Source organism: Neolamprologus multifasciatus, chromosome 1 (assembly GCF_963576455.1).
Source record: "Neolamprologus multifasciatus chromosome 1, fNeoMul1.2, whole genome shotgun sequence".
Lineage (NCBI taxonomy): Eukaryota > Metazoa > Chordata > Actinopteri > Cichliformes > Cichlidae > Neolamprologus > Neolamprologus multifasciatus.
The window spans coordinates 28997938-29119833 of NC_140439.1; the positions used below are offsets into that span (position 1 = coordinate 28997938).

Below are 121896 nucleotides of genomic sequence, written 5' to 3' on the forward strand. Positions count from 1 at the left end.
TACTGACCTCTGTCATCATTTTAAGTGGGGGAACTTGCACAATCGGTGGCTGACTAAATACTTTTTTGCCCCACTGTATTTTGAGAGCTGTTTAGAGAAAAACCTGATTACAGAAACCCAAATTGTGCTTTCACAGTAAGGACACTGTTTTTATTTTGCTATATCATTTCACAGTAGAGGTAACACATGGAACACACGAGAGGCCAAGAGGATTAATCAGCTGTCAAACGAAAATTTCCCTCCTAATTCTTGAGGACTTAAAGCCCTTAGATTCTAAACACACTAGTAAAAGTCATCCCACTCCCAGCTTAGTTTACTTTACGAGGTTCTCTCGGTTTAACACATTTACAACGGCTCTCACTTTAGTTCTGGGCCTTTGGGGGTATTTGATACAGTCATCCACAACTCACTTTTGTAAGAATAAAAAAAAACATAATATTACTCTTTAGTGCTAAATTTTTGCATGTATAAAATGGATTTTGACAGACTTTTTGCACTGAAATGGGACTTGAGAAATGACGCAGGTTTCACAAAAAACCTGATCAAGGAAAAAGGCCAGATGTTTACTTCAAACAAACTTCAGCAGAGCGTGGTGAAAATCCCTCTAAAATAACACTGCTCATTATCCTGTCTGATTGGACGCTATTGTGACACAGAAGTCCATAAGTGGCACATTTTATTTGTATCATCAATAGTAATCAGTGTTGGGAAGGTTACTTTTAAAATGTATTTCATTACAGAATACAGAATACATGCCCCAAAATGTATTCTGTAACGTATTCCGTTACATTACTCAATGAGAGTAACGTATTCTGAATACTTTGGATTACTTAATATATTATGATGCTTTTTACAACTACATGAATGTACTATTGCTGTGATTTATTACTGTTACTGAAGGTCCGCGGCTCCAAACCGTAGTAAAGGGACCTCTGGCTAATACGGTGGGTTCTGTGTCGGGCTGGTAGCCGAAAACTAGCTTTACTTTGTTGTCTGGGTCAACTTTGCTTGCGAGAGACAGAGAGAGGCGTTGAAAGGCTGCTGCAACGGAACTTTGGAGGAAAACACGAACACGGTGTACAGTCGAGTCTTAATAGCTTACTTACAACTGGGCTCGTCAGGCTCTCTTCTTGGCTGCAGTGGTTATTATTATATTTACATGCTTCCAGCTCCCGTTTTTGCTCGATGACAGCTCGTAATTTTCCTTTTTCTCCCTCCCTCGCTCACAGACACATAACGGGTATGGCAGTCCATTCTCCCTGCAGCACGGACTACACTGCCTATGATGCTACATTCTTTAGAGCTATACCTGTAGCATTCTGCCTATTAGCTTAGCACAACAACAACAACAGGCGCTCTCTCATCCAGGAAACACGCAGAGAGAGAGCGTCACCCTGTAACCATGGCAACCGTAACGCTGCCGCCTGGAACAACAGAACGTAGCTGTCAAACAAAACCCAAACAGTCCTGACCCGCCACAATATGAAACAGGGAAGTACCGCCATGTAATCCATTTATTTCAACAAAGTAACTGTACTCTAAATACCACCTTTTTAAACGGTAACTGTAACGGAATACAGTTACTCATATTTTGTATTTTAAATACGTAACGGCGGTACATGTATTCCGTTACTCCCCAACACTGATAGTAATTACGTTCCCACCAGCATGGTAAGAAGAGATGAACAGTTTGCAAGTATTGTCCCCATACCCACTCACAGATAAGTTTACTAAGTGAACCTATGTCCTCTCTTGGCATTCTGAACTCCATGTCCAACTCATCAACGGAATGCTGCTCACTTTGATGTGTTTTCAGTCAAACACTTGTAATTATCTTGTTTGTGAAGTATTACAGTTTGTTATCTTGAAAGAGCCCCTTGATCATCCTAAGCCATTATACAGCAGGTCTGCATGCCAGTATTAACATGTAATAATGACACATATTGTTAGATTTCCTGCATTTCAGCTGCACGTGTTTTGAAGAAAAACTTACAGCATTTTACAAAGGTCTGCAGCCTGCATGTTTCCTCAACCTTGGGTGTCAAATAATATCTTAAGCCCCTCACTGAGTGGTAACAGATGGAACCAAATCAAAACAGTGGAAAATAAAGGCAATGCATTTGAGTCGCATGGGCTGACAGAACTGGATGTGAGCCATACAAGCTACAATACAGTGGAAGCTGTGTGAGACATATGTGCTGCTATTTCAGTGTTCCAGAAGGGTGCATTTGTCATGACCCACATGGCCCAATATCCCACACGCAGATTGGAATTTTAGAAACCTTGTGGCATTTGACAGGAGACTTAAGAGCAACCAAAGTACCATCGATTCTCTGTAATCAAAGCTTAAAAAAAATCACATGAAATGAAAAAATAATAAGGCCTGTCTGAGGCATTTCTATACTCCTGTTATTAAATTTGATTACCTCGTCATGCAAATATTAGGTGGTAAACAAAGCTATGTCTGCAATCAAACCTTAGTTGACTGTAATCAAACAAAAGCTAGAGCCAGTAATTGGTGTTTACCAAGAAAGAACCAACATATCAGTTATGCTTTTTTTTTTTTTTTAATCTTTCACTAATTCCAACCGGTAAACAGCTATAATCAATGGAATGCAATGTTTTATATAAGTACCAGTTTGTTCATGCCAAGCACCCAAAGACCAGAATAGACAGAAAACTCTGTCAGTAAACACATGCATGGACTCAAAATCCTTCCAGAGTTTATTATAGAGTTAAAAACAAAAATGTCCTTCACTTTTTGCTTTTGTTCACTTAAAGATGCACTCTAATATTTTAAGTTAATAGAAAAATATTAGGTCATAGACCACTAATAGACTAAAATAGACCACTTCTGGGTAGGAAAACCTAAGTAAATAGAGAAGTGTCATTAACCTGCTTTGTTTGATAATGATTTATAGATAAAGATTTACAGAAAAACACTCAGTTCCTTTGACCTTAGACCCTTTACTGATGAGTTTTTGGTCTCAATTGCTTGTTTCAAAATGTGATCATTCTAAAATGATGTTTACATGGCTCCTATTATAGTAGAAAAGAATAAAGCAGGGAATGCGTTTGAGGGGGTGGGGTGCTGTCTATCTTGTCGTTGATCATACGAGCATGCATTGTGCCTCTTAATAAGATCAGCCACTCACTTATCCCATCCAGTTATCCAAACAGCAATAAGGAGAGAGCTAAAATGCTCAGCTCAAGGAACACAACAGAACTTCACTAACCAAGCACAAGGCAATATATTAGTAAATAAATTTGGGGCATCACCAATTTATTGTGAATGGTGATGACTTTGTGGAGCCAGAAATTACAATATTTGCAGTTAAAGTACCAAGTCGCCAGCTAACTCTGGAAAGCACATAGCTGCTAATTAGTACTAAGTAACAGTGGAGTTTAACAGAATTAAATTAATTATTGTGTAAAAGAAAAAGAGAAAGTTTTAGCAACACCCCTTTTAAACCTTAATGTAATTAAAGACTTGATTTATATATTGAAAAAACAAAAACAAAAAAACATTTGGAGTCAATAAGTGTTTTTTACACCACAGGCTACACATTTATGGGGACTGAGTCCATTCAAGGAAACTTGGTTTTGGCACTTCTATGTTGGCACGCTTAAATTTCTCAATAATTAAAAACAACATTTTTCTGTAAGTATTTGTATTTTCAGGCAAATCTGGAAAGAATGGACTGCCTTTACTGAAATATTACTAAATATACTACAGAACCTTTTTACAATAAACATATATTTCTTTTTTAACACGCCAGAAGGGCTTGCTCATAGGGGGTCATATGATTGTTGGGTTTATCTCTGTAACTATTATTGTATGATCTACTGTGCAATATAAAGCGCCTTGAGGCGACTGTTGTTGTGATTTGGCGCTTTATAAATAAAACTGAATTGAATTGAATATTTCTCAAATATTTCTATTATGGAAATTCTGCTCATCATACAATTTTAAAGTGCCCATTTTTGTATGAAGATAATGTCATAGATACGAATGTGTAGACATCCCTCAGGTGGATTTAAAGTAAAGCACTCTTGTCAGTACAGGAGGAGAGGCCACAGCTTGACCCCTACTACTGTAGACCCACTCCTTCTCCTAAAGGCTTTTAGTTTGGTTAAGTGGGCTGGGCTGTGGGGCAGATGGTTGTAGGTAAGTGGGGGATGCACAGAAAACAACTGCGAATTCACTGACCTCTGTCTCTCTCTTTCTAACGGCTGATTTGAGAGAGATCTGAGATTTCCCTCAGAGCCATGCCTTGGTCTCAGAGTGACATATTTATTGGCTGCTATCTCAGAAAGGAGGCCAGAGGAGGTAAGACTTTGGAGACACACACACACACTGAGAGCAATTTTAGAAAAGCTATAGTAAATCTGGCAACATATACTTTATATATCTGCACAAAAGCTTCATCTACTTGCAGCCACACCAAAGACAGTTATGATAGCAATTCATATTTCTGCAATTTCTACAAGAGTAAAATAAATGCAATCAGTTAAACACCACCCAACTCCAGAAGCTAAGCAGTTGATATTAAATAACAGCAGGTTGTAGGTCCAGGAACTAACAGAGGAGAACTAGCAGTTGTGTTATTTGGAAGAGGAGAAAACTTGGCTTAATGTAAAAAATGAGGATTAGGCCGAGTTTTGCTTTTTTTGGCCATATCATTACATTTTTAGGCACAGCTATTACAGTCCTCCTGGACAAGGTAATAAGGACATTAGACCTCTGTTGACACTGGGCTCCCACAACAAAGTCAGGATAAACACAGAATCTCATTAATAAAACAAAAGGTGGTTCTCATGCTTAAAATCTCATTAACCATAATCATGTCTCCTGTTCTTCACACATAGGGTACATTAAAAAAAAGACACTATATATTCAACAGTTCTCTTGAGTCATAAAATTTATTCTGTTTTTAAAAAAATAAAGCCTTACAACCAAGAGTGACTAAGCAGTTTTTAGATAGTAGTCACTTTAGTCTCTTCACGGTATTTGTTGTTCATGGTATGTTCTATGAACTAAATGTGTGGATAAACAACATTGAGCAGGGAAGTGTGCACACTTGTCTTAGCTTAAGGGAGTTATAACAGCACTAGAGTGATGTTTATTGCATGAAACAATTATTACTCCCAACAATACAGAAGACCTTATTCCCTGAGGCTACCTGCACAAGACGGAGCACGGTGAACAGCATCACCATAAAATCCAACAGTCATCTAAGTGTTTAATATAATATCGCTCTAATGATTACTTATGTTAGCCAGCTCATGCTGGCACGTACAGCCCATGCCTATGGACTTTTATCACAGTCCTCTGAAAAGAAGCTTGGCAAGTTTGTTTGTTTTTTGTTTTTTTGTTTTTGTTTTTTTTGGGGGGGGGGGGGGGGGGGTGTTAACACTTCATCAAGCCACTACCCTTCACCACAAAGAAAGGTGTAGTACCATGTTTCATATTAAATGGAAAGCCTCAAGGAGCAGTAGCCGCTTGAAGACGTATACCAGAGAGTCAGCAGAGTCCATCAAACCATCCAAGGTGTACTCTCAGTGGCAGGTGAACAATATAAGAACAACCCCACCAAGGCTGGAGATGGAGCAATACTGGAAAAGTGTATGGGAAAAGGATGCAACCCATAGCAACAATGCTCAGTGGCTAGTGGAGCCAAGATCAGTCACAGTCCAGTAACCATCACAGTGGCAGACATCCAAGGAAGGGTCTCAAACATGAAGGGCTGGACAGCACCAGACCCCGACATGATTCACACAGAAACTAAATGCTTCTTGAGCTAAAAAAGAAGCTACTGGTAGACAGAGTGGTAGACTGAACAGACTAACCAATCTGTGCACTGCCTGGATTGATTACGAGAAAGCCTATGGCTTAATGCCCCCTGGAATCCCTAGAACAGTACAAGATAGACAGGACCCTAACAGCCTTCATCATGAATTGGATGGAGATGTGGCAAACACTTGAGGCCAGCTTCAATCTAGTTACACAAGTCGCCATCAAGTCATCAAGTGCAGGATCTACCAAGGAGATGCCCTGTTCACACTACTGTTTCTGCATAGGCCTGTACCTACTCAGTCAGATCATCAACAAGACGGGCAACAGATACCAACTACAAAATGGAGCAATCGTTAGCCACCTCCCCTACATGGATGACATTGAGCTGTATGCTAAGAGTAAACGAGACATAAGTTCACTGATCGATACTACTAGGATCTACACCAATGACATCAGAATGTCATTCAGAATTGCAGAAGTGTAGTCGGATGATAAGAAAGAGAAGGAAATTAGTCAGAACTGAGGGGAATGCGCTACCATTGCAGATATCGAGGAAAGCTAAAAGCACAAGAGGAGCAAGGGGAGGAACCATCATGGAAAGACACGCTCCTGTACAGCATATACCACAAGCAGATAGAAGTAGTTGATACTGAGAGTTCAGCTTTGTCCAACCACTGAAAGACACTACAAAGGCACTAATCATGGCAACACAGGAACAAGCTTTAAGCACAAGATTCATAAAGGCTGGGGTCAACACCAGGCAATCCAGCACATAACAGCAGGGTGCTGTTACAAGATGCCAGCAGGCAGGGCATATATGGAATGCCATAACTAAGTGGATGGCAAATATACAGGAACATCTGTGCCGAATATGGCATGACAGTCCGAAAGTCAAAATGGGATATGCCCCCTAGGGTGGTTGAGAATAACCAAGGTAAGATCCTGTGGGACTTCCAGATACAGACAGAGAAGCTGGTGATAGCCAACCATCCGAACATAGTATTGGTGGAGAAGATGGCCGTAGTGATACATGTATCTCTACCAAATGATAGCAACTTCAGGAGGAAGGAACACGAGAATACTAAGGGCTGAGAGAGGCACTCTGAGGTCCTCTTGGTAATCGGAGCGCTCGAGGGGGGTGACCCTCAAACTGGGCGAGTGGCTCTAGCAGATCCCAGGAATCTGCAGTCCTATGAACAGCAAAAATACTACACAGGATACACATACATACACACAAACTGATCCCAGTAAAGTAGGTTAAAAGCTGAAGCTTATTCAGAGAGCTAAACTGCTTGGCTGATCAACACAGATGTTAGTAGGAGTGTTTTTCCTTAATTTTTTTCCTTTATCAGCAACTGTCTTTCATGCAGAACTGATGTGTGGAGATTGCTGAGTTGTCTTGTGCATTTGTAGTCAGTCATATATCAAATGGTTGTCATGGAAATACTTTTCCATGACCATGACTTGTACCAATTAACTGTAAATTGACCTTCAAAACTGAGACTGAAAGGAAAAATGGTTAATGAACAACATGCCAAAAACATTGTTAGATATTTTACAATATTTCCTTTAAAAAAAAATCAAGGCCCCAGAAAGGGAAAAGACCCTCACATTCAGGTTTGTCATCTTTAAAATGGATGTGAAATATGAAAGAGATGAAGGACGACAAGGTTAACTGAGGCTTCTCGCACTGCTGTGAAGTTGTAGCACATTTTTTGGACAAAGAGCCATAATGTGTAGTCTTGCAAAATCAAAGACAAAGCTCAAAACTTGCCTGAAGGAATTTTGTTATGAGATCCCTAAGAAATGTATTTGATACTTTAAGATGCTCTTTTATGATGTCCTCATTAGAAGATAAGACACGAATAAGGCACACTTGCTTACAGTGGTCATTTAAAGTAAAATACATACATTAGAAATGCAAAACTAATTCCACACGTGAATCATTACTCTGCTCGTTAAAATTTAACTACTGAAAGAGCACAGGGACTTCAGGAGAATAATACATAAATACTGCAAAAACGCAACCCTTCAACATAAGAAAATGGCCATTAATGTGCTCACTGTACAGTAAAATCATAACTGCATCACTTCACTATTTAACACATTCAGGCTCCAACACATAAAATCCTGGACAGGAATGTGCACATGCATTTTTCCTTTAGATTTAAAAAGCCATGAGTACAAATAAGCACCCTTTATAAAACCCAATCATTGTGAAATGTTACACATGTGCAACAGCTTGATTTTCAATCCCATCTTTACCCATGGATGCCGATTTTCCTCACTTTATTCTTCATTTGCATTTAAAAATTGCTCTTTATGCCACAAACCATTTCAAGCAGCAATTAATACAGCAGCAAAGAATCAGCATATTTTCAGTGAATATTAAACCGTGACACTGTTTGAAGAGGTGGTGAAAAATAAATGATGGTTTCAGGTCTACATTTTTGATTACAAACATTTTTTTAAAAAAGCAGCGAATGAGAGCCAGTAAAATACATCCACACATGGAACATATGATTAGCCACTGCTGGAGCCACTTAGAGCACCCCCAATTACAAAATAAGTAATATTAACAGGGGAAAAAAGAGGCCTGATAAAATTTAGACTAAATAATTTAGATTTTGATTGAACATATTCCTGTTTGCGCAGAGAGAAAAATATTTTAATGTATGTTGTTAAATGTGAACTCTGAAATTGGCTTTCAGTGAACAGGGCTTGGAATTCATTTCATTTTTCAAAGTCGAAATGGGTACACTTTAAGAGCTGGGTTTTTTCTAGCCTGTGATGCAATGGTGGGCAGCTAAGTCAAAGGAGCTTGCAAAGAAAAGCGTCTGGACTTCTTTAAGTTACTTGAAGACGTTTCACCTCTCATCCGAGAATATTCTTCAGTTCTAAGGTCAAATGGTGGAAAGTCCCAGATATAAACCTAGTGGGAGTATCCCCCCACAGAGGGACAAAAGGACCCCCTGATGATCCTCTAATCACCTGAGCCAAGGTGTGAAACTGGGTGTGGGTCCCAATCAGCCAGAGTTTCGGGTGAGTTCATTGTGAAACCTGGCCCCACCTTATCATGCAAATTCCTGAGTTCAGATGGCCCAGGATGTGAGTGGGCGTTAAGGCGTCTCGGAAGGGAACTCAAAACTGGATTATAGATGGCAGAGAGTTGGTGTCGTAAACCACCGCCTCTGTTCAAAGATGGTCGCTCACAGTGGACATAGATGGCTTCCACTGTGAGTGACCATCTTTACGACGATGACCTGGATGACTGAGAACCTTCACAGACACGGTGGGCAGCTAAGTTTCAGTTGCACATTAGCAACCCTGTAGGTCGCTGGTTTGAGTCCCTGTTCATATAGCAGCATCCCCGCAAATTGCCTGTGTGGTGCGTAAAGGCCTTTAGATGATTAATTTTGTAAATGACCTAGAGGAAGAAGGGGGGAGGGGAAAAAAAAACGCAAAACAAACAAAAAAAAAGAAAAACATAATGAGCAAAAACCTCACCAAACCAATATTAAAAACCAGGTATTCCACACCGGTGCTACCACTGGGCTTAATTAGATTGGTATAACTGTGTGTGGAAATTTATGGGAATTTAATTTGTGGGAATCAGTTGGGTTTTACACAATCCTACACTGAATTTTGCGCACTTATTAAATACCATGTTGTTTAATTTCTTCCACTTCATCATATCAGACTTGACTAGACAAAAACGGGTGTATGCATGGTGTGATGCATCCATGTGTGTGATAGAGAGACAGCAACATTCTCACCAGACATCTCCATAAGTAACAGTTTTTGTAAATGGTAAATGGACTGGTTCTCATATGGTGCTTTTCTACTCTGAGCACTCAAAGTGCTTTACAGAATTTGCCTCACTCACCCATTCACACGAGATAATTTTTTTTGTATACACATTGTTTATACGTTCAGCCTTTGGTTTTGAGGATTGAGGTGTTAACTGATAATGCATCTGAAAGAATGGCTTTTGTATTTCATGTACAAGAATAATGACTTTAATACAAGAACGGATAATTTAGTATAAAGCACTTGCCATTAATCAGTGGATATCCTCATTCCACTGTTTGAAAACTCTCCTCAGCAGAGTGCAACAACCGTTGTTCATCACCAAGAAAAATTGCAGATTACAACTTTTTTCTTTTTAAACTGATGAGGCAACATGTTGGTAAGTCTGACAAAGTGACCATAGACCCTCTATAAAGAAACACGTGGTGAGAGCTGAGAATTGTTAAATAGACTTCACATATATTGAAAAAAATGTCGCTTACGGAGAAATGTGCTAGATTATAAATTATATTGTGCTCTACACAGAGTGTGGGTTAGGAGTGATTATTCTACATTTTCCCGGCAATTCCATCTATGCAATGCATAAAAAACGTAGACGTATTAGTAGACAATTTGCATTCTGGAATGAGGAGCTATAGGGCAGCAATCTCTGCCTGCTCTCTTAATTTGTCTCACTGTCAATTCTCCTCTCAATCACAGAGATGCTACAAACATTACAGGCAGGCCATGGACCCTGCTGGGAGTGCAAACAGTGATGGGTATCAGTATTGACATTGGTCTAAAAGGATCAGTTAGTCTTCTCTTTACCCTGCAGGCCTCATGATTCCCTATTCATACAAAAACAGCCTGCAAATGCACTCCTCCCCCAATGCTTTCTCTCCAGGGCGCTCTGAGAAAACACAAGGAGCACTACTGCCTAATGCCCCATAAAATTCTGACATCACCTTTCCACAGGAGAGGAGGACACACTCGATTTGATAGGCTAATTGTGTGTGGCATAATTAATCAATGTCTCCTGAACGAAAAATTCCCACAAGTAGACTCCCAATGTCACATGAATGCCGACAAAAGCATAGAGGGTAATTAAATTTACATTTATTTTTTCTCCTTTATCATGTGATTTAGTTGTTAATGGAAAATATTTGTCATTTCCCCTCACAGGAATCTAGATGTGGCTGACAGCTGTGCAAGATGGGTTAACATTACGCCAGCAGGGCGATACTTGATTGCAGAGATAGCCTTTACATTAGGGTAGGTTTTTTTTTTTAATACATATAAAGTAATTTTTGCTCTGTTTCTCACACAGGAAATTGCCATACTTAAAAAAGTACGCCGCTGATGTTGCTGCTGAATAACTGGTGATGTCAACATAAGAACTGCTGCAACATAACAAAAAAGGATTTAAATAATGCAAAACTGTTTTAAGAAATTGAGGTCTTTATAAATGTGTTGAGGGGCAGCACAGATGTGCAGTGGTTAGCACTGCTGCCTCACAGCAAGAACGCCCTGAGTTTGCCTCCACCATCTGGCCGGGGCCTTTCTGCGTGCAGTTTGCATGTTCTCCCTGTTTGCGTGAGTTCTCTCTGGGTACTTCTGCCCCCAGTCCAGAGACATGGGGTTAGGTTAACTGGTAACCCTAAAATGCGAGTGAATGTAAAGACGCTACTGTGGTCTCTGGTGGGTCTTCAGAAGTCTGTAAATGTGAATCTGCCCATTCACATTTTAGCCCATTCTTCAAAAGGAGAAGTATGACAGCCACTACATTTTGTAGCTTTACCATCAGGAATTGTGACTGATCAAAACAATAACCTGAAAATTACATTACGTAAAAAGCAATAAATAAGTATTTAAATAAGTCAAAATGACATATAGGTGAATGGTAAAAGCTTGGCTTAAATATCAACACATTAACAAAGTTAACAAATTGAATCCTGCAGTGGCTCTGCAAACAGATCAATTGTAAATGTCTCTTCACTTCGTTGTCTCTTCCCGGTTATGAAACAAACAAGTAATCAGTGTCTACAATTCATACTGTGTACAATTACCAGCCGCCTGTAGCAAATATCTCGAGAAAGCTGCAAAACAACATTTGAATAAATCTCACAAACAGAAGACAGGTCGGTGGTTGTTGTGGGTGCGCAGAGATTGTATTGTGGATGTTGAACTTCACTGTGTTAAATTACAAATCTTGGTTGAGCTAAAGGGTTACCCATTGTCTTCAGAATTTCAATGACTGCCTGCAATTCAGCTAAATGAAGAGCAACGCAGGGGATGAAAAAATACTAATTTTAAACTTGCTCTTCAAACGCGCCACATTAAATAAGCTGCAGAGACAAATTAAGAAGAAGTTGCATAAATCCCACACACAGTATCTAAAGGCATAATAACTTTTAAGTTTATGTTTAGAGATACTGCTTCTCTGAATGAATCACTGTATGGGAAACAGTGAAATAAGCTTAATTTCCTGGAGCAATCGCAGGGAAGGAGTCACAGCAAGGAGTGCAAGCCACAGATTAACAGGTCCCTGGTGGCAAAAGTGTAAATATTGTTCTGACCCTAAAAAGCTTATGTGTGGAAAAATATGCTCGGGTGAAGGTAAAGAAAAGTTTAAATACTTTTGTCACTTTGACAAGACAAAAATAACTTACAACCACCAGCCTCCAGTCCAGCAAATTAGTAGTGGGGAAAATAACAATTTAATAGTACACATGCCTGTTTAATGCATTTTTATTTTGGGAAAGGCATGTTTAATTAAAAGCCATTGCTATTAGAGCATAATGAAAAATTGGTTAATTTAGGATTGAGACCTTTTTTTTCCCCGACTATTTACAGAACGTGTTTGTTTGAAGGAACAGCTTTTCAATTTGCTTGGCAAAGGCAAACAGCACACCACATTAATGCAAATGAAGTTTAAATGGATAAGGAAGACTTATCTTTACCTACAGTGAAGAGACTTATCTTTATCATACATTTAATTCTATTCCTACTTGAAAATTGTGTGCACAAATATTTGTGATTGGTGCAGCATATGTACAGAAATCATATTTGAGTGATTGTTTTAGGAGTTTACTTTGTCTTTTTTGGTCGAGACTTGCACCACAGAAAAGCAGAACAAGTGTGGATATTGCATACATCTAACAAGTTAGACATCCACTAGAAAATCATACACCAGGACACAACACATTGGCTTAGTTTGGCAGGATATTTACACAATATCATAAAGTATAATCTTCATGGTCTCCACTGGGAAAATACGGTGTTCCAGCAGTAACTTGTACAAATAATGTGTGACCAAAGAGTTACAAGAATTAGCCAATAAAAATGAAACGTATACTTGGATTTAAATTTGGTCCATCTACCTTTGAAGTTCATCTTCATGAGCATGTTCAGAGAGGGTTTCCAGCACGGTGGCTATATTTAGATCACTCAGAGTAGGTCTTGTTCTGTCCCCTTGCACTTGTGCCTCTGTTGTGTGCACTAGATTTCCTCCAGTGTGTCAAAACAGTGAACCATCAGCTTGACTTTTATTCTGGAGAAGTGAAAGAACTTGCTAACAGCCAAGTGGGCTGGTGGTGAGCAAAGATTGTGTTGTATGACCAAAAAAACCATTGTTCTTCCAATTCACAGTGTGCTGGCACACAATAGCACGTGTCACAGATAAGGTCTTTCCTCAGATACGTTAGGATGTTACGTGTTTAAGTTGACAGTTTTACCTCGGAGGATGAAATAAAGTTGCACATCCTTGTGAATGTTTTTGAGAACTGAAGCTGAAAACTGCTGGACCACAGCCAGAGACCTCACTTTTACCACCAGTGGTGATTTACCAAATGAAAATGGAGTGAGTTTCCAAGACAGTTGATGACTACTATCTGTGTTTAGTTTGATGAAAATATAGACATGATCACAATACCTTATAATTTATTATTCTAAAAACTGAACTTGCACTGGAAGCCACCCAAATAAGCACAAGAAGAGTACCCTAAAAGGAATATTGGCTATAGTTTTTGATTTTTAAGAGCCAAATTCTTAGCACACCTTGTCAGACGACACCAAAGAAAAAAACACAAATCTAACCATCTCAATCACAGAGATTTAAAAGCAGTAATTACTAATGTGAAGCAAAAAGCTACGGTGGTTTGATCAAGCATTCCCTTCTACTCCATTCAATTAAAGCAAATGGGTATTTTTACTACAAAGGATTTATTGTCATAAGAGTGTAAGAAAAGATCAAACTAGGCCATACAAAAACTGAATTGTTTTTTTAACACTCACTGCTACATATAGTAGTTCCCCTTTACATTTGTTATTGTGCTAAGTATGTGCTAGCAGCTGGCAGTTTATTATCTATGCAGTCTCATAGTATTTCTTTTACAGAGATTACTGACCAGCAAGGGAGAAATGAATAGATGCTGTTTGACGTTCTCTCAAAGCATATGAAATTCAGCACTGCATGTTGCTGGCTGTCTGACTTTGGGAGGTCGGATCTCTTTGATGGTTACAAAGATCAAAGGCAGAAGATTTGCTACTACTATCTGCAGTAATTTACACACAAAAACACACACACACACACACACACACCTGTTTTCTTAAACCAACTATTCAAAACAATTCATTATCATCAAAAGAATATCAGTATGGTTAACATGGCTCTTAGAGTTTCATTATTATATATGAATTAAAAAAAAATATTACTAAAATCCATTCATTCATAGGGAACTGACTGTTTTTCATCTCTTTCTCTCAAAGAACACATAATAGCAGAGGTAGATACAGAACAGCTAGATCATGCACTGCTATAAAACATTTATGAGCCATTAGATTGCCGTGCCAGAGGATGCTGCTGCCGATTATGAGGTCTGAGAGACACAGGCAGGTGGAATGGGTGCACAAAGGTGAATTTAGACAGCCACCAAAGCCCGTCTGGTCCTTTTCCATCATTAGGCTTTTATAAATTTTGCTTTTTTCAAGAGCATATATTTACAAAACTATGCAGAATATAGGTTTTTTTTAAGCGACAACATTAAATTTCTTAGTGCTTTAAGAGATGAAAATTTTCTTCTCATCTGTAAGACTGCACTATAAGTAGATATCACACAGCCCTCTTCACTGCATCATGTCAGCTGAGAGACCAGTGTAGATATGGAAGCTGAAGCCCTTTTTCTAAGGGATTTCTCTGTAAGAAGGTGATTTTGTTCTCATGGTGTCCGTTATATTACTTTCAGCATTTCTGCAGCTAAGACGAGATCTCATTTCAGCATCGTGCCTGAAAGAAGAGCCTTAGAGGAGATGACAGGCCTCTGTCAGAGCCTCCGTGCCAGGAAAATTAGGGTTACACAATTACATACAGTTCCACAAGCATCACCAAAAAGCCCTCTTCGTAATTGGATCCATTTTAGGGGGTTTAAAGCCCGCTTCTTTGAGATATACAGTCAGAGCAACCCTAAGAAGAGAATTCATCATCCTTTCTCAGTCTGCATCTCTTTTGCATTTAGACTGGCCTGGAAGAAAAACAAAACAGCCTTGCAGTTAGTCCTGTCACATTGAGTTGTAGAGCACAGATGCAACATGTCATTCTAAATCTCAATAATTCTTTCAGCTTCTATTTATACTTTGGTTTTTTGGTTTGTTTTTTTACAGGAAACGAAAGGTAACTCATATTATTAGCCTCGTCTGGAGAATTTTGACTGATGGCACAATATGATGCAAAACACTGCATATGTTGTGAGTTTTATTTTTGAGCCTTAATTGCTTCTCAAAAAAAGAATGGATAGATGGAGGTTGGATTACAACAGCAAGTTGTTCTTGTGCCAGGCCTGATCGGCAGCAATTTCAAGACAGGAGTAGTATAGCATAAAAACTATATTTTCAGTCTCATAAATCTCATGTTTGTGATATTCTAATAATACTATCACTGAAAACAAGAGGAAAGGATGCAGTCAGATACATCATCGTCGTATTGAATCATACTGGACTGAGCCAAGCTGAGCACTGCACTGCCATTAGGCTTCTTGTATTCTTGAGTAAATGACAGATGAGCCAGAAATAGTAACTACACTATGAAAATCAGTGTACAGTAAATTTCATTTTACTACAGTTTATTTATATAAAAACAAGGAGGTGACATGTACTCATCAGCTTTCAAAAGGGCAATTTAGTGGTTGAAAGAGCAGAAAAATTTGTATGTTTATATATACTGTACGAAAACTTAACCAGTACCCACTGCAGCTTACATACTAATTAGATCCTTCAGTCTATCAATTGAAGGAAATACATTCAAGGCAATGTAAGCTATCACTTATCACATAACGGCAACTGTGTTGTCACCTCATATTCCCATGGGTGTTTATTACAGCCCCTGAGGATCAAACTGTCTGGGGCAGACTATAAAGGTGATTGCAGTGTTTATGAGAACTGATTTTCAATCAGGCAAATGCAGTAGAGTGACTTTCCTCTTGAGCACAATTCAGCCCTTAACATGCTGAGTGATAATTGCAGCTCATCTGTAAAGGCTGTTTTAATGCTCTCTCTCAAGGTGTATCCTCACCATTTTGGATCGGTTTCGTAACTCTGCGCGGCTTGAGGAAGTCGTGAAACAGAATAAGATAAAAGTTACTGGAGCACAATGTCATTCCCCTCAGGCAAGGGTAACTTAAACTTTATCAAAAGCTCAACTGTAAACTGTAGTTTTGTTCTTGGCAAGGTTAAATGATTTGTACACTTGTAAGGAGAAGAATGAATGCCTGTTACTGTTGAGTTTTACAAAATATGGAAAAGGGAGAAGATAAAAAAAAAGAATCATCATGCATAAGCACGCACACAAGACCACTTACTTAGGTATACTCCTGTATATGAACACATGCAATCAAAAGGACACTTTGTCCTTACCATACAACCCTCCATCCCCCAAAAACATGAACACACACAACTGTCACTTGCACACAAAACAACCCTACTTCCTCTCTTCATTTTCATCAAAATATTGCAGATGAGGTCTTGAGCTCAATTAATCATGCTTCAGCCCTCCTGCACTCCGTCCCCCCCATTAATCACAAAGCCCACCATACTGCAGGGTCAGTCCTCTCTTTCTGGGAGGGGTTGTGTTGTCACCTGTTCTGTATACATAACTACACCCCCACTGCACTAATACACACACCTGCAAGCAAGTATGCACACAATCAATGCCATTTTTGTGATTTATTTCATTCAGGCAAAAAAGGTTTGGCTCATGTACAGAGATTATTTATCTCATAAGAAAATTAAGTTGATGTCTGATTTCTAAAAACAAGACACGTACTGTTTCTATAGTATCAAAGATGATGTAGCTACCACAGAAACTGAACAGTAACAACATGTCAAATGCTGGAGGCTAGTGCAGATACATGAACCAGTCTACTCAGGATAAAAAAAAAAACAGTTGTACACAGATTTTTTTTTCAATAAAGATGATATGGAATGTTCTGGCTGAAAAGTACACTGCTGTTACGATGGAAACAGAAATACAAGCAATGTTTTGAGGTTTTAGTGAAGCTGGATTTGTTTATATGAGCTGCAATTCCTTGGCTAGCTACAGAGGTTACGCTACAAAAAAGCATCACTGGCATTATCCTTAGGTGTTAGGGTATGGGTTTGCTTTCAATATATGTGCTCGTAGGCATCAGTGAGCAACCTTGTCCCTATACATACTAAAAAGATAGTATAGTATAGCTGTCAAACAAGTAATCTTTCCATTGTATTTCAAGTAAAATTGAAACTCAAACTGCTAGGATTCACCATGGCACATTCCTCTTATTTAGATTCAGCAGTGAATAACTGATCAATATTTATTTATCTCTCCTTACTTTTCTCTTCTCTGCTCTTCATGTCTGCTATTTTGTTAATGGAAGTAGAGAGTACAACAGCTTGAGAGGCAGGGGCAGCCTACTTAATTATAATAAATTTGTGACTCTTATCTGTCCTTAGTCAACCTTGGCAATTTTTACTGCATTCCTTTTACTGCTCACTCCTCAGTGGGCACAGAAAACACCCATCTTTCGTCAAATATCTGCTTAAAAACACAAGACAAACCCTTATCTACAAGCAGCTGTGAGCGTGTTAAGAGAGCAAATGATTTAGTTCCTCAGTACACTGCAACTTGGCCTGTGATGCATTGAATTTCTCAGCACTGAGGAGACAGTGCACTCTCCTGCTTTGAATCGAAATACTAGATAAATCTTGATAAGAGACATATGTGCAACTTTAAAATGAATACAGATTTCAACATACCAAAACTACCAAAGCATTATTTTTTTCTTTATAGGCTTGTAGGCTAATAAACAATACCTTAATCTATCATCAAATCTGACAACCAAGCAACTAAGCATGCAATGTTACAAGAACAGAGTTGGTGTCTTCAACATATTGCCAGTAAACAGTCTCAATGCAGCAAGAAAGCAAATCACAGTGGGGCTGGAGCAATGGACCAACAGCACAGTGCAAGAACATCAAAAGCCATTGAGAATTCACAAGTTGCCTGTTTTCCTATCTGACAATCTGCTGTTGGGGCACTCTCACTCAAAATAAATCAGTTTTTCCAGACATAAAAAATTGAACAATTGGAACAATATGACAGTGGTTATGTACTGTATGATTCAAGACTGCGTGTGAGTTCATATGCAGTACTCTTGGGTGTTACTTACACAGTAAATTCCTAAAAATATTGATTTAGAGTAATAATTAAACAAGAACTTCACTATATACTATATCTAGAGCTGCTCTTGGGCTTGAATAAAATTTATAATCACAATTATTTTGATCATAACTGAAATCATGAATATTTAACACAATTGCTCCTAGAAATGCATTATTGAACTTAAAATAAATACATAAATAAATAAAATTCACCCATTCGTACAAATATCCATTCATCCATTTTCTGCCTCTTATTTGAGCCTTAATAGAAAATGAAACATTAATTAATTGGCAGATTCTTTATTGCACTTTTGGTAAATAAACAGACGTAAACAACATCAATCTAATATTTTCTGTGTCCACCCTTTGACTTTAAAAATAGTACCATTTTATATCAGTTGGTATACTTGACCAGACAGTACCCTTTTAGACGAGGAGCTTTTAATACTTTTTATATCTCTTCCAAAGACGCCCTTTTTGATTCCTCACTGTAGGCCAAGAGCGCAATTATCAGTTTTAGGTTTTATTTCTCACTAAGTCAGAGAGGAAACATTGGGTGAACCAAGTATATGTTGATTGATACCATACATAATGCTGCATAATGATTCCCTTTTGAAAAAAAAAACCTCTGTAAACATAAGTAAAACCTTAGCCAAGCAACAGCTCCTGACATCGGTCTTAAAATGGAACAGAATAAAGACTATTGGACTGACTGTGAAAGCCAGCTTTATCAAGCCTACATACTCCTGTACCAACTCCTGGCTGCATGTTAAATCATTTTGACACTCCATTGGTAGTGCAAATGTGAACCAAAAAAGCCCCTGAAGCATTATTTCTCTGAGCAGCCCACAGCTGGGTAGTTACCCTCAGCATGTTCTCAGAACTGTTTGGTTCTAGAAAAAACCAAATACAAACAGACCACTGTAAATGCTTGCTACAAGCCAAACTGTGGAATAATTTTGGCAGGATAATTAACTTTTTTGGGAAAACTAAACTTGTTCAAGTGGATGTCTGTCAACCTATACACTACCTGCAACAAAGGAACCAAAAAGTAACAAAATAGAAACACCTCTGCAAGCAACTCAGCATAACAAACAGTCAAGCGTGCTGAGTGATGGACTGAATACCTATTTTGGTTTTGACCTTTTCACTGGATTTTCTTTTTTAATTTATTTATTTTTTGCTAAATACCAAAAATAAAATATCATCCTAAATGAATCCTTTAAAAAGTGCGTAATCTCTTGTATACCCTGAATTTTAGAAATTATACGGATCAATTCTTTGTTCTAAGTATATTGTAACGAGATTAACTTTCTTGATCATTCATCCTTTAAAATGTGGTTAAAACCCACCTATACAAAAGTCCAATAAAATTAAATGTAAAAAAAATCATGCTTCAGCAAAATTCACTGCTGCTAATGTTGCATGTAGCGAGAAAAAAGTGAAAGAAAGAAAATAGCATGAGTGCTGTCTCAGCTCCACGCAAGTGCTCCAGTGAGACAGCATTCAGGGCCCTGGCACCAGGAATAGAAAATGGAATATAGCTACTATTAATGCTGTTAGTTACAGTTGTGTTTGACTAATCGAACCATCTTTTTATTAGACATGACTATAAAAAAAAAAAGGCACACAATAGTCCATATACATTTTCATTTCACTATACATGTCATATTGGATTAAAGCAAACCCTGATGTCAAAGAAAATTTTATGCTTTCAGCTCAGAACAATTGCTGATAGCTCTAAGGATCTCAATCATCAGTGAATGCTATGATTTTTTTCTTCTTTTTTTTTTTTTGGAGGAGGGGGAAAAACACACACACACACACACACACAAAGACTTACTTTACTCAACGAATAAAAGATGGTGCTATAATTTTCTGGTTATCTAGTTGCAATTCTATTTGGGCCTGACTTTGTGTGACATCCAACACTTACTGTTTAATGCTAATAGATCAAACATTTTAACACTACGAAGTTTCAAATAAACTTGTTTCTTGTGCACAGGTTGAATATATCGATTTGTAGATATCTGTTTATAGAGTTTAGCTACAAATCAAAAGGTCCTGGGCAAACCTAGGAGAGGCAGGAACGATATACATTTATCTGTTGGATTGGAAATACCTACGTGTCCCCATATGATTTGGGGGAGGTGACTGGAGACAGGGAGGTCTGGGCTTCTGTTTAGACTGCTGCCCCCATGACTATCACCCAGGCTTAGATAAGAAGCAGCAGAAAATAAATAAAGCAATGGATGAATCGATCCATTTCTATGCATTGGAAGCCATGTTCTTTTGCCTCCAAAGTAATATAAAAAAGGATTTGCATAGAGCCCTGTAAGCAGACCTCTATGCAACCCGTTTGATGTGCTTTAGTCGACTTAAACAGAACAATGGATAATGTATTATGCAAGTCATATGCACTTTATGTCTTTGATCACACACACCATCTATAACTGATCAAAGCTTGGTTAGGTATGTGCATTTCGACTGGTACTGACAGTATGTAGACTAAACTATTGGTTTTTTTGTTCGTTTCTTTCGGAGTGTAGGGTATTAGGCTGTGGTGATAACTGACATGGATATAAAGTGCAATTAGATCAAGTTATTACACTTTTATGTATGGTGAGAATCAATTAAAGTGAGATAATGGATCTGATTTTGTGGCTCTCACTGCAGTTTGAACCAGTACAAGAAACAAACTTGTTTCTTTTAACACTGGCTACATTTACTGGACTCTGGTTGACAAAAAAAAAAGAAAAAAAAAGAAAAGAAATTACAGCGTATGATTTTATTCAGAGTTGTGATATTGAATAAACTACATCCTTCACTGGTTTAAAGTGTGATATCCAAAAACTGTTCTCTGTATGCTAACATTCATTCTTTTTCTAATAAACTTTCAGGACTCCACAGGGAAGGCAATTAACAGAAAAGCAGTGGTATGCACATTTTCAGTGCCCCAAATTCATCATTTGCACATCAAACAGCCTCCGCCTTTATCCCAGTCAATTTGCATATAATACCACAAAGGTGCATCAATGTCAAATAGAAGTCTTCATTCCAATGCAGCAACTATGTCTCCTCTGCTGGGATGCTGAGAGAGGTAGCTGCACCTGAGAAACACAAAGAAGCAGGTAAAATGAGGGGCAGGTAACGAACAGATACTGAAATCACAAGGGAAGTTGTTTTGCAGTTAGAGATTAAAAGGCATGGTGAATTATCTTACAGATGAAGGTTTCTTTTGTAGTGCTTTTGCCAATATCCAGATTAAACAGATATATATATTAAAGCTAAAGAATAAATTAATTAATTAAATTAAAAAACAGTAAAGAATTTTAAAATGTAAAAGTATTTTTTCAAATTCAATCACAATAAAAAGGGAATGCATAGCAAATAGTAATAGTTACATTTAAAAAATATAAGGCATTCTTTTTTTTTTTACCTGTTGTGAGCTGGCAACTTGTCCCAGGTGTACCCTGCCTCTTACCCTGTGACAGGTGTGATAGACTCCAGCCCTAATGAAATGTTGCTAGTACAGTAAATGCAAACTATGCTGAAAAGCAGGGAAATGAAAACTTTGAAACATTTTAAACTGACAATACATCAACTCTCAAGTAAACGGAGAAAAAAAATATAATAGTAAAAAACAAACAAATTAAAAAACAAAACAAAACACACAATTACAATGTTATATTTGAACAAAATTAAACAATTATCTTGTTTCCATTATCAGTGTTCAAATTTGCCTTTGCAATGCAGAAATTATGCAGGAACACACCATGACCAAAGGACCACCAGTAATGCTATTGGCCCAAACTATACTAGTAGTAATAGTGGTGACATAAAGCTAAAATTCTTAGTCAAGATTTGATTGACAAGATTTGGGCCCCACTCAGTGGATTTTTAGTGCATACAGGCCCTTACATTAATGCTGACAAGCTGGTTATAAAACACCTATTGTCACACATTCCAAAGAGATGTATCACTCACATCTGAGAGAAAAGGTTTGATCATTTCAAGCACTGACTAAAGTCCTACTTTAAATATCACAGTAGTTTGGATCCATGCATTATTCATATATTTTCTCTCCTCACAACGGCATATTAAATATTTGTTAACTGGTAAAAGCATCATGGAACACACTGCACCTCAGAACTATCAATTTTCCAGACACGTAGGATTCTAAGGTACAAGTGTTACATCACTGATCCTATTAAGGCCAAGATGGAGGGCTTGAATATTGGAGAGAAGCAGTTAAAGGTAAAAGACAGGAGAAATCACAACGGAGGCTCTAAGTCCACAAATAAATATAGCAAACATACACTCACTGTGAAATAGCTATTGCAACATATGAAATCCCAGCGATGCTATACACTGACACAATGACACTGATGAGTGATTTTTATACTCTGAGCTATTCCTATGTCATAGAAACCTTTTGTAGATAGACCAATAGTGAAAAAAATATTACAAATATAATTAATACTGAAGTAGGAAAGAGTGTTACAGCTGAACATTTTTCTTTCATCAGCTTTTAAAAACAGTTTCTGTAATAACTTTCAATGTTCTTGGGATGAAAAAGTAGGATGTTCTGTACATTAGTTATTGTTTTAGTTTACTTATTAAATAGTCCCAATAAATCATCTGTAATCACTAAACAGCCAATGTAAGTAACCTTAATTTCATTCTGTGCATGCAGACAAGCCAATTACATTACACTATATATACACGATCGGGTTCTTTTCTGCAATGACTTATTAGGGCCTATGTTGCTTAAATAATATTATTGTATTACAGATTCAAACATGTACGTGTTTGCATCTTTGTCCTTAGATAAATTAGACCAGAGAACTTCAAGCAAAACACTTTTCAAGTGTTTCACTGATGTTTAGGTGGCCCGACCTAATTACCCATCTCCTCGAACTTGTAAGCCAGGTTTTATGCTTTTCACAATTCAACCCAGACACAGAGGTTTTCCTTCATACATGAATTTTTAGCAGACCTTAAAGAGGGTTAGGTTGGACTCAAATGCAGACAACATCGCTGTAATTGTCTAATACACATTTTTTTTTATCAATTTTTATTTCAACACAGTTGAAATTCAAAATTAATGTAATGCAGAACAAATAAAGAGGAACTACGTAACATGTGGCTTTAAATAATCATTCAGGGTTTATTAATTCATTATAGTTCACAAAAGGTACGTCTTGTCAATTCAATTCAATTTTATTTATATAGCGCCAAATCACAACAACAGTCGCCTCAAGGCGCTTTATATTGCACAGCAGATTTATATCTACTTTATTATCCAGGGCATTGGCTTTTTCCTTGTCTCTTTCGCTGACTTTTTGACCCATGTTTGCCAAAAATAAAAATAAAAAATCCTAGGCTTGAATTGTTCTGAATAAACACTTCTGGTTCAGTGTGCCAGTGTGCAACAACACAAATCTTCAACACAGACTGTCAGAAGCAACTGTAGCTCCACAGAGACAGACACCATTGTGAAAGTTGTCTCACCTGTCTCATGCCTTACCTACTACCACATACCAGCCAGTATCTTATATGCAACTGTTCACTTATCAGCTATGCAATTCCTGTCCTTACCAAGTGAAGATTGTCTGCTGTCCCTGAATAAAAATTCTAGACTATATATCAAGTTAAATCTGTAATTATTTACGTATTTTTTTCCTATTTATTTCTTCATTCGTTTTATTTTTTAAAAGACAAAGCTAGAGGCAACATCATTTGTCTTGTGTGGCACTGAAAAAATGTCCATATTTTAACAAAGAACTTGCAAAGTAAAACAACTTTCATCAAGGTCAATGCAAGAAAATTGGTGATTAGGAGGTAATTTACTAAACGTAATTGTTCTAAAGGGAATGTAAAATACTACCAATAGATGTTTAACAACGAGTTTTGATTACTTAATATATATCAAAAGTTTATCTGCTTTGTAGAATAAATTCTTTACTGTGTGTTTCTTTACTAGGCGGACTTAAGTAGTTTCTTAATGGGTAATGTTTTATAGCCAACATTGATAAGGATATCCCAAGAGTAGAAAAAGCTGCTCTTCCTCTCTGCAGTTTCACCTCCAGATACAATCAAGGCCACTGTAATTCAACTTCTCTTTGAACTCTTGTGATTACATTTCAAACCTTGAAAAGGGCGCTTGTTTTTTGTAGATGAGCCATTGCATTGTGATTTAATTTAACATCCCAGTTCCTTTCCTCTTGGCATAATTAATATATCCAGTGTGTCTCTAATTAAGCAATGTGGATTAAAAAAAAACAGAAGAACATTGTTGCTTGTTTTTTTTTTTAATCAAATTTGATGGAGTATCAATTTCCCATCTCCCTATTAATTGAAAATGTGTTTTAGAGATAAAATGCAATACATTATATGCCCCCAAGACATGATTATCTTTGCTACTGCGCATATCAGAAGTACAGATCAAGACAGAGAATCTGGTAAAAAAAAAAAAAAGAAAAAAAAAAAGATGATGATCTTCCTGCATGCCGTCAGGACAGAAAAGGGACACACAGAATTTCAACAACCTATTAATTCAATATCTGGTCTATCATCCTGCTATGAAAGTCCACAGCAGAGAAAAAAAAAAGGCAACTAAACAAATAGGCAGAGTTTAGAGGGCTGTGGTTGCCCAGAGGCTCATTAAAGCAGCCGGCCTCTCTTCTTGAAAGCATTTCTATTGGCAGAGTCACCGATAGAAACTCCAAACTGACAGAATATTTCATTACAAGTCTTGAATATTTCATTTGAATGCACATCTTCGTATGCAATTCCTGTTTGCATTAGAAATTAGTTGCAACAATTAAAGACACCCATCTGCAGGAAAAGTATGTTGAATCAGTGCTGACTCCATGCAAACCTTGTCCCTGTTCTGAAATATCCTTTCCAAAAGATTAATGAGATAAAAGGTGCTGTAGAGTAAGTCCCACGCCTACTTTTAGTACTGAGGCCTATCAGCAGGTTTGTCAACATACCTAACAACACCCATTACAGCTCTAGCCACTCCACACCCCATCTGAAGTCTTGTGGCCCATAGAAACCAAAATCCAGCTCTCCTGACCCATCTGCCACTGCGTCACCATGGCAACTGTTCTTTTTTTCCCCCCACAGCTACATTTCCTGAAGGCTGGTTTTAAGCAAGCCATCCAACTGATGTTAAAACACTTGTAGGTGAAGTTATGGCACAGTGCCATGTCCCCCACCCCCTACAAAAAGTACAAAGCCAGATGAAAATAATTCAGGACAGCTGTGTAATAATCCTTCTAGGATTCATATAATTAGTAAACAAAAAAAGCACTGGAGCTATTGTTCTGAGATGTGCCAATTATTGTAGCATTGGTCTTTTTGTTTTATGCATCTAGAGCTTATTTGAGACACATCAACTACCTTAGCACTTAACGTCACCATACTAGATATTCCTTATAAAGGGAAAAACAAAGACTTGTAGAGTTTATTTTCTATCAAGATATATCTATCGTTGCAGCTCTACAGCTCTGCTCCTATTTTCCATCGAGGGTCCAAGGAATTACAGAATCGACTCAGATAATACCATAAAATCAATTATTGACTTGTGGTCTGGTAACAAGTACATGAGAGCCACCTTGTACTTGAACATGGTTTGATTCAGGTCAGTCTATGTCTAGCACAGAAGTCAACCAACAAAACACGACTGTTTTTTCTCTCAGTTACAGGGTGTCTACAGCATTGCCCAAATGAGCGTTCAAGTTTTCTGGGAAAACTATGGAGTCCCAAGGCAAAACCCCTTCCCAGAGTCCACCCATCGAATCCAGGAACACTGAGTATTTTAAACTGCCATTTAGCACACATGCACAGACAGCAATCTGAACCCTACCGTCCACAACTTGAAGTTTCACAGTGACGACCCTCTCACTTTTTTGAAAAAACTGCCATACTGCTCTCACCATGCTCCACTCCAGAACCCTTGCAACATTTGGAGGTGAGCCTTACTGTATCTAGTCAATAACAGTCCATCTCCTACACTAGCTCTAGTTTCCTCCCCACCAGCAAGGTGACATTCGATGTCCCAAAACCCAGTCTACGATGCTGAGGTTCCACTTGTCCAAGCCCCTGCCTACCGCCCAGCTAGTACTACACCTGACCCACTTGTCCCCACTGGTGGTGGGCCCACAAACTGAGGATCCATGTTATTTTTTGGGGCTGGGCCCAACTAAGCCCCATGGACACAGGCTTGGCCACCAGAAGCTCATTTGTAAGTTTCTCACTTCTAGGGGAAATTAACAAGCTCCAAAATCTCCAATTCACTGGGGTTTTATGAGTCTCTTTGTCACTCTAGCTATTCCAAAAACATTTTACTATGATGTTTGCAGTAGTTTAACTGCAAGCTGACACTACTGAAAAGCTCTGATCCTCCTTCCCCCTTTTTTTGCTTCTTTGACTTTGAAAGATTTGGTGAGATTTATCTCTGTATACCCAATGAGGTTGTAAAAACATCTAAAAATGTATTTAAGATCACTTTTTTTTTTAATTCAGATCCTTCACTAATTATTTTATCATATCATATTATCATATCTCTCTTGCTCAGTTAATTAAATTTATTCTATTATTTTAGTTGCCCATTGCTATAACTCTTGTATTCACTGTTCAGGCTGCAAATGACAATTAAACTGACATGATAACAAGGGTATACTTTGAACTTAACAACTGCTGACACTTCAATCCTTATCAGCATTATATCAAAGCAAGTTACAACGACAAATGTCAACTAAAAGTGCCTAATTAATATTTGAACTTCACACCAGTCACACTAGTCATTATCCCCTCATTACATGTGCTACCTGTCTAACTTTATCTAAAATAGCCTTGGATTCACGCTATTGCATTCTAACCATTACTTTACACATTTTTACCTGCCTGTTTACGACCCTCCTTTTTGTCTTATCTCCCCTTCCACAAAAATCAGCTGTGATTTTTTTTTTATATCAAAAATGGTTACTATAAACTAAAAAGCTGATCTTCAAGTAATTTTAGCCAAGGGCTTATGAAGGAAACCGTTACTTGTCACACCACTAGTAAATTGGCACAGAAGCATAAATAAAGAGCCATCCATTATCAAATTGTGATCTAAACTTTACTTTTATTGTTGATGCTTGGAAGTACATGTGTCATATTTCTACTGTAGCTCTATCCCTTTAAACCAGTGAGACAAGGGCACTCAGTTGGGTATAACAATGTCTGTTAGAAATGGCTTAGGGCTATTGTGAAAGCGTAAGTGCTATTTGCAACAGTTGTGTCTTTGGAAGCCCCTCTGTGGATATTGCAATAAATATTGCATGCTTCAGATGTGTTTTTTTGAACTTCATATGACAGCCGTCCGCAGCGTGTGAAACTGCAGTCTGGATGATGCTTTTGGGTCAAAGACAGATCATGACGTCTCTCAGCAGAGAGGAATCTGTTATCAAAGAGCTGCCTTGGAGAGGCGACACAGAGGAAGAGGGCCTTATCATGTTGAAGCTTGAAATATTTATTTGATACAATAGACACTTACAGTTGCTGTAGTTCAGTGTGATATGACTGAAAACCACAGCAAGACAATGTTTCACATGAGGCTACAAGTAATAGATGATCCTTTTTAAACTCTCTATTTTTATGTAGTAAAAAAAAAAAATAAATTATAATAATTTTTAATTTTGCTGAGCACTGCTGCCTCACAGCAACAAGGTCCTGAGTTCAATTCCATTATCAGGCCAGGGTTTTTCGTTTTGGAGTTTACATGTTCTTGCGAATGGTTGTCTGTCTCTATGTGTTACTGCGACAGACTGGCAACCTGTCCAGGGTGTACCCCACCTCTCGCACTAAGGCTACGTTCACACTGCAGGCGAAAGTGCATCAATCCGACTTTTTTGACCCTATGCGACCCAAATCCGATCATGCTATGACAGTGTGAACGGCACAAATCCGATATTTTCAAATCCGATCTGGGTCACTTTCGTATGTAGTACTGAATCCGATACATATCCGATGTTTTAGAAAGCGACTGCTGTTTGAATGGTCATGTTGCATTAAATCCGTCTTTTACGTCACTGACACAAGACAGACGCCAATTATCAGCGCCGGAGAAGCCCCCGAGAAGACATCGCGAACGCTTCCTGGCCATCCCGTGTAGATGTCAGTGAAACTGTTGGGAAGACAACGTTGGAGAAACGTGAACATTTTATTTATACTGTATAATCTGCAGATTCTGACAGAAATCTGCAACTATCCTTTGAAGCACCGCTCCTCTAAAACAGCAATAAGGATAATTATTAGGTTATTTACATTATTATGTAAATAAAAAAATAACTTAAAACAAAAACTGGGAAACATAAAGTCAGAAGTCTTTATATTAAGGGCCGTCAGTCAAACAATATTGTTTGCTCTGGGTCTAAACAGAGCGCGTTGTGTGTGACGTCTTCTTTTGCGCATGCGGGCCGCTTTGAGGGTTCACACTAGAGCACGTTTGCTGTCGCATTTTATTTGTAGTGTGAACAAGCAGACAAAAAAAATCGGAATTGAGCATTAAGACCTGCAGTGTGAACGTAGCCTAAGACAGTTGGGATAGCCCCCCCGCAGAATTGATGGATGGATGGATGGATGGATAACATTTTGCCCATGTTTCTCAGTAATCTTCTTTCCTGAAGGTAATTTTAACTTGAAGGCACCGTTTTAAATTAATTCTTTTCATCTTTCTAAAAATATTCTCCCATTTACAGGGTGTATCTTGTCTGTAATCTGGCAAGCACAGAGCAAGTGTCATGACCGGCCAACTGCCAGAGCTTTACTGAAAATCATTAGGAATAAGGGCATTAAATTATAACTCTTCTATGGAATATCAGAAGTTGTTAGGAAAAATATCTTGGTGATCGTTAACACTGCCAGAACAAAATGAGAAGACCTCCACAGCTTGTCTCATGTCACACTTTATATAACCACAGTACTGCTTTCCTAACTGTTTTTTCAAGACAAATGCTGGAAATCATTTGCCATTTCTCAGAAACTTATGAGATCACATTGCTGCACATTTACAGTTAGCCTCCAGATATAGCTTCCTTTTTTCATTTATATTCACTTTGTGGTCTCTCTTTAAAAAAACAAAACAAAAAACATTTGTCTTTTGTTATTGCACTCTTTGTATCAATGTTCATTGGTGCCCTTTATGAAACCCAGCCTTTATCCACTCATTATTCTTACAGAAATGTTGTTACTGTTATGTTAAGAACAGCAGTTCACATGTATTATAAACAGTCATTATGAGAATTAATAACTTTGAATATTAAAACTTTAAAATTATCAATTCATCAGTTAACATCAAATCCTTGCTGACATATTTTCTGACAGTTGTACTCTGCAAAACAATGGCTTGGAGCTAAATTAGTGGAGCGTTGGCACGCTTGAGTTAGTGTTTTTCTCTGGCTCAGAAAGGGTGCAGAGAATAAAGGCAGTCTTTAAATGAGTCTTTGTTACGTTATTTGACAGTAAAGCATTTGATACTTATTTCTAGTCACGATAAACAAAAATGTCTATTATTTGGGTGCAGGAAACTAACAAAAATAGTTACACATAGAGCTGGGCGATATATCGAGTTTTTAAAAAAATATCGATATATTTTTTATACGAGATATAAGATGTGACAATATCCTTTATATCGATATAGTCTATGTTACGTTATAACTATACTTGTGGAGCCGCAAGTTTGCCTCTCTTTCGTCCACTTTTGTCTTTACGCAACATTACTCGGCCTCGCCCCTCCTTCACTGAACACAAATCCCCCTCCTCCCCCATCGCTTCACCTGCAGGAAGCGACAAGATGGACACGGCAAATCTCCGTTAACGAGTTACTGCGCATCGCCCCGTGCGTGGGGCTGGACGCCGTCAACGTGTTAGCTAGCTAACCACGCTAACGAGCTAACCACGCTAACGCCATGCAGCCCAGAGGTGCTGCACAGCCTAAAATCCTTTCATTTTCTCAAAAGTTGACAGCGCGCCTTATGTATGAATTCTGGTTGTGCTTGATGGCCGCGAACCGATTTTATGTGGTACACAGCGCTCAGCAATCTGTCAAAAAATGTTTTAGTACGACTTTGGTAAGCTACGGTGCTGCACCGGTTGATGGATTGTCAGAGCATTACGGCGACCGAGGAGCCTCGCGGAGTGATACGTACTGTGCTTCAACGTAATATTACCCTACTGTATATAAGGACCATAAATGGCACCTGTTAAGAGACATGGTTACGAAGAGGATTTCAAACTCAATGCTGTTAGTCACACAGTAGAAGTTGGGAACAGAGCAGCTGTGAAATCTGTCTTTGTTACTATGCTCTGCGTCTTTTAGTTTACATTTTGACTGCACAATTGTGAGCTTTTTGTTATGCACAAAAACAACATGTTTTCTTTTATTTATGCAACATTATTATTTAATAAATGCTCATAATTTATTTTTGAGTAAATTTTATGTACATCTATGCTCTATGTTAATAAAAGTGCCTGTGTGACATCTGGGACACAGCTTTGACTAAGAACTCTCTTTTGGTTCTTACTTTATGGCTTAAAATGGCTTAAAAAATATTGAGATATATATCTTATATCGCCGTCCAGGTAAAAAATATTGAGATATGAATTTTGGGTCATATCGCCCAGCCCTAGTTACACATACAATTTATTATGATATTGGGGATTTTATCTTGGCTCTGACAAAAACCTCAGTTTTTCCAAGTAAGAGGGATCTTATCGACTGCATCCCTAATCAGTAGTGGCAATACTCTGAAAATAGCCTCTTGTCTGGCGACAGCCTATTCCAGCTGTCATTGGGTGAGAAGCAGGGTACATCCTGGACAGGTCACCAGGGCTATTGCAGGGCTAAAGCATAAAGACTGACAAATGTTAACACTTATGGCATATTTAGAATCACCAATTATCCTAATAACCATGTCCTTGGACTGTGGAAGAACTTCCACAGAGTATTCAACATAGAAAGACGTCAGCCGGCAGGTGGATTTGATGGTGCCAACCACTGCTCTACTGTAATATCTGTTTTTAAAATAACAAAATGATTTCTAAAGAAAGTCATCACATTTGTGAAATCATATAATATCTGAAGGCATCTGAAAGGGACATACACTCATACTGATGATAACCACGATAATTAGAAAAATTCAAAGCTTATTAAAAATAAGACTATGACAATATTGTCAACAGTCTCTATTTAGTAATAAATATACTGCAGCCTCAGCTTATAAAGAAAATTTATGGATGGCTAAGGGAAAGGTGACGACTGCTAAAAACTCACTTTTCTGTTGCACAAGCAGTTTATTTTTCAAATAATCGTGCATATAATTATTGTTTAGAGAGCCAGCAGTCTGGTGTACAAGTCTATTGTGAAGGTCTCAGAGTCCAAACTGCAATTGCTAAGAGAAAATATTTCAGATGTAGAAAGTAGGGTTGTAGTCACAGCCATGCAAACACAAGTCAATCTCCTTGGCTCCTTGGTTGATTGTTCCATTCTGAAAGCAATTGACCAAAGAAGAAAAAGCCAAAACTCACAGACACAGCAGGTCCTGGTATTATTTGATAATAGGCAAGTAATTATAATGAGAACAAACTCAAAAAGTGTGGGATCATTTCAAAAACACAGCTTATCATGTAAAAAGCTTAATCTTTTTCACTTACACAGTACCTAAAAACTTAAGAAAACCTTCATGGGAAAGCTGAATAGTCTGGTCAGAATGATTATCTATCCAATTAAACTGTTTCAGACATTGTGAGGCATCAACCAGCGCTGCTGTGGCAGCAGAGAGGGGCAAGATTGGGTCAGGAAGAGATAGTTGCAGCTAATCAAAAGAAAGATGAAGGAGAGGAGGACAGAAACACTTCAGTATATAAATTGTTCATGAAACTGTTACTAGATCATTTAAATAATGGGTTTAAAAAAAAATCCAACAGTGATGCGATCAGCACATAGAGAAGATATATGGTGAATTCAAAACAAACAACTGCTTTGGGAATATCAGTGCCTTTCAGTATAATCTGCCTTCTTGTTTTTCCTTCAGCCAGTATGTGCAAGTTTCAGTGTCTGCAGTGCAACGACCTGGATTCCAATCCACTGGGAAGAAGGTGGGGAAGCAGGATAACAAACTTCACAAGGGACCTTAGGAAGGTTTGGCTTTAACACATGCACCAATTACAGTGAGCACAGCGTGTATCCCATTCCAAACACTGCTGAGAGTGCCACACACCCCCTGAGAAAACATCTGCTTCTGTACACCGATCCCATTTCTACTCCCACATACACATGTACTCTGGTGCACACGCACACACACAAAACAATAAATAAATTCCAAATAACAATAAATGAACTTTTGTAAAATAAGAAAGAACATTTAATTTCTTTCCGTCAGAATAAAATATAATTGTAATTCATATCTGTTTTGCCATTATCCAAATGCTCACTGACTGTGAAATTAAAATTTGTTTCAAAAGTACTAAAATAATAATTCTTTAATCTTTCTCATCATTTTTCTTTTCATAACTTTTCTGTCCATGATTTAAGATTAGACTCACATGTGACCAACATGCATCACTCTCCTCAGAAATTAAAGTCTGTAGATAGAAGCTGGGAAAAAAAACCTGCCAGCTGCTCTTTTCAGTGAAATCTAGTGACTGTCAGAGGTCTTGTTAACATTAAGTTCAATCAAGATTTTAAGCAGTAAATCAAATACTAAATACATCAATAAAACACAGCATAGATATACTATAGTAACTAGATTAAAGAAGATGCACACATATATATAGCTCTGTGTGTGTGTGTGTGTGTGTGTGTGTGTGTGTGTGTGTGTGTGTGTGTGTGTGTGTGTGTATGAGAGTCAGTTCACCATAAAGGATGATGTGGCCAGACCTCAGGTTTTTATCAAAATACTACTAATACTCAAATCAGATTTTACTGTAAATAAGAAATTATTTATGAAAGAATATCAAAAGGTTACAAGGCCAAGGATCAATGTATGTGGGCATAACAGGCTCAATTTTTGTACAGCTACTGGAGGTACACACACAAGCTCATTCAGCTGTCTTAGTGAGGACCTTCATTGACATAATGCTTTCCCTAGCCCCTTACCCTAACCATCAAAAATGAATGCCTATCCCTAACCCTTACCCTAAACCTAACTATAACCTAATTGTAAGCCTGACTCTAAAACCACATTTTGAGCCTCAAAAATGCCTTCAAACTTGTGAGGACCGGTGAGTGACTGTTGATTCTCACAAGTATAGTAGAATGCAGATTTCGGTCCTCACAAAGATAGCTAGACAGGAACACATGCACACGTAGCATTTAAAGAATATTACCATGCTTTAATGGCCACTAAATAGCACTGACTGACTGTCTTATACTTAAATGCCTCAAAAACATACACTTTCACTATCCTGATACGCATTAAGCAATATGTAATCTATACCAATCAAGAACTGTCTCCTTACACAAGATGAACCACACCTGTGTGTTTTCATAGATATGATTTCACATTGGGCCTCAGGTGTCCCAGGCAGGGATACTGATAATCTGTTCTTCGCCATTTCCCAGGAGATGTATTAGGGGTCATTCATTTCAGTTGGTTAAAGCAGGAATAATATATGTGATCCATCTGCACGGTCTAATTTGAGGTTTGTGCTTCAAGTTTTCCAATCTCAACTCACAAAGAAAGTAGCCTCAATTAAAACTTTCAACTCTGCAACAAGTTCTGGTAGAATAACAAGATGACCTCCTGTACTGTGCTGTACATCAAACTGTTGGGCTATTCTAGGCAGTTTGTACTCCAAAATCACAGTCTCTCAGATAACGTAAAGGATCAATGCACACTGAGCCCCCTTTAAGCTCTCACACCAATTTCCCTGAAACAAAATTCCAGACATATTCTCTGGTTAATGAAAATCACATTTTAAATTTTGCAAATGAGTTTATGCCAGACGTTTTTCAGTTTCTGGAACCATGTACTGTAAATTCTTTGACCAGGCTCTGTTTCAATTTTAAAGAATTTGCAACACTGGCATTATTTCACTCAGTTATAATTACCCAAGTACGATCAAGAGAACAATGTACTCGTAGATAACAATATTGCAGATATGCTACTACTCAACGTTGCCTATAGAGTTTATAAATAAAGGGAAATATTTGCAGTGATGGTCATCTATATTATGGTTTTGCAGTGTTTGTGCTTTAGGACTTCCTATATCCCACCAAACAACAGAGAATATTATATTTCCTATCATTGAAACTTGAAGGGGTGCAGTGGAATTGCAAACGATTGCAATATAATAAATATAACTTGCATACTAAATGAACAGTTGTTTGTCTTAGCTAAAATCTTTTGATTGTCATCACTCACTGCTAACTCTGTTATATAATATGTGTAGGCAAACAAAGGATGATGGAAATGATGATGATGTAATTTCTGACTGCCTCTGTAACAAGTTTAACAGATTTCATTACTCCCTTACACAGCACACTGACAGCCACCCAGAATGGGCAACAATTTCTTGCCAACCAAAACTATGCAAGGTTGTCAAAACCAACCTCTGCATCCATGACTCAACAGTGACTATGTAGGTCAGCACCGTCTGACAAGCTCTAATGCTTGGGGGGTGTTACTGCACATTACAGAAGCAGACACACACACACACACCTCAACTATTAAAGGTGAAACTCAGTCAGTAAATGTACAGAAAGAGGTCATGAACGTCTAAGAATGAATCCAGTAATACAGCAACACCGACGAGGAGGACGCAACAACACCATACAGCTTACTTCATCTCAACTGACAACAATAAGCTTAAGTGAGGAGTAAGAATCCAGAATTCTCCTGAGATAGTAATCAAGCAGAACATTAGAGTTTTATTCAAAGATAAGAACAAAATCCTGATTAAAATAATCAGTGATACTGGATTTTCATGGCCAATAGCCATTTTTAAGGAGTTTAAAAAAAATCTGATATATATTTATTCATTAATTGTTTTTTTTTATCATTTCAGTGTCCAACTTACATACAATTTAGACACCGCATGGCTCTCCACCACCAGCTCCAATGATGCAAACTGGAACATAAAGCAGATAGCGCTAAGGGTCTAACAGCAGAACCAGAGAAACACTACTCTTAAAACATTGACAACATTTTTCATTTAGCCCAACGATCTTTTCTGCCTTTTGTTCTGCCAGATGATATGAAGAAACATATGTAACACATACACTGTATAATATATCAGTGCTGCCATTCTTAAAAAATAAATAAATAAAAACCCTCACAACCCACACATAGACAAATTTATGCATCTGGGTACCTTGGATAGTAACATGTAGTCATTCAGAGGCACAAGAAGCAGCCCAACAGTTTCTCTCCTCAGGATAGTAACTATAGACAGGTGGGCTCATCATTGTAAGATAAATTATTATTTTGTAAGAGAAAGCACAACAGTGCACTGGCCACAAGGAGTCCATAACTACTGCCTTGTGGGGCCCTGCTTATCATCAGCAGCAATTTTTGTGTCGCAAATATTCCCTCAACAGCCTTTGATGTAATTACTTTCCAAACAGCTACCCTCGAGCCCATATCCTGTTCTAAATTCATGGCTTGACTTGTTCAAAACGTCACTGGAACACACACGTTTTTCATTTGTTGCCTTCTAAAAAACACAGTGCAGTTCCACTTCCACCAGGGAGATGACCCGCAAATATTTAATAGTACTATGACAGACAGTAAACAGGTGAATTGCAGAGTCTGATGGTGCACCAGAAAACAGCTACATATAATTAAAAAGTGGGAGAAAAGTGTTGTGGCCAAGTTTTAAACTTTGTGAGGGTGAAATGTAAAGGAAGGGAAGGTAGGGATGCAGCTCATCTCACAAAAAGGAACAACTACCTAACTTGGTCTTTTAATGAATGAATGAAGCTCATTTAATAAATGAGCTTCATAAAGAGACTACAAAGCAAACAGAGAGTAGATCTACAGGTACAGAGTGCCATCTGCCCTTTTTCACAGTGCTTCAGAATTGCTCTAGTTGCTTTGCAATGTACTGTTTTCATTGTGTTTTGGAGAATGAAGCGTTTCAAAGAGTGAAATGTTCTTTCTTTTATTCGTGTACTCTCTTCTTAGATTTAAAAAAAGACAAAGTTGTTTTGGAAGCCTTACATCAGATTCTGTGACAGTTGGAACTTCATTGGGAACAAAGTGCCTGGCCATCAACCTTGACTAAATTGCACAATACAATTCCACTTCTAGGCTTCCAAACAGGCAGAATTATCATTTTGAACAGCCACAGATAATTTGGCCTAATGGAACACATTATCACACTACAATGACCAGAGTTTATTTCATCTTATAAAAGATTGCTTCAAGTCACCCAATGTGCCAAGGATCACAAAATAAAGGTTATGAAATGAATGTGACCTTTAACAAGATATTTGTCAATGCTTTCACAGATACATCAACATTTTCATTACGACTTGATGAAATCTGCTTCAAAGGGTGCGTACATATTTTGGGTGGTGCAGAAAGGGGAATGCATTTCTGCTCATGTAACTTGACAAATTGTGCTTCAAGGTTTCTATTTATATCTTTCTCATCTCACAGGAAGGGTAGAATCTTCCCAATTCCCTTGCCGTTTGCCAGAGGCTTAGTGTGACATATTGCTAATCTGGTTATTATGCAATTTATCAGCCGTCTCTCTTTTACAGCCGTGCATGAATATTATGCAGGTTTCTCATGAGCCAAACTGCAATAACACTGCAAGGAGCTAATGAGCAACCACTACTACTGTGGTAATATATCTCAAGTCACTTCAGGGTACTCTTGTTGCAACAACTTGTTAGTCTAAGTCACTCCATTAAACTAACTAAATTATTTTTTTGCTAATGATATAGAAAGCCTCTCAGGCTGGAGCCAATGGATTGTGACCAAAACAAGGAGCGAAGAACTCATCAGTGTCCTCTGTTTGACAGCAGATACTTCAGGAAAGAGAAGTTAGAGACCTTGCTGCAGACCAAAAGACTTGCTTAACTGGCACTCTGAATTGATGCAAGGGAAGGAGGAATCTCAGCAAGGATTCATTATTGCCTCTGGCATCTCTCAACATATGAGGTATAGCCACAGTCACCAGTGGAAGCTGTTTTTGCAAAGTGAGCACGATTTGATACGGATGACAGATTGAGTGTGGCCTGAAGCAAACATCTTCCAGAGCCTTAGATGGTCATCCTTTTCAGAAGCGGCTGCGTTTTTGTGCCACCAGCTAATTAAGAGTGGCCCATCATTAAAGACGCGTAAATCAGACCTTAATGTGACTCAAGAGCCTTGGTGAGACACCGGGCAGAAAAATGTGGTCCTCTGATTTAATGGGCCCTGAACTGAAGGAGATATAAGTCTTGATAATGATAGTCAAGTACAGTGTATTGATCACATCTCCCACTGGAGTCTATGTGGGTTAAAACAGCCAGCTCGGAAATTGAACAGGGATTTCTCGACTGTGTAGAGCAATCTTACAGAGAGGCGGGATGGTCAAAATAACCTGACTAATGCATTTCTCCAAGACAACTGTGGTTCACTTTGTCACTTCTACAATATACTACAATAGACAAAGTGCTATCTTTCCAGCAGGCTAAGTTGCAGATGACAAGAAACATATATACACAAAGGAGGGCATGCTGTAAAAAGATCTATTATTTTTAACTGTTTAATTGTCAAAAGGATTAAGATTCACACAGTGGACACAAGCGCTAAATTACTGTTAGACTCTGCAACTGGCTATGCTCTCCATACAATTCCCTTCCCTGTCACCACGTATTCATGAGTGCGCTAAATGCTGGCTGAGGCTGCTCTGGGAAATTGTTAAGACAGTTGGAGCTTTCTCTAATTACAAGACAACAGTGACAAAAGTTTGACATTCAGTGGTTTGGCATTTTGCATTCCCATCATTATTGTAATGAAACATTAAACATTTATCATATACGAGCTGGGGAGGAATCATTTTTCCCGATGTCATTAAGATTTTGGTTAATTATCATGGCCCATTGGGTCCAGCACCGCCTGCAATGTGCTACTATCCTGTGTCCATTATCCACAATGTAATTATCAACACATGCTGTCTAGCCACCATTACAGCATTTTCTCTTGGAAACATGTTTATAATTATACCTCAAGATGTTGATTTGCCAAATGCTGTTAATGGAAAGCTCCTGTTTGCCTGGAGTTGAAATCAAAAGCCATTTATGGAGGCACTTGAGAGTGCTATCTGCAATTACCTGTTCAGTGTTTTCAAAACCACTTTTCTAACACTTTTTTTTTAAATCTCAGAAGACTTTGAATTAAAAGTACAATGACAATATCCCATCTTGGCGTAATGGTTGGCAATCTTGTATCTGTCACACTAAAAACAGGATCTTTCAAAAATGTGTTTGTCTACCATCCATCACGAGTCTGATTGATGCACACATTACAACAGATATGGTTATCGTGTTACAAAATATACACAACAGTGTCAGAAAATCAATCAATTTCTCAGACAGAATTTTCACAGAAAGATGAAAGAAACAAGTGCCTACCTGACCAGACTAGACCGGACTGAACCAAACCTCAGAATGAGATCCCACATCCTGTGCGCATTTCCTGTTTACAAAAATTCAAAAATAATGTTGAAGAATATGGATTTTACTTAACCAAAAAGTTGCAAGAACACTGTCTTAAATGGTTTCAAATACAAACAAAAAGAAAAAAAATTGACAAGTGTCCCTTTCATGAGTTAGTTTACTTTTTTTGACCTCTGGCGTCATTCTGGACCATCATCTACTGGCAAATGATATACAAAAAAGATCTTAAATACACTAATGCTAGCTAATTTTTAAGTATAATTTTAGTGTTTTCTTTATTAATTTAATAATCTAGTTCTCTTTTTTAGCTAGGATTAATTATATTTTACAGGGTGCTGCTCGTGCGTGCTAGCTAATTTGGTCAGCAAGCTGCATCGATAAATGCACAGGTGCACCGAGATACATAATTAGACAGCTTAAAGCTCACCTCTCGCTTCTTCGTCAGGCTGTAACATACAGAAAGCCATAATATAAATGTCAGACGATTTCATTAAAATCCTCCCAAAAACACCACAAAAGTCAAACTAGCGAGGTGAGCCATAACAGACTTCAACAGCAGGTGTAAGGAAAGTTGCCACGTCACGAAGCCTAGTATCACGATGGATTGCTCATTTGAAAAAATAAATAATAATTAAGACGCCCAAATTTTTTTTTACTAGTCTGTAAAAGCTTTCAAAAACTGAGAATTTTAACACATGAATCTGCTGAGACTGACTCGCTTTTAGAGCCAGCCTCAAGTGGTCATTAGAGGAACTTCATTTCTTTTTCGGGGCTTCATGCCAAGAGGTGAAAACACGAAAAATAAAAAGGACATAAAAAGGCTTTGCAAGGGTATAAGATTTATTGCCAAGAAGCATTGTTAATCTGTCTTTTTGTGCTAACCTGTGCTAACCTTTCACCTTTCAGCCTAGATTGCTAGTCTGAAAGGTGAAGCCAAATCAACCTCATATCTGCATGCTTTTTAGTGGCCACCAGGAGGCAACCCCAGTGTGTGCAAACAGGCTTCCAATCCTATAGAACTCTATGGGAAAACGCATTAATGCTGACCTTATTAAAACACTTTCCTGGCCAGTTGATGGGCTCAGTCACTCCTTTTAAATGTTAAGTAGAATATAAACTCTCTTTTGTAAACTAAAATGAACATATCATTTAAGACACTTGGAATAACCAAGTGTCTTAAATGATATGTTCATTTACTAATGCTTCTTGATTGATTCGTTTAAAAAAAAAAAAAACACCTAGGTAGCAGGAGCAAAAACACTTATCTCAGCATTTCATAAGGAACTTAAAAATCAGCATGTTGCTTCAGTATTTAGTTTCATGCACATATATTTTTTCACCACTTCAGCTACTGGCTGGAATGTTGTTTTTGTTGTTTTAAAAAGAGCTGAAACCCTTGAAAGTTGCTTAAGTTTTTAGTTATCTGTGTGTTCTTTCACATGGTGTTGTAAATTTAAGAGCATTAATGAATATTTAAAGGCAAACAAGGAACACTTGTTGACTTTGAGTGGTACTCACTCAAGAAACCAATCAGTGTTACTGCACATTCGTATTCATCACAAAAATATGGAACTCACAAATTAATAATATAAATAACATGTAAAAATAGGATCCTAACTTTGGCTATAAACATGCAAGTTTAGATAAAAGGGAAAAAAATTATTTGGTCAGATATGACAGCGCGAAAAAATTAATGAGCATTTTTCGACATCACAGAGGTACATGCTGTCATATGGCTGGGAAGCATTTCTTTCACGCTCCCAGTGTGTCCGGTGATGACAAACAGTAGGAAGAAGGACTGAACGCAGCAGTGCTTTTCCATTGCCTTTTCCATGTCTCTTCTCCTGCTGAGATGCAAGTACAAGTGTGCTAGTCTACGTATAACACGGTACCTTTCAGGTGCAGGCATTAATTACTTGTTTTGTTTGTGAGTCCTTCCATTGCGTCTCATTTTTTGTGGCACCTGACAGTGGATCGTCGCCCAATCAGTCGTGAGCAGTCCTTTGGTCTCTTTTTTAAAATCTCATGTTCAATTACCAAAAATTCAAAGTCACATGATGCACACTACTCACAAATGGCAAATCTAGCCATCTGTCTGTGGCTTCTTGCAGTTGGCTAGTGGGAGTAATACATGAACTCTGTGGGCAAGAAATTATATTTCCTGTTTAAAGTACTGAGCATTATATGTGTTGTATTAAGAAATATGAAAATCAAATGTCATTTCCTTTAACAGATGCACTTCTTGACGTCAAATTTGATGCCTTTAACCTATTTATCATTTATGATAACAATAAAATAAAATAAAAATATGCTGCTTTTAGGACTTGAGGAAAACTCGCAAATGAAATCCACATAGTTCTGCTGATGCATGATATATAACTTCAGTTATCATTCTAGATGACAAAAGACTTCTGGCATTAAATCTGGATTTAGTCAGGCTTAATATAGATATAATTGAAGGAAAAAGTGTCCAGCTAATGTGCTAGACTTGCTCAGAGGAAAAATGAGCCCCCCCTCCACCCCCCAGCACACACACAGTTATTAAAAAGTTTTTTTGTTTTGTTTTTTTTTTGTGCAAAAGTTAAATCAGTACCAATCTCAGGCATGTGTATATGCTGTTTCCAGTCAATACATACCCTAAAGCTTCCCATGAGGATTGCAGAAAGTATTTCTTATACTACAGTAATATATGACCGCATAGAGTAAAAACACATTTTGATGTTTCCTTTACATCTGTACTCTTAAATCTGTCTTATTTAGCCACCATATTTCATGCTGGACAATACATGACTGATCAGTGGAAGAAGATGCACTGTATCAACCAAAGCACAGTTCGTCATACTAACTGGTTTGTAAATGTAACAAATGCCGTGAAACTGAGATAAAAAGTTCCATTCTTAAGCACTATTTTTTATTTTATTTTATTTTTTTCCATAAAGCAGCTACTTCACAAACAGTTTCTCCTCTAGTTAATCAAGACAATGACAGGGATGTTTGATTCAAAATAAAATGAGCCCCTGAGACACGTTGAGAGCCATGTTGACTGATCACAAATTAAGTGTATGCTTACTGAAGATTTCCCAGTTGCCTTTGACTTTGGGGAATCTCATAACTTTCACAAAGAGGCTGTCTTGAAGTTTGGGCATCAGTGGGAAATTTATGTATTTTTATGTATTTTGTTGCTTTATGCCAACTCCACACTGAGTACTCAGGCTTTCTCCCAATATCCAGAGGCATACAATAAGTGGGGTTAGGTTAACTGGTGATTCTAAATTGCCCATGAGTGTGAAAGTGAGTGTGAATGGTTGTCCATCTCTCTGTCTTAGCCCTCCATTAGAATGGTACATTGTCCAGAGTGTATCCTGCCTCTCACCCTATGGTAGCTGGGATAGGCTCCAGCCCTCCTGCAACGTGATTAGCAGAAGAGGATGGATGGATGGATGGATCCTCAACATCTAGGGTTCCCCTGAGCAGCTGAGCAGAATCTGAGAACTGAGCTAAATGATGCCTTCAAAGCAGGGTCTGTAAGTCTATAAAAAAAACATTACACATCAAAACTACAGTATATCAGTTTAGACCATGCTTAGAAAATGTCAACCTTGCAAAGAGCTGTCACGGGATTGGTGGATTTTCAACTTTGCAGTATTGATGTAAAAACAACCCTAAATGTGACCTCACACAAAAGTCTTCTTTTCAATTCAAAGAAAAAACATCAGAGTATATGAGAGATTATAACAGAAGAATAAAGTGATGGCCTTAAAACATCTATCAAAACACCTTAAATTTGTTTTGGTTACTTCAAAAGGTGTGTTACTTCCACACCTTTTTATGTATAGAAACACGCTCCATATGATCCTTATGTTTAGCCTGTCAATTGTTGTTGTGTAGCTCAAACTGCCAGCTTTCATTTATAAGCGAATAAAACATGAATAAAAAAACATGTAGTGGCTTCACTGTGATATGCCACACTTTCATATTTAAAGCAGGGTCATGGGGAGTTTTAACAATCCTCCTGAGGAAAACTGGACTAATTTTCATGACCAAACACAGCTGTCAACTTCCAATAAAAAAAGTAGAGGAAAGAGAGTGCCCAATATAAAAGTCAAATGACCTCACTTTTATTTTCCTCCAGCTATTTAAAGCATAGCGGGTCATGAAAATGAATGCCAATGAACAGCAGTGTTCATTCATTATTCTTATCAAGTGTGACAATCCAAAGTTTATCAGATATGGATTCCTGAGAGCAAAGACAACAGAGGAAGGCTTGGATAATTTGGCTGAAATAGCAAGTAGCTCCTACACAACCCCACCACAGCTTCCACTCCCCCACACTGAGCTTAATCTTTTATTGAACAACCTGAATAACACAAATGAGTTCGTGCATCTTTATTTGTAACATTCAAAGGGACCAATCATTATCTTTTAATTACTAGTACCCAGTAGTGGGGCCCATTAAAGCAAAGTAATTAATCTAACACTTTGGCAAGGGAGGGGATCTGCTGTACAAACAGCAAGTTTATTGAAACTGGTTTTAAGCTATAATATTTATACATGAAGAGGCAGTGAACAACAAATTAATGGTCCAAACAAGAATTAAACTGAGGCAGTACAAAGAAGTGAAAATACTCATGTGATGTATAGAACACAATAGTTTATCAGAAGCCTTCTTCAGACAGTTCTTTTTATTTTCTGGTCCCATTGGTCAACAGAGCACTCCTGGCACAACAGATAAAAAGAGCAATAAACAAAGTGCAAGTATGTTATGAACAATAATCCCTTGTGTAATATACATTTGCCTGCTTTTAGTATGAATGTTATATCCCTTGTTAACATATAAGTGTCTGTCCTAGCTATGTTGATGCCTGATTAGCATATCGGATTAAATCACTGTGAAAGCAATGTTAGCTGTGCCGATGGTCCAGTTAGAGCCATTAACTGGGCGAACCTAGCCAGGTCTCAAGGACAACAGGGGACTCCTAAGAGTCCACTTTTATCAAATTTAGAAGCTGCAGCAGGAAACTGCTTCTAGAAAAGAAAAGAAAAATAACACTGATAAGCAGATTTACAGTCAATCACAAGATGCAGTATGACTAAAGATCAATATTTGTTAATCATTCGTTATTAGAGGCTGAAAATCAATAATTGCAGTATATTTGCCACTAAGGAAAAATGTTTTTGGTTGTACCTGATATTGTTGGTCATACAGCATCCATGGTACATCAAGAACTGTGCATTTGAAAGTATCCTATAACAACAGAGTCAGGCTCAGTGTCTTCTCTGTTAAAAATAGTACGGGAGTTGTCGGGTGGCATGCAAAGGAAAAGGGGACTTAACTGTATTGTGGCTGGATCTGGCAAACCTGTATAGATCCATACCCTGCAAACATCTTGAGCTAGCTCCACACTGACACCATATTCCCAGTGAAATCAAAAACCTCATCCTTGATTATTATAACAACTTCAGACTAACAGTCACTGCTGGGTCAGGGACATCGGACTACCATCAGCTTGAAAAAGGCATCAATCCAGACTGCAACTCTCTCTCTCAAGGTAGGCCATGACAGCCTTCATGGCCTACCTTATGGTCATCAGATCAGTCCCAAGCAGCAGATGGATCCTTCAAGGACTAGTGAAGCTCATCACCTGGGCTAGGGTAAGTTTAAGTTAAGTTGAAGAATAACTTGGGGCCTGGTTCACCAAGACGGACAAATCAGACCTTCCCAGGAGATTCAAGACCTGAATTTACCAGCACTTCATACTACCCTAGATCTTGTGGCCTCTGTAAGTGTTTGAGGTGCCCATTACCACAGTCTCTGTGGACAGCAAGATCAGCATCTACATCTTGAAGGTTTTAGTGGCTTTACCACAGAGTTTATGGTGTCACAGATGTAGGAAGCCTTATAGTGCAGGGAACCCAGAAACCTAAAAATGGCAACCACGGGTATCCACATTTAAACAGGCAGGAAGTGGAACACAAGCAAATCTCTGGAGGTGGCAGAGTCATGGCTGAGTCAGAAGGCTTAGGTGGGGTCCATTGTAATGCGCTACTTCACTAAAACCAGAAGTACCTATGTGCAAAAACCAGTGACAACTTTTTCAGGGCAAAGAGTGACTCAGCATAGATAAAGGTCAAACAAACAAGATGATCGGGGTGGGATAACAATGAGCTTGGACAAGATGGAAAGGTGCAGCAGAAAATCTCATGTTCTAACATCCAACTACTGCTGTATAAGTTTCCTGATCCAGCATGTATATGATGCACTATCAAATCCCCCAGACCAATCAGTCTGGGGCAGGAGTGAGACACCTTCCTCCCATCGGCTCTGGAAAGAGCTCCTCAGAACCCCTTCTGAGCAGCTGCCCAGAAGGCCTTAGAGACAGTTGTTATCATTTGTTTCAAGATTAGGTCCTCAGTGCAGTGACCCTAGGGAAGCAGCTGAAGTTAATCCAGTTATGATCATTGTATCTGAATCCACCAAAGAATGGAATTAACAGTACCCCAGAAAATGTATCAGGAACTTGTTGATGCATTGTTAAGGAAAGGGTGGTGAACCCCTGCAAGAATGTGGCAATGGGCTGTCAAGCATTTGCACATTTGCTCTGCAAGGTGATTCTATAGGCATCACTGGTCAAGATAAAATGAGGGTCATTAAATCATGTACTGAAACTGCAGAGAAAGCTACTAGATGGCTATGGATCAAGGGGGCAAATCTGTGAACAACTGTTACTGGGATGTAAGCTGGGGTAGGATGATTCTCGTCTGGGTTACCTGGGAGAGAATGTATGATGCTGAAAAAACATTTGCTGACTCCAGGTTACATCACTGATAATTCGTGCCAGATCATCCACACTTCATGTTTTTTGTTTGGTTTTTTTTAATCATCATCATCTATCTGATATATGTAATGCACGAGTGAAAGATGCAAAAATATCTATTGGAGATATTTGGCATTTTCTAAACTTGCAGCAGGATCTAAAAAAAAAAAAAATCCAATAAGATACTGCTGTTGCAGTATCGTTTTTCCCGTATTGGAAGTAGATATTACAGTATCAATTTTCCATTTTGATACTGCACATTGATTTTCGATATCAGTAATGGAAATCTCAGTGTCTGTTGACCCAAAGGTATGTTTTTCTGATAAATCTGTTGTAATATATACCCACGCTACCCACTGGCAGCACGGTGGCACGGTGGTTAGCACTGTTGCCGCACAGCAAGAAGGTCCTGAGTTCAATTCCAACATCAGGCCGGGGTCTTTCTGTGTGGAGTTTGCATGTTCTCCCCGTGTTTGCGTGGGTTCTCTCCGGGTACTCCGGCTTCCTCCCACCGTCCAAAGACATGCAGCTTGTGGGGATAGGTTAATTGGAAAATCCAAATTGCCATTAGGTGTGAATGTGCGAGTGAATGTGAGCGCGAATGGTTGTCTGTCCCTGTGTGTTAGCCCTGTGACAGACTGGCGACCTGTCCAGGGTGTACCCTGCCTCTCGCCCTATGACAGCTGGGATAGGCTCCAGCACCCCCCGCAACCCTGAAAAGGATAAGCGGAAGCGAATGGATGGATGGATACTGCACATTGATTTTCGATATCAGTAATGGAAATCTCAGTGTCTGTTGACCCAAAGGTATGTTTTTCTGATAAATCTGTTGTAATATATACCCACGCAGTGCATATTTCAAAAAGAGCAAGTGGCATACCATACTAAAAACAAATGCTGCACCGTGCTGGGTGTTTTGTTTGTTGATATGCATTCAATTCACAGTTTAAACTGATTATTGTTATCCTCCATCATTTCTATCTCAGTAAAATCATAAAATTCTTAGAACTAAGATTGCACCTCAAAACAATATAAAAAAAACATCCTTTCACTCTCTGAGGGGGGAAAAACCCCCATGAATGAGCACAACTAATTGCACTTTGCAAAGATTTTATTCCTGCCTCAGGAAAAGAGAAGCCATCATGACTACTACTGGAAGAACACAACATGGTACAACTCCAGAGGAAAATGGTTTGGAAATTTGACAGCACTGTGGTACTTTGTCAGGGTCATTCTCCAAGATGGTCTCAACATCGTCCCTGCACTTCATATGATGATTCATCTGCATCCAGAAGAGAAGCTAAGCGCTCTTTCTAAATTACCTATGAGTTATCTCCCCAATAACTTCTAATCAGACAGCTGCCGTTTCCTCCACTGTAAACAAAAGTAATTACAGTAGATGTGATGGATGGAAAGAATAAGACAGCTTCTGCATGCTCAGGACCAGTATGGGGCTCTACAGAGCAGAACACTTTAATTAGGGACGGCCTAGCCCAGCACAACAGAATGAGTCTGACAAAGCACACGTTCCAGTTACTAAAATAAGCCTCTGCCTATGCAGTGTCTTTTGTTTTCCCAAGTTTGGGCAAGTGATTTACTTCAGCACATTTGAAGAAGTTGTTTTAGAAAGGGAATAGAATCTAGCATGATATCACTTCATTCTTATTAAAGGTAATGAAATTCTAAATAGAATTTAGGAGGGAAATCAAATATGCAATATGGAGTCAGTCAAAGCTGCAGTTTCAATAGGCCGACCACAAGGGTGTCGTTACTTATTTGCTGTTCAGCACACTTGATGGTTGATCATTATTTATTAAATACTTTTACCCAGAGGAGACACAGTAGAGTACAACTGAAATACAACTAAAATCTAAATTGTTTATATTCAATTCTGCACACAGTAGAGAAAAGGAAACACTGACTGAGTGCATTTATTGTACAATACTGACAAAGGTTATTTGGTAAAGCATCTCCATTTATGTTAATTAGTAAGTTATAGAAGTTAGTGGGGACACTCTTTAGAGCCACATTTGCAGACCCTCATGAAAAAAAAAATCGGAATGCCAGTATTCACAAGAGAGATGTTAGACAAATGTGAAGAGGCTTTTGCAATGACACAAATACCATATGTAAAACAGACAGACAGGGGGGAATTAAATTTAAAACATCCTCGTATCCGTACAACATTAAAACGTTTTTGCATCTCTGTGTGTGGAATGAAGCTGTGGAACAGACTAAGTAAAGATATAAAGCAATGTCCGAGCATGGCACAGTTTAAAAAGCGGTTTGAGGAGATGGTTTTTACAGGGTACAGGGAAGAGGTAGAGATTTGATAGGGTGTTCTTGTCTAATATTTTCATGTGTGTGCGGGTGCACAGGTATGTTGGTATGGGTATATATATATTTGTAGGTTGTGTATCCTTTGAGGTGTTAATGGGGTTATTGAAAATGTGTATATGTGCGTATGTGTATATACGTATGTATGGATAGATAGAAACATATATGTATATATATATAAAAAAAGAAAGAAAAAAAAGAATAATAATAAAAAGAAAAATACACATGACATATAATGCAAATGCAAGGAGGTATTTCTGTAGTCTATTGATTACTAGATAGTGGAAAAGGGGTGGGATTAAATAAGCTTATGCTTCTTCCTGCTCCTTTTTGAACATGAAAGTTATTTGTAGTTGTGGTTGCTCGTTTTCTTTTTGTTTTGCTTTGTTTATTTGTCTCTTTTAATTCTATGTTGTTGTACTTTTTTAACATGTTCAAAATAAAGATTCAATCAATAAAAAAATCAATAATGAATGAATGACTCTGATTTGAACCTGACAAAGTTTAGGCAACAGCCGAAGCTACCTCAGCCTATCTTATAGATACCCTTAAAAGTGATGTCATTATTTTAATCAACGATTTATTTATATTTACATGTGCTTTGGTACACTGCTAAACCAAATTATAAACAGGACCTTACAGTAAACTCATAAAACCCTGAAGTAAACCTAATGAAAGATTTTTCTTTTATAGCTCCATTATCTCTCTCTATATATCTCCAAACACTGACCTCCCTTGATTACCACAGTATACCCATATTCTGAAAGCTGTGTCTAGCAGGATAATGCACCATGTCACAAACATCTTGACTTGTAGTTTTTAATATAAGTTCAGTGTACTCAAATGATCCCCAGATCTGAATCCAGTAGAGCATCTTTGGTTCGGGATGTGGTGGAAAGTGAAATTAGCATCGTGACAAAGCTGATAAATCTGCAGTAACTGTGTGATATTATCCGTTCTGTTCATGCTATTGATTATGGACCAACATCTCTGAGGAATGTTTTTAGGACCTTGTTGAATCTATGCCACAAAGAATTGAGGTAGTTTTGAACGAAAAGGGAATCCACCCGAGTACTAGAAAGGTATAGAAAGGTGTCAGAGTCAGTCATGGGTATAGTAAAATGTCTGTTGTTTTGTGATTATGTATAAAATGTATGTTCTAGCTCTCTGTGGTTACTGTATTACCGCCTTTACTAACGGATTGTTAGCATATTTTTAATGTGTAGTGCATTATGTAATGTATAAAGGACTGAAAACCAAAATAAAACAAACAAACAATAACAAAACTCATCTTTTCTTTTTATTGGTTGCTTCAGAGACCCAGGCTGCATTGCTTAAACCACAGTACGTTTTCACTGATCAGCAGCTTGTGAGTGGGGAAAAAAGGCACATTCATGTTGGTGTAGACGGCATGTTTCCCTGACTCACACATTCGTTTGGCAAATGACAGCATTTTGATGAACTGGCATGTCGAGTTCAGTTAGCAGGGGGGATTTAGCCATTTCATTCTGTTTTGGAGGATCCAAAGGTTGGCTCGCTTCCAGATTCAGTGGCCAAGATTTCAAACAAACAAGTACCAAACATGAAATATGGTCAGGTGCAGTTTGCACCTGTTAAATGTGTCTATACGCTGACCTGTCTAAGTATTTACCTCAACAACAAAATAACTTGGATGTGAAAGTGTGTTTCAGGGAAGTAGAGGTTCAGTCAAATACTATTAATTGCATGCAAAAAATGGGGCACACAATGCTTCTTGGAAGAGCAAAAACATCAAAACTCATCATCATGTCAGGTATTAGACTTTTCACTGTTACTGATTACGTGAAAAAAAAAAAAATCACAAAAATGTTCTTTGATGTCACTTTTGCAGCTTTGTATGTTTGCTTGTTCAAAGCAATCTTGTGTTTGATACTGCAAAACTCCTTACAAAAATATCTGTCATGTCATTGATAAAGACAATGAACTTGTCAAGAGCCATGTTATGGAAATAACTGGGCAAAAGATTAACATACACTACATCACAGTGGGGAAAAATACACTACTCAAAATAAATAAATAAAAGAAACGCTTTAAACACTTTGAGATGTCAGTGCGGGTGGGGGACCATACTTGATATATATTGATATGGACTGGGTAATGTTCAATTCAAAATTCAAATTCAAAAAACACTTTTGTTTGTTGTAGGAACCATGGAAATGAAAATGACCAATCTACACAGGGCTGAATTCAAAAGCAACTGTAAAATCCAAGTGAAAAAAAAGACATATCAGGCTAGACAAAATAGTGCTCAGTTTCTATAACACCCACTTGCTTGCTTGCGTGCTTGACAGCACTGGAGCATCCTCCTAATGAGACGATGGATAGTGTCCTGGGGATCTCCTCCCACATCTGGAACAGGGCATGACTGAGCTCCCGCACAGTCTCAGGTGCAACCTGATGGTGTCAGATGAACATAATGTCTTAGAGGTGTTCTACTGGATTCACATCAGGCAAGTCTGGGGACCAGTCAACAAGATCACTTCCTTCATCCTCTTGGACAGGGGTCCCCAACTCCAGGCCTTGAGGGCTGGTGTCCTGCAGTTTTTAGATGTGTCCTTGATCCAACACAGCTGATTCAAATGGCTAAATTACCTCCTTAACATGTCTTGCAGTTCTCCAGAGGCCTGGTAATGAACTAATCATTTGATTCAGGTGTGTGGACCCAGGGTGAGATCTAAAACCTGCAGGACACCGGCCCTCAAGGCCTGGAGTTGGGGACCCCTGCTCTAGGAACTGCCTGCATATTGTGCATCAGGGGGAACCCAGTATGCTCCAGTATAGGGTCTGACAGTGGGTCCAGTGATTTCATCCTGATACCTAATGAAAGTCAGGATTGAATTGGCTAGCTTGTAGATGTCTTTGCATGTGAATCAGCGATGGTGTGGGTATGCCTCCCACGTCATCGCTGATCCACCACTAACCTGGTCATGCATTTTCCACAGCTTCTCCAGACCCTTTCACGTCTGTCACAAAGGCTCAGGGTGAACCTGCTCTCATCTTTGAAAAGCACAGGTCTCCAGTGGTGGACCTGCCAATTCTGGTATTCTATGTCAAAAGCCAGTTGGGCTCCACAGTGCTGGGCAACTGGCCCTAATGAGGCCACCCTAATGAAGTTTCTGATTATTTGGTCAGAAATATTCATACCAGTGACATTCATATTCATACCAGGCCATTTGTAGGATCCTTGCCGTGCTCGTCCTGTTCCTCCTCGCACAAAGAAGCAGATACCAGTCCTACTGATGGTTAGGGACCTTTTATGGCCAGCTATCCAGCTCTCCAATCTTCTGCATGATCTTGAGCCTGTGCAGGGAGACACAGCAAACCTTCTGGCACCAGCACATATTAATGTGCCATCTTGGAGTAGGGAAAAACTGCCAGTGGCCTTCACCTGCAAAACCTTTTCTATTTTGGGGGTTTTCTCATTGTTGCCCCTCTAGTACACACGTTAATTTTACCAAAAGTATTCCCTTATTTATTTATTTTGAGCAGTGTACATATGCAACCAATAACACAATTCTGACAACAGAGGATAACACAAAGGCTTGAGTGTGTGGCTCCGGTGATTTATCCATTTTTACTGATCATCTACTTCTAGTAGTTAAGTGGTGTTTATCCTCAGCTACATACCCCAGAACCTAGGGAGATCCAAAGACCATCCCAGGTTAACATGCTCTTGGTCTGCCCAGGTGGGTTTCCTCCCAGCTGGATATCCTCAGGATGACTCCACAGGGAAGAATTCAGTAGAGGCCACTGACTGGAGGCTTCAACTGGCTCATTTTAAAACAAAAGCCCAGTGGTGCAACTCAAATCCGATATCCTCAGCCTATCCCCCCTTATACCTTTTCTTTCTTTTGGTCTTGAATCTTCAAATTTATTTTCTATCCAAGTTAAATCAAGAGCTTTGCCTTCAGGCTCATTTCAATCTTACCACAGATCCCTGGTACAAAGAACACAATAAGTGCTGTATAAATCCCTGATTTGATTCCTTTCTGTAAATATTAGTCATATTTTGAACAGTAAAGCTAGGAAAACTATGAAAAGCTGTGTAAAAATCCCTTCAAAGATTTTACAGTACATATTCACAGCTGGTATTCTTGAAAAATTCGGAATACGGCTTTACTTCTAACAACCTAAGCTTCTTCTTTTTCCTCCTTCATTGTAGCTTGGCTTGTCTGCCCCCCCCCAGTAGAAAACCTTGATTTTCTGACTCCATTAAATCCTTGCACTGGCATTTTATGCCCAGTAAGGTTGCTTGTCATTCACGGAAGAGTGTTATTCAGCTACTTTCAAGTAATTTATTTTGTTTGTGTGTTTCCTCTTCCACTTTCACATAATGATCCATTCAAGGAATTTTGATCTAACCTCAAAACCTCAACCCAAAACTCTTTTGTCCTTGAGGTCGCAGCTTGCATGGGTATGCATCCTTGAAAATCCACAACACAAACTATGACCCGAAGAGTTTGTTTTTTAACAAATATCTAACCAGATGGTTCAGCTGGGTTTGTGTACACAGCATATTGACTTATATAATAAAAATGTCAGTATTTTACATTCAAATTCTCTCAAATCCATTGATGTTATTAATTAAATAACCTATCTGTTGTACCAGTTTTTAAAGCTGCAGTAACATGTTGAGCCTTTTGACAGAACATTACACTTACACTACACATTATATATTATGCACTATGCTCAGGTTAACTTCAAGTACTTTCAAGGTCTGGTCTGGTTGTGTAATGTATTCGATTTTGATTACTATTTAACATAAACACAAAGCCTCTTTTAATAGAAGTTGACACAATACTAAGCCTGCTTTTGTGGATTTTGATGGAGGCTGATGGTTTGAATGCCATCTCAAAAATTCATCAAACATCACAGCCATTAGCAGCTTTGTTCCTGAAGGGCTGGTCTTAGCTTGCAAGAGTGCATATTGGTAAAACACCACAGCAGTTGCCTGTTTAATGTTTTGCTCCAACCTCTGCATACAAAATGCACTGCTGAACCTCCTCAGGAGAAATAAAACACAGTGTAAAATGCTGGCAGTGTTTTCTTCTTAAGTGGTGAACAAACCAAGCAGATCGTAAAAATGATGCAAGGACGCTCGCAGTGAGCTGAATTCTTAGTAGGCGTTTACACGCTATGCTTAAATTCTGGGTAGCTGACCGATGGCTAGAGCACAAATTATTTACATGCATCTTGATAACTTGTGATGAAGTGGCCTGTCCCATGGTTCCATGAATAAACCAATTAAACAGCAGTCTTCAATCCTGGTTGCGGAGCTGGTTTTCTTTACTACAGCCAACTTAATTGCAGTCACTTGCAGTCCCTGGTGTGAATCAGTCCATGATTAGACTGAAATCAGCCAAACTCTAGATCCAGAGTACTTGGACTGGGAGTCACTGGCCTCAGGTGTTTCATCACAAATGGAATACAAATCACCAGTAACTATGAAAGGGTGAATTTGCCATTTGCCTCTTCCTATTAGACTCATTACCTTTAATAGATGTGACAGAAATTATTCATGTTGTAATGAAAAGATGCTTACACAGAAGAATCTGTTAAACAAAAGGGATAGAAAGTACATTTCCAAAAGAGCATTTACCATGTACTAAAATTTAAAGAGCACAGCTGTCCCCATTTAAATGACTACTTTCCTAGAACATCATGTTCAAATTAAGTTAAATGCTGAGTAGCAGAAGTGCTTACATAAATATATTGTGGGGTTGGACCACAATCTGAGGCATGCTGTGCTCTGGAAAGTAAAAGAGGGAGAGCTTTTTGAAAAATAGATACTATTTTAAATAAGTTACGGTTTCATCTTGTCTGCACTGACAGCAACATTTTTACATTTTCACTGAATTTTCATTGTGAAGTTTTCTTTTCCTTTTTGACTTGACAAACAGCCAACATATAAGTATATACAAGGTGCGAAGTGTGCCTGTGTCACAACTATTTAAACCCTATGTACTAGAACTTCAGCTGTTTCTCCTATGCCATTGACAAAGTAGAAACGTAGAATACCTGCAACTGTTAGGTCATCTAAAAGTATGCTGAATTTGTCCCAATTCAGAATTCGTCTAAATCAGTGTGCCTCATTTCGTGTTTGAGTGACTTTATAAACACTCGTGTCACCTCTGAAGTATTCCAAGCATGGTAACTGTAACATGTAGTCATCACCACAGATGAAAGGGAGCGTTCAACTCTTAAAAAAAGATTATATTTCAAAGGAAAAAACAAGTACAAAGAATTTTAAAATGACTGAGTATGCCAACTGGACTGCACTGCCAAATGAGAAGCTGGCACGAGCAGGGATGCTTTGCTTGAAATCACAGATGCTACTTACTAGACAAAGGTTCCATATTATTATTATTGGTCATATTCATGAGTCTATGCACCAGAAGAGATTTAGGTCGCACAGTTTGGCTTTAGATTGAAAAAGAGTTCAAACAAGTCTAAATTTTGATGTGATGCATCATTGGTTTATCATCTTTTTGTAATAAATATTAGCACTACTGCAACAGTACTAGAAGTAGTAGAAGATGGGGACAAAAATTAGTTTTGTGTAAGTAAAGCTAATATAGAGCATCGGTCATCTAATTTAGCCAGATGAGGCAGTTTTCTAATAAAATAAATACATTAATTAATTAAAATAATTAATATATATATATAATTTTTAATTAGCGTAACATTTGCCTTTCTTGTTTTCCCTAAAATATATATATATATATATTTTTAATCCTATTCAGGACAGTCAAAAAGTAACTATGACCTACTGAGACGACGCTTCATCAGAGTTCAGCTGAGCCTCTGTCACTTCCTCCTATAATGTAAGATTTAGAAATCTTTGCAGACAATTCAATTTTATGTGACCACTGGCTGCAGCACTCGCTGTCACAAGAAAGAAAATATCTTCAAGACTGGAATTTTCTCCCTTAAATCCCACAACATCTTTTCCAGTTTGTGAATGAGAAAATGAGCGCTTCACTGAAGGGCCAACCAAATAAACCCCTCTTTGGGCCTGGAGCCACTAATCTGTAATTTAATTTCAGGCGGGTGTCTGGGCTATGAGGACACACAGCAAGGTCAAGGGCTACTGTACAGAGAGATCTGCGCATTTGGGCACAACCTGGGGTTTGGTCAACAGTCTCAGCCAGCTTAAGCAAAGGACACAGTGTGTGTGCGCATGTTCCTGTGACTGCCGTATGGGTATCAGTATGGTTAGGTGTGCTGGGAAGGTATTTCTGCAACACTTCTACAAGTCAGACTTGATACAAGGTAGCTATTTTATATATGACAGGAACAAACAATCACAGAGAAAATCCATTATTCAAAACAAGTAAAATGTTTGGGATGACTGAGCATCTGCAAACAGAGAGGGATTAGGCCCAAAATAGGACTGCGTCTAACTGGGAACAATTCAACATGTCAGTGTTGATCTGCATGTAAATGAAATATTTGTGTTACTTTGACCATAATTCATGTTTTACTCATTATGTAGAATAGGGTAGTCGGCAGACATATCAACTAATAGAAAAGTGGAAGGACAAATTTGAACTGCGTGGCTAATCCTGTGGGTGAAGAGAAGAAATGTCTGTAATAAACGCGACCTTGCTCTGCCTGAACGAACACACAGTGGCCCTGGGAACTGGACCAATAATTACCAATGACCAGCCAGTTTCACCTTCTCTCTTTAATGTAAATAGGCATTCAGTTATCACACACAGATGGCTTTGACATTCATACATGGACATACCTGTACTGCACAGGAATCTACTTAAGTACTTAAAAAAAACTGCAATAAAACAACCTGCACAAGCCCTGGCCTGGGCGAGATAAAACTTTCAACACCAGCTGTAGAAGCTAGCTGTGATAGTCTGACTTCATTAAAAAAAAAATTCTTACATACAAGGCAGTCAGGTCAGTGAGGAAATCAGGGTGTATCCCATGCACCATTTGCAGTTTGTTGGAGCTTAGCTGGCATTCAATTTCAATTCCCTCAACTTACTGAACATAGGAGAGCGGCACACACTGACAGGTACAAGTTACTCCAGTGACAGACGCTAATTAGCAAGTGCAGGAGTAATGGGAGCGCCAAGTTCTCTCCCTGGCCAAGAGACAGTGATAGCAACTGAGGCAGGGTCATCTCTTTAAGTGTCTCACTTCCTATTAGACAGGAGATCTCTGGCACATGCCCCATCACTACCCATACAGAGTGATCTCAGCGACAGAGAAAGGATCCTGTCACATCCTGTAGTTCTCAAATAGAGCTTCTCTTTTGCATAGAACACAACCCACTCAACTGCATTCACTCACTCGCGTGGCCCTCCGTCGACAGAAAGGGAGGACGGGCAATAGAAAATAATGGCACATGATGTGTTTATGTGTTTTGATGGAAACTCGAGGGAAAGTCTTCGAAAGAAGATGATGGACTCGTCTTCTGCTCAGCGAGGCTTTGACATTCTGTAGGGGATGCTGGAAATAGTCTCCAGGTTGATGGATAGGTGGAGTGGGATCACCCGCCAGACTCATCTCCTCCCCCCCATCTGGCCCTGACTCCTGAAAAAAGGCACAAAAAGAAAATCGGCATCAGCCTGCTCAGTGTGGAAAAGGTGACGATCACAGCAGAACACAGAAACGAAATAACTAATGAGAATAGCGATGAGTCAACTTCACACCAAGTAAATAACAATTTTCAAAGCACTATTGTCATTATTATTATTAGTGGTAGTAATAATTTAAAAATTGCAAAGAAAGAGTCAAAAGAACCCAAGTGGATTTCACATTATTAAATAAACAGTTACACCAGTAAGAATTAGTCTTTTCAACACTGTTACAACCTACAAGCCTCTCTCTATCCTCCTCTCTGTGTCTTCCTGAACTTCCCCTTACTCGTGGCCCCCGTGGACCATCCCACTGCTAGCGCAGCGAAAGAAATTGTTCTCCCTGCATCATTAAACAGTATGAATTAACTTGGGAGGAATTTAATTATGTCACACATGACGCTCTTCTACTTGAAGCTTTTAAAGGCAGTATAGTTGCCTACACACTTAGAGTTTTTAGATCCAATAGTCAATTTAGCCACATCTGCTGGACTCCTAAATAAACATATTGAAGACAGATATTTTCATTTATGTTTCCTGCTAAGATGAATGTACTCTGAGAGGGTCTAATAATCTGACTTGTGTGCTCTCTGTACCACTAAGACTTTGGCTGTCTAAACCCGTCATGAATCTACTTTTGTTTCAGATAGAATATAACTTGAAAAGCTTTGACTCTGTGCACTCAATAAGCAGATGTATTGTGGTGTTTGAAGCCCTCACTATAAATTTCATCACAGGAAATACAAAAATAGCCCTGTTAGCAAGCTGCTCCTACCTCCTAATTAATGCTTATTATGATCCTTTTATTATATTTTACACATGACAGCTGGTGTGATGTGGATAAATCCTAAATGAAAGCCCTAAGGGTATTGCTAACAGCTCCAAAATGTCAGAGCAACAACTGATACAGTTATAGAGACTGTCATTATGAATGATAGGAATCTTTGCAAATTGTAAAGCTTGCCACAAGAAGATCCATTTTATTTGCTCCCTGTCAGAGTGTAATCTGACTTCCTAACATATCCATCAACCAAATGAACAACAGATTTTTCAACTGATTCAAATCTGCCCTTAGAGTCAGACATACACATTCTCTTAAGATGTGTTTTTCAAAGTCATCAAAGCTTTTGAGCCCAGAGCTCAGAGGTGGTATAAAAACACCCTTTGTTCAGTGAATATACAGCTACACCACAGTAATGTAGAATCTTACAAAAATAACAAGCTGTCCACCCGTAATCAAAAAGTAAGATCCACTTTAAATGTTTAATTAACAGCTTCTGTCTGAGAATCCAGAGGGGCCCTGGCAAGGCAACACCACTCCTGCAACCCAAACCCTGTGACACAAGGCAAGGGACAGATTCATTTACAACAGGAACCACAGATTTACTGGGGCTACAGGAGGATATTCACTTGAATGATACAGCTGCAGAGGGGGTTCAATCTAATGATCGATTAAATCCACACTGTGCCCATTTCTTTCCTCATTTACAGTAAAATAAGCTCCATTTCATTTTTGTCATTGGTAACTTCTCCCTAAAAGAATAACATGAAACTTCAAGTTAATAACAAGCAACACAAGAACAATCGGAATATCTATCAAAGACAAAGATCAGGCATAGCGCTGTGGAAGAAAACCACTGAGAATAACCTTGGAGACAAATTTGGAATAATGAGGAAGCAGCTAAACATTGGTGATACTTAAAAGATGTTACCGGATGATAAACACATCATGACGCTTTCTTTGCACAAGAATGAATAATTATGATAGGTTAGACATCTCTGCCTTTAAAAGTACATTTATATTTATTTTTAAGTAGACACCCTAGAAGCTTATAATGTAATGATGATGCCAGGGTTACGGCAGGACAAAAACTGTATGCTGTGAAATATATTTAAATAGCAGTTACTATCATCAGTGTGGGAAGACCCACAAAAGGCTGTTATTATTAGGCTTAACCATGCATGTAAATGCACTGCCTTCAAGTAAAGTATGAGGAATGTGACTCTAAATAAGGTACTAAAAAAGTTAAGTGTTTTATTACCTCCCTCTTGTTTTTTTGCAGCACCTTCTTTTAAAAATAAGTTGTAGAGGTAGTGACATAAGCATTACTTGAGGCAGAACTCTTAAGTCAGATTTCACCATTTATTTTAGAATGACATACATTGTCATTGACTGTCCCTGAGATCACATCCCAGAGACTGAGATTTCAATCAATCAATCTTTATTTATAAAGCACTTTTCATACAGAAATGTAGCACAAAGTGCTTTACATGGTTAAAAGCAGCCCACCCCACCCTGCCCTCCAACTCTCCCCACACTGTCATTAACATAAACGATCATGGATACATACATACACATTCCTCCCCCCCACCCCACCCCACACACACTTAAAGAGTAAAATTGGGCTGGGCACACATGAGCCAGGTGAGGAAACACTATCACAGGGAGCCATCTGCACAGACCGCAGCCTCCAGGCTGGGCACACAGCAGTAGGGAGGCAAAGAAGCCCCCCAGCCAGGCTGAGAAGACCCACATTTAAACCATTTGAATGAAAGAAATACAATATGTACAATGAGGAGGAAGGAGATGAGTTTCAGTGTATCTGGGCAATGTAGTGTGATGAGGTGAGCACAGAGCAGGAGGAATAAAGGACTTATAAAGCAAGCTACATGGTTGGGCTTATGAATGTGGCCCTGTCTGAACTAAAAAGAAGCACCATTAACATTAAAAAGTTCTATTCTTAATTTAAAAATAATTACTAAATACTGTAAGTCCTGCATTAGAGCACCTTATAAGACAAGAAAATAAGAAAAAAAAAGGGTCGGAAAGAAAGAGTGGCAGTAACAAAACCTGCCTACTAGCATCTATTAACACCTTATGTTGTCTTTGGTAGACCTGCACAAAACCCATACTTTAAATATAAGTGCTCTAAAGTGGGCTCTAGAAGAACTGGGAAGCAAGCTGGCCATAGCTTCATACTTACAGATGAAAGAATGCTATCAATCTTCACCTCTGGTTCTTGTCAAGAAAAACAATAAGCGATAAAGGATTACATATGTGTCATATTCTCTGGAAATTGGCGCAGACAGTTACTTAACTGGAAACTGTGTTAAAAAGAGTTGCGGGCACAGGCCTGTGCTGGGATTTAAGGGGGAGGAGGGCCCTGGTCCCGTGCAGAGATAATTCAATAGATCAGAACATATAACAATGATCACTATGAATGATGGAGTAATGCAGCAGCTCTTGCTATGGGCTTTTCCACTTTATCCCAATAACAATAAGCCAGAGTGAGGTGTCTGACAGGTCATTCTGTTACCACACTGTTGTTCCAAAGCAGCAGCATATATCACACTCTAAAAATCGTACACCTTTATCAGCTCTTTTTCCTATGGTTGCGGTACCCCACCCTTAACCTCTTTCCAAAAGCAGTCTGCAGCCCCCCTGGTGTTAATTATAAGACTTTTCCCCCCAGAGCCTGGGCAAGACGTGGAAGTGCATTAATCTTGATTCTTCACTTCAGTCTAAAGGATCATTTGAAGAGACTCCTGTGGTAAGCCCCAAAGGTGAGGTGACTCAGTACCAGGAGAAAGGTACAAAAAGGGGTAAAGAAACTGCCCTAGTTTATTCTGGGCGCACACTGGGACGCTGGCTACCTCAACAGGCAAGTCGATCATTTACCCTAACCACTTGTATTCTCAGTATGTTAACTTTGAGGAGTATTCAGTGTCATACAGGATGACATGCCAAGAGTCTCTTACCTGTGTTGTGATTCATTTGTTCCCTGATGCAGCATGAAGGTGACTGTCACCTTACAAGCTGAACTGACGCGAGCTGAGAGACAGCTAAAGGGCTGTGACATGTTTACGTCAAAGATTTTAGATTCAGCTCCATTTCATTGCACACTTTAGTCCATTACAGTTGTGCATAAAGGTCAATTCCAAATGTTTTCATGGAAGATTCATATTTCCCATTTCAGTAGGTTTCTGGGTATCTTTTTGGCTCTTTAAATGACTTTTATTAACGTAGAATAAAAGTGTTTTGTGATGTGTAAAAATAGTTTGGTACTCATTTTATAGCAACAATCCATTGCTGCCTGATGCACAATTACTTATACGCCGGTGCGTTCCTGCACTGTTTTGCTGGCTGTGTCACAGACTGTTAAGTGGAAGGATGGAAATGACACGGGTAATCGAGTAATTGCTTAAAAAAACAAGCAATAAAAAAGCCTGTACGTGATAAACAATGGTCTGAACACACAGGTCATTTCTGAGGATAAGAGCAAAATGATCACTTCTAACTGACTGACAGATTGAATATTTACTCATGCACTACTATGCTGGATGCGATAGTAAAAGAATTAATGGTTCCATTAGAAGAAGAAAAAAATCTAGAACATTCTTACAACCGTGTTAACAAGTGCATTTCAACAACATCTCTTCTGTGCACTTGATTCTGAATAGCTTGCTCTTCGCATTTGATCATGGTCCTTCTTATCTCATTAACTACTCTTCTGCATTACTGAAGCAGTTAGCCTGCCGGGACGTGCATGTTTAAGCTTCCGCTGTCTAATCATGCGATTTCTCCTGTAGTTTCACAATAATGTGCACACTTCTGAAAGCTATTCGTGAAAGTCATCTCGCCATCTCTCCGAGCAATATGGTTAACATATTCCCTTCACAGTGGGGGGTTTGTTCAGTGTTTAGGTTTATGCCATCTGTAAATTCTCTAGCGCTTAACATATTCACTTTGATAACCAGCAGCATCATAAACAATACGCTGGGATCCATTTAAAAATACCAGTTTTTACAAGTGATGAGTAATTTATGTATGAAAGGTAGGTGCCAGCCAATGTTGCTTGATATGAACTGAACTCAATGTGAAATAGTGAGGAATATTAACCGATGCTATAGCTTATTATAATTGAGTTTTAGTCATTCTGTCCTTACCGTAGTGCACAGAGCCTAATAAAATAATCTCACAAGATACAAACATGTGCACACAACAGTGTCTATTATCATTATCAGCATAATAACTTTGTTGTTATTGTTGCTGCTATTTGTGTGGAGGCTTTTTTATAATCTATGCATCGATCCCATATCTCACAATCAGTGTCCATTTGGTCTGTATCCACGAATGCATCCACTTTGTGTTCGCACGTTTTTCCAACATCAACACGCTGCCGTATGCAGTCTTTCATCTGCATTATGAGTAATCTATGGTAGTTAATTGAGCCCAGAGGCAGTTGGTTTCAATGAAGGCTCCTGTGCTTTCCTGGCAAAAACAGTAGAGAAGTAACTCTCTGGAGAAGGCAGCTCTCTGTCGAGTGGCAAACAGAGCAGAACTCCTGCCGTGTTCATTAGCTGTCATTGATCAGTGATTCAGTTGCTGTGCAACTCCTACCATAGCTCACATATTACCAGTTTCATCTCCTAAAAATTAATATAAAGGTAAGAGAGCGAAGCCAGCACAGCATTTTCCTTCTTGTCTTTTATTTTATTTTTTATTTTTCACAGCACTATTTTGATGTGGATGGATGTTTGCCAAGGTTTTCAACAGCATGCAGAGATTGCTACGCAGCACACTTGTCCATTCCACAGTTTTCTGATATCAATATGAGCTACTATATTCAGTTATTGGCTTCCCTCAGAGGCTATCATCGCTGCAACCTACTCCATCACAGGAGATGTACTGTAGAATGAGGCTGCGAGGTATAAAAATGCTGATAAATGGCTGAGACAAAAGCATAAATAATGCAGAGATCAGAGATACTGGAATAGTGAGTCAAACTCTACTTCAAGATACCCCACACCTCCCTGGAGTGAGTCCAATGTAAGTGTCCTGTCTGACATGATCAGTGTCTGCTGGGCTTCACCTGCCACGTACAACACGGAATTCAAGAACCTCCTCTCTGGCTCCCCTTGCCCTTTACTACTCCTTGCTCCAAAAACCACAACATCAGAGAACTCACATCCCATCTTCTAGAGTACACCTGGCTGCAGCTAGCTTTTAAAATACACTCAGGCTAGTTTTCTGTTTTCAAATTTCACCACATCTCCCCCCTTTTCATCTTCTCATATCTTTGAAAAAGAACTCCCTATTTGCAGCACAGTATGTAGTTAAAAATCCACGATAGAGCCAAGCCGGAGCTACTACAGCATAGAAATACAACAATGAGATGTATTATTCGCATGACAGTGCAGAGTTTAAGTGAATATATAGGGGTGAATTAAATCAATATTCCACAACTCCGCCGAAGGAGCTGCAAAAGGGCCATTATGTAGTACTAATTGCACCTATAGGGCCTATCTTTAAAAAATGTAATCTGCACTCTCATTGGAATTCATCGAAAGTCCTCAGGTAGATGACCGGGATCGTCCGTGCTGCTCCTTATTTCACTGAGTTTTCTTTATTCCCTTCATGTCTCCCTTTGAATATTTATTCTCATCTCATTTGCAGCTATCTCTGGCTAGGCCAAGGTTCTGCGCAGTACCAGTGCTCATCCCCCCTTAACATGCACAAAGAATAAAAGACTTTAAATATCATTTCAAATTTTGAACAGAGAGAGCAAGCAATGAAATGTAGAATTTCACCTGGGAAGCTCTAAGGTTTCTCTAGATAACGTTACTTCTAAGATATTTGCTCTTTTATGTCAGACGAGTCCATTGTACGATGTGATACATTAACTCCAACTCTCTAAGAACAATGCATCGATGTTCAACTTTTTCCTCGAAGCTTTGCTGGGAGCACCATTATTCAGTGAATATCCTTCCATAGGCAGAAATACAAAAGGGGGATTTTAAACTAAAATGACAATTATGAAAAACTGGACTCACGGTGTTCTGTGGACAAGAAGGAGATTTTGTTAAATGTTTAATAACTTTAAGGAGCTCCTTGTTGGGGGAATAAATGAAAAAACCTCTCTTTTAAATCTCACTTTAAAGAAAGAACTGTTGTTCCCCATCAATTGTATCTGACACCTTTCAATGCTGAAAATATCCTACATACAGAATTGAACTTTTATTAACAGAAAACAGCTTCTGTAATTTTCAAGGACCAATAAGTTACCATAATGATCAGCACCTTATATTTACAGTGTTTACACTCTACAAAATATTGAGTGTTCTACAGATAGTAATTATCTCTACAGTCTGTGTGTGTTGCTGCTAGAAATAAAACAATAAAAGTTTGAGTTGATAAATAAAAGTCACAAATGAACACATGTAAGGCAAAGGTTTATGAAAACAAAGTGCCCCCTGACTCGAAAACGACTTAATTAAATCCAGAGCCTCGCTTTATTAAATAGAATATGCTGCACTCTGCATAAATGCATTAATCGATAGCAAAGCTGCCACACAAATATTAGAATAATTGATCCAGGATGATTCAGCAGTGGGGAGGTCTAGAGGTTTGCAGGATATTACCTTGCAATAACAGTCTTGATGAAAGTCAGTAGATGCTACAGTAATGACAAATGTCCTCTCTTTGACTCCTTCTGGCCAGACTTTATTTTGGCTAGTTACAGGAAATTACTTTCTGCACCCTCCATCATCTTCTACTCACTCTGCATGGTGCTGCTGCTTTATGGCAATGACCAATCAGGGTATAATAAAAACAAGCTGTAACTCTCCGGCTTTATAATAAAAGTATTCACACAATCGACACCAAACTGCTGGTTATTAAAGTACGAGCTAGAGGCCCAGCGAAGAACATTGTGATCTACACTTTGCTAATGTGTGATAGTAGTAAGTAAACGAGCCAACAAACTCCACTGAAACGGCTTGTCAGATGGTGGGATAGCTTAGAAAACATCCCGCCAACTGTTTGTCACACTTTTATGAGTACAACAGAGTACAACACTGTGAATGTCATCTTGTGGAGATGGTTTGAAAATTAGCCATTATCATATTTAAATTATATTGCATCCTATCCCTACGCCTGCTGGTTTTTCACCCAATACTTCAGTGTGTCTGTACTGAACAATTATATACACTTAATGCAGGACAGGATTGTTAACCTTTCATACCGATCTCTTTATTGCTAATATAACTGCTCGAGGTCCATGTGCATACTGTATCTGTACAGAGGTCTGTATGTATGCAAATCTGTACACACATACAGACCTGGATAACAATTAAATGCATTAGAACTTGAATTGTAGATAACGGCAAACTTATTGTGGAATACTCTGACAGCAGCAAAAGTATCAGTAAAGTATTCTAAATAAAACAAGCTGTGTTTCATTTTCTGGCAAAAGACAGACTCTTATCTCTCCAGCACCTCAGTGACAAAATACTTCAGTATTTGTCAAATCAAAATGAATGGACTACCTTCTAAAATGTCTCCCAACATATCAGCACCTAATATCAAAAGATCTATGTCAAACCAAAGGGGAAAATATATCTTTTCGCTTACAAAAGAAAGCTTTGAAGACAAAAATATATTTTTTCCTGATAACAACTTCTGTCCTTTGTTGGTTACAGTACTGAAGCTTTCCCAAAATAGCTCTAAGGTCCTGGGCTTTTCTGGCCATGTGCTGGGTTCGGGGGGAGAAGGCTAATATAGCCATATAGAGAAGTGCCCAGTTACCCAGCAATTTAAACACTGCAATTCAAGTACTAAGGAAAAAGATATACAAGAACAATACCCTTGTGATAATACCCAGATGACAAACAACTGCCAAAGTCCCTCAGGCTAGATAGAGAACATGAATGGATTCAGTCCAAAAGTATAAATATCCAGAGAGCATCTTTTGGGTTGGAGAATGGCAGCTAAAACAGGGAGGACAGCCCAGCTAGAAGCTCAGAGGGGAATGTATCTACAATGCAGCAAAAAACAAAAACAAAAAAAGAAAGTAAAAAAGGCAGTTTCCTGCATTCCAGACAATATGGATATCATACAGACAGCCAGAGAACTCCGTGAGTTTTCTGTTTACTTATTGGGCCACTTCTTTGTGACTCTGTATAATGCGTCTGTACTGATGAGGTTCCTCTCAGTATGGTCACAATATTCCCTTGACAGTTATGTAACAATTCTCCACACGCTCTCCAGGGAGAATCCCCTCAATAATCTAGTTCACTACTCTGCTTTTATGTTCACCAACTCTTGCCTTTTCCAGAGGGGTATATCTGAGTCATTCACTAATTCACAAGAGACCACAGTTCAGACTGGCCAAGTACATCACCACTATTAAGGAAGCAATTCCATTCAGAAAGCAATACCAAGATATGCAGATCTTCACCCATCTGCCTTGTCTTCATTTGGGGGTAAAAGTGTTGCTGTCCATGGTGCTGAAAGCCTTTTCTCCTCTTCCTTGCATAAATAGTGGCTTTTGGTTATGCATCACTTAATAAACTTCTAGTTTATTTCTTTTATATAAGCTTTAAGAAATTGAAACACAACTGTTTATTATTCTATGCTATAAATGTTTTATTTTATATTGCTACTTGGGGATAAATTGTTGCACTTTATTTTTAGACTTTTAATTTTCATATTATGGATGAAATCTATTTTCTAATGTGAAGACTAAATTCTCACGAGCCCTGCTGTACTTAGTATATCATGAATCCTGTGCCTTTTTACTGATTCTTCATTTTCTGTAAATACACTAATGTTGTCAGATCTACCAATCCCAAGTCAAGTCAAGTCAGCTTTATTTGTATAGCACATTTAAAAGACAACAAGTGTCGGCCAAAGTGCCAACACTTGAAAAACAGAGAAAGTGACTAGTGATCATGTGTATCTTTAATGGTGACAAAGAGTGTCCACTGTATGCTGATTAAAGTAGATGTGGTTAGTTTGGGTTTGTAAGAAAAGAAGCTTCTTTTATCCTGCAACACTGGGTGCACTCTTCTAAACACATTACATTCTAGATTATCCAAATATCTATAAAGAAAGCATCAACATTTTAAAATTGTCTTATTAACCTTAAGGCTCTGATTTAAAAAGAAATCAGTGCAGTCTGTTATAGCTATGTTCAGGGTGTAGCTAGCAGTTTAAATGCTTTATAATGATGACACTGAGTACATGTTTCAGATGACATCAAAAAGGAAGAGACCCTGCATAGCTCACAGCTTAATTGTTTACCATTATTAAGACTTTCACTGTGGTTTTAAGGAGTCCAGGAAATCTGTCTGCATGGCAGATGAAATTAAATAGATTCATCACATCAATCAGTGACCCTGTGATTCCAAAAATCAAAATGTCAAGACTTGTCATATTCCAGACTTTTTGCTGAATTAATGCATCCTAGCCTCATTACAGCTGCACTTACCCGTATCCTCCAGAGCATTACTACTGAGCAAGACTACCAGACAATTGTGATAAGGAGAAAAAAAAAGTGCGACAACTGAGCAACACATAAAAAAACCAGATCTACTTAAAGACACATATACTCACCTTTATTCGCTCGACCTTAGCTTTTCAGTGATATCATTCCTGAAGGTAAGAGAAGGAAACAGTTAACAATTCTGCTCAAAATATGAAACAACTGTATGACAACTGTACAGTGGTCACTTTAGTTACTTTCTTGTCCATTGTCTTATAGACCAAAGCATTATCATAGGCTTAGTAGTTGTTATCCTGTTCCCTTCTTCAGTAGCACCCCTCTGCTCCATCTTTGTGCACCAACCTTGCCATGGCTAACAGGAAGCAGAGGGCACAGCGCTTTATTTAATTAGTCACAGCAGCTGAGTGCTCATGTGGAACCAAACAGGGGAGGCAGATTGGGGTAGTGAGATGGATAGGCACTCTCCCACTGGGTCTTGGCTGTGCTGTCAGAAGAACGCAGATTACATGACAGAAGAGGGATTGGTATAAGGTGGGTGGGTATGGCAGGAGGATGCAAATGGCACTTGTACAGGGGGATTCATCCCAGAAAAAAAGAAGAAGATTGCTGTCACTCCTAAAGCAGTCTTATTCTTTCACAAAAAACCCCAAACATAAACTCTTACTTACATGTACTGTTACATTTATCTAAGCCGTGGAACTAGGGATCTGTTTTTGTGATGCACAACGGTGAGCAGTTTGGCTGCTTTTATTAACTGTGACAACGCTCATTATTCCAAATGATTTAGGACCTGTTCTTTCTTACTCTTCTGACAATGTTCAGGTGGCCTTTTCCTTACAGACCAACAGATAACCTCTAAGACACCGCAGAAGTTGTTTGTTGTGAAACACATTCTTGATGAATTTCTAAACTCAAACAACTTGCAATTCACTTTTGTAAATGCTGATTTTTCAACTTACGTGTACTGAATATATTAAATAATGAGTAAGCATACAGGAAATAATGCAACCATTTGTATATAATTAGAAGATTATATGTGATGTGAGGACTACATGATTCATGTGGTGTGAGGCTTATAATTCTATTATCATCGAATCAGTGTTACTTGGCCTTTAACCCCTTAGGGTTTACCCTGGCTGAAAACACAACTGTAAACATGTAGGTTACTGTATGTTGCTGAAACAGCAAAGAACATGAATGCAGTACTTGTATAATTGTGTGCAACTACTAAGCAGTGGTGTGCAGGGAGCTCTTTTAATTAGCGCTCTTGAAGACATTCAGTGACCCACATCTAATAATGAAGGCAACATGAATGTTCTATTTACATATCTTTACTCAGTAATGTGTGACCGTTGGGAGAGCTCAGTGGTGGAGATTCTGGTGCCAATGAAAAGGGAGGGCTTGTCAAGCAGAGCTGCCTGAGGCTACCTTCCAAGGCCTTCTCAATCTGAACTGCAGCAATGTGAAATGGTATGTTAGCGGCCTGCAGGTCTGTCAAAGTGGGTTATGTTATAAGGAAACTGTGTGCAACTTTTAAATAAGGCTTCGACTTGTAATACCATGTAGTCCAAGAAGTCAATTCCAAAAGCCCCCCCCCCCCCCCCCCCCCCCCACACCGCAATATGCAGTTCTGGTTTGGGCTTATTGATTTAGACCATTACAATTATTGTATCACAATACACACACTGGCAAAACTACTGAGGCCCATCAGATCTTTTACTTCTTCATAAAACATTGAAAAGCCCATATCTCAGAAAACACCTAAAATATTTATTTTTGTTAACATCAAGATTTTCTTGCAACTAGCCTTCCACTAAACCTCTTGTTGGTGTCTTGCTAAGTTTGCTGGTCGGTTAATATCACAGAAAGCAGCTCAACCGAACATCATCAAACAAATAAGAAAACCTGATTTTTTTTTTTTTTATCCGCCCCAAAAAAACAACCAATCAAAAAAAATATTACTGCTTATTATCTAATTTTTTACATTGCAAATTAAGATTGATTAAAAACGACTTGCTTACTCAATAGACAAGACGTTAAGGTAATCCATAAAGCGTGGCTGTCCTTGTTTCTGTTTGGAGTCACCATCTTGAAGCCTTAGTCAGTCAGCTGTTTCAAATTATCACAATATCTAAGGTGACAAAGTGAATCTTTAACATGAGTTCAGTAACTGTCATTCTTCTTTCAGTGGTGGTCTTGGCACAAAGTTGCTAAGAGAAGAGTGAGTGAGAAAAGATGGTGGGACTTCCCTCTGTCATCACCTTTACAGGGCTTGCTATTCCCTAACCTTACACCTTCACAGAACCTTGCCTCAGTTAAAAGGGGTCAATAAAACCCTTTTTCAAATTCTGCTTCCTTTTAAAGGAGTATGTCAAATTGTTATTTTCCAATGATTCTTTGTCCGTGAAAGAACTGGGTCACTGACTGGCACTCTCTTTCAGGGCCTTGTTGCTAAGGCCTGACTCCTTGGAGTCCAGGCTTATGGAGACAGGGTAGTGCACACAAACTGAAGTCAGGTTCTGACAGGAGTTGCACTTGCATGACTGCGGCCTTCTCTAAATAGCACATCATGCTCAGATTACTGAACACATTTCTGAGCGGAGGTAAGGGATGAAGGCAGCTAGAACTGTATGCACTGCACGTATCTGCATGTGAATGGGCACTGGTGTAAACCACTGCTTCTGTCTGTGTGCTGCGGGTGTGTTCCTTTGCTTCTGACTGTGTGTTTGTGTGTGAAAAGGTTGCTGCTGGCTTTAGCCCCTAGAAATACATCCAGAATTTGAGCTCCACTGTTTGTTAAACATTATTTGCCTCTGCTGTAAAGGCAACAAAGGGATTCTATCCCACTGCAAATGAATGAGTCCAGGTCTCTAGTTATCGCTGGTTATTGTTCCAATCAGGCTGGCTTTGAAAGGGGAGGCGCGCTTTCCTTTGGACAGCTCATTAAGATAACACACAAACGTGGCTCCCCATCATCCTGGGTTTATTAAAGTGGGCCTCATTTCAGCTCCTTTGTCTTATGCAAGAACCTCTGCCTTTGTCAGCGCAATTGGAGCCAGATGGCAAAACAAAGCTGGCTGTCTGGATTGCTTAGAGAGCTATCGCTGAAGACAGAGCCATTAGCTTGACTTCACAAGCTCACCGCCTACTATGTCCACCTGGATCAACCAGGTGTGCAGACGATGACGAGAAGCAGTAAGACCAAGGGTGGCCTCAAGTTGTGCTCTTGTCACTGCAATACATGCATGCATACTACAGTCTCTCGACTCTGCTATCCTTTACTCAGGCCCTTTGGCTAAAGCTGAGCTATTAAGTCTCGCTAGTTGCGGGATGGCTGACCCTGCTCCTGGCTGCACAGATCTCTGAAACATTCATGAGAGAGGCAGTAGAGAATAAAAGCCACTGTCCCTCTTCACTCAAAGACTCTCCTTCACCTCTCAGCTTATTAAAATCACATGGTATTAGACTTGGGTGTTCACAGAAAGGCTAAATAATTCAATCAGAATAAAGAAGGAGTCAAATGAATAACTCTAATGACATTAACGCTTGAGGGAGAACTGCTCAGGGCTGTGAGGGGTAGTTACTGAGGCTAGGCAGCCAGAAGAAACTTGCTCTGCTTGCTAATGGCAAAATTAATTCTGAACTCAGAAGGTCATATTAATACTAAGCAAAATATCACAGCACTCTATTCAAGGGAAAAAAAGGCAAACATGACAGTATTTTTCTTTTCATTCACTAGCACACTAGAAAAGGCAAGGATAAATACTGAAGAAACCTGCACCTCTGGTTCAATGTGATGGTACATCTCGAAAGTTTACTAATTAACACGACATGTAAACAAGTCTGAAGTTTTACAGTGTTTGTGCCACTACTTCTTCCCACTTCTCAGACTCTAATTTCAACGGTACTTTACATTTACTGCTAATGAGCAAATATTAACATAACATGCTAATATGCTAAACTAAGACAGTGAAGATCCTCAATACAAGGAGGAAAGAAAGAAAGTGCAGCAACAATCATGTCACTGTGGTCTCTAGAAATAGTAGAAAATTACTCTTGTACCACTCTGTATTTTCACTGCTGTCAGTGCTGAACTTTACATGATTTGTATAGAAAGCAGTGAGTGCAAAAAAAGAAGAAAGAAAAGATTCTGTGGACACAGACAGTGTTACATTGCAAATAAGTCTTTTTTTTTTAATTGTCTAATTTTTGTCACCGTTTCTGGTTTTGATTGGTGCTTACTGTCCTGCATTGTTAATTAATATATTTGAGTTAATTTCTATTGTCCAAAGTTTTGAATTTCTGATTTGATCTTTTTATAAGTTTTATAAGTGTTTTAAATCCTTTTTTCATTGGTATTCTAGTATGCTGACCTATAGTTACCATGGTATATTGCCATGGTAACCGCCTACTGACCTATCAGTTCTCCAGAAAATAGCGTCAACATTCCTGAAAGATCCCTTGGACCTCTGCGGGGTGAGAAGGTTTTTGCATTTCCGTCATGAGTATCATTCGTGAATATCAGGAATGGTTTATAAAATTTGAAGATTTAGAAAATGTATAAATTCTGTTCTACTTGATATTAATCTGCTGCTAAATCTCTTTTAAACTGCTGGAGTTGTACCTACTAGAAAACAGGACACATGCCAAGAATCCAGGTTCGAAATTCATTTTATTTTGATCTGTATTTAAATTAAAGTGATTTCCACATTTCCTTACTTAGGGCTAGTAATCTTTAATGTTTAAATGTATCCCATTTAAAGTTTCAAAGCTCTAATGTGCAGATGTCATGCTAGAAATAAACAGTAACATAGAGAACGCACTCAGCAATAAAAGGATTACGTTGAATTATCGAGTCAACTGAGTTGATAGCTAGCTTCGTGTGACCGCTTACCCCGACTGCAAATGTTAGCATAAGTACATTTGGATAATGTATATTTGTTTAACCCTTCTGTGTAACCCGTAAGCTTAATTTAGGCATCTGCTGGATATCTATGTGCTAATTTATGTAGTATCTGGAAACTCCTTTTATCGGTACACCGCAGCCTTCGTGGTATGTGTCGACCCAACTTGTAGAATAATTCCTGCATTAGTGTGCGATGTCCTGCCGTTTATCCCTCGTGTTTTCTGGTACCTCCCAGCTCTTCAGTTTTTGGTTTTGTTTTGATTTTCTGTGTCATGTTTCTATTTTGATAAACCTTGATAAAGCTTGTCCTTCCTATTCTGCCTTGTTCTGCATTTGAGTCCTCCACTTCCACACTGCAATCCACACAGCTACATTGTGACATTTTTAGTATATTGGCATCAGTGCTGTGCAAGAACACACTATTCACATTTTCAGTAAAAGGTGTTTGCAGTTAAAGAATGTGACATGAGTTTCAGAATACACGGGTGCTCTGAAGTGCCTGCGCCGCCTGTGATGGACTGTAAACAATAATAGAGAAATGCATGACTACTGCTGGCTTCAGTTCCAACAACATAGCTACCAGCAGTAGTGCTGAGGCCAATCTATGTGAAGATTTGAGGGCAAATATTCTGACTGAAAACTCTCACATTTCAGTCAGATCATCAGCTAAACTGGCAATCACTTTGAAACAACACTGACGAGCCTGTATTGGGTGACTGATGACAACAGGAAATAATTACCAATGAAAATGAGCCAACAGCTAAACAAGTTTCTATACAGCTGTTTTACATTTGTAATCTTTAACTTTATGACGCAATGCGGTAAAGTCGTAAAACACACAAATGCATGTTTTCTCTAGACTTGTGAAAGTAAGGTGTGTGTGTGATTCTATAGTGGTAAACAGTAACTGTTTTTATTTGGTAAATGGTAGTGTAAGACAATGTTCTACTGGAAAAGAAGACCTCAGAGCACCTTATTTAAACAATTGCAAGAAGTTTATGTTTTTTATTCTTTTGACACATCTGCTTGCAAGCTGATTAGCATTTCAATTGCAAGCATGTTATTATCATATTAGCATGCATCTTTCTCTGCCTTAGTACTACCCAAAACAACTGCTAGTGTGTGTGTGTAGATGGTACAGCTCTGACCAGCTCCTATTCCATGAAAAATTCTAAATAATAAGTAAACGTCTTTAGGCTATTGGCCCATTGGATACATTTAAAGAAATAGTGGCGTGGAGACTGCTAGAAGTGTGTATTTATTTTGCTAGACATCATAAAATTCAAGGCAACTTATTTCAAGTGACAACAATATGCCCAACACATTTCAGCCAGGATTCAATTGCAAAATCAATTTGCCTTGATAAAAAGGATAATTTAAATGCAGGACACGGCAGCACTATTGTTGGCATTTTGAGAAACTTGAAACTTGTGGAACTTGTTACCATTAAATTTACAGACAAGATAAATTTTACTTTTATAGCTGTAGCTTTGGGGGGTATGTATAATGTAAAACAGCTTGTTGGCATCGCTAAATTAGTGTGCCCGTCTCCCTCTCCCTGCCTCAAACACTTACACACACAGACGTACACACACACACACACACAGTGGAAGAGTTATGCCACCGGGTTGCTTTTTGAATGGATTTGATGCTTGGAGCTGGTCTTGTTTCTCACACGCACTCATGCTTCATCAGCGCTCACTCACACTTCAGTAAACAAACTTAACATTCAGTTACTTGTGCTGTTGAGTCCCTACAAACCTGACACCTGCACTTCGTGTTAAAGAAGCTAGACTAAACTGTGGGGGATTTTTGCATTATTTAATATTTTTGCAACTTGAAAGCCCTGCACTGTAAGTAAAGAAAACCCATATGTCAGGAAAACATACGCTTCTAGATCAAACCACATATCCAAAGTGTTGCATTTGTAAAGAATTGATTGCCTTGTTTACCAGCTTGGCTGGGTTGACTAATCCAATTAATACGGAACTAATTCTTTCTTTTTTTTGCTACCTTGCCTGGTACTGACAGTGTTTGCATGCATGTATGCATGATTACATATAAAGTATTTAAACATATTTAAACATTTTGATACAAGCTAAAAGATGTCAAGCTTTAAAAAAAAGCTATTTTCAACCACATCTCTTCTCTGACCATTTGAAAAGCTGAAACTTGACCAGGTGTGTATTTGGCTGACCTGTCTTTGACTCCTCTTCTTCTTCCAGCACCTTGGCTTCTTCAGCTGTGGGAAGACAGAGGAGCCATTATCAGTGGAAGCAACAGTACAAAGGCAGGCGCACAATGTAGTCACTTCATCATAAGCCTGTGGTGAGCTGATCCTTCCCAGCTCAAAGGACACGCTGTGATGACAGAGCTATATGACGATGACGTTCCAAACAATAGTACCCCCACTACATCACACGCAAGCGCGCACACAGACACACACACAAAGAGTCATATCTACCCCTTAACCTCCTATCCAGCTCTCTCACAAAGACAGTAATCACATTAGGCTTTAGCTGTGGGCTCTCTGAAAACCACTGTCAATGGAGTTAGGGAGCCCGGTGATGACTGTCACACTTTATACACATGTGGCATACGTGTGTACACACACACACACACACACACACACACACACACACACACACACACACACACACACACACACACACACACACACACACACACACACAGGCTAAAAATAGCCTGGGACAGAGCATCCGAGCACCAGATATGAATTCTGTGACACCATTCTCACTGCAATCAGACTCAAGATCCACTCTTTAGCGTGTGATACATGAGATTAAACTGCTGGTTGAACAAAACTAAATGTCAAGGAAACACAATTCAGATGTTTATATTCCAGCGCATTTGCCTGACTTCCCCGGACTCTGACAGCAGGGACTATAATCCTCTAGGGAAATTAAGCAAAATCCGTATTATTACAGCAGCAGAACGTGTTGAGTTTCCAGATTCAAACAGCCTGTATCTAAGTCTTCCCACACCATATTCCTTAGTTTATCCTCCACTGTGTTATGATGTATTTGGAAACGTATTACACTCATTGACACATGTGCCATATATTATCACATATTTTCGTTAATCGGACCAGGTTTGGGCTTAAAGCTGAGTTGAAGATTTTGGGAAGGGTTTAGTGCCCTCAGCAGACATATTTTTAGCAACTTTAAACTAAAAAAGCAATATAATCCATAATGTTACCACATGAGCCTGTTTAAATTCATGTCTTTATTCAGCACCTCCAAGTTTGACCAGTCCTAAAAAATGGAAGCAGTCGAAATACCTTGAGGGACAAGACTTTGATACGAGAGTAAGGTCCGTTTAAAAGCCACCTTAACGTAAGGGTGAAGACGAGGCCAACCACAGAGAAGGGGTGAAAACTGTCTCCCTTGGACACTGAATGTTACAATTTTATACCCCTACTGGCAGTATTCCAAATGCGTGGGGGTAACAAAGAGGGCGGCTATGGCTTAAGTGCAAAAGCTGTCCGAAAACACATAAAAGTAGAAAGAGTCAGGGGACAGAGATTGCTGTTCATTGAAGCTAGTAGAATGTTAATGTTCCTCTTCAACCTGCCATCTGTCCCTGTGCTTCTGAATTTCTTTAAATACTGCTGTGCCATCATGAATGATTCACATGTAAGCAAAAGAGAAAGGCCACAGTTAGAACCCTATAGTACTAGAAATACACTCATTAGTGGCTTAATTAATTCATTCTTGGACCCTAGAAGCAGCAGAGGCTTATTCTTATAAACCCTTTGTGCATATTAAAACACACAAGACTTAATGGCAGCTGCGTTTTGTGCTGGTAGGGTTTTAAATCTCCCTTTGAAAATGAGTGCCGGATGACAAAAATCAAGCTATTTTGCCCATTTAAAAAAAATAACCATTTTGCTAGTATTTTGGTAAGAGATTTAACGAACGCCTGTTTTAATGTGCTTTTTACATACACCTGGAACAAAATAATTTTGTTATTTCAAAAGCTTGAAAGCTTTTTGGCATGGGGTATTCCTGTTTTTTGTGCCCAACCGTTAACCCCAGTAAAACATGTGCACCACTGTGCTACAGCCCCACAGGGAAAACACTGACTCCCTTCTGACTTTCATCTCTCACACGGGGGAGCTCTGTCCCGTGTCCCTTACAGATGATCCCAAGTGTAGGCTTGATTAAATCACACGCTTATGTGAATGTAAATTATGCTTTAGAGAAATGGATCAGTGGCCCCTGCTAGCATATCTCAGACACATAGTCATAGTAATTATGTAAGGAGGCCAAAGAGAAGTATGAATGAAAAATACAATACGGGAGAGGGCCGAGCCGTGCTGGCGTTGAGGCAACTCTGCCTCTGGAAGGGAGCTTTCACTTCCAGCTGCAATACCACAAGCAGCTCAGCTCTGTTATGATACATATTCTAGTGCCCCACATACATTATGACAGGGAAGAAAAATGACTTGCTCACTTCTCCACTTTTACTGACCCTTCCACCCTCGATACCCAGACACAGTGAAAAGGAGTGTCAACTTCAATCTGACCATATCCGGGAATACCATTAAAAGATAAGACAACCACAATTAAGTTGCATATCCCTGCTTCCTATTCTCCCCACAGCTCTGGATATATGCGTACCAATCCTATTTTAAGCCACTCAACATCTGTATTCACAGAGTATCACTTTATCAGGAGTATAAAACTTTGCATGATATGTGAATAAGTCAGCATTCCCATTTTTCAGATCGGTGCTCGGAAAAATACATTTTAATAAGGTGGGCAGTGGATGACCACACAATCAATCCTGCCTTCAGTGGTAGGGCTGCAGGCGAGACAAACAGATCATCTTCCAGCCCACTGAAGAAAGGGGTCCCACAACCCCTAGGAGGCCTTTGCCCGTGGGAGGAACTGCATTATATTTTTCTCTTTCCATTTCATTTCATTTCATATGTTCCATGGAGCTATTTACTCTGAGTCTGTGTCACTTCCATATTTATTTTTAAACCTCTGGGCCTTGGTGCAGACACTGGCTGACCTTTATTTAAATGTCTCCTCCACTCTGAGCAGATCTCATTACAGCAGAGCTGGTGGCTTTGCACTATCTATCTCATTTCAAAACTTTTTCTCTGTGCACTTGCGGCGATCCTTGGCTATTCCGCAACGCTAATTACCAGAGCCTAGTAATGATGTTCCTCTCAGCTGAAGATATGTGTCCCACCATCCGAGATCCTGCCTATATGCATTAACCAGAACTCCCTCTGGATTCTCACAGTTCCTTGAGCAGTTAACATCTCATCTCTGCTTTCTCCTCTATCTCTCTCACTCTCATTGTGCCTCCCACGTGATCTAGGCGACACATTGGAGTACTGGATCATCCACCGGGCCAATATGTGAAGAGTTTAATGAATCATCCAACATTTTAATGAAGGCCCTGAGAAGGCTTGAAAATGCTTGAGAGCACCACTGGTTAACATCCATTATTCAGTAAGCCCTTGGATTATGTATGTAGTAGGCAAACATAGTCCAAAAACTAAAATATCAAAATAGATGACATAATATCATGACTTTATTTTATTTTTTGTGGGGGATAAAAGCTGCCACTGCTCTAAGATTAATATTTCATATTTCCTAATAAAAGCAAGGCAGCCTTAAAACCTTCTTTTATCCAACCTTGAGGACTCAACACAGAATTTGAAGAGGTCATCACCCATGAAATGTGAGAATATACACTGGTGTTGCATGTGCACAGCCATCTCTCCATTTCCCCCACCTTCTCTCTTGGCCTCCTCGCAGCTCTCCTTGATCTTCCTGCGGCAGACAGCAGCCAGGGCAATGAGCAGCACCAGCAGACATACAGCCAGGCCAACAGTTACCCACAGAGCCACCGGAGGGAACGCAATGTTCTGACCTGAAGCAGAAAGGGCAGAGGGAGAAAGAGCCTCATTATTCACTCTTGCAGTGCTAAAATAAGAGTGCAACTGTCACTGCTGTATCCATCACTATTATCGTGCTATTTGACAATTTTGCTGTTAGAGTTCCTTGCCATAAAGAATCTGAATTACCAAGCCTGCAGAAGTACTAAAGCAAAACATGATGACACAGATGATGATTAGTGCCATCATCATCAACACTGTCACACTGACTCCACATTAGGTTTGACTTTCAGAAACACTGGGACTGTCAGAGAAAATAGATATTACTGGGAAAATTTGCTTGATGTGAACAGTAAGAGCTTCTTTACTACTGTCCAATTAAGACACTTGAGCCTTTCAATTGAGCCCAGATGGCAGATAGTTTACCAGTCACACAAGACTGTGTTGTCGTTTCAAACAGCACTGGCACCGCTTTCAGAGGTTGCTGGCACTAACTATCCCACTCCCTACCTTCTGCTACACATTGGTCAGATGTGACAAGTTTTGATGATTTCAATACTCTATAACTTCCTGATGTACCCAGTCAATGACTAGTTCTGAGTTTTGAGATGTACAACAAGCCAGAAGATTCTCAATTGTAGTTGCCAAAATTTAGTTCATGTTTGTTTTGGGTTTTTTTGCTATACATATGCCCATACGTTAAATACAGGTTTGTAACCATAAAATGCTTTCACTTCACATCACTTTTCAGAAATTATCCATCAAAATTGGTGACAGTATCCTGGCTAACTAGAAACTGATGAGGACAAATAAAAAACTGGTCAACGGGACAACAAAAAGATATCAGACACAGCCAAATTTCCCTGGGGTATTCAAACTGAACAGAGGGAGAAGGAAACAGCAGAGCCACTAAATAGCTGCGAGCCTGGCTGTAGCACAAACAAGCCTCCTTCAGAGAATGCCCACTCGGGGCTAAAAAAAAAAAAAAGAAAGAAAGAAAGAAAACAAATGCTGAAAAAATGACTGGCATTGGACAAATGCAACAGTGAAGCATGTGTAAAGACTTGGCATCAGAAATGAAGACAGGCAAGCTAAAATATAAACCAGCCAAGATGGAAGGCTAATACTGGCATTTAATCTCCGAAGGAAATCCATTAAAAAAGTAAACACCAAAACAAAACAAAACAAAACAAAACAAAAAAAACATTATCCTGTAAAACAAGTGTACTTGATATTAAAAAATAGATTCATTTGATATGGCAACATTATTTGGTCAGTTTGCTGGCTTACTATATTATTAGATGGAGTGGTGTGGCATTTATTGTACAAAAATGACTCCTAATGACTTCAGGAAAGAGGCCAGTTAACGTTTTACAATAACTGGAGGGATTTCTTTAAGTCTGTACACATATTCATCCTTTAACTCTTTTGTGAATGCCACGCTCACATCAAATTCTCAGTTTGTACAACATTTTGGTTTACAGACAAAAAAACCCCTGCAAAATGACTATTCACCTTCACTGTGAACATATTAGCATGCTGATGTTAGCATCTAACACGGTGCACCGCTTCACTTACAGCCTGCTTTGTTATTTCTGCTCGACTTCAAAATTTTTTTTAAAAAAGATTCACGCTTTGATATCATTCTAAATTAAGAGAGCAGAATTGCATACAAAAACGTATGTTAAGATTATACTGTAATGTTAAGGTTGCCATGGCCTGTTTAGCTGTTTATATCCATTTCAAGAGTGTCTCTCAATACAAAAAGCATTATAAAGACTCCTTGGTGCTGCAACTGCAGAGCAGAATAAAGAACGAAATGTCAGAGAAAGGATAAAATCTGGAAAGTCAATCTTGTCATTATGATGAAGCTGTGTAAGCCTCCCCAGGCTAGCCATGAGTGATGATGCTGTGGACCGCTGTCCACTGAGCCCTTCGCTCTGCTATATTTAAAGAATGACCATCTGAAAGCCACTTCATACCAGGAACAAACACATGTATGAAAGAACTAATCGTACAAGAGCTGTTCACGTGTCGTGATTGCAAAAAAAAGGTAACAAACGTGTCTAGCTTTTTGTGGCGAGTAAAGAAGGTGCAGTGCTCTTTGTTTCCATGGTCTCTCATTCGCTTTTTATTCTCATACCTTCCCCACCATGCTTTTCCTCCCTCTAGGCAGGCTGATAAAGACAAATGCCATAGTCGGCTATCATTGCAACGCTGGGGCCCAAAGGGCTGCAGGATCATATTTTTCTTTTTCTCTTGTTTGATGATGTGATTTTGTTTTCTTCAGAAATAGATTTGTCTCTAATGGCTCTGTTTACCTATCCTCTCTTTCCCCTTTTTCCCTACTCCCTCTGTGCAAGGGTAAGGATGGAGTGCTCTGGGCTGCACTGTCACATTACCTGGAGCCTGCAGACAGAGGACAAACTTAACTGATACACTTGGCATTTTCTCAATGCTGTTAATGTGTAGCACTAATCAGAATACACACTTAAAATGTTGTCTGTTAGAAAAATCAATTATAAATTTCAAGCCAACTTTGTACTCAACACTGTTGGAAGTGTAATGTGTGCCTAACATTAAGCTGATTTGATTTGATAGAGACAGACAATGATAATAACAGACCTAAATGCCAAACTCTCATCAGGGTTCCTTGTCTGTATTTATTATCCTTCCACGCTTGCTGATGCCAACACAAAGTGTTGCGTTACCAGTAAACATGAAATGAATATTATGTGCACTGTGGGCACATATGAAATCATGTTATCTACAGAGTAGATCTTTTTTTGTTGTCATATTGGCACATAAAGAACTGGAAGCACAGTAACAATCTAGATACTTTTAGCGTATTTAAACTTTGCAGCATTTATGAATTTGGTCTTGCGTAACAGTAATACATTTTATCCTGAAATAATATTTAGTCTTCTAAAAATGACATTTAGCATACTTCATATATGAAAGGAGATCAACAGAAATCTCATTTTGAATTCTGAGGAATTTTCTTGCTTGTGGCATGTGATTCCAAACAAGCAGCCACTGTTTACTCGTTTATTAGATATTTCTGTCTTGTGATGTGGCCACTAAGAAGGGACATAATCCACAGCTCATGTAGAGATCACATATTTTGTGTACATTACTGACAAACAGATTGTGAGGACATGGCAGTAGTAACCAGTGCAATATCATAGCTTACTGATTATGTTGTGACTTTACTCAAAGTGTTGGTGTGACGCTATATATATGAAAAATATAAGGCAGGTGCAGAAGCTATAAAGCGGTCATTTTTTCTTACGCTGCACATGGATATAACACACTATGTTGTTTCCTTGCAGATTTTTTATGAGCATAATCAAATTTCTCAAAAAAAAAGTGCCATATGGAAGGTTGCTACAATTATACCATCAATCAATTTTTGTAGCATTTTTATATGTTATAACAACCACACCTAACCCAGGGCTTATCCTGAAGTAATACTTATTATACAAGGGGGTGCATCACCGTAGGTGTTTTGTGGACTGTAGAAGATCACAGGAGCCTACTAAGATAAAAATAGATATTTAATGGGGGCAGGTAAGAGAATGATAAAATACCACCTCCATATGGAGCCTCTAACATAGGGCGCAACGCCAGGGAGAAAAGAGGCTCCCTTAGTCTCTAGAAGACACTATAGAGGACTTGCAAGGGCCCAGCTTAGGTATTGTTTGGGCTTCAGTAAAAGATTTGCAGGCATTTTTACAAGCCTGAGTGTTTTCTCTCCAGCACCTCTGGAGGAATAAAGTGCTCCTAAGACTCCCTTGCCTGTCATCTTGGTTCTGCAACGTGAAGGCGGTCGAGATCAAAGCTGCTTTCTCTCCAACTGTCACCCTAGTTTTACCTTCCTAGAAGACACCTTGCCTCTTAAGCTGGGACCAAAGGAGAATAATGTCTCTTGACGGAAGGATGGCTTCAGGCTAAAAAGAGCCTCAAGGCTCATTGTAGACAAGCTGGACGGATGAGGAAGAGGAGAGGAAGAGTCAATTAGGTTTTTCTTTCATTGTCAGGATGAACAACTTGGCCTTTTCCTGGCTGGTTGTGAAGATGGAGGTAGAGAGAAAGGGCACCTGTTACAGAGGAGAATTGATCACAGAAGAGCAAGCTGGACTAGGGGCTAGCCCAAGGGTTGAGCAGCAGCAGAGCCCAGCCCTGCTAGAGGGCCTATACAGCCCTGGAGACCACAGAGGCATAGCTAAGCCCAGTACTAGAAACAGGCTTATATAGTTTTCTAACAATGAGTCATAAGGTAGAGATAAAGACATTTATTCTGACAATACAGTAAGAGCGGGAAGACAAAGTAAAGTGAATGAGATATAAAACTCAATGAGACAAAACAGGAGCTCAGAATTAAATCATATTCACCGTAAACTAGTGAAGTGATTGATATATATACACACTACCTCAGAAAGTGCAAATAGATGCACAGGCATTGACGATTTCAACTTTTTTCATGCACTTTCTGCGTAACACAACATGACCACGGAAGAAAAGATTGGCAGAAACAATAACAACTGTGCTAATGGAAAGATGGCCTCAGTGTCAGAGGACACGGATTAATCAGAATGGAAAAACATGAGCATGAATATTAGGATTACATTGAACGAATGACTTTGAATTTGTTTCAGCTTCAGTTTCAATTATGAGCCTTTATTATCAACCTCGAAGGTGTCCATCAAAACCCCAGAACCCTCCCCATTCAGCCCCAGCTTGAAAAGCTTGTGACCGCACAGGCACACCAGCTGTTCTTGCAATATTTCTAGGAACACCTCTCCTCACCAAGAGAGGACAAGGAGCTGACTTGTAGAGGGAAAACTTGGCAAACTGAGATGGATGGCGACAGGTTTTTGTCCTGTCAGCATCTTCGCTTGGAGCCTTTGCTCTTTTTTGCATTTCAATAAATAGCTTTTCAGTGAGATGCTACCTCACTGTCATATTGGCATGCAGAGAGGCAATGTGCTCATCTCTAGGACGACCTAGCGCCCATTTACTTACACAATTTGTCTGACATTATTGCCCTTCCCCTGACGCTATGGGTTTGAGGCAAGCGGGAGTGTATGATGTGCAGACGTGCACATTAAAACAAAATAATGGCTCTGCATTTATAGGAATAAAGATTCTAACAGCCCTCTTTTTTTTCTCAGCGGGAGAACTATAAAAGCCATCTGGTGGTGGTGCAGAAAGTAGTGGAAAGTATGCAGGAGAGCAAGGTGGATGAGTTAGTGAGTCAGTGAAGGTTGAAGCGATGGGGGTAAGCGGGGGAGTGACCAAGTGACCTGAGTAGGTGAAAAAAACAATTGGATGAATTAGTTTTTGCTTCATAAGCAAGCAGAGACTGAGGCTGTGACTGCGTGAATGCTGGACTGGGCTTGAATCACAATGAACTCTGTGGTATTAGTCTACTCTCAACTTGTAAGCTATCTCTCAGACATGTCAGGCTGCTTCTGACCTTTCTCCAGTGGAAGGTTGGCTCAAAGTGTGGAGGTAGTCTGCCTATAATGCAGTGCTATGGATTTAGAATGATGAGATGGTGTGCTAAGGTTACCACCCTCATAAAATGAGTCAGACTTTAATCTGATTGATCCACAGGTGAATATTCCCTGCCACTCAACAGTCGCACAGCACAGAGAGGTTACAATGAGACATGGAGATGGAGTGTACTTGAGTTTCGTTTGGCAGGTCAAACCCAGAGATGGATTTCAATGACCGCAGCTTTTGCATATGAAACAAAACAGTGTAGCAGTATGAATGAAAAACTAAATGAATAGTATGAATTCACCTTTTTTCCCTCTCTTTGTGTTTATACACCACTCTGCATTTCCACAGTGTGTCTTTTGTCTCATCTCCCTCCCCTCGCCCCCTACTTGCCACAGCAGATGGCTGCCCCTCCCTCAGCCTGGTTCTGCCAGAGATTTCTTCCTGTTAAAAGGGAATTTTTCCTTCCTACTGTCACCAAGTGCTTGCTCATGGGGGGTTGTCTGATTGTTGGGGTTTTCTCTGTATTAATATAGGTAGGGTCTTTACCTTACAATATAAGGTGCCTTGCAGCAACTTGTTGTGATTTGGTGCTATATAAATAAAACTGACTTTATACTGAGTATAAAAGATGGATATAGCAACTGTAACATGACCCATTGGTTTCTAAAGTCATGTTTTGAAGCCTCAAACAATTCTGTATCAAAATCTCGGTTGCAAAAGGGTGGAGCTGATAACGAAGAGGGGGCTCTGACTGTAAATCTGCATGCTGATTGGCTAATAGGTTTTGGCAGACAACTTATTAGCCAATGCGGATAAAACTATTCAATTTGAAGCATAGTGCGAGACAGATTTATTAACGTTTTTATTCAATGTGACCACGAAAGATTCACTAACCCATGAACTCATGACTAGTGTTTGCAGAAAACTGTTTTCTGAAAGACTTCCATAATGCCAGAAGTCTTTTTGCAACCATAGCTATTGCCATCTGGTGGCCTTCAGACAGAATGAAAATTGTTAGGCTGAACTAGCTTCATTTTTGTGACCCAGAAGCGATATCCATGTTTTATACCGTTGGTCTGTGGGTTGTATGGAAAACAAGGTTAGCCAAAGAATCAAAATGAACTTAGTCAGCATCTTGGCAACATTGTAATTGCTGTAGTAAACACTTAAGCTTGCGCAGGCGACTTAAGTCTTTAGTTAGATGGGCTAACTTTATACAGTTCTGTTTTTAAGTAAAAAAAACAAACAAAACACAAACCAAAACAAACAACTCTAAGCACAGAGCAACATGACATGCATTTAAAAAAAATGGCAATAACATATAAACAAAAGGGGAAAAAGGTAGATTCATAACTGTTAGAATTTTTTTGAGTTTTACCACAGTACACATAGCCAAAAGTACAATGAATGTTACTGAACTGTCTGATGGGAAAAGCATAGGGAAACTAAGTCACAAGTATTTACAAAGAAATGATTTCAAGTCTTGCTCATATATGCCAGGGGCAAGGTTAGCGTGAATTTTCTCATCTTTACAGCTGAAGGTAATCCCATACCCAGTAGAGGGGCTAATTAACTGGATATACAGCTCAGAGCCAACTGCACGGCTGTCGTGTTAGTAATGCAGAGGGTACGTTACAGACAGAGAGGTGCGAGGATGTGTAATAGCTCTGTGCTGGCATATATAAACAATGGCCTGGGGTAGAGGTGCGCAGTATAACCAGAATAAACTTCATAACAGTAAAGACACTATCTGATGTGGATTTGGATACACTTATTTGTTCTGGTGCAGAATGGAATTTAAATGTCACATCAAAGAGCACAGTGAGCATCTTAAATGGCTTACTGGATGTTAACCAGTAAGCATACACTTGCATTTTACAATAAAAAAAATGAACATTTGCATGCAAAGAAAATGGTGGGTGAAGAAACAGATTCAGACGGCTTAATAGAGAGACGCAAACCATGAGGTAGCATGTCAGTAAGTGTGTGGGATGTTTGAGAATGTGACCCAGCTTTGACATGAACAACCCTTGCACTGGTGTAAAAAGAAAAAACACAAGACATAAGACACTGCTGACCGAGTCCCTGTCCTAATGATAAGACAAGTCAGCCATGGAAGGACATGGTGAAAAAACAGGATTCATGGTACATGAAACACACTTGCAAGCCTTTTACCCAAAATGAAATCCCAAGCCAGAGGTTCTGTGAAGCACACTGCATGGATATAAACACACGCACACACTCTACTGGCTACAGGATGCGATGAGCTCTTAATTTTAACCAGCATGGAGCTAACCTCCACAACTACTGTAAACTAGAACAACGTTTAATGTGATGATAAGTTAAACTTTAGCTAAAAAAAATCTTTCCACCGAGACGATTTCGGATGAGGCTTCAGCAAAAAGTAGATGGATCAAGTGAAAAGTTAACCGCATCTCTCAGGTCCATGGCTAGATTTACCTAGTGTCCAGCTAACAGTTCTTAAGGGATTACCTCATTAATACTATTTTATGTCTATCAAACTGAGTTATCTTTGGCATTTTGGTGGAGTTGACTATGAAAATGGGAACAAATGTGTTTTTTCGACATGCTCCCAGTAACAAAGTTCCTAGAAATATAATTTAAAATAAGTGTGTTATCCGTTACGTGTAAACATAACAGCGTTAAGTTAGGTGCATTTTGTATGCTTGAACAATTACCCTATGGATCATTAAGTCCTTTAACAAACAAACAAACAAAAACAAATTCCTTTGAAAATGGTCAAGTTCAAGGACTGGACTAAAAATCAGTGAAAAAGCAGTCAATGCCCTTGAGAGCAAGAAATGAGAGGGGGCTCAAGACTTTTGCACATTACGGCACTATAATAAAAATTGTAATATAGTGTGCAGCCTTAGCATAGCAGAGGAACAAAAGCGTGTGAACACTGTCTCACAAACGGCCTTCCCATGTCATCTCATACGGGCCAGGCTAACGCTCTTCTCAGCATTTCCTGTCTGCCTGTCTGCCCCGCTGGGGCCTCAATTAAAAACTCCTCTGATGTCTAGTAACTGACAGAGAGTCCATCACTTCCGCACATCCCTCTCCTCTGAGAGTGGCATTAAGATGTTGGAGGCAGAGTGGACTATTGATTTCTTTTCTTTTTTTCGGGGTGGGGGTGGGGGGCTTCATTTCTTCACAAGGCCATCTTCACGATTCAGTCCCTGAGTGTCAGTGCAATAATCAGGTTACAATGTTGTCTTGACTAAATTTTTAATTAGCTATAAAACAATCACTGTCTCTGAAGATGGTGAGAATGTGTAGGAGATAATCACTAGTGACAACTATCTGTACCAAAGCAGCGTATCTGCCTGGTTGATAATGGAATAGTAGAAAAGCTATGTTACAAAAATACAAAAAAAACAAGAGCAAATAGGTTTAAAACACTAAGAGAAACAAGAGCTGAATCTTGTTTCTTTGGTAGCAATATTATTTTTTTTAGCTATATGGTGGCAGCTCAACAAGCTGTAGCCACTTATATTATACAGTTAGGTCCATAAATCATTGGTCAGTGACAAGGTTTATTAAATTTTGCCTCTGTACACCCACAACAGTACATTTAAATCAAACAATCAAGATGTGTTTGAGGTGCAGGCATTGAGCTTTACTTCAAGGGATTTAACGAAAATTATTTGGGCAGTTCACTGGCATGTGAGACCAATTCCCTCCTTATTTCACGAGAAATCAAGCAAATAAAGGTTTTGAGGTTGAGTCCAAGTGCTGACTTTGCATTTGGCAGCTTTTCACTGGCTTTCTCAATATGAAGCACAAAGAGATGTTAATGCAAGTGAAGGATGTCATCATTAGCCTAAAAAATGAAAACAAACCTGAGAGAGAACAAAAACTGACTGGACGAATCATCACTTTGGTACATTCTTAAAAACAATGAATGCACCGGTCAGCTCACTGATACAAAAAGGCCACAAAAGACAACGATAGAGTATGACTGCTGATTCTTTCTTTTGTTTAGAAAAATCCATTCAAAACATCTAGCCAAGGCGAGAGCACTTTGTTGGAGGTATGTATTTTTGAATTGAAATGCAGAGGGTCTATAACAAAGTAGGGTTATACCAAAACAACAGGAAGCAGAAAGTATGAAGAAGAAAAGGAACAGCTACCGCCATGTTTAGTAGAACTATCATACATAGTGGAAGCAACTCTACGGCATGGGCACATGTCCACCAATGAAACCAAATCGGTTTGATGATGATGTGAATGCTGATAGAAGTAAGAGGATGAACATTTTCTCTCTGCACAGTGTTTCACAGCACAAATAGATAACAACCCAAAGCATACTGCAAAAACAACTCAAGAGTTTCTCAAAGCAAAGAAATCCCACATTCTTCATCAGCCAAGTCACCTGATCTCAACCCAACAAAGGGTACGCTTTAGTTACTGAAGATGAAGCCAGAGAGACTGGCACATGAAAGAATAAAGTTACGTTGAAACCAAGCACACCATTGTTATTCTTGTGACATTACCAATAAGTTTGATGTGTCACATGGCCCTCTTCCTATTGAAAAAACAAAAGTTGTATCCAAGATGGCCGACTTCTAAATGGCCACCATGGTCACCACCCATCTTGAGGAGTTTGCCCCCTCACATATACTAATGTGCCACAAACAGGACTTTAATATCACCAGCTATTTCCATTTTATTACGGTGTATCCATATAAATGGCCCATCCTGTACAATGGAGCCATGTTGATGTATTACTTGCAGAATATGATTTTAGCGTTTTCTTACTGAAATGAGCACGGCCATCTCTAGTTGTTGCTACCTGTGCATAACGTTCAGTCTTAATGTTCCCACTCAAGCATAAGACACTTTTCCCATTCCGTGTGCACTGATGAAAACAGATACCTTTATAGAGGCTGTCTTTGGGACCAACATAGACCCTCTCTTTTTTTAAATATAATAAACTTTGTTTGTTTAAAAAGAAATCCAAATGATTATAAGTATTTTGAAAAGTGATAAAAATCATCATGTTTTCTTTGTATGATTTTCAATTATATGAATAAGGAATTGAAAAAGTTAAAAAAAAAAATTACATTACATTTCTAGGGATATTTTATGCATATTTTATGTTTTGGAAATGGCGTTTTAGGACACATCAGAATGAGTGATTTTTTTTTTTTTTTTTTTTTTTTTTTTAAATCGCCAGCTAAAATTTTAATGGCAGTTATGACATTAAGCTAAAACAGACCATAAAACCAAATCAAACATGCCTTGTTATCACACGGTACCTTTTCCCATAATTAAATTGAATCCACTATCACTATGAAAACATGTTTTTCTGCAGCTTTAGACATACATAACTTACTGAAATGTTTTTCTCTGTATTTTCTATGTATATACACTGAAAAAAAAAACAACCAAACACTTAAAGTGATGATTAAGTGAACAGATGGAACCATAATAAGAACGTCTGTGTGCATAATACGTGACACATAGACAAAAATTAAATATTCCATTTCAAAATACTGAAATGTCAAAGTTCCATGGTGGATGAGCCATATTTCCAGATTCCTGATGCTCATTCCTGCGGCTCACTGCTCCGAGAACATGCTGCAGCCTGAAACCCTCTGCAGACACTCTGTAAAGTGCACACCTATTGCTGAAACAACTCCTGTGTTGCATCAGTATAGTGCAAAGTGGGAGAGAAATATAATTCAGTTTATGAACCTCAACATGCATGACACTTATTGAACCATCCATTCGAAGTGTTCATGCCAGAAACATACCCAGTAGCTGCACTAGTTTTGTAATAGTTTTTCACATTTGATTTTCATCTCTTTAGACTGTTAAGAAGCTGTAGAACACTACATCCGGTATCTAGTGTGCTTAAGTTCTAAAAACGAAAGAAAAAAAAATGCCATATCACTTGGAAAACTTTCACTCAGTCATCATTGATTCTGTCTAGCATCCTCTGGTTAGACTTTGAAAAAGTGAGGCAGAGATTTTAAAGTATCAATGTTTGTTTATGATGAAACAAAGCCATAGTTCAAACGATCAGGAACGGTTTCTGCTTACATGACAACATCTCTGAATAAAAAAATGACAGGATGTAAGCTTAACCCTGTATCACAAAGCAACGTAAGCTCTATCCAAAACATTAAAGCACTGCCTGGACCTCTTCAAAGAGCACAACTTCTTAGTATGCTTCTCCTACTGCAGTATTACTAGGAGAATATATAATGATAGATTTTTTTAAAGACATGTCTCTGTATGTCTCTGCCTAGGGCTCTCATTATAAAACAGCATTTCTCATTTTCCTCTGCTGCAGTCTTTGGTGGTTACTGAAGAGACAGATGAATATTCTCAAAGCACTCGAGCTAGGCTGGACTCGGATGCTGATGCAGGTCAGCTTATTTGTGTTATTCATTTATCTCATGAAAACAACCAAAATTCCTTCAGTGATTAAACTACATTTTACCTAGTCTAGAAAAAATATAACAAATCTTGTTGCTTTTAGGCAAGTCAAAGATCAGATTTAGCTACTGAGTACTATATATATATATGACACCACTGGTGCTATAAGGGATAGCACATTTTAAACATTAACATATTTTTTTAAACCCATGTGTCCTCAAAGAAACAACAACATATTTATTTATTCAACATCCACTAGTTAAAGCAGACAGCAAAGAGGACACCTAGTCTTGGAGGGAGCATGTGGCCTCTATGTAATACTATTACAGAGGGTTTGAATGCAGCCCAGGTCCTTTGCTGCGCATCTTCTCGTTGCTCAGTTGCTCATTCAACCTCATAATAGATGCACCTATAAATTTAAAGTTTCCTCTGTGATTCTTGTCAAACTTGACCTCTGACCTTGACCTTGATGTTGACGTCACTGGGATTTAAACTTGTTTGAGATTATTACACATGCACCTATGACCTATGGCAACTTGTTTCATGAGTTATCACGTTCATAGGATTTTCAGAAAACCTGACCTTGATCAAGGTCAGAGGTTTAAGGTCACTGAGATTGTCCAAGAGCTTTCAAAATCCTGTGTCCTTTGTTGTGAGTTATCGCATTCACAGTCTTGGGTGTTCATGACGCTCGCCCGCCATACCAACAGGGTGATGATAATACCTCGCCAGCCGTTTTATGCAGTAACTCAGCAATAAATAGCTTAAATAATAAATAATAAAGCAGTGTGGAAGCTGGCAGGAAATGACTAAAAGAAAACAATTCAAATATTTTAGGCTGTTAAACAGTAAAACAGCTTCACCATGTCCATTAAGAGCTCTTCTAAATCAATATACTTCGTCTTAGAAAATCTAGCCATTTATTGAGTCTAAATCATAAAACAGTCCCTTCATTCACTTTTCATTGACTGTGTTTGAAGTTCTTGTAAAATACTTTGTAGCCAAAAGTCGGCACTGACATTGGTAAGAGTGTCATTATTGATGACTAAAATTACATTAAAATATAACATTTTGGCACACTTACATTCTTTCTGTACTGCAGTCATTTGACAAAAGCAAAAAGCTACTCCAGGCTTTGCTTTGACAGTTCTTTTAGAAGAGTCTCTAACAATGCCTTTAAGCTGTTCCAAAATCACTGTCAAGTTCAGCTTCTCATGGCTTATTGCTTAAATATACTTTGTCTCCTTCCAGCACTTTTAAAATACGGTATCTTGGACAGACTGAAAAAATGGCTCTGTAAATCTGTCTCTCTCAGTGGAATTTAGCTAATCACAGTCTCACAACTTGTGTGTAGCTAAGTTATTTAGCCTGAGAAACTGCTCAGCCTCTGGCTGAGAAACGAGTCAGGGACAATATGTTCATGCTAATGTCCCACAAGGGTGGCCTTTCCACAAAACGAATATATTATAACTAAACAATGCCTTCTTATGCACAAATGAGGACAATTATTCTCTCATTCACCTTAGAATATCTACACTGGGGGCACAGAACAACTGAAGTAAGTTCTGAAAAAGTCAGCGTCAAACCAGATTAAATCTGAAACTGACTGATCGTAATTAACATGTCAATGAATCCTTTTTTTCTATCAACAGATAGAAAGGAAGACAAGGAAAAGCGCGACAATGATGAAAGAAAAAATGAAAATGAATAAACAGCAAGTTTTGCTCATTTTTTAAAAGTTAGAAAACATAAAAGTATGTTTAACTGTCCTTGAGCACTGTATTATCTCCTAAAGCTCATCCCAGCTCAGTTACTGGAATATGAGAACACTGGTCATTCCCAGGTGTGACTATGTGAACCAGGTCACTGCTATAAACAGCAGCTATGCTAAGCAAGCATTTTCTTAATAAATAAAAACAAACTCAGGTGGGGCATGACTTTGAGACAATGTTCTTTCTGTAGAACAATGAATGTCTTGAGAACCATAGGTGCAAGTGTTCAAACAGTCTGACAAAATGCACTTACACTAGGGCTTAATTATAATTACAGGTGAACCTTCATATATAATTTGCTCAGGGATGTGCAAAAACACTGAGAAAGGATTGAGTCACAACTACTATATGAGGCCGGTAATGTGCCAGTCCATCCAATGTATTCTGTATACCTGGTTTGATGGCACATGTACTACAGAATGGATGATGATTACTTCTACCAGGACTTAGTTTTTGATTGTATTCTTCTTTTTTCAGTTACAGAATACATCTTTATAGGTCAACGTCAAGATAATCTTTTTAACCCTCTTTAAGCAATTTGTTGAACAGCCAGCAGCAAATACAATCATCGTCAACCGTCTATACACAAAAAATTTATGCAAAAAAAACTCCAAAACAAAACAAAATAAAAAATGAATTAAAAAAAAATTGCATTATGTTATTCAGAAGCACAATCGCAACAGGAACAAATTAGTTTCTTATCTATTAGTCGTGCTACTTGACAGATTATATCAGCAAACCAAATGGATGTAATCTGAACTCAGTGAACAAGGCTCCCACCATCACTGCACTTAAACGACAGAAAGACCTTGAAGCAAATGTTAAAATGAGTTTGTCCTTTGTTTTCCCCTTTTTTTAAATCATATTTGAATCCATTACAAAGCACACCGCTGTCGTCTTTGAGGTTGTCTGTCCCTCGCTTTGAAGCACATGATAAATAACAAGGAAATACAGGGAAAACATTTTAAGACACTGTTGAAGAATCAATGGCAGGTTTACAATGTTCAGGATTACAACTTGAATCCTATTTTACTCTGTAACCTTGACAGCTTCTTTTCCTGCTTTGGAGTACCGGCACTAATTCTTCTCATGGTTCACAATACAAAACAGGACACACTTACTTTCATCTCTGGAAGTAAGTCATAGTTGGTGAAGCAGCACATATTTCATACCTATAAACACTTACATTATCTGGTCAACGGTGTCATCACTTTATGTCAAATAACTTTACACAGAATTGGCGGAATAAAGAATTCCAAGGACATCAGTCATCAGCGTGCTTGTAATGTATTTTAGCAGGTATATAAACAACATCCTATAATATGAAATGTAATATCACTGATACAAAATCTCTGCACACCTGAATGTGATATAGGTGAGTTGATGAAAGAAAACTTCATAAAAACAATTGTCTCAGTTACTGCTGGTGTATATATTTACATATTTATTAAATTGTGTTTCCATCCATTTCACCTTCATCAGATTTACGGGCATGGGCAAAATAATCAAACTTTATACACACTTAGGACACAACTCAGTCATTCCAACATATATGTTGCAAGGTCTGTATGTTTTATAAATATACAAAAAGGCTCAAAAATAATTGGAAAATCACATCATGCCCAGGTGTTTTTTTCAATCACAAATGATGCACATCTAAGATCTGCAGCTTATTGTATTTAAGTGTTGCAGCATTTGGTGACGGCCATGGGTTTCAGGCAGTCACTGACAAACTTTTTATTTAGTGGTAAATCCTTGTATACAAAATTATGTTTATTTGTCAAAATTACTTTTGAGCTGAAATATATAAATATGAAATATATAAAAATGGTTATAATGAACAAACAGTTAATGCATTAGTATTCTTTGAACTGCTTGAAATAAAGTAGATGGCTGTAACTCTGTCAAATCTTGAAATTTAAAATCTACAGTGGCCCTGAGAGGCCAAATTAAGTGCAACTTAAGAAAGTGCCAGCAACGAGAAAAAAGTTGCAAAAACACATAAAACACAACATAAATAGATAAAAAAAAAGACACAAAAAGATAATAATAATAATAATAATAATAATAATAATAATAATAATCATAATCATAATAATCATCACAAAACAAATTGGAAATGTTTCTAGGAACACAATAACGCGATGGACCGGGTAAATTTGTGAAAGAAACCAAAACATGCGTGGATTTAACTTAGACACGTTTAAAAGAAGTTGAGGGTTCATCAGTGATGATGCAAGTTAATGTGTTTTGATCATATGATTTATACTATACTGTAGATACACATTTGAATTAGCTGTTTACTGTTAGCTTGTCACTTTCGCAGCTATTCTGCAATTTTATCGTTCCCCCAGAAGCACTTCCAATTTGTTTTGTAATTTTCTTTTTTTTTTTAGCTTGTGCTGTGCATTTGTCTATTTCAGTTGTGTTTGTATTTCAACTTCCACTGCGTTTTTTGCAGCACTTTTTGCATTTGCTGTTTTTTCCTCAAGTTACAATGTATTTTACATCTAAGGGCTACCATCAAAAACCATGTTTTTGACATGTGGTGGTGGACAGAGAAAAGAAAATGTAACTGTCCAAAAGCTTAAGCCTCTGACTGTATATGAGAAAATGAGAAGTTGCCCACAGAGGTTGGATGGACTGGAACATGATTAATTAACTGTACCAGTAGTAAGCAAATTTATTTTATTTTTTTATAAAGATAGTACACTGAAAATGTATGCAGTGCTTATTTATTTTGTTTTTGTTTTTTTTAATTTCACAAGCCAAATTAAATAAAATTAAAAACTTGAAAATTTGGCATTCCAAATTTTTACAGTAATGTATATTACTATTGTTATCCGGTTCGATCCCTGGGCTCTCTGTCCTGGTCGTGGTGTCCTTGGGCAAGACACTTTACCCTACCGCCTACTGGTGTTGGCCAGAGGGGCCGATGGTGTGATATGGCAGCCTCGCTTCTGTCAGTCTGCCCCAGGGCAGCTGTGGCTACAACCGTAGCTGCCTCCACCAGTGTATGAATGTGAGAGTGAATGAATAGTGGCATGGTAAAGCGCTTTGGGTGCCTTGAAAAGCGCTATATAAATCCAATCCATTATTATTATTATTATTATTGTTATGATACAGATAGCTTAGATGTATTACATTAATCTTGCCTAGACACCACTCTCATATCTGAACTGTAAAATAAAAATCAGATATGGCTGCAGTTTTGGCCATTCTGCTTGTCTTTGTACAAAGCCTTATTCTAGCTCTGTCCAATCAGAAAATCACCTTTAAAGTTAAATAACTATCAAACGATATTTTAGTTGTAAGTGGATTTTTCTACCTTTGGACATGGCTTGGAAGTTCCTGGTTCCACAACACACTCGTAGTACAGTGAACAATCCAAACCCTGTTTGGTTTCACTTAACCCCTCTAACAGCCACATTTGGAAAATAACCCAACAAATAGCATCACTCTTATTCCGGGAGAGTCACTGACTGAAAGTGTTGAGACAGATACATTATAGATATGACAGAGTCTTGTGGTGTGGGTCACTGAGCTGTCTGTGCCACTGACAAAGAGTTGCACTTACTGCGGCATCACACATGAGAAGGCCAAGTGATGAAATTAAACACAGTTGACAATATTAATAAGGTAAGTGGAGCGAGTTTGCTTCCTTGTGGACAGTTTGTCTGTAATCAGCTGCAAGTTGTCAGGCAATAGGGAGACAGGCATGGCTACAAACTCCAAGCCAGCAGGAAGATATTAATGCAACGTGAAGGGGATGTAAGTCATGCTGAACTACTGTCCATTCAAACTGGTATCATAAGGAGCACGGCCACAGCATGGCTTAATCACAGTTATTACTGTGATATTTGACACTAGGGGTTGAAATAAAGGGCTCTGTAATAGGTGCGTTTCTTTTCATGCAGTGAGTCAGCGGGTGCTTACGTAGTTTCAAGTCGAGCTGTCAGTACAAAGAGAGGTGAGCGAGTCCAGCATATGCTTGCTCAAAACCACTCTCCTTTGGGACACAGCCACACTCAGTCCATTCTTAACTTCCATTTCACACTTGGCAATCAATTACTGCTCTCTAGAGCTATTGAAGAAAAGAGTCACCTATCCCGAGAATAAGCTAAATCTCTCAACGACTCCTAATTGAAAACACATTATAGCGCTAGACAATGGTTTTTGTGTGTTACCAGGCACTAATTTGGACTGCTTGCATGCACAGAACAAAGCAATTTACTGAGGTTGCAAACATCCTTTGCAGGACAATAATTCATAGTGTTATCAGGTGCAGAGTTTAAACATCAAATAAATGGGCTGAATAATTAAATAACCAAACTTTGAAGGTGTGCCCAGTCATTCGTCGGTGGTTATTCTCCCAGCAACTCTAAAAAGCTGAAACTAATATGATTTCATATCGTGAAGCCAAGACAGATGCCAGACCTCCCGAAACCAATCCCTCTTACAGGATTTACAGGGAGCTGTGTGAAATGTACACTGCAGGGCCCGACTGGTCCCAATGATAGTCCATGCTATGAGTCCGAATCAAAATGAAATCGATCAATAACAAAAGAGGACTTTTGTGTGTTTACTACCATCATAAATACAGTGTCCTGAAAAGAAAAGCGAGGGTAGACATAGAGAGACAGGTTTCCACCAGGCTGGGAACAGACATAAAGATGTCAACCTCTACTTTGTGGGAAGGCAGCAGAGGCTAATGTCATACTGTGTTGGTACAATGCCAAAGCTGGACCCCGTTTTGATTAAATACAGAAGACCAAAATAAAAACTGAGAGGTGTAGTCTTGTAGAAACTAGACACATTCATTCACTAATGTAGTCTGTGTGTAAATGCACATAGAGAGAAACTGTTCTTAGAAGATAAAATACTGAACATAAAAAAGAGGAAAAATTCCCTATGTAGTAAGAAATGCTCTAGCCAGGGTCCTAACCTTTTTGGACAGTTTACAATTTTCAGAATTTTGCCTTTCTATATCACCACTATAAAAAAGTGAAGTAATATACATAATGAATTGCTGGTCTATTAGCTTAGTAGCATTTAACCAAAGAAGCAAAAATGCTTCAGCTTCTATCAACAGTTAACACCGCTGAGCCCTTTACATTTGCAGACATACAAAGCCAAGTCTTCCTTTACCATGTTTGATAGGTGATTTGATATGTTCTGAATTATGAATGCTTCCTTCCCATCCCCATAATATTCTCATGTGATCACGGTGGTACAAGTTCATCTTGGCTTCATTTGTCTAAAGAATCCTTTTGGATGTTTACTAGCAAAGTCTACTTCCTGTTCTTGAGTGCTACCACTGACAGGTAAACCCTCATTACATTCATGAATGCACTGTTTGTGGACTTGACAATGACATGCCTAAACAAGTGTCCTTACTTGTCTGTAAAGGGGTATTTCTTGATCAAATAGAAAAGAGTATTTCTTCTTTTTTTAGGACTGTGCCAAATTGTTGATTTGGCCTCTCCTAAAGTTTTTGCCATCTCTCTAAATTGGTCTGTTTTCTTTTCGCCATAATGACAGCTTTTCTTGTAGCACCTCTCTGGTCAACATACTGAGAGTTTCTAGAAAGCCCTATCAAAGGTAAATTGAACAATTGGAATTAATTTCACATCAGTTTATTTCCTTAATTTGTCATTAAATAACAAAAAGCCAGGTCACACATGGCCACGGTACTGCATATCAGTCAAGTTTCCAATTATTTTTCAGCCTATGAAAAATGTAAAAATGGGTAACTGTAATATCACCTCGACTGCTTCATTTCAAATCAGTTGTGGTGATGACCAGAGTCACAATTACAACAAATATGTTATTGCCCAAAAGCTCAGAAACTTGACTGTAGGTCAGTGTTGCTTTTAATTGCAGCAAAGAAAAACATTCTGACAACCTGACAATGCCAAAAGCTTTGCAAAACCACACAGATCAGCAACTGCCCACAACGGAATATAACCCAACAATCCCTCAGAGCTGCTAACAGTACTGGGACCATGACAAATAACATTGCCTGGGCCATAATACAGGGATAAAATTTCCTATACTGAAGGCCCAGAAGAGGACGTCTTAGAGCACTGACAGCAGCAAGTGGCCTGGAGTTAATAATCCTGATAGGAATTAATGTGCTTACAATGGTGCATTGCTGCCTACCTGAATTTATTTTAGATTGCCTACATTACTTCATCTGTCTATTGGGTTGTTTTCCCTAGCTGGGCTGCAGATAACACAGAGCATACATTCAGCAAGAGGAAGAAGGCCTGTTTGTGCACTAGACACTAATTAATACAGTCGAGAAACTTGCTTGCTTGCTGCTCTGCTGACAACAGATTCATTTATACTGTTTTTTTTTCTGTTTCTCTGACAGCTCTGTTAATTGCATTTAAATTAGACTTTGTTCAACAGAGAACCAGGGCCAACACAGTGGTTTGTTGTGGAATCTAGAAGCAAAACCTTGATTTGGGGCGAAATATTCCCCCAACGTTGACGGACAGAGCTTTTGATAAGAGATCCTACTGAAGTAAGATGCAAACATGCTTGTAAAATATGTCATGAATAATTGCAATTACTACATTTCACCACAACAGCTACTCTAATGAGAGAAACTTTAAAGCAGCCGATACTGCATCTTTCTGTTTAGCCCTTTGGCAACTCGAGTACAGCAATGCTTTTACTTCAATTTAAGATACATTAATGTTTCAAACTGCTGAACAATTTTTTCTTCAGGGATTCCAGGAGAAAAAAAATAACGTATATGACAACATTCTGAGAAAACAGTCATTGAAAGTCTTAGAAACAGCAGAGAGCTGGGTGTTTTATGGGTTGAATGAGTCTGGCAGGTGGCTATTTAGATGGCAATATGATGTCAGGATTAAGCTTTGAAAACATAATGTTGTAAGAAGCAAGCTGGCACACATCTAATGATGTAAAATAATACTTCTAAGTGGAATGAATACAGAATATTTTCACAAACCCCACTTACCATTAGCACCTGTGTTAGAATCCGTCTGCCTGACAAAGGTCAATGTTTGTATAGCAATTAAAAATATTTTTTAACCTTGATTTACCCAGGGAAGGTTGAATATGAATGCATTTGTTTCACAATTATACAGTAACAAACAATCTCCTTGGGCATACGCCGCAGGCAAAAGTTTGTGGTGTACCTTTAGAATGGGCTGCTCAGAAAAGACTCTCAGAAAGAAACTGTTAGGGTATAAAACATTAATGTTCACCATCAGGCATGTATTTGTATAAGAGTCTTTCATAAAGCCAAATGAGTTGAGCAATCCTTTAGATATTATGAGCTGAAAGGGATTTAAGGACGGTTAGTATTAGTTAGAGTTGGGTTCATGTATGGTAAAAAATGTAATGTACTGCTTACGAGCAAGAAGATTGGTGATTGTTGCAAAGCAACCAAAACACACACAAACAAAGCCAATCCCAACCATTTGTGCCATCAGCACATTGTCTCACACCAAGAAGATTCTGGGTTTCCAAGTTAAAATGTTCGCTGTGCTTGTGTGGGTTTTCTCTTGAGCTCCGAAGGAACCACAGAGGAATCGAGTTTCTCCTACCATCAAAAACACACTAGGTCGTTCGTCAAAGTGATCAAGTACCACCAAGCTGCTCCTAATATTAAGGATTATTTAAATACTAATAAAGAATTACCCTACACGGATCAGTATAAAATAACTTAAGAAACAGTAAATTGCCCTTTTACCTAGCTTCCTTAGCTAGGGTCTACAAAGCACTACACAGTGCATTTGAGCACTTGACAGAGGATATTCTAGAAAAGGGTTTTTCTTTAATACTTTTGCTCCGCAGCAAAACTTTAGATTTTTTTTAGGGTCACACCAACATTTTCACAATAATGTAGTAGGGTGCTGGTTTTGAGGCAATTTTAGCTGAGCCGGTGAAGCTGCCTAATGATCATGGAAGTCTTAACATAAGGTGGTAATCACCTTAGAGGCTGCTCCATTCCTCTTTACACAAATAAGGGTACTTACTGAATTAAATCTGTAAAAGACCCAATCATGGCTAAAATATTAAGAGATGGAAAATGTAAAAAAAAAGAAAAGAAAAGAAAAAAAAATTATGAGGTTAAAAATAGCCATTTTCCCAATGATTGTTCAGGCAGTGTACAAAACAACAGTGCGAACCTTTAACTAACTCTGCTACCCAATGAAACCTCGAAAAATGTGTAAAGATAGTAAAATCCAGCAGGAAATTTTCCGTGCTGGGTGGGATGGCCTCACATTCCATCTGCAAGTCTATCTCCAGTGTGTCAGGTCATAAATGCCACAGCTCTGGGCTCAGCAAACATTGTTGTTTCCATCTTACTTTCTGTCATCTACTTCATACCCCTCCTAACTCTGCCTCCCTTGCTCCCTCTATCTCCCTACATCATCTCTCTATCTCCTTCCTTTCCTCACTCGATCTCCATCGGCACACTTTTCACTGTAAATGCTGTGCCAGCAGAGCAATGCCGGCGAAATGGTGCCTTTCACATTGAGAGAGCAAGCAGACGGAGTGGGGGTGGTGCTGGAGGGGGTGTTCAGTGACAGTCCTGAAACCCAGCCATCAGACAACACACTGCAGCAATCACACAGCTCCAGAAGATGGGATACACTGCTAAAGCTCTACATTCAGAAAAGGATCTGGAAATCAGAAAAAAATGATAAGAGACAAACTGCTGATCCCCAAAACATAATTGTTTTTGACAAGAACAAAGTGGTCAGAATAGGTTGCGAGTGTGAGACAGTGAACGGCATCAAGAAAAGAGAAGGGGGAAGGGAGGGAGGTTCATGCCCAGGCACACTGTCCAGGCAAACAAATAGGCAACGGTTCATTTGAGGACAGAGGCTGCGCCTTTCCATCATTCAACTGTTCATTAATACCAACTATTCCTGTGGGTCTCCCCACACCTAATCTGTGCTTCACTCTGCAAATTTATCAATATCCCAGCAACACAAAAAACATTCTCTACTCCAGGACCTCGGCTTAAAAGCTGTCCAACACTCTGCAGGGCATTGCTAAAACAGTCTCAGAGATGTCTGATGATATCTGCATATGCTGTGTGAATGTTTTGTTGGAAGTTAAGATGTTTATGGTGCAGAAGTTTAAATAGTACTAACAGGAAAAGAGGTATGAGTATGTGTTAAGGAACACTCTCAACATGTAGCTCATGCCAGACTACATAGTGCTTGGCTCAGTTTGGGTAAAGGGTTCATTTTCTCAAAATTAACCTTGTCAAACTTGTGTTCTGCCTGGGGGAGATTTGTATTACTATTGTAATTTTTCAATCAAAGACTGGGGAGAGTGTGAAATTTGAACATGCTTGTTCACACTTTACCTCTTCTCATCTCTCTCTCACGCTCTCTCTTTACTCTCTTATTTCTTACTCTTTTTTTTTTCCCCACATTCATAGTCCATTTAGAATTTTAAGCAGATTTCACCCATTCTTATAATAGGATTCATCCCTGCCTGAGTGTGGTGTGCTGTTCCTAAGTGTATACAGCAAGCGCGTTCGCAATATCAACTCAAGCTCGGCACACTCCGCTACTCCAGCAGAAGAGTTCTGCTAGGTCAGAATTAATTACACAAACTGTTAAGTACACACCAGCTGTTGTAAACAAATGCAAATACATTTTCATTTCAAACAAGCCCTCTTGTATCGTGACACACAAAATACTATAAATCTTCTGTGTGTTTACTTACAACTTGGGCCATCATCAAGCTGTGCTGCCGCTCCTACTGAGAAATTACTCTTATTCATGTGCACCCAGTTGCTGAAAATTGCAATCACCACTGCTTTAATTAAGGGTTCCCCTAGTTTATTTGTGGATTTGCTTCTTTTGTTGTCTCCCTTTGTTACAACAAGTTTCAACGGGGTCTTTAGCCAGACACGTTTTTGGACTATTTTGGTTTTTGTTGTCTTCTTTGATTGGGTTTCTTGACACAGGTTTTCTTTGATGTTTAGTTTGGGGAAAAAACCAAACCGTAGAATGATATATAAGAATAGCTTTACCATCAGGGAACAAATCTGTAATGTTTAAATGTCTGGATTCCCATGTACAGGCTGCATTACTAATAAAAGCTATGCAAATAAATAAGAAAAATATTGTTGTAGTATTGACTTGCCTCTCCTAGAAAAAAAAAGACCAACTGCATGACCTTTTAAATCACTAGCCCAGAAGGCTTCATCAACATTTTTCAAAATGGGAGAGAAAAGAAAATAACACTATTATATCTATATCAGCAAAACCAGAAATAGTCCATCAATCCAGCAAATGGAGAAGGGTAATAGCCACCACAGACTATTTTAACAATTACTTTACTTCCCTTCAGTCGTATTTCATTCACACCGTGTTTTTAATACCTTTCTACTCCCCCAATGGTACTTCTGACTGGTTATCTGTGCTGTTTTAAAAGAGGCCAACCAAATTGTTAGAAAGGCCACCTTCCCTCAGCCATCCAGTCCTGCCAATCGGCCATCCTGTTTCCAGACAGCACAGTCATTTCCCAGCCCAGTGGAGCAGCACTCCCTGACCTCTGCCTCGACCTCCGCCTCAACAACCCAAGCTCCAGCACCAGCTTCAGCCCAGAGAGCAGGCTCAGGCCACCTCTACTTATTTATGAGCCATTTCACACAGTGCTGCTCCCATTAGAGACCCAGCCTTGGCCCACCTTACACGGTACTCTCCTTGCACTTAACACACAGAATACACCAGCAGCGCAGGGGGGACATGGATGGTAGGTGGTGGTGGGTGGGTGTAGGAGACTATTAGACCTGTCATACAGGTACTGTCACACATATTGCTAAAGATTACATAAAACAATGAAAGAGAGGACAGCACATCATCCTGATCCCTGGTTAGCAAATGCTTCCTGCAGACAGCTGCTGGGAGGCCAATTGCTTCTTACTGCACATTCTTTCATTATCTGCTGAATAGCTATTTGACTATGCTTAGGGAAATAATAACTCACTGATCTAATTTAACAATGCACAAGAACTGATAGGTTATGCTTATTGGACCATAATTGGACATTTCATTATTTCTCATTCATTTATTTATATCATTACTGTGACTTAGAAAGGGAGAAAAAAGTTAAGCATCCACAGCAGAAAATTCAACTCATTGATTGATTAACAAGACTTTAATAAGAAATGCTACATATTTATGAATGAACAAAACAAATGCAGTGTAAGCTGGTTACATTAAAAAACGTTGGAAACCAATGAGAATTTGCTTTTTCGCTCCCCACATGAATGAGAAAACTTTTATAAATCCCACCTGTGACTGTAACGGAGATGTAGCCCTCCTCTCCAAGTATTGGGTTGATCAGTCGGCAGCTGTAGGTACTGTTGGGCTCCAGCACCACTGTTAATACACTGGTCACGGTAAACAGCCCTTCTTCATTGGCCACAACTGAAGTGGTAATATTCTCTGTCAGGTTGCGCCCGCCCGCGTCCTGCCATATGACATCGCCCTCAGGATAACCACCATAGGAAACACAAGTCAGGGCAACCTCATCACCTGGCCGCAGGTTGGATTGAGGCTCTAAAGTCACCACGGGCTTGGAATAAGGTGCTGGAAAAAAAAAAAAGTGCACACAAAGAAAGATAAGAGATGGGTTAGGACTGAAGGAAGGAGTGAAGAAAAAAAAGAGGACTAGGATGAGTAAAGACAGGTGAGAATAAGGATAAGAGAGCAGCAGAGCCATACTGAATTCACTAGTTTTAGATTCTCTGCAGTGAGTGTCACCCTGGGAACTGTTTGACATGATTCCCATTAAATTCTTAATTATATTTAGGGAGCTTAGCATAACACAGTGCTTAAGATCCCACAGACAGCATCTGCGGCACATCCTGATGCTGCATCTCTACACTCTAACGCCACTCTCTCTGGAGACCCAAAGCACTGAGCCACTCCCAGAAAGAAAAATATAGTGCAAGCGAGTGAGGAGGAGGCCTGGGAGAAAACTGCCATGCTGAGAGATTTGGGACGACTCAGCCTATGGCACAGAAAAGAGTGTAGAGGGGTGGAGGTGAGGGGTGAGTCGTCAGCCTCGGCTAAAATCACGCTTTTCCAATCCCTTGAGCTGAAGCATGAGTACAGAGGTGGCGAAGAAAGAGGCTGCTGTATTCCCAGAACCAATCATTGCACAACAAACAATGGGGTGGAGCTGAGGGCGAGATGAAATAAGTTTGTGCTGCTTTTTGAAAAGTGGACTCTCAATACAAAGACGGATATAGTGTGGCACACACTAACTTCCTCAGCTGTCCATTTGACTGACAGATTTCCGTTGAGAGTTCCATTCATTTTCTTTCAGCGCAGCTGAAGGAAATCTGCAGTGTTACTTTAAATGCTGGCTAAAAATAGAATACCTATCATTCTAATGCATAAAATGAAACCAATTTGTCACCGTTGGAGGCAGTGCTGTCCCTTTCCCCGGCAGAGGGGGAAAACAGAAAATACATATGAAACATATTCATTAGCACTGCCTGATGCATAAAACAGAAACAAACTCACAACAGATACAGAAATGTGAGAAGGGATGAAAGGCACAAAGTACCACTACAAATAAAAAGAAGAATCCCTGCTGTCAAAGTGGGATGTGTAGTTACCCAGAAGAGAAGATGTTAGCGATGGCTGATTGACCATAACAACGGCTAATAATCAATCAATCAATGATTGATCATAATCAATGTCATCATATTCAATGATGACAATCAATGTTTGACCAAAATCAATGCTTAATAGCCCAGAGGAAACTGTTTACATCTTGAGAAAGGAATTTATCCCAAAGAAGTTAATTGTACGAAAGTTCCATCCATTTGCTTCCGCTTATCCTTTTCAGGGTCGCGGGGGGTGCTGGAGCCTATCCCAGCTGTCATAGGGCGAGAGGCGGGTACACCCTGGACAGGTCGCCAGTCTGTCGCAGGGCCAACACACAGGGACAGACAACCATTCACACTCACCTTCACTCGCACATTCACACCTAGTGACAATTTGGATTATCCAATTAACTTATCCCCACAAACTGCATGTCTTTGGACGGTGGGAGGAAGCCGGAGTACCCGGAGGGAACCCACGCAAACGTGGGGAGAACATGCAAACTCCACACAGAAAGACCCCGGCCTGATGTTGGAATTGAACTCAGGACCTTCTTGCTGTGCGGCAACAGTGCTAACCACCGTGCCACCGTGCTGCCTGTACGAAAGTTAAATTGATTATATTTAACTGGTGCATATATGCTCATTATGTAGTTGTTGTTAGCGATACTAGATCAAGGTGAATTCATTAAAATGTGCAACTCTATTTCTTTAGCCTAATTCAAGAATCAGAATGAGAATACTTCATTAATCCCTACAGAAATTATGATTCCATTACACCACGAATGTAGAATATAGCATTTATTGATCTTGAAAAACACTTTTCACATTTTGTGCATTTTAATGTGTCACAGACATCACAGCTTGACTTACCAGCCACCTGCAGCAGCAAAGCAGCGCTGCCAAAGTCCTGCAACTTCACAAAGCAGGTATAGCTGCCTTCATCAGCCACCACTACCCTGCTTAGTAGGAGTGAAGCATTGCCCAGGCCCAGCTGGTTGGGAAACAGTCTGGTACGGTTGGCGAATCTCTCTGCCTGGTCTGCCAGCTGGTCGTGTCCCTCCAAGTACCTATGCACACTGCGTTGTGTGTCTGTCAACTGCCAGAAGACACTCAGATCGGACAGGTTGAAGGGGTTGGTGTGGTTAAAGGAGCAGTTGAGTACCACATCACTGGAGTGCAACGCCACAACTGGCTGCTCTGGGACATTCAGTTCCAACACAGCTATAAGAAAGAACAAGCATTACATGAGTATAAATAAAAAGAAAACACTGGGAAAAAAATACCAGTATTGTAAAGAAATGTTGTATTCTGTCAGCAACAGAAAAAAAATGAATTTATTAAATATACTTTTGGACATTTTTCCAGCAGACATCTGTAGTCAGAAGCCTTTACTATGCCAATCATGCATGCCAAGCATCATGTCTTTGTCCCTTGGCTAGCCTAAAATAAACAATAAATAGTATTATTAAAGACTATTTGGCTCATGTGTAGTATAAACATAAAGTATTCACTGAATCACAGTATTAATTCAGTGTTCAAATGTGAAAGACTGACACCTACTCAAATGTGAATGTCTTTGAAAATGAAATCAATGCTGCATTTTGAAATGTATGCTGTGACTGAAACATCCACTTTGGGCAGCACAGTAGCATAGAAAAGGCGAGACGAGATGAAGGCGAGAGGGGGATGAAGAGTGGAGATCTGGAGGTAAGCATTAGGACTTTGTTTGTGTTCCTATATGCCTTGCCTCCTGGCGATGGCTCAGTGTGCTGAAACTCAGCAACGGAAGCAACAACATCTGTATAGCTTTAGGTTAATCGTTAGTTAAATCTAAAAAGACTTTGGCGGAGATAGCGGTGGAACATAAACGCAGAAAAACGATTGAACGTGTGTTTTCGGAGACTAAAAAGTGACTGTGCTTCGTACTCGGAGGCTGTGCATCTGTATGTATGCATTTTGTCTGTCTAGACTAGGCCAAGCGCAAAGACACAGCATAATCATTGTGGATTAGTAGCCATTGCAGGCAGTCTAAAGTACATCCATGGTATTCTCAAGAGTCAGCATTCTCCATTGATCCCTGTCTGCTGTTATACAACTCTGAGACACTCATCAGCATCACAGGAGAGAAAAAAGCCAGTCGGCCCCTGGAGCAATACACTCTATGCTCAGGCTCTCTAATTGTTATAATCACAGCGTCATTTTAGCCTCAGCACCCCTTTTTGAGCTCTGTCTATCTCACAGCCAATGTCAATGTTGAATCACTTTGCTATGAAGGATATTTGACTGCTGCAGAGGTGCAGTAATTACTTTGCCTATTAACAACAAACAAGTCTTTCATCTGAGAGGGTTCATATATGGATGGATATTGCTAAGTCAAGGCAGACCTATTTTCAATCACATTCAGCCAATCCCAGCAAGGTGGCCTCCACATTACACCCCCCCCCCAATACCCTGCTCCTCTGCAGGAACAGTGCCACCTACTGGATTACCTCTCAACTGCAGATGAGGACAGGAAAAAAGCGTCGATTTATGCTAGTAGAATCTCTTGTATGCAGAATACAACTGCATATAAATGGCTAAAACTGAAAACACAATGCAGTTTTCTGTGTTTTTACCTAAGTAAAAGAGTTACAGTGAAGGACACGCTGCATAAAGCAAAAACAGTAACATAAAAGCAAAAGCACAAAACTGTTTCTCTTACAGAAGACCATCATATCCGTGTCATAGGTTAATGAGTTGGTATTACCTCAAAGTGTCTGCACCAACAAAGTGCCAGTCACAGCAATTCTCTTATCCTCAAGGTGAAAATGGCAGGAGGCTTTTTTTCTGTGATTACAAAAGCTCTACTGTTGTTGTGGGTGTTTTCTATCTCCCTATACTGTGCACACATTCACTCAGCAGGGCTACACAATACAGAAGAGGTATCACACCAAAGCATGGCAGAAGCAGGCGGCATTCTGTCGCCACCAATGGGGATAACTGAGAAAATTTCTAGAGTTTGTATCGGCACTGTCTTAGAAGACAGTCCAACCTTTGTGGCAATGAACAGGTTGATGGTATTTTTTGTGTAAGTAGAGGGTCAGTGACGGCCTCTACGAGACATGCATGTTGGAGGAGGAGGAGAGAGAGCAATTAAATCACTCCCCGAGCAGCCTGGGATGACTCACACCACTGAGTTCGTACACGAAGGGGGAAGGGAAAAGGGGAATAAGAAAGAGAGGCTGGTGTTGAGCTCACACTTAAAGATAATATCTGGAAACAAGCCAAGGAAGAGGCTGTGGTGGAACCTCACACACTAATCCCTTAACCCGGACCAGAGCCATGTCAGAGAAGAGAGAGAGATAGAAACTCCCCTCTCTCATTCTACATCTCCACCTCTTCCCACCTCTTTCATTCACTGCTTCTTTAAGCAGTGACCTACCACTCACTCCAAGGCCCTGTGAGGACACAGCTCTACACAGGGACCTTGTGTAGAGACACCGACTTGGGTTTGGAAAGAGAACACAAGGGGGGAATTTTGCATTGCATCAAGGGGAGGGGATTGGACAGGAGAGGAGGGCAAGCTAGGCCGGCTGACGTCATGGAAAACGCACATCTGATGTCCTATTCGTCAGAGGTGAAGCACCACAAGCCAAAGCGAATGAGCACACGCGGTTTTTGATCTGCTGCTGCTTTCAACCAAAATCATTTATACGTTTAAGTGCAAACAGCAGAAAGACAACATATATTTAAATACGAAAAAAGAGATATTGGGTTGCCCTCTAAAAAAATCATTTGGAATATAATGGCAGCAATGCATGTAAAACATATACAAAAGCACAAAATTGTTGTTTTGTTATGGGGGGGGTTTATTCACTTGTGCCTACATAATCTTTGGTTTATAAAGCTGTATGCATTAAATGAAATCAACTCATATAGCATAAAGACAACATCCCCAAGAGAATGCAAGTTTACACTAGCATGCTGTACCTTTTTGGAACACTGCTGCACAACAAACATCATCTTCTGTACAACAGTTGACTTTTTGATATGTTTCCACAGAGGTCTGCTACCGACACGAAAAAAAAAACACGCTTTCTGAGCAGAGACAAGCATAAGCAGGAGAAGATAAAGAGTGCAGTGCTTGTGGTCTTCCATGAGGAAGCTGCCCTGCACATTGTCTCCAGGCTATTCATGTCTTCTCAGAGGGTAAGTGAGGATCTCACCTCTCCCTTCTCTCTCTCGATAAAGAGATGCTCAGAAGCCATAGAGGGCAGGCTGGGAGATGTCAGGCTGTGGGGATTTACACACTGCACTTTGTGTTTATGGGTCTCAGCTCTGTTTGAGTGCCTGCGAGACAGAGACGGGCACTTTCACAGCCGACATGAAATAAACTCATTACAGCCTTTGCGAGCACTGGCAACGGGCCCCGCTTAGCAGCAAGGCACAGGGCTGGCTAGAAAAGGCTGCAAGTGATCTTAACACTGCTCTCCACTCTACTTTCAAGACTACCCACTACCTTGTCACTATCAACACCTCCTTCCATCCCGCTTTCCTGAGACATGCAAGGTATGGGTGCTACTGGGTTTTCTTCTACCCAGAGTTTTTCATATAGTGAACAGCATGCTCACTAGGCACATGAGATGAGCTTGGAGGCTGACTGTGAGACTGAGAAACAGTGTGATATGCAAGCAGACAGCAAAGGTGAATCTGAACTGTTATACTGGGGCTGCTCACAGGGTAAAGCACAAGGCTGTTGGTAAATAAAACCCACAGATGCCTCGCATCAAACTGACAGATACCGACAGGTGAGCGTGCACGTGTTCACCCACATGCATTTACAGATGCAGTATGTGTTCGCGTTGGATTACCGAGCTGTGACTGTAGGCCTTCAACAGTCAATCTAGTTATTACGATAGGCTTTCCATTCGGCAAGTCTGATGTGCACACCTCAATTACTGTGTTATGTTATGTGCTGGATTTACAGTTAAACAAAATCAGTCGCTGAGTTTGTGTAATTTTCAACAAATTATTTTTAACCTTGATGTACTTACGTATTTCTGTATATGTAACTGTACAAACAACATCTGGATTAAATGATTAACGCTAGAAATAACCAGATATATGAAGATTAGATAAGAAGAAACAAGTAAGAGCCTCTTAACCAAGTATACTTAAACGGTGGCATGAGTAACTAGTATTGGAAAGCCATGTTTCCAGGGCACTGATATAGTAATAGAGTCTGCTGTGACATTAGTGAAACCAGAAAATACTCCTTACTCCTTGTATAGAGTGAATAAAAAACTGACTATGTACAATTTATACTACCAGCTTTATATATAATGAAAGAAGGGAAAGTATAGTGCCATTGAGCTTGAGTTAGCTTTATACTTGTGGCAGCTTTGTACTCTGGCAAGCTGTCCAGCCCAAACAGCAGACAAAAAAAGTTGTATTAGAGACAATTTGTAATATTTAAAGTAAAACACTCAAAACCAAATATATTTAAAAAAAAACAAAAAAAAACCTGGAAAGATGTCCTGTCATCACTTTCCTCCTGTCACTCACTCACATGCTTCACATGCGTCATGCAATTTACTCATTTCAACATCAACTTTTTTTTTTTTATCCCACAGCTCCAAAAGTGAGTCAACAAAGGGATAAAATGTACAAGCACATTCAGCTGCAAACAAGACCATGCACATACACTATACAGCAAGAGAGAAAAGGATAAGACAGACTTACAAATGAGCTTGGACATGTGTGTGGGACAAGGACAGTTTAAAAAGGTGCAAAAATGAGAAGAATATCCTGTTGCAGACAAGCATGCACCAATACAGAATACAACCAGGGAGAAGGAAGAAGAGGCAAGTTAGGTAGTGGTTACTGGTCTAAAGCGAAGCATCCATTCGTTTTCTGCTGCTAGGTCATAGTACTGCAGAATTAAAATAAAAACCAAGCCTTTTCCAACAAACAGAGGTAAACAAAAATTTAAGTAGAGCAAGAGTGCAAGGGACAAGCTACTACCATATGTTCTTTCTGGAACATACTGAAGTACAGATGAAGACCTGGACAATAACACTCTTATCTTGCATTGTTGTTGATTGTTATTACCTGCTGTGAATCACATCACAACTGTAATCTAACTGACATGAAATCTATCTCTTTACAACTAGATTTCAAATCTACAAATGGAAGAATTTTTGATACTTAAATAAACTAATATATTAGTGAAAACTTGAGAAAAGTTTTCAATAGCAACAATACACTATGTCTCAAAGGCTGCATTCACTCTTTTGATCAGCTTTAAGTATTTTTGGGGTGTTTTAGCTTTTATTATGAGCAGAAAGCTTAGAAAGAGAACAGAGGAAAGACACAGAAAATGGCTCTTGGCAGATTCAAACCCAGGCATCTGCAACAGCCTTACGGCATATGAGCCACCTGCTCAGCCTCCACGCCACCTAGCTTTAATCTCTAGCCTTCTCAGAGTCACATCATGTTCCAGTGGTCCTAAGTTTAATCAAACTGTTGATCGTTGCAAAATCTGATCTCTTCTGGAAAAAAAAATGCTTGGAAAAACAAACTGTGCTGATGCCAAAAAGGGTCAGTTCTGCATGGATGTTACTACAAGATTTAAAAAAAAAAAAAAAGATGGTTATGTCATTCCTGCTGTCTTTCAAAGAGCTGAAAGGTTTTGCACAAACAGTATTGTGCAGTAGGAGTAACAAGTGCTGTACAAATGTGTATATTGCAGTAGATCACTACTATGCTTTGTTGGAAAAGGGAAAGGCTACATAAAGTGTTAGTATTGATGAAATGTATCAGTGTTATCTGTATGAATGCAATTTTAAACAAAATCCAGGTCCATAAACACAATCCTACTGACATATACACATATAGAGACAAAGACACAACTTCATGCAGAAACAGACACCCAAAGGCCAGACAGCACATTGATATTCCACACCTGTATGACTGCTGACAGCTCCACAGCATCACACTGTCAGAGGATTTGGACATGAGGTACCCTGACACTACAATGGAGACACTGTTACAAAGTTGCTCTGGAGCAGAGAGGTTCCATCAGCCACAGACACAAACACACACATGTATACACAGTGCTACATCACTACCTGGGCCCCTTGCACTGTCCTTGACACACACACACACACACACACACACACACACACACACGTTCAAATCAGGAGTTTCTGCAGTAATCTACAAAGATACCTCCAGTCTTTATTATCAATGTCCACTACAAAAAAAATATTTTAACACTCAGTTCAATAATCATTTTTTTAACACTACAAAAAAAAAAAAAAGTGTCTTTGTTCCAATTAGAGTTAATTTCATTCCATTCTGTCCCACTTCATAAAGCTAATAATGGCATCAATTCACTAACAGGGAATGGAGCTATTTGCACAATGAGTGTTTAACACAGTAAGTGCATGTTTAAAAGGTACAGCCCTGCTGAAACATGATACAACAAGTGCTAATATGATTTAATACATAAGGAACATCAAGCACAAGCACTGGAGGGGAAATTGCTGGGGCAATATTGACACAGCAAAGCAAACCAGTACGTAAGGTGCAATACTAACAGACTGCACCGACAGTGGGTTTTGGTTGGGCAGGGAGAGACGCAGGAGAAAAATGCTTTTACAACAGTGCCCCCCTCTGCTGATGAATGTAACTGGAGTTCAGCATATTTCTATTCTACACATTACGCTCTACCTGAACATCAAAGGATTTTGCTCAAAGGATCTGCGAGCCCTTTCATACAGATTACTCTTATGATATTACCAATCCCTGTATAAGTCTGAGGGGAACACTAGCTTTTGATTTCATGGTGTCAGAGCAGATGTGCATGTCCATAACACTCCTATTTGAAAAAAAAAATGCATTTGGAAAACATTAACTGAGTGATGGGAGCATGTGCATAGTAAGTATGATATGGATAGGAATCACTGAGGACTGAGAGCTTATTCTCAAAAAATATCATAAATCACAACAGGAATTATCGTTGCTCTATTTTCCTTTTTCTCATTCATCTCTTACTTGTTCTCTACCTGTGTTTTTTTCTGCCTTTCTTTCTTCGTAGAAGTATGTCATCTCATATCCCGTCAATAACTCGTTAACGGACTTCGGCAGTCAGATGGTGTTGGCTAAAGAACAGTGGGCAGATAAAGGCAAGCCTCTGGCTTACAAACTGGAGGGACAGAGAGCCTTTGATGAACAGGAGACAGAAAAACTAGTGAAGAGATGGTGTGCATGAGAGCGCCTGAAGGTAGCAGTAGGGTCATGGGGGTCAGATATTAGTAAAGTGAACATGATTTCTAATATTTAAAGCCTAACAAAAATAAGTGCTGCAGTTTGTTTCCAATTACAAAAGGTGAAAAACTAATTCATTTACTTGTTAATGCTCCACTAGGTCACAAATTATTAGTAAAAACTGTTATTTGATGATAAATCTAGAGCTGATAATTTCTCATACTCTTCAAATGTTTTAGTAACGCCAACAGTGACTGAAGAAGCTGAAAATTAATCCAAAGCAGGGGAAGGCTATAATTTCAAATATTTGTCACTACGAGGTATCTGAAAGGGATTCAAATGTCACGCAGTTAGCCAAGAAACTGAAACTCAAAATTGGCTCCTACGACAAAACAATAATTGCAATGAGACCTCAAAATGTACTATGAAGTAGTTTTTGCCGTAGTAATGTGCAACATCTACCAAAGAAGGGGTACTGAAGAAGTTTCTTGTACATACATGTATCTCACAATTGTGGTTGGGTTTTTTCAGACCAAAAAATGTAACTAAACAATGCAGATCATGCATGTAAATTCAGTTTAATGGGTGTTTGTTGTTGGAGTTGAACATGAAACAACCCGACACATCAGGATAAAAGACAGAGGCAGAGTTTTATCCCCACAGCACCCGACGACACCACCGCCGTGTGTCCGACGCAACACCAGGCAAGCAGGGGTCTCCCTCTGTCAGCTGCTGGGATGCTTTCACAGCAAGCCAGTAGTAGCTGTGACACTTCCCAAGCACAGATCAGCATCCATTCAACACATTTATCAAAGCCTACTAGACACACAGCAGGCCCACATATGGCTTCAGGCCTCTCTTCCCCTCCAGAACTGCAATCTCGGCATATTACCTGTATCAATTTTTTAACGATCCACAAGCCAGCATTTTTAAGACTTGTTGAAATAATCATGAGGTGCTTGTTGGGTAATGCACTCTGTTTCAATAAGTGCACTGTAAGAAAAGAAGAGCTGGGAAACAGTGAGACAGAGGCAAGCCAACAGAGACTCGTCATTATGTATGCACTGCAGCGAAACCAATCTTTGTTGAGCCTGTCCTCGATTGTTTTTAAAAGGATACTTTACTGGACATAATCAAATTAGCAAAAACATCACTGATACAGGGTAATAACCCTAAATTGAATTTGTGCACAGGCTAAAGTGTCCCCTCTCTGCAGAATCAATTGCTGTGAAGAGAAAAGGAGGGAAGGAAGAGGGTATTCATAGTTAGCAGACCTTTAAAAAGTACACTAGAGATGAAGGCATGAGCGGGCTATTTTCACGCTCTGGGGCCCTGCCATAATCTGTGCCTGGCGACTACTTTACTAGATGCAATCTATCCAATTATGCTAGTTAATTTGAATTACCTTACAGTTGCCATCACTGAGAGTAAAAATCGTGTCTGGTTTTCAATTCTACATTTGCATGGATGCGATTCTCTTTCATTGTTTGGTTTCTAAGAGCTGCCCACGGCGAGCTCTGGCAGCCTGGTGACTGTGCTAACTGAACACAGAGTATGACAACAACAAGCAATTAGCTAGACAGCCCCCTGTTAGCTCTGCAACAGGCTGACACTGCTGTGTGCTGCAAGCCAAGACTGTTACTGTACTCAGCTAACTGTTGTGGCTCAGGCATTACTGTACACAGATCTGCAATTTAGTTTGCATTTTGCAGACACCTGTAACCACAATGCGTTATAATGAGTGTGATAAAAAAAAATTTAAGTAACACTTAAGGTCAGGGGTCAAAGCCAATTCTGAGCAGGGTGGCAATCTTTTCTCTCTCCTGCTTCCTAAATAGAGAAAAGCAACATCCACCTACAGACAAAGCTCTTCCTAGCTCTGGAGGCAACAGCTGTGCAGTGCTGTATGAGTAACATCAGGGAGAGATTTTACTGAGAATAATCCATCATCTGACTCCTGAGTCAGGATACAGCTGGGAGCTACAGAGACAATGTTACTATGCTGGGATGACAGTGCTGTCATGTGCCTTATTTCTTTTTCTTTCTTTTTTTTACCCCAAAACATACCATTCTCACAAAGTGTTTTGGCAAAGGCCACAAAGTAAAATCACATCTGCTGATATGGGAACTTGCAGGAATTATCAAGAAATGACATGGTTGAGTACAACAAAGATTACAGCAAGTAATCCCAGCGAGGGAGTTAGAGACCTCGGAGACCCTGGATCATATCAGCACAGCCGTCCACACATATAAATAGATGCTCAGTTAAATGCACAAGTCTGTAGGTTTCTGTGTGTGCCAGCAGAAGCTCTCTAAAGCTACAGGAAGTGGTGATAATAATAGTTTAAATAATATCCACAAAATATGAGACTTTTGTAATGTGATACGGTGTTACATAGGCAGACTGTAGTATCAAACTAGACTCCAACTAATTCACTTAGTGCTCCAGTTAGCAGAAAGTGAATCATTGTGTGAGCTACAATATAGCCCATTACCCGTGAGTTAAAGAGCTCCATCAGTCCCTGACACCCCCTCCTCCTCCTCTTCCCTCCCACTGAGGGAAGCGAGTTAGGCAGTGGATGCTACACAGCCAGTAATGAGCAGGCCGCAGGCCCATTTGTGCTGGGAGAGAATGGGTCCCTAATGAACCACTGAAGACACTTAGGTCCACTGAGTCAAAATTGTAATGTGCCACTGATGGCCGATAGGAGGTTGTGTCAGCTCAACCGGAGAGCAGAAAAGGCAAAAAAAGCTCTTTAAATGATGGCATTTTGGACGATAAAAGTTCTTTGTGAACTTTGAGGATTTGCGAACTGATTTTGTCCTTCTTCTTAAGGCTATATATTAATATAGAAGAATGGTACTCAATATGAGATTTAAATTTACATGGCATCAGCCACACACCAACTGAGAAAGGGCTGATGTTTAAATATATGCACTGTTGATACTTCTTTCGGCATATGCCATTCCCTTCTTTTATTTACTGTCATGAGATGCCATCACGTCAGCCCAGGCTATTTGTTTCTTTTTTATGATGACAAGTTTCCTTTGAGCGTCATTTCTACTGAAGTGAAACTTTTGAGTATGCGAGTCATGCATCCTCAGTTGCAACATCAACCACCAGCACCCTGCTTCCCAGTGTTATAAATATAATACGATGACTTCCTCATCACCCTTCTTGAGTCAAGGCAGCAAAACTCAACTTCTAGCATTTTTCACAGCGCACCTTACCTATGCCCAGAGCTCTCGCCACTCCTCACATGCGTGGAAAAGGTCAAAGCTGTTCTCTTTTACAAGCTGAATTATAAAGAAAATACAAAACACCCTCATATGATGAAGTTGTAACCATTTAAAACTAAACTCAAAAGAATTATTGTGAAAAATATCCCTTTTCTCCTTTAGCCAGACATCTGTTTAAATAGGAATTTGCTCTCTGACAACTCATTTCAGTTGATGTGGGTTTAAACAGGGACAGTTTATAACTTTTAAACTATTGGCACATTATTTTTTGGGAGTAGCCTCATTTGAAAGGTTGTTTTTTTCCCAGTGAAGCTTTTGAAGGCAAAAGACTAATAGGCCCTGCAGGGTGTATTGTTTAACAAGCGATGACATTTCCCACTGCAGTCACTCGAATCTAATAGCAGGGCAAAGGGAGCAGCAACACCCACCCATCGCTTGGACAGCCAGCACTGCGGACAGCAGGAGGGACAGCATGGTCTTTCAGGATGGATTCAAAGTGCAGGTCAACTTCTTCAGACACAGCGCTGCGGAGGAAAAAAAACAGACATATGAGGAGCCCCGAGATTTTTATAACAAGGACACAATAGTATAGCAACATAAGGTGATGAGCTGATTGGAGGATTACTGAAACCAGACGGGTTGCCTTATACTAATGTGTCTTGGCGTTCTTTAGCTTGTTCTCCCAAGTGAAGAGGATTTGAGATGAGAAGACAATATGTGCTATATGAAAATCTCAAATTAATTTTGTCATTTACAAACTTTACTGACAAACTAAGTTACATGTGAAGGTGACTAAGACAGTCCTTTCTCTGGCCTGCTGAAAGCTTCTTTCTTTTCAGAGCGAGTAAAGCTGTGATGACAAATGGGGACTTTCAAAGTTGACAGGAAGCAGCCAAATCATTCTCTCCACTCCCCAGAGGGAAACACTTTGTGAGGAGTAAGTACAGCCAGACAAAACTATCTCCTCCTTGTCTACCTCCACTCTCCCATGCATGAAATATTTATAAGATACTTATCTCAGCTAGATTGGTAAAGGTCATTATTTGTATCTGTATTTGCTGAGACAAAACCCTGATTTTGCATCTTGGATAAAACTGAAGACTATTGTTTTTTCCCAAAGAAAGAAAGTCACTGTGATACAATCACAGAATATGAACGAGTGGTGTAAAACAGTGTAAAAAACACACAAACACACAGATGTTAGAAAGCAACACTTTGTTACATTTTGCAACTATTGTACACACAATCTCTAGGTGATGTTTTCTTGAGATAAACAATATTGATGGACAATATTTTGGCTACTATAGCAGAAAGAAAACTAGTATTTTGTGGATTATAATACTACATGCGTGAGTAATTCTCACATTGTTAACAATGTTAATAACAAAAAACGGTCAATTATTTAAATAAATATAACTTAATTGGACAAGGAAAACTGAACTTTTCATATATGTTTGTGGTCAGAAGTTTACATGTGCTTATCATGGGCATGAATATAAGGGTTATTTGGGGCTTTTAATAATTTTGTTGAACCAATTTTTTTTCCAGAGTGAAATGATTGCATCTTTAATTACTTTTAAAAAATGTATGCCCATGATAAGTATACATAAATTTCTAACCACAACTGTACATTCTGTAGATAACTGCCATTGCTTCGAGTTAAAAACATCTAGGTAGAAGGAGCAAAAGTCATAAAAGGCTTCTGTAGGTGAAACTGTGCAAGGATCCTTAACGGTTGCCTGCAGCTGCTTTCGTCTCCCATGGTCTCTCATTTGGTCTGGTTTTGGAGGCGTACGACCACAGCATCAGTTGTTGACCTCAGCTCTCCATCTCTTTCTCTCCGGCTATCGTGTAGCTCTCCTGAGCAATGCGAATCTGCCTTTTGTTGCCCCTTTCTGCACCCGCTGACATCCCAGTAGAGACTGTGGGCTGCCAGGGGCCAAATGACTTTGTTTCCCACAGTATCCCTCGCTTTTTTCATTAAAAGTTCACTCCAAAGTTTTTAAAGATTGAATAAATCACTTGTAAAAAGACACCCTTTAAAGTTAATGTTGGTGTATTTAAATAATCTAGATAATTACTGACCAAAATAATCATCACTGTTTTTGCCACATCCAGGTAGTCCTACCTCGATGCAACTTCTTTGAAAACACAGACAATTAGCTCAGGGCTTTGTTTTTTTTTATACCACATGAATGAGGATTATCCAGGATTTACAGCAATCACTGAGTGTGATTCACTGCTTTGATGAAAACCCTGAAAATCCAGGTATGACTGTAAGGTGGGCAACGCCCTACCACTCACCACAAGTGATAAAAGTTTCTGGTGGATCATACAAATCTACAAGTTCTGGAAATTTTGCTAGTTTTTTTGCATGTGCAAACATATCTCAAAATGGGAAAACAGATGATGGATCAAATGTTTTGTTTTAGTGCTATGAATCATTTCATCATGTAGCTCCACCTCATGGCTTAGCCAAAGCTTTTTCCATGAGTTTCCATTTATGGCTTCAGCAGAGAGGATGTGGGCCGGAGTGCCGTTTCATCGCATTTTCCACAACAGCTCTGCTCTCCACTCCAGACTTTTTGCATCACAATGTGAATTTCTCTAACCTTAGAGACACTGAATTCTTCACAGCAGCGAGACTCAACAATGAGAACAAATATTCATTGAATAAAAGAGCAGATGTGTATTGTAACCAGCATTTCTCCAGCTTTACCTAAATATATTCCTAATGGTAGCATGAACTGTAGTCTGCCAACACACCAAACCACAGTCTGACTCAGTCTGTGCAGCCCAGACATCAGAAAGCCATCAAACAGATTTTACTGAATGACTCACTGACCCCTTACCAGCTTTTGTTTCTTTCCTTTTTCAATTTAAGATTTAGTTAACTAAACTTGCATGTCACAAACTTTATATAAAAATACAATAAAGCTTAACTGTAGGAAGTTGCAGTTGAATATTATCCATTACCATCTTACATCAATATATAAAAAGTACTGCCAGCTTTTAATTCAGGTTTTGACATTTAAATTATTTTCGTGGTATTATAATAGTTAATTGACAGCACTGTCATAAGACCATATAAATGAAAAAAAGAAAGGGGTTCAAAAGCTTGCTTGACAGCGAAAAAAAGCTCAAATTTCTCTTAGTGATTAGTTGTAAGCTTTTGAGTCATAATTGCCCTTTTATATCATTTTGACACTATATGTTAAGGACTATTAAAGTTCTTATTGAGGTCAGGGGAAAGGGAAATGATTCTTGAGATGTCACAGAACATTAAGATGAACAATTTTGCCCTGCTCATTGTACCATCACTCTATTCTTTCAAGTAATCTCAGTTATAGTGGTCCTCTTTCTTTACTACTACACTCTTGAATCCAAGATATTAAATCTTGACTCACCTTTCTGACTCAAATGTCTGATTGGCATAAAGCATCTTTATCAAGCTCCTCAAATCATCTGGACCATCATTTAGCTCACTCACAATACTGACATTTTTTTAACCTTAAAGACAAAAAGAGAGCCCCTGAAATTGATATAGAGGCAGTAGCTAGATTTTACCTGAGTCCACTTAGGAATGACTGGATTCCTTTAGTCAAATCATTTAAGCATTACTTAATAAAAGTATAATATAACATATAATTCACTCATCAAACTGAAAAGCATTTCTTAAACTTTAAAAAAGGGCTTATGGCTAAGGAGCTGTATAAAAGTTAGACTTTTACTACTGAATGCCGAATTTACAGTTTTCACTACAGCGCCACCTTGAGTCTCATACTAGTGTTCAACATGTAATTTAGTGACGGCTATGAGGCAGGGGTATACATCTGTATGAATCAATATTTGGCTCTTGGTAATCTGCAAAGTTTAGAGTAACTTTTATCTCATGGCATTCTTGATATATGCTGCATGTGGATTGGCATGGGGAAGCAAAACAAGAACTAAAAAAAGGTAGCGCACCTGTAAAAAAGACTAAATAAGCTCATCGCTTTTTTTTCAGTGATCAGTTTTCATAGAGAAATATCCTGAATGATAAATTCTACATCCTCCTGCTTCCCACGGGTAGATCTACCTGCCTGCTAAGCGCAGCTGCACAATCAAGTGACAATTGCAGGATGACGGCAGGCAACATCCTCTTTGCACCATTCCTGTGGCTTCCAACCTGTTTTCTTTAAAGAGCAAATATGCCGACTTGCAACCTCACTTTCCTGACTGTCATCCTGCCGTGACATCCAAGAAGTTCACTCTAGAGAAAAACTTATCCTTTATGTTTTGCATCAAGAAACAAATATTAGGAGAAAGCCTTGTCTTTCTATGGTAGAAATATGAAGCCCCAATCTGTCTTAGAGTACAGATGGGTGACCAATGTAATCTAGGATAACCTGGTTTGCCACTTTAGGCATGCAAGCATTTTTATCCCCCACATATTGAGATTTGATTTGTCTGATTTGGTTCTAGTTTACAAAAGTAAACACATACAAGTCTCATAAAAATCACGTAAGAGATCTGTACTGAAGCAGAACAGCAGCTGAAACAGCAGTTAACAGTTATAACAGTTAATGGAGTAAATATTTGAGTTTAAAGAGACCTCACACAAAAAGCCTTTATTTAAATTTATAACAGGGGTGTTAAACTGTATTCAAAGTAAATAAAGTATATGTGTTCTTAATATTGAAACCTTTAGCCTGCATAGCTTGTTTGTGTGATTTTTTTTTAGGTTAGATATATCAAATTATCAGTCTGGTAGGACTTTTTAGTCCTACTAGACTTTTTAGTCCTTTTTAGTCCTTTTTAGGACTTTTTAGTCCTACCAGGGTACTATTTACCCCACATGTAGTTTGTTTGAATCTAGTAACAGTAATATAACACGGGCCTCCATCGCCACAGCTCAATCAAAAACACAAAGAAAGAAAATATGAGGAAACTGGAGGAAGAAATTGCAGTAGTAACCAGCTTCTTTATGAATGTTACTTTATTTGGAACTACCGTTAAATGCAATGCTTACTTTCTATCAAACGAGGGCGCAGTCCGTTTAATTCATAAATATGAGCTTTTTAGCTCCATTTTTGATAGAGTATACTGTCTAGCTTAGTAGGCCCACGACTTGTTTAAAAGGTAAGCTACAAACATCTGTACCAGACGTGTCTCTAGACCCGGTGAACAGAGCAGACTAAGCCTGTTTAAGTCAGCCATAGCGCCTCCCTGGCCCGACTTCGTGGAGTTTCCCTTCTCCCCAGCTGTTGCTCGTCTTTTAAAATAACCTAAGTTTCCCGTTAGCTTTTTCACTATGATACAAACAAAATATGCCGGTTAGCTGGTGCTTTTGCCCCCAAACACTATGTATAAATGCTTACCATGACAAGAGGGAGAAACTTGAAAACCACCAACCCTCCAGCGGAGGCGACTCTTTTCTCTGTTCAGCGCTGGCGGTGTGATTTTCCAGAGCAGTTCATTCCTCTTTGAGCAAAGCACGGCTATAACACTTTGTTTTGACGCTGGATAAAACTAGAGGGCGTTTTTCCTGAGTGTTTGGGTATGTTCCATTGATTTGGGACGGGGAGCTCTTCACAGAAACCACTCCTTGCTGCTTCGTCCAGCAGTGATGTCATGCTGACCCCCATCCCCCAGTTAACCATTTAGTGTCGTACCTTTTTTCCGTGAACTCATCGACTTTTCTTGCCACGTTACAGTATTTCAAGATAAATACATGGTTTGACTGAGTACTTCCAAGTCCAAGTGTGTGCAGATCGTATGGTCGTAAAAGGTACGGTGGCCCTAAAGTGGTAAAATGTACAATTTTTTCATTAATAGGTTAATAAATAAATAAAATAAAAACACACACACACAAATAACGAAAGAATGAATTGTATTGTGCTTGACAAATTATTGTTTTCACCCGGAGATAACACAAATTATTGTAAATCATTTTTGGATGCTTGCAATTTGGTTGCAATTTCAAAACAACGCCACTGAAAAAAGCCCCCTACAAACTGGCACCCTCCATGTGCCTCCTAAACAGGAAATTATGGTTCAGCAGTGCTAGTGCACTGGGCGTCTGTGGGAGTCTGTGAATAGCTACAAACAGTGTCTGTTGTCAGATAGGGGTTGTGTCAAAAGTATGATACTCTTGCTTATACTGTTCTTGGTCCATCAGCCAGCCACAGAGACAAAAACTAAATAAAAATAATGGAAACGGTCCACTGCAGCCACTGTCAGTTCATACAATGTTCAATTATTTGTAATATCTTTGATGGGTTTTTTTGTGCTTCTTCCATTCTTGGTGGATT

General features: G+C 39.1%; 1 protein-coding gene and 1 long non-coding RNA gene across 4 annotated transcripts; both read right to left on the reverse strand.

The window, feature by feature from the left end:
- Positions 1–5402: 5402 nt before the first annotated feature.
- On the reverse strand, positions 5403–39795 carry LOC146526000 (uncharacterized). 2 transcript variants are annotated; one of them, XR_014873320.1, is made up of 4 exons: positions 39367–39795; positions 38895–38958; positions 21714–21786; positions 5403–21384 (listed from the first exon to the last, which is right to left on the reverse strand). It is a non-coding gene; the product is annotated as an uncharacterized LOC146526000 (long non-coding RNA). The 2 variants fall into 2 exon arrangements; XR_014873321.1 differs by lacking the exon at positions 39367–39795 and adding an exon at positions 39101–39346.
- Positions 39796–55802: 16007 nt separating this feature from the next.
- On the reverse strand, positions 55803–121241 carry cd276 (CD276 molecule). Of its 2 annotated transcripts, XM_085154946.1 has the most exons (8): positions 120964–121237; positions 116032–116127; positions 104984–105334; positions 102789–103085; positions 77695–77832; positions 74117–74161; positions 67124–67162; positions 55803–56683 (listed from the first exon to the last, which is right to left on the reverse strand). In XM_085154946.1, exons 2-7 carry the CDS (start codon positions 116075–116077, stop codon positions 67140–67142), a joined length of 900 nt encoding a protein of 299 aa, XP_085011072.1. In that variant the 5' UTR covers positions 116078–116127; positions 120964–121237; the 3' UTR covers positions 55803–56683; positions 67124–67139. The 2 variants fall into 2 exon arrangements, with proteins under 2 accessions (XP_085011072.1, XP_085011080.1); XM_085154954.1 differs by lacking the exon at positions 77695–77832 and having other exon boundaries at positions 120964–121241.
- Positions 121242–121896: the final 655 nt, after the last annotated feature.

Excerpts from the sequence above, each read along its gene's own strand:
- cd276 (XM_085154946.1), bottom strand. The coding sequence starts at position 116,077 with ATGCTGTCCCTCCTGCTGTCCGCAGTGCTGGCTGTCCAAGCGATGG. Across the intron at positions 105,335-116,031 it reads GCTGGCTGTCCAAGCGATGG|CTGTGTTGGAACTGAATGTC; the intron begins GTGGGTGTTGCT and ends TCTTTCTTATAG. Across the intron at positions 67,163-74,116 it reads AGAAGAGGAGTCAAAGACAG|GAATGATATCACTGAAAAGC; the intron begins GTCAGCCAAATA and ends TCTTACCTTCAG.